General features: G+C 44.7%; 4 protein-coding genes across 11 annotated transcripts; all 4 read left to right on the top strand.

Annotated features, from left to right (window-relative positions):
• Positions 1-36,020: 36,020 nt before the first annotated feature.
• mapk13 (mitogen-activated protein kinase 13) lies at positions 36,021-43,812 on the top strand. 2 transcript variants are annotated; one of them, XM_014145632.2, is made up of 12 exons: positions 36,021-36,552; positions 37,038-37,167; positions 37,413-37,471; positions 38,108-38,213; positions 38,388-38,417; positions 39,212-39,259; positions 39,346-39,460; positions 41,234-41,305; positions 41,929-42,008; positions 42,198-42,276; positions 42,965-43,138; positions 43,349-43,812. In XM_014145632.2, the coding sequence occupies exons 1-12, from the start codon at positions 36,440-36,442 to the stop codon at positions 43,432-43,434; spliced, it is 1,092 nt and encodes a 363-aa protein (XP_014001107.1). In that variant the 5' UTR covers positions 36,021-36,439; the 3' UTR covers positions 43,435-43,812. The 2 variants fall into 2 exon arrangements, with proteins under 2 accessions (XP_014001107.1, NP_001135120.1); NM_001141648.1 differs by having other exon boundaries at positions 36,178-36,552; positions 38,388-39,259.
• A 4,630-nt stretch (positions 43,813-48,442) lies between these two features.
• brpf3b (bromodomain and PHD finger containing, 3b) lies at positions 48,443-61,833 on the top strand. Of its 2 annotated transcripts, none has more exons than XM_014146140.2 (13): positions 48,443-49,040; positions 50,115-51,686; positions 51,965-52,121; positions 52,607-52,738; positions 52,976-53,104; positions 54,590-54,902; positions 55,612-55,857; positions 56,445-56,993; positions 57,242-57,323; positions 57,475-57,569; positions 59,007-59,104; positions 59,524-59,678; positions 60,414-61,833. In XM_014146140.2, the coding sequence occupies exons 2-13, from the start codon at positions 50,146-50,148 to the stop codon at positions 60,595-60,597; spliced, it is 3,681 nt and encodes a 1,226-aa protein (XP_014001615.1). In that variant the 5' UTR covers positions 48,443-49,040; positions 50,115-50,145; the 3' UTR covers positions 60,598-61,833. The 2 variants fall into 2 exon arrangements, with proteins under 2 accessions (XP_014001615.1, XP_014001614.1); XM_014146139.2 differs by having other exon boundaries at positions 48,447-49,040; positions 50,112-51,686.
• A 13,719-nt stretch (positions 61,834-75,552) lies between these two features.
• Positions 75,553-91,948, top strand: plod1a (procollagen-lysine, 2-oxoglutarate 5-dioxygenase 1a). 4 transcript variants are annotated; one of them, XM_045696028.1, is made up of 21 exons: positions 75,640-75,842; positions 76,020-76,560; positions 76,671-76,762; positions 76,944-77,077; positions 77,956-78,119; positions 78,948-79,060; positions 79,261-79,324; positions 81,205-81,302; positions 81,488-81,589; positions 82,508-82,639; positions 83,789-83,910; positions 84,161-84,265; positions 84,443-84,568; positions 84,823-84,964; positions 85,923-86,036; positions 87,908-87,973; positions 88,418-88,522; positions 88,639-88,785; positions 89,422-89,547; positions 89,847-89,972; positions 90,934-91,948. In XM_045696028.1, exons 3-21 carry the CDS (start codon positions 76,727-76,729, stop codon positions 91,087-91,089), a joined length of 2,178 nt encoding a protein of 725 aa, XP_045551984.1. In that variant the 5' UTR covers positions 75,640-75,842; positions 76,020-76,560; positions 76,671-76,726; the 3' UTR covers positions 91,090-91,948. The 4 variants fall into 4 exon arrangements, with proteins under 4 accessions (XP_014001616.2, XP_014001618.2, XP_014001617.2 ...); XM_014146141.2 differs by lacking the exon at positions 76,020-76,560 and having other exon boundaries at positions 75,553-75,842; XM_014146143.2 differs by lacking the exons at positions 76,020-76,560; positions 89,422-89,547 and having other exon boundaries at positions 75,553-75,842.
• A 744-nt stretch (positions 91,949-92,692) lies between these two features.
• On the top strand, positions 92,693-117,022 carry mfn2 (mitofusin 2). Of its 3 annotated transcripts, none has more exons than XM_014146144.2 (18): positions 92,693-92,912; positions 96,954-97,132; positions 99,213-99,348; positions 99,558-99,720; positions 101,886-102,010; positions 103,391-103,499; positions 103,631-103,738; positions 107,444-107,597; positions 109,031-109,098; positions 109,371-109,492; positions 109,656-109,782; positions 109,900-110,004; positions 110,606-110,708; positions 110,875-111,098; positions 112,678-112,833; positions 113,054-113,250; positions 114,081-114,215; positions 115,294-117,022. In XM_014146144.2, exons 2-18 carry the CDS (start codon positions 96,958-96,960, stop codon positions 115,361-115,363), a joined length of 2,277 nt encoding a protein of 758 aa, XP_014001619.1. In that variant the 5' UTR covers positions 92,693-92,912; positions 96,954-96,957; the 3' UTR covers positions 115,364-117,022. The 3 variants fall into 3 exon arrangements, with proteins under 3 accessions (XP_014001619.1, XP_014001620.1, XP_014001621.1); XM_014146145.2 differs by lacking the exon at positions 92,693-92,912 and adding an exon at positions 93,506-93,735; XM_014146146.2 differs by lacking the exon at positions 92,693-92,912 and adding an exon at positions 93,548-93,730.
• Positions 117,023-144,179: the final 27,157 nt, after the last annotated feature.

Raw genomic sequence — 144,179 nt, 5'->3', positions numbered from 1 at the left:
AACTTATGAAAGTTGCACAGTAAACCTTTAATCGTGTAATAAATCAAATCTAGTGATACATAACTTGACATTTCTGCAATCCATTGTGACATTGTGGGAGGATAACCAACCTTCCAATTAATGGCAATGCATTTGTAAGACCCTATAAATGCTTGGTTACACAGTTTCTTCTGATAACAGTCTCCAGTATCAACATTTCCAAGCAAACAAAAACAGGGAGAAGAGAGAATCTGTAGACATGCTGAGATAAAAGAACATACTCTTTGCCAGAATTCAGCCAGACATCACAAGACCATAACATATGCAAATATGTCCCCTTTTGTGTTTTACACCTCCAGCAGAGGAATGACATTTCTGAGTGCATGTAATCCAGTTTCACTGGCATATAGTATGTTCTCTGGATGATCTTAAACTGCAGTAATTTATGTCTGAGATGATGTGAACATGACTGGGCATTCAAACACATCTGTATCCATTCATCATCATCATCATCAATAGCTTCTACCAGGTCTTCCTCACATTTTTGTTTTACATGTATTGTGTCATCGGCAAAAGCCTCTATCAACCATTGATACAGTTTGGAAATCAACTTTAGAAGTCTGTCAGACTGCCTTAAAATGTTTTCAATATCTGAAGCATCTGGCTTGTCCATTGTTTGCTGCACAGAGATAATAAAGTGTTGTTTCTGCAAAAATTCAACTCAGCTCAGTCACAGACTGGTCTTCCCTGGCTGCCTGACCCTTCTGACACCCCTGTCACCATCTGATCCTGCTCAGATGAGGCATGACAAATAAATACATTGGTGTACAGATGTACATTATATTATCCAAGGATAGAATCAATGGTTCCAAAAAATGACCATTATTCCCAGATCCAAGACTGTAGCGATAAGCTTAAGCTGCTGTCCTGAAGCTACTGTAGGTCTACCCATCAACTCAAGATGTGGATCATTCACTGATATTGCTAATATACCGCATAATTCACCTGACCTCCGTAGACTGGTCTTCCCTCTGACCCTGCTGGGAGACCTGTCACCATCTGATCCTGCTAAGGTATGATGAGCATAGTGTTGTGTACCGACTGTGCACAATGACTGAAAGATTAGTGGAATCTGTATGGGTGGCTGGACAGGTAGGATGACTGACAGTGAAGGTGAACCGGTGGTCACGGGTCAGGTGACAGAGGAATGGATGAGACTGAGGCAGGAATTCCTTTAACCATAAAGTGGTATATTTACTAAGTAGTCTGTGGTGGATTCATGGAAACAAAGAACTTCTGGATTAGACGGAGTTAAGGAAAAGAAAGCAGTGAGATCGGGCGATGGCGATTTCCTCCTTTTATGGAGTTGAGATCTGTCAGACATTTCCACCTGACCTAATTAAAGCGCCCCTGGCCCAGCTGAGCAAGTGGCCATGAATTGCACCAACTCCATGGGCCTTTTCTACAGCCACCCCAGAAATGCGTTAAATTCCACACTCAAAAAGGCTCATTGCTCCTCGTCCTCTGTCATCTCAGGGAGAGGTATTAGTCGGGCGACTGGCCGGATATACGTCCGGTTGTTTACCTGGATCTCGACTGATCTAACACGACCATCGGTCCCAGGCATGGTCTTAGTGATACGGCCCACCGGCCAGGAGGCTCGAGGCAGCTGAGGGTCCACCATCATTACGACTTGGCCAGTTTCCAGGCTGGCCATTTCTCTCCGCCATTTCCCTCTGTGCTGTAAGCTCGGTAGGTAATCCCGAATTAATCGGGCCCAGAAATGGTCAGCCAAGATCTGGCTGTGTCGCCACCGGCATCTGCCAATGAGGTTGGTATCAGCATACATGACTTGAGGAAGTGACGCATCTCGGCATCCCATCAAGAGCATATTCGGTGTAACCGGATCGGGGTCAGCGATGTCTGCAGAGAGATATCCCAAGGGTTTGGAGTTCAGTATCCCTTCCACCTCTATCAGGACAGTCCGCAAGACAGTTTCAGTGACAGTTTGGTCCCCCAGGACGACTCGTAAAGCCGTCTTTACAGATTTCATCTCTCGCTCCCATGTTCCTCCAAAATGAGGAGCTCCTGGAGGGTAAATTTGAATGAGATTTGTTGGCCCATCAGCTGATCCTGGAGGCTGGGTTACATGGCTTGGAAGGCTTCCTCCAGCCTGGCTTCTCCTGCCTTGAAGTTTGTGCCCCTGTCAGCCAGGATCTCATAGGGTTTCCCCCATTGGGAGATAAACCGCCGCAGGGCCATGCGGAAGGCTTCAGTATCCAAAATCTCCAGTAGGTCCAGGTGGACACATATAGTTGTCAAACACTTGAATAGAATGCCCCAGAGCTTTTCCACTCAACGACCTAGTTTGATCGTCAAGGGGCCAAAACAATCTACTCCTGTTGACCAGAAGGGTGGTTTGAGGAGGCACAAACGAGCAGGGGGTAAATCTGCATATTTTGGGCACAGTGGCTCCGGCCCGCCATCTCTGACATTCCACGCAGGTATATTTGTGCTTACGAATGGCTCCTCGTCCTCCAAGTATCCAGTACTTCCGCCTCATCTCCCCATAGACTTTCTCTGGCCCTGGGTGGAGAAGCCTCTCATCATAACTCTTGATGAGGAAGCTGGTAATAGGGTGTCTGGAGTCAAGGATAATTGGGTGGATAGCATCGGGATCCAAGACTTCTGCTTGGTGCAGCCTCCCCCCGACTCTGATCACTCTGAGGATTTGGTCATATTCTGGGGCAAGAGAGAGACGACGGCTGTCCTTAGCCACTTCCCTACCGGCTTTCAGAGCTTTTAGCTCCTCAGGGAAGCTAACTGCTTGTGCATGCTGGAGGAGTAGTGTCTCTGCCGCGAGGGAGGTGGGTATGGAAGCCACCACATCTGAGGTCTGGTTTGTGGCGGTGATCAGATCCAGCAGTGTTTTGGATTGTACTAGGTCAGGGAGAGCGGTTGTTGGTTCCGTAGAGATGCTGTAGCATTGGGCAGACTTCCTTAACTCATGAGCTTCAGTTGGTTGCGGAGGGGCCGCATGCCCGGGGGCTGTCGGCCACTCGTTCTCTGGTTGGGACAAGAATGGTGGTCCCAAGCTCCAGCGATGGGGTTGAGCCAGTTCCTTAAGGGTTTTACCACGAGTAATGTCATCAGCAGGATTGTTTACGCTGACAACATACCTCTAGTCCTGGACTTCTGTTAGGTCTTGGATTTCCGCAATGCGAGTTCCGACGAACACCTGCAGGACTCCGACTTGAGCCAGGTCAATACAGTGGTGGAATCACTCCAGTAGATGACCCTTTGAATTGACAAGGTGAGCTCGGCTCGCAAGGTAGAGGCCAACTGGGCTCCGGAAAGGGCAGCACTGAGTTCCAGCCTAAGCATTGACAACTGCTTCTTGGGTGCGACCCTGGACCTGGCCATGACAAAGGAGACATGGATGTGGCCTGCCTTATCCTCCACTCTTAGATAGGAAACCGCCCCATAAGCTCGCTCCGAAGCGTCACAGAACACATGCCGTTCCAGGCATGATCCCAGTTGATCAGCACAGGGTGGTACATAACATCTTGGCATTTGGACTTCAGAGAGCTAGGTTCATCCCAGTCCTTCAGAGAACTAGGTTCATCCCAGTCCCACTTGGTCTGCCACAGGTCCTGGACTAAGACTTTGGCCCGGAGTGTGTATGGCAGGATATACCCAAGGGGATCGTATTGACTGGCCAGGGTCCGATAGATGGTGCGCAGAGTGGGGGTTTCGGTACTCAGGGCTGAGCGGTGCTTGTACCCCAGGGTATCCGGTATGCAGCTCCATCTCAGTCCTAGAGTGGGCTCTTGTCCTTTTCTGTCCCTCCTGGCATTCAAACTCCTTCCTTCCCCCGGAAGCTATGGCTGAGGCCTGGTGAGCGATGCTCTTCGCCCTCGCCTTCACCTGCAACCATGCGGCCAGGTTTCTGAGAGCATAGGTGCTTCTTGAGCCCTCTTTCAGGATGCTCTTGTTCAAACAATGTTCAATGAAACCGTCTCTGAGGTACGCTGGAAGCTTGCTAAGAAGCCTGTCCACGTGGGAGCCACATTTCAGCTTGTTCCCGTCTTCTCCTCAACGGATTGGAGCATCAAGGTTAGGGATTGGACAGCCAGGGAGAACTCTTGGAAGGCAGCATGATCTCCCATTTTAATTGGAGACGTGTTCAGGATGTTGTTTAGTTCATTCTGGACTAGCTGGCGTGGCTCACCATATCTCGCTTTCAGGGCCTGGAGAGTGGCAGTGTATGGTGTTGCGGAGTGCATAAAGGATTGGGCCAGCTTGTATGCACTGGGAAACCGCAATTGATCCATCAGTACTTGGTACTTGGAGAGTTCTGACAGATGACTGTGAATACCCAGTAGGCTCTCCAATGCCATTTCCAAAAGGACAAATTCACTCTCCTTTCTGCTCTCAAAGTATGGCAGTTTGGGTCTGGGAATTCCATAGGCTGAGGCTACTAGCAGTTTCATAATGTTGGCTCCCTCTTCTGGTTGCATGAAGGATAAACCCGGGACTGCTGATGAGCTCACTGTGGCCTCATTGGGCCTGTCCCCTACTGTCCCAGACCCTCCATTGGTGGCAGCCGGAATTGGGTGAGAGCCCTCCCACCTGATGTTTGATGACTGGCCTGGCCCAGGCCCTGGACGAGAAGAACGATTTGCCGTGGTTGGTAATTGGCGGAAAGGCAAAGGAATGATGCTTTGTCTAGATGAAGGAGGAATGCTAGCTTGTGTCACTGGCATAGAGGGCATTGGCGGAGCGGCCTGTCCCCCGTGCTCCGTGTTGGCTGTTGACCTCGGAGCCTCCGGGGACTGTGTGCCATGTTGTACCAGAGGGGCAGATTGGGAAAGAAAGGCATACAGGTCAGGTCCATGTGGAAGGGTGGTCAGGTCAACTCCCTGTTCGTTCCTCTCCAGGAAGGATGAGACCATCCGTGCCTCCTGGTTCTTCTGGTGCTGCTGGTGGTCGAGGATGAAGCCTTCTTTGTTGCTTTAGGCTTAGCTCCTGGATCTTTTCTTTGTTCCAATACCTTTCCCTCAGCTGATCTCTCCTCCTCTCTTCTTCCTTCCAGTGGAGACAATTCTTCCTTCTCCTCCATTTCCTTTTCACCTGTCTTTGGTTCTGTCATCATCCGGCTCGAAGGACCATTGAAAGATTAGTGGAATCTGTGTGGGTAGCTGGACAGGTAGGATGACTGACAGTGAAGGTGAACAGGTGGTCACAGGTCAGGTGACAGAGGAATGGATGAGACTGATGCAGGAATTACTTTAACCATAAAGTGGTATATTTACTAAGTAGTCTGTGGTGGATTCATGGAAACAAAGAACTTATGGATTGGACGGAGTTAAGGAAGAGAAAGCAGCGAGATCGGGCAATGGCAATTTCCTCCTTTTATGGAGTTGAGATCTGTCTGACATTTCCACCTGAGCTAATTAAAGCGCCCCTGGCCCAGCTGAGCAAGTGGCCATGAATTAAAGGATTCTTCCACCAACTCCATGGGCCTTTTCTACAATGACAGTGAAGCCTGTTGAGCTGTTTATTACTGTGTTTGTGTGAAAAGTAGGAAATTAGCTAGGGAAATTGACAGATCAATAACGTTACATTGCTATACTGACTAATAAAAACTCACATTGCACTAAAAAAACATCAGAATATTGTTCTTCAATCCTTTGGTCGCTGGATTCATCATTTGATTCAGGTCTAGTGTGATTGAGGCAAAAATAAAAGCTAACGTTAGCCAACTTTTGGCCAGCTCTCTCACTAACTATAAGGACAGATGCTGGGAAACAAGAAGCAAGTACAGGGAGTGAACATTTAATAAAAAACCTACATGAAACAAACAAGGACAGCATCTGGACAGGGGAAACATAACGACAATAATGCTGACACGGGGATCAAACTGAGGAACAGACAGATATAGAGTGGGCAATCAACAAAGTGAAGGAGTCCAGGTGAGTCCAATGACGCGCTAATGCGCATAATGACGGTGACAGGTGTGAGTAATGATGGGGGAGCGGGGGCAGGCGTGACACTAATGGTACATCAACTTGCGAAAGCTAGCCAAGTTAATTTACTTACGTTGAAACAGTACAAAACAAAGGCTACAAAAAAATGGCCATACAAACAGCTGTTAGATAGCGATATGAGGTGGCTTTTATTACTATCTGACAGATGGCTAGAGGTTAGATCTGAACTGGCTGTGGTACGTTAGCTTCTAGCTAGCTAATTCATTCACCTCAGTCGAGAGGGGATAAAACATTAGCTAACGTTACATGTCAGTTGCACTAGCTAATAGCTCAGCACTGGGAATAAACAGTACAGTAGTTTAGTTTTTTTCTCTTAAGTTAAACAGCAGTTACCTTGCCAGCTACATCAGTCAACTAAAGAGTAGCCAGTTTCTGCTTGCTTTTACAACTCAAAGAAATAGCGCAACACACTGACAGCAGCTGCCTCTGTTCAACAAGCAGCCTGGTGACCTAGAGGCCGGAGAGGAAGCACACATGAGTCCAGCCGCAGGACGTCGGCCAAAATGACGATCCTGGGAATCAGGAGCGGACCGGTTACCTCTGCTGAGGAGCGGGAAACCTGTCGATCCAGCTGAGGCGTGGGAGCACGGCGACCTAGAGCGCCGGAGAGAGAGCATACGTGACAGTACCCCCTCCCCAGCGCGTTCGGCTCCAGCTGTAGGACGCCAACCACAGGGACGATCCCGGGGATCCGGAGCAGACCGGTCACCTCCGCTGAGGCGCAGAAACATGACGGACCGGATGAGGCGTGAGAGCCTGATGAGCCGGCTGAGACCTCCCCAGATGCCTCGGTCAAGGCACGGGAACCTGTTCACCTAGCTGAGGCATGGGAGCCTATCGAATCCGCTGAGGCATGGCAGCCTGTTGAGCCAGCTGAGGCATGGGAGCCAATCGATCCCGCTGAGGTATGGAAACCAATCAAGCCAGCTGAGGCAGGGGAACCCGTCGAACCCACCGAGGCATGGGAATCCGACAAACCGGCTTAGGCCTCCCAGGTAGCTCCGGTTTTGACACCCGGACCTGACAACACCTCCAAAACTAAAACAACAACAACAAAAAACACTCCATGATGCTTCCCTTAGGTGAGGCATCATTCTGTAACGTGTGCGCTGGGAGTCGGGGAGCAAGTTCAGGGAGATTGAATCGTTTAATAAATAAATGAAAACATAATACAAAACAAGAAACACGAACAACGCACAGACATGAAACAGAAACAGTGACTACTGGGGAAGAAACCGAAGGGAGTGACATATTTACATTTACATTTAAGTCATTTAGCAGACGCTCTTATCCAGAGCGACTTACAAATTGGTGCATTCACCTTAAATATCCAGTGGAACAACCACTTTACAATAGTGCATCTAAATCTTTTAAGGGGGGGTTAGAAGGATAAGGGCAGGTAATCAAGGAGGTGATGGAGTCCAGGTGAGTGTCATAATGTGCTGTTGCGTGTAACGATGGTGACAGGTGTGCGCCATAACGAGCAGCCTGGTGACCTAAAGGCCAGAGAGGAAGCACACATGACAATGATCCCCCTCATCCCCAGTGAAAGTTGCACCCCTGCGAGGTACATAAGAGTCTTTCGCGTAATACCACAAAGTTCCTATCTGAAAGTGGCCTGATTTTCAAAGAGACCCGGCTAATAGACCTATGCTAAAGAAAAGGACACGTTAAAAATAAAGATAATATATAAGAAATTAAATGTATTACAAGCGAAACAACAGTGACCTAGAAGACGTTACATTTAATGCACACATTCTGTAGTACTCTCCAATGCCACTTCTCCGAAGGGCTGCTAAAAAGCATGCTCAATGGAAAATCTGTATTGCAAGTGGTTTTTTTGGTCAAGGACTAGACATTCCTATACTGGCCCTGTGGCCCATAGGATCGCAGTGCCATTTGGCCTGGTTATGGAGTATGGAAGTGATAATGTCCAAATCACTGTGTGACTATTGACTTTTGAATTGGATTTTAAAGGTTGAGTGGCACCATTTAACTCTTGGGTCAATTAATGATGGTTGTTCCCCTGTGCGCCTATCCATCTGAAATCTGTCAATCTCTCTCTCACAGATCGACTGAACTATTGTGATAGGCTGCTGCTTTAAACCAGGTGACAGGAAGTACCCTCTAACTGTGTTGACACTTAGGTTCAGAGAGTAAATTGCAATGAATAGGAATGTAATTGAGGTTGATCTCTTGTTCTTTTTGGCTAAACATAGTCTGCAATGTTCACATGTCCATATGAGCTCATTTCTGGTGTAAGCTTATGTGATAGCTGTAAGTAGTATGCAACACAAATACCAGGAGAGCCAAAACACTGTCTCTCCTTTCCATCTCCCTTTATCTCTTTCTGTTCACTAACATCATATGGATGATTGAACACATCACATGCTTCCCTCTGGGACAAACTGTCTTTCAGTGCTTCAAAACCAAACAAAATAGATATTCTCCACTGTAAAATGTCTGAAAAGTAAACAAAGTCGGCATTCCAGGAGATTTGTCATGCCAATCCCGATTAGCTCAACTCTCAGCTCCGTGCATTGTCCAAGCCGTCCCATTTGAGGCGCAGGTCCCTTGGGTTTCAACTGTGACAGATTGAGGGTGTCAGGAGTGCCTAAAGAGTGTGGAGGGGAGGGGGGGGTTGAGGCTCACTGAATACCGAGGCGGGAGCCTGTCTGCGAATCACAAGTCTCCCACTGCTCATATCAATACCTTAAGGGCCCCAACAGCCCCACAACTGACCGAGAGGGAGAGAGAGTGACAGAGAGATGGAGAGTGATAGAGAGAGATAGACATGGGGGATAAAACATCAAACAGATACTGTCAACGACTTGTTGCCAGTGAGTGGGAGATGCTTCCCAGTTAGGCTTTTTCTCTGTCTCGCATGGTGAGTGTTATGTGATGCAGCCTACCAGAGAGAGCGACAGAGAAAGAGAGCAAGAGAGGGACAGAGAAAGAGAGAGAGACCGAGAGAGAGAGCGGTGGGGGGATGGACGGACGAGAGAGAAAAAGAAGTAGAAGGAGAGATCCAAAATGCGTTGCCCTCTGTCCCCAGGGTGGGCTCTGTCCAGATGGCTCACTGGAAAGCTGTTCTTGTCTCATCCAGCAGAACACTGCTCCCTATGCACCATTGAGGACTTTATGACAGAGCTGTCTGCTAATTGGTCTGGAGATGTATGACACAGTCGTTGGTTTCTAAGTGGTTATGTGTTAGATGGCCAGGACAATATGGTTTGGAATGGGGTTTTCCCCTACTTGTGGTAGAATGAAGATTATATTGGGTTGACAAAAACATGATTTTTCTTCTCAACTTTGATTTATTTTTTATAATGCAGCAAATGGTTGTGCTATTGAATGAATTTGGATGTTATGTCTCCAACTCGTAATAATATATTTTTTATCAGCTTATAGAGAGAAAACTATTCAGATCAATACATTATCAACAAACAAAAATAGCAGGTGCAAAATGACTAGTTGAAGGAATCAGAGCTAGACTTTTTAGTTCATGATTATATTTTTTCTTGGAATATTTCCTCCCTGAGGTAGGCCTAAGGATCAGAGAGAGATATTCAGTTGAAGTCGGAAGTTTACATACACCTTAGCCAAATACATTTAAACTCAGTTTTTCACAATTCCTGACATTTAATCCTAGTAAATATTCCCTGTCTTAGGTCAGTTAGGATCACCACTTTATTTTAAGAATGTAAAATGTCAGAATAATACTAGAGAGAATGATTTATTTCAGCTTTTGTTTCTTTCATCACATTCTCAGTGGGTCAGAAGTTTACATACACACAATTAGTATTTGGTAGCATTGCCTTTAAATTGTTTAACTTGGGTCAAACATTTTCGGTAGCCTTCCACAAGCTTCCCACAATAAGTTGGGTGAATTTTGGAAGATTCCTCCTGACAGAGCTGGTGTAGCTGAGTCAGGTTTGTAGACCTCCTTGCTCGCACACACTTTTTCAGTTCTGCCCACACATTTTCTATAGGATTGAGGTCAGGGCTTTGTGATGGCCACTCCAATACCTTGACTTTGTTGTCCTTAAGCCATTTTGCCACAACTTTGGAAGTATGCTTGGGGTCATTGTCCATTTGGAAGACCCATTTGCGACCAAGCTTTAGCTTCCTGACTGATGTCTTGAGATGTTGCTTCAATATATCCACATCATGATGCCATCTATTTTGTGAAGTGCACCAGTCCCTCCTGCAGCAAAGCAACCCCACAACATGATGCTGCCACCCCCGGGCTTCATGGTTGGAATGGTGTTCTTCGGCTTGTAAGCCTCCCCCTTTCTCCTCCAAACATAATGATGGTCATTATGGCCAAACAGTTCTATTTTTATTTCATCAGACCAGAAGACATTTCTCCAAAAGGTACGATCTTTGTCCCCATGTGCAGTTGCAAACCATAGTCTGGCTTTTTATGGCGGTTTTGGAGCAGTGGCTTCTTCCTTGCTGAGCGGCCTTTCGGGTTATGTCGATATAGGACTCGTTTTACTGTGGATAGAGATACTTCTGTACCTGTTTCCTCCAGCATCTTCACAAGGTCCTTTGCTGTTGTTCTGAGATTGATTTGCACTTTTTGCACCAAAGTACGTTCTTCTCTAGGAGACAGAACGCGTCTCCTTCCTGAGCGGTATGACGACTGCGTGGTCCCATGGTGTTTATACTTGCGTACTATTGTTTGTACAGATGAACATGGTACCTTCAGGTGTTTGGAAATTGCTCCCAAGGATGAACCAGACTTGTGGAGGTCTACAAGGTCTTGGCTGATTTCTTTTGATTTTCCCATGATGTCAAGCAAAGAGGCACTGAGTTTGAAGATAGGCATTGAAATACATCCACAGGTACACCTCCAATTGACTCAAATGATGTCAATTAGCCTATCAGAAGCTTCTAAAGCCATGACATCATTTTCTGGAATTTTCCAAGCTGTTTAAAGGCACAGTCAACTTAGTGTATGTAAACTTCTGACCCACTGGAATTGTGATACAGTGAATTATAATAATCTGTCTGTAAACAATTGTTGGAAAAATGACTTGTGTCATGCACAAAGTAGATGTCCTAACCACCTGCCAAAACTATAGTTTGTTAACAAGAAAATTGTGGAGTGGTTGAAAAACGAGTTTTAATGACTCCAACCTAAGTGTATGTAAACCTCCGACTTGTAGAGTGTCCGTACTTGTTACAGCATCATTTCATATTTTTTCACTGAGAAAGTTAATTCAACATTACAGCCTTCTCGGAATTCTCATGGGGCAATTATTCAACATCCAAATTAATGCTACAAAAAAAATATGGTTCGCAATTTCCCATGTGTGAATATTTGATCAGAAATGCACAAAGATCCATGCCACAAGTCGATCAGGCTAATTCACTATGAAATATCCCCTTTACGCCTCAGTGGTCGCATCTGGCCCAGTGATTCATTTTGTTTAGCCACTCCAATGTAGCAATCAAAATGAATTAGCATGACAATTTTATCTCTGAAAAGCCTCACAGACCAAAGTTGTATAAATGATTTTCAATAAGGACTAGACGGTGGTCTTTTTAAAATGGCTTCCCCACACTCTCACTTGACCTTCAAGTGTTCTCAGTGTAAGTACCCCTTTGAAAGTCCATATCTGCAATTATTTTCTATCACATGGAGTTGGAGTAGAAAATAACCACTAAGCAGCATAAAGAGATCATGAGAAATTCAAATGTAGCAGATAACGTGTCATGGCTTGCAAGTTAGCTGTGTGTGCAGTAGTAGCGTCCAATCGGAGACGTCACCAGCTCCGAGACTAAGAAGTAGTTGTTTCCCTTGCTCTGCAAAGGCCAAGTCTTTTGTGGGATGACAAGTAACATTGATTAGAGTGCTGAGTTATTGTTGGGAACAGGAGATTTCTGGTTCGAGCCCAGTGAGGAATGGACAGAATCTACCCTGTTACACAAGTCGATTGATTTATCCAAACCCCAGTGTTGTCCAAAGCTAATAAAAAACCCTGATGTGTTTTGGTTGTTGGTCGTGTATGTTCTGTCGAAAAAACATCAAAACATTACTTTGATGGTATCTTCCTTCCAGGTTCTGGATAATTGTGATCGGTTGTTGCTTCTGATGCACCTTGGGTCAGTCGAAGTTATCTGGGCTGAGCAGTGAGACGATGATGAGCAGCAGTATTAGTCATCACCAATTCCTTCAGGAGATCCACTATCATGAAATACCGAGTGTGTTTGATCTCTGTGGTATAGAGGCGGAGTCAATGAGTGAGCCTGAGCAGTCCTGGTGTTGCTGTAGCGCGGTGGAGAGGAGAGGCAGCCATAATATCAATGGGTTGCTGGGTAATTGAGACCGCAGGGAGTCCATTTTGTGTCCGAGGAGATCCCACCATTCTCCCACACTATGGGATCAAAGCGTCTGCAGTACCTGGCACTCTCTTTTGTCTCTTTTGTCAGCTCTCCCCAGTTGAATCTCGACACCGACAGGGTCAGATCATTGCTATAGAGCTAGAAGAGATAGTAGATTTGGAATTTTGACATGGCGGTGACAACTCTTAAAACGGTATAACTTCCGCTTCAATAGAACATCCGCTCTCACCCATGCGGACAAACTTTCCTGCTGATTATCACGCGTATTGATTGTTTCATCAAAGGGTTCTAAAAGGGTTCTGCGTTGGGTGAAAAGGTTCTAGCTGGAACCGAAAAAGGTTTTCCATCTTTTCAGTTCATCATCCATCTGTCTATCACTCTTGACTCAATTTCCAATTTCCAGAGTCATGATCATTGCAAGGTGGTGCACATAAAGGCCCCTGATCTTAATCTGTTCCATTGTCTTAGCTTTGTGTTTCATCACTTACAGCAGCCTGCCTCAAGCTGTTGACAGAAATATGCAGTTTAATCCCAACTACATTAGACTCCCCCCATGCTCTGTCAAAATCTAGCTGAAGCCCTTGGCATTTCCTCTCTCTCTCTCTCTCTCTCTCTCTCTGATGATAGCACAATGTGCAGAGGAAAGAGGGAAAGGATAGCACCATGTGCAGAGGAAAGAGGGAAAGGATAGCACCATGTGCAGAGGAAAGAGGGAAAGGATAGCACCATGTGGTTTTCCTGGTCTACAGCAGTCACCGATTAAGAGGTGCGTGCATGCGTCTGTGCGTGCGTGCACGTGTGGGTATGCGTGTCCGTGCGTGGGCACAAGCGAGCGAGAGACAGAGTATGTGATTGATTGACTGAGTTATACTGAAAGTGAGTTTAAAAGAGAGAGTGCACACTTACAGATCCTAATAAAGTATTACGGGGACAAGCAATTTGCAACTTAGCCAAGCTCTCTGGCTTGAAATGGAGGACTTCTACATTAATGAGTGAATAAGAGAGTCCTTATAGTAATGAACTCTTATCGCCAGTAAAAGAGGAAGAGAGAGAGATTTAAATGGCTACATTCATCAGCTCAGAGGAGATGGCTTCAAATAGAAATTGTAATATTGAGCAAAAAATTATTCCGCCTGTATGGCACATATCTAATACATTTTTTATAGATAAAGTTTTGGTGACAGATGGATAACAAACACACACACCACACACACACACACACACACACACACACACTTTATGGTCACTCACTATTCCACTAAGAGCAAACACAATCAACACACCCATTACCACCCACTCTTCATTACACTAGTCTGTCGGCCAGATTCTGTGACTACTCATCACTCACCTATATTTAGCATGAGATGGCTATATAGTACACCTTCTCTTTTAACAACCTGTTCCCAACTATACAGATAGCATGAACACTTTGGAGAGACAAAACATAATGCACTTAAAGTCTCAAAGGTATTTTGTTGGATGCTTATGTTGCGAAATGGCATGCCCACACAACTAACTTTACTGTTCCATCCCATCTTTCTCTTCTTCTCTCCCCCCCTCTCCACCACTCACTCTCGTCCTCATTCCTTCCCTCATCCCCCTCTCTTCTCTCTCCCTTTCTCTCACTCTCTTTCTTCTGTCCTCCTCTCACTACCAATTTCCCTCCCTCCCCCTCTCTCTCTCTCTCCCTCTCGTTCTCTCTCTCCCCCGTGTCTCGGTGTGAAGCATGTAGCTCATTAGTGTGCTTGCCGCGCTCCCGTCTCCTGTCAGTCCGTCCTTCACATCTCGCTGCACTCCTAAGAAGTCATTTACACCGCCCAGTCTCCATATGGTTTCATCACGATTCCACAACAGCAGCCCTGGTGCTCATAAAATGAATTGTAAAAAAAAACAAAAGAGTCTGTCAGCTTTGTAAAAATGGCATTATCCCGCTTAATGATGCAACACTTTGATAGCAGGAGAAGAAGAGAAAGTGTGTAATAAAGCAAGGCACATCTGGAATGTAAATGTGAGATAATAAAACTACTATTTGTCATTCATGGGAGTGAATGGCATATCAGTGGATTATCTTGACTGGGTGCTGCCTGCTGTTCACATGTTATTGCAGGGATCTGTTTTGTTCGAGGCACACTTCTTGATGAATATGTGGTGTTGTGACCTTTGATTTGGAGCAAGATGGCTACATGTGTTTCATTTGCTGATGCACTATTGTTGCATATCGTGTTTATTATGTTGGATAAAGATTATTCATCATTAGCAAATCTAATATTAACTATGATAAATGATGACAGTTGGCTCCCTCTCTATGCCATTCAAAACTTGTGTGTTTTGGGCCATTGGACAGGACCAGAGAGGGGGATGGAGAGGGGAAGGAGGGTGGAGTGGGACAGAAGGGAGAGCAACGGGATAGATGGGGAGATGAGAGAGATGGGGAGAGAAAGATAGATGGGGGAGGGAGACAGAGAGAGGGGGGACAGTAGTGAAAAAGCAAGGGAGGGCGAGAGAGAGAGAGAGAGAGCGAGGGAGAACAAGAGTCGAGTCTAATGTGAGTAGTAGAACTACCAGTGGTGGCTGGCTGTCCAGGGTGGTTAATGCCACTTCCTTCAGGTGACAGGGCTTCTGGGACAGGGAGCGGGACGCATTGCATCACTGTCTCCTCACGCCTGACAGCGGACGAGGGAGGATGACAAGCGGAAGTAACACGTTTTCTCCCTTGGATGCTAACACACTGTGACACATGCTCGCCAACACACACACACACACACACACAAACAGGAGACCATACACAGGAACACATTTCAGACCACACAACCGATTAAAATGTATTGATTTACCAGTGGGCATATAGTAAAAAAAGAAAAACAGTGGTATGCTAAAATATCTCATGCACTACTCCACTACCAACATGAATGAGCAAATAAGACAAAGGATGGACCGGCTAAGCTACGTACATGCCTGCCAGGCTGAGTAAAGCAGCACAGTAGGGCCTCCTCAAGAGTGAGCCATGCTATTGGCTGGCCAGGTAGGCAAAGATCTGGGCAACAGACTAGCGTAACGAAGAGTGGGTGATAACTCGTGTGTTGATAGTGTTGGTGTCGCCTGGTAACAAAGAGCTTCCTTTTTTCCCCCCTCACGTTTGCGGTGTTCACATCTTTTAAATATGTTTGCTGTGCCAACCTATTCACGGGTGATGTTCAATCATTTTAGTGGGAAATCTCACGTGTCCCTAATTCTCACGAGTGCCATCTATTGAACTCGTTCACCACTGATATGCTCTAATCCAAATTGAGAGGTGGCATTCCTGCGTGCCTCTCTTTCCACTCTTAATTGTGCACAGGTGAAGGAAATGAATAGGACACCCTAAAAGACGGAAGCGCACAGCCAGTGAGCGCGCCTCTCTCACAGCTATCCGGTGGCCACCCATTCCTAGGATGCACAGAGACGGTATCCACTCCTGTCTCTGAACACTCGTCGCTCCCAACACAAACGACGAACCAAAGGGAAGTACCCTTTTCCTCTCGCTCTCGACGTTATCACCTACGGATCAACTAACTTCTGTAAGGTGTGCACTTTGGATAACTTATGATTATGCAGGATATATGCAAACACTGAGCTGAAAGATATAGAAGTAAAAGGGAATTAATATGGGGAAACTGTGATACCTATCTGACTCGGATACTTACAGTGGGTTTACACCAGAGGCTACGCCTCCTCTTCGCTTCGCTTGAAATTTGCATAAAATAGAGCAGAGCTCAACTTTTTCTACTGCTCCGCTAGAAGGGTTCCTCGCCACAATCCCCAACACATTTCTCTGCGGGCCCTCATTGAAAACTAATGGGGGTGGAACTTCTCCTGCTGAATTCTTTGTTGGTGAAAACCCAACGTTACGCTGCCTTCTTCTTCCAGAGGACGAACGTGAGGAGAGAAAGAGATTCAATGGAAAGCTAAGGAGAAAGGGCCTCACCAAAAGTGGAGGAACTGACGCCATGGGCGGAGTCGACAACAGAGGCTACATGTGGAGTATTGACTGTTGGAAATTGAATGTTGATTTTGGGATTTTACGCAGTAGTTCATTTTTTGGGGAGGAATTGCTATTTTTGAGGAGAGTTTTATATATATATTTTTTTTTAAGAGACATTGCACATTTTTGTACCACCATTTTTAATAGCTACTTCCTACATTTTCCAAATAAAGTATTGTTAATTGTGTCGTTCATCCTTCCTGAAATTGCACTGGGCCACATAAGAACCAGAGTTTTCTCATCTCTGACACCGGTTCTTAGCGGAATTGTGAGTGACCATAAAGTGTGTGTACGTTCGTATAATGTGTGATTTGTTATCCCTCTACAACCAAATGTTTATCTATTAAAATGAATTAGATATGTGTAAGACAGGGGGAATCATTTTTGCTAGATGGTACTCAACCATTCATGCCCAGTGCATATTATGACTGATATGAGACATGGAAAGGGCCAAATTGTTCTACAGGGCCCTGTTGAATGCATGTTAAATAAGTACTGTTTTACTACAGTCATAATATAACCACTGGCAGTCTTCTTAGAAGTCCTACAAATAGCCTTCATCTGTATCACCATTCCAATCAACTTTAATCATCATCCCCTTATAGACAGAGAAAAGGCATTTGAGTTGGTTTTAGTGTCATTATAGCTTGCCTCGTATTATGTCTGTAGCTAGGTTTCCATTCCAATTGACAGGCAGATTTACATGCAAATATTCTAAAATCGGTATAAAACAATATGCACATTTTCCATCAAATTGACTTATTGCAGATAAGACTGTTCGTTTGATGACGTAGTGCACATCAAATAACTTTCACAGTTAAATTCCCAAGTACCGAATAGAAATATGACTTAAATGGGTTTCCATCACATGTTCAACTCCACTGATGGTTTTGTCACACAAAAAAAAAAAATGGTGTGATATAGTGAATGTGCCCACTCTGCAGATATGCAATACAGGTAGGTTAGCCTACATAATTACAGGCAAAAGAGTGATTATTTTTATTTATAAAACATCAGCCAAGCATATATCATCATGTCACCAGGATATGAGCCTCAATATTTATTAGATAGGAGCATCAAGCTCATCACCTTGCACTTTCACCACCCTGTGAAGTTCATAATTTATTTCATCTGTAATCTAATAAACTGCATGCTTTCCCAAGTCGTAGCGGGAGGACCACACAACATATCACCTTGTGACTCCAAATTGACTTTGATAGGATGGTTATTATATAAATATTTAGGCATCAAGTCATTTCCACTGCCATTTCTCGCATAATTCATTTTAGAAGATCCCATCTTGTCTGGCGTGTTTTGTTGACATTTGGAAACTTGAATGGCGTTAGCTGTTTCCATCAGGCATGTCAGATTTTTTCATCCAACGTACTTTACTCTCAAAAAAACCTGATTAATGAAAACAAGAAGTACAAATAATTTGCTTCTGCAGCAGGACAACAATCATAGCTACCCGCTCTGGGGGCTAATGTTTTGTGCATTTGGATGCTGAGTGCATAAGCTGTTCCCTCGAACCCCCGAGGTCACTTTGAAATGGAATAGATTTTCGGTGACACAGCGGAGGCTGTAGGGAAGTTCACTTCATTAATCAGATCTAAATGCCACTGTCTCCCTGGCAGTGTCCCAAATGGCACCCTGTTACCTATACATAGTGCACTCCTCTATTGGCCCTCGTTAAAAGTTGTGCACTATTAAGTAAATAGGGTGCCATTTGGGATTAACACGTCTGCCCCGCCTTAACCAAGAGGCACTGAGCGATTGAATCATTGATTTGATACCAATAATTAATTATCTTTAAGTAGCGAACGAGAGGAGCGCCTTTGAGAGGACACCTTTAATTTATTTGGGAAGCCTCATTAGGGGCCGTGGCCCCTTGGCATGTACTGTAGAGAATGGATGTCTTCCTCTCATTGTGCCCTTTCATGAAAAGGTGGGCTACCTTCTCGCTCAACCTCTATCTCTCTTTCAATTTCTCTCTCAGCTTTTTAACAAAACAGTAAAAGGTGACAGCTTTGTTAAAGGGGTAACTGCAGATTGCCCCTTTAAGCTTCATATAGCAACAAGATATTGGGATAGGGACTAATTAGTCTGGTGTGTGTGAACCAGAGCCTCATACAAAATGAGTGAAGCTGAGTAATGAGAGTGAAAATGACGAGAGCAATCGAAATGGATTATACTGTCATCAGAATGAGGTGCCCAGTGGTCATATGAACTGTAGTGCCAGAGAGACCATAATGTTTCTGATTCTAAATACACAATTTCACACAAAAATAGCCTAAGCCTAATGTAGACTAAACATTTAATTAATTGATACACTTCAATTAATGTCTCCGGCCGGCTCTTACATTTCAAATGCGACCAGCAACCAATGTATCAGCAAGCCTCCTCTTTCTCTGTACGCTGCTTTGCAGCATGATTCATTGATCCTTGCTGGTCAGGTCATTAAGTTGTAAAATATATGTTCTCTACAACTTACCTGGTTAAATAAAGGCAAACTCAAACTGCTTAAATGCTGTGCTCTAAAGGCAAACTTAACAATATCCATGTCACGTCCTGACCAGTAGAGGGTGTAGTTGGGTCAGGACGTGGCAGAAGGGAGTGTGTGTTTTTTATTGTTTCATTGATTTTGGCCGTGTGACTTCCAATCAAGCACAGCTGTAGAGGGTTGTGGTTGATTGGGAGTCACACATAAGTTGCCTACGTTTCCTTTGTGTTTCGTGGGTAATTGTGCTTGTCAATGTGGTTGCACCTGACAGGACTGTGTTGGCTGTCAGTTTTTGTTGTTTTTGTAAATGCATAGTGTTCGTGACATTAAATATGACGAACCCTAACTCCGCCGCATTTTGGTCCACTTCTTCCATAGACAGCCGTTACAGAATTACCCACCAAACCCGGACCAAGCGGCGGAAGAGGAAGGAGCAGCAGGAGTATAGCGTTATGGACCAATGGACTTGGGAACAGATCCTGGACGGAGAGGGACCATGGACTCAGGCTGGGGAATATCGCCTCCCGCAGTGGGAGATTGAAGCGGCGAGAGCGGAGAGGCGCTATTACGAGGAGAGAGAGCGCAACGAGCGCGAGAGGCAGCCCCAAGGATTTTTTGGGGGGGGGCACACGGGACAGTCGGTGGAGCTGAGGTCGGAACCAGAGCCAGTCGGGATGACATTGGAGGTGAGCGAGGGATATGAGACAGAGACTGTGACGGGATTAATGGGGAAATTAGGAGAGATGAGAGAGCTGCTAGTATGGTGCATTAAGTACGGCATTCGCCCTAATGAGCGTGTCGTGGGAATGATGTCACCTGAGGCAGCTCTCCATACTCGTCCTGAGGTGCGTGCTGGTTGTCTGGTAAAGACTGTGCCTGCGCCCAGAAACAGGCCTCCTGTATGTCTTCCCAGCCCTGCACGTCCTGTGCCTACGCCCAGAACCAAGCCTCCTGCATGTCTCTCCACCCTGGTCTCTCCTGTGCCACCTCCTCAAACCAGTCCTCCAGTGGGTCTCCCTATCCTGGTCAAGCCCGTGTCTCCTCCGCAGACCAGTCCTCCAGTGGGTCTCTCCACCCTGGTCTCTCCTGTGCCACCTCCTTAAAACCAGGCCTCCAGCGGGTCTTCCCAGACTGGTGAGTCCAGGGCCTGCGCCCAGAGCCAGGTCTCCGTTATGTCTCCCCAGCCTGGTGAATCCTGAGCCGGAACTGCCAGAGTGGCCAGACTGCCCGGAACTGCCACAGTCACCAGAGCTGCCCGCCAGTCAACTGTCACCAGAGCTGCCCGCCAGTCAACAGTCACCAGAGCTGCCCGCCAGTCAACAGTCGTCAGAGCTGCCCGCCAGTCAACAGTCGTCAGAGCTGCCCGCCAGTCAACAGTCGTCAGAGCTGCCCGCCAGTCAACAGTCGTCAGACTGCCCTGAACTGCCGGAGTGGCCAGACTGCCCTGAACTGCCGGAGTGGCCAGACTGCCCTGAACTGCCGGAGTGGCCAGACTGCCCTGAACTGCCGGAGTGGCCAGACTGCCCTGAACTGCCGGAGTGGCCAGACTGCCCTGAACTGCCCGAGTGGCCAGACTGCCCTGAACTGCCCGAGTGGCCAGACTGCCCGGAGCTGCCGGAGTGGCCAGACTGCCCGGAGCTGCCAGAGGTGCCCGCCTGCCAGGATCTGCCAGGGTGCCCTGCCTGTCCTCCGGCCCAGCCCGAGTGGCCCTCCTGCCCTCCGGCCCAGCCCGAGTGGCCCTCCTGCCCTCCGGCCCAGCCCGAGTGGCCCTCCTGCCCTCCGGCCCAGCCCGAGGGGCCCTCCTGCCCTCCGGCCCAGCCCGAGGGGCCCTCCTGCCCTCCGGCCCAGCCCGAGGGGCCATCCTGCCCTCCGGCCCAGCCCGAGGGTCCCTCCTGCTCTCCGGCCCAGCCCGAGGGTCCCTCCTGCTCTCCGGCCCAGCCCGAGGGTCCCTCCTGCTCTCCGGCCCAGCCCGAGGGGCCCTCCTGCTCTCCGGCCCAGCCCGAGGGGCCCTCCTGTCCTCCGGCCCAGCCCGAGTGGCCCTCCAGTCCTCCGGCCCAGCCCGAGTGGTCTGTCTGCCAGGGTCAGCCCGAGTGGCCCGTCTGCCCGGCGCAGCTATCGGCGCCACCAAAGTGAGCGACCCCGAAGGTGGAGCGAGAACCACGTCCTGCACCTGAGCCACCTCCAGGATAGGTGGGTTGGGGAGGGAGGGTGTAGCAGAGTGCCGTCGGTGACGGCAGCCACCCTCCCTTCCCTCCCTTATTGTTTAGGTGTTCCTTTTTGTTGGGGATTTTCTTGTGTGTTCTTTTTTTTAGGTGCATCCCGGGGTCTGCACCTTGAGGGGGGGTACTGTCACGTCCTGACCAGTAGAGGGTGTAGTTGGGTCAGGACGTGGCAGAAGGGAGTGTGTGTTTTTTATTGTTTCATTGATTTTGGCCGTGTGACTTCCAATCAAGCACAGCTGTAGAGGGTTGTGGTTGATTGGGAGTCACACATAAGTTGCCTACGTTTCCTTTGTGTTTCGTGGGTAATTGTGCTTGTCAATGTGGTTGCACCTGACAGGACTGTGTTGGCTGTCAGTTTTTGTTGTTTTTGTAAATGCATAGTGTTCGTGACATTAAATATGACGAACCCTAACTCCGCCGCATTTTGGTCCACTTCTTCCATAGACAGCCGTTACAATCCATGAATTCTCCACCTTGGGGTTAGAGTTACCTTCCAGCATTCCTCAGCCAGAAACAAAAGGGGAAGCATATATATATATATATATATATATATATATATATACTGCTCAAAAAAATAAAGGGAACACTAAAATAACACATCCTAGATCTGAATGAATGAAATAATCTTATTAAATACTTTTTTCTTTACATAGTTGAATGTGCTGACAACAAAATCACACAAAAATAATCAATGGAAATCCAATTTATCAACCCATGGAGGTCTGGATTTGGAGTCACACTCAAAATTAAAGTGGAAAACCACACTACAGGCTGATCCAACTTTGATGTAATGTCCTCAAAACAAGTCAAAATGAGGCTCAGTAGTGTGTGTGGCCTCCACGTGCCTGTATGACCTCCCTACAACGCCTGGGCATGCTCCTGATGAGGTGGCGGATGGTCTCCTGAGGGATCTCCTCCCAGACCTGGACTAAAGCATCCGCCAACTCCTGGACAGTCTGTGGTGCAATGTGGCGTTGGTGGATGGAGCGAGACATGATGTCCCAGATGTGCTCAATTGGATTCAGGTCTGGGGAACGGGCGGGCCAGTCCATAGCATCAATGCCTTCCTCTTGCAGGAACTGTTGACACACTCCAGCCACATGAGGTCTAGCATTGTCTTGCATTAGGAGGAACCCAGGGCCAACCGCACCAGCATATGGTCTCACAAGGGGTCTGAGGATCTCATCTCGGTACCTAATGGCAGTCAGGCTACCTCTGGCGAGCACATGGAGGGCTGTGCGGCCCCCCAAAGAAATGCCACCCCACACCATGACTGACCCACCGCCAAACCGGTCATGCTGGAGGATGCTGCAGGCAGCAGAACGTTCTCTACGGCGTCTCCAGACTGTCACGTCTGTCACATGTGCTCAGTGTGAACCTGCTTTCATCTGTGAAGAGCACAGGGCGCCAGTGGCGAATTTGCCAATCTTGGTGTTCTCTGGCAAATGCCAAACGTCCTGCACGGTGTTGGGCTGTAAGCACAACCCCCACCTGTGGACGTCGGGCCCTCATACCACCCTCATGGAGTCTATTTCTGACCGTTTGAGCAGACACATGCACATTTGTGGCCTGCTGGAGGTCATTTTGCAGGGCTCTGGCAGTGCTCCTCCTGCTCCTCCTTGCACAAAGGCGGAGGTAGCGGTCCTGCTGCTGGGTTGTTGCCCTCCTACGGCCTCCTCCACGTCTCCTGATGTACTGGCCTGTCTCCTGGTAGCGCCTCCATGCTCTGGACACTACGCTGACAGACACAGCAAACCTTCTTGCCACAGCTCGCATTGATGTGCCATCCTGGATGAGCTGCACTACCTGAGCCACTTGTGTGGGTTGTAGACTCCGTCTCATGCTACCACTAGAGTGAAAGCACCGCCAGCATTCAAAAGTGACCAAAACATCAGCCAGGAAGCATAGGAACTGAGAAGTGGTCTGTGGTCACCACCTGCAGAACCACTCCTTTATTGGGGGTGTCTTGCTAATTGCCTATAATTTCCACCTGTTGTCTATTCCATTTGCACAACAGCATGTGAAATGTATTGTCAATCAGTGTTGCTTCCTAAGTGGACAGTTTGATTTCACAGAAGTGTGATTGACTTGGAGTTACATTGTGTTGTTTAAGTGTCTTCCCTTTATTTTTTTGAGCAGTGTATATATATATACACATACGTGTGTGTGTGTATATATATATATATATATACACACACACACACACACACACACACACTACCTATCAAAAGTTTGGACATACCTACTCATCTCATATGTATATACTGTACTCTATACCATCTACTGCATCTTGCCTATGCCGTTCGGCCATCGCTCATCCATATATTTATTTATATGTACATATTCTTATTCATTCCTTTACACTTGTGTGTATGAGGTAGTTGTTGTGAAATTGTTAGATTACTTGTTATATATTACTGCACGGTCGGAACTTGAAGCACAAGCATTTCGCTACACTCCCATTAACATCTGCTAACCATGTGTATGTGACCAATAAAAGCACCATCACACCTCCTCCTCCATGCTTCATGGTGGGAACCACACATGCGGAGATCATCCGTTAACCTACTCTGTGTCTCACAAAGACAAGGCGGTTGGAACCAAAAATCTCAAATTTGGACTCATCAGACCAAAGGACAGATTTCCACCAGTTATGCTCATGTTTCTTGGCCCAAGCAAGTCTCTTCTTCTTATTGGTGTCCTTTAGGAGTGGTTTCTTTGCAGCAATTCGACCATGAAGACCTGATTCACACAGTCTCCTCTGAACAGTTGATGTTGAGATGTGTCTGTTACTTGAACCCTGTGAAGCATTTATTTGGGCTTCAATCTGAGGTGCAGTTAACTCTAATGAACTTGTCCTCTGCAGCAGGTAAATCTGGGTCTTCCTTTCCTGTGGCGGTCCTCATGAGAGCCAGTTTCATCATAGCGCTTGATGGTTTTTGCGACTGCACTTGAAGAATCTTTCAAAGTTCTTGAAATGTTCCGCATTGACTGACCTTCATGTCTCAAAGTAATGATGGACTGCCGTTTCTCTTTGCCTATTTGAGCTGTTCTTGCCATAATATGGACTTGGTCTTTTAACAAATAGGGCTATCTTCTGTATACCACCCCTACCTTGTCACAACACAACTGATTGGCTCAAATGCATTAAGAAGGAAAGAAATTCCAACAAAATTATTTTGAACAAGGCACACCTGTTAATTGAAATGCATTCCAGGTGGCTACTGTGAAGATTCTTTAATATAAAATATATTTTGATTTGTTTAACACTTTTTGTGGTTACTACATGATTCCATATGTGTTATTTTATAGTTTGTATGTCTTCACTATTATTCTACAATGTAGAAAATAGTCAAAATAAAGAAAACCCTTGAATGAGTAGGTGTGTCCAAACTTTTGACTGGTACTGTATATATTTCCTCTGTTTACATTACTGAATTATTGCTGAAACATCTCAGTTAAAGAGAAACTGAATTATTTAAACTGCTACAGGCTTACATATATCTAGTTATAAAAGCAAGATAACTTAACTGGCTGTAAATGGGTATACCGTAAGTGTATATACAAGGCTACATCAGAAAAATAATGTCTAAGTTTAACCTTCTAAATGGGTCATCAGATAATTATCTCTCTGTCGCTCCTCTCTCCCTCACTGTCCCCCCCTTCTCTCTCTCTCTCTCTCTCTCTCTCTCTCTCTCTCTCTCTCTCTCTCTCACACAGAGATAGATATTTCTTCTGAGTAAGAGACCACCCATAATGTTATTTAATGCTTTGTCTCCATCTTGTGTTCAATATCTGAACTATTGCAAGAGTAGACTGAATCCTCTTGGCAACCGCTCAGAATTGCTGCCTGTACACAGTGTTATTCATAACTTGTCATAAAGTATCGCAAACTATATTGATGTATCTGTGTAGAATGGCGCCGTGGAGGACTGACGTTTTACGTGCTCCTAACCAATTGTGTTATTTTGTCATCGATTTTTTTAGTTGTTTGTAACTTATTTTTTTACTTATTTTATACATAATGTTGGTGCTACCGTCTATTATGACCGAAAATAACTTCTGGACATCAGAACAGCGATTTCTCACCACAAACTGGTAGAAGTTTTTTGCTTTAACGAGTCCGACGTGAAGGATATACTGCTTTCCCGGGAACAGGCCCAAATCCCAGTCATTTGCGTGAAGAGAAGATGTAGAAAAAGGGGGAGGAGGTCGGGCTGTCTTCTGAGAATTCGAAGGCGAGTGAGTAAACCCCCACTGCATCCGTTCTATTGGCAAACATTCAATCATATGAAAATAAAATCGATGACCTACGAGCAAGATTAAACTACCAACAGGAAATTAAAAACAATAATATCTTATGTTTCACCAAGTTGTGGCTGAACGACGACATGAACAGCATACAGCTGGTGGGTTTTACACTGTATCGGCAGGATAGAACAGCAGCCTCTGGTAAGACAAGGGGTGGCGGTCTATGTATATTTGTAAACAACAGCTGGTGCACGATATCTAAGGAAGTCTTGAAGTTTTGCTCGACTGGGGTAGAGAATCTCATGATAAGCTGTAGACCACACTATCTACCTAGAGAGTTTTCATCGGTATTTTTCGTAGCTGTCTATTTACCACCACAGACCGATGCTGGCACTAAGACCGCACTCAATGAGCTGTATACCGCCATAAGCAAACAGGAAAATGATCATCCAGAGGCTGCACTGCTATTGGCCGGTGACTTTAATGCAGGGAAACTTAAATCTGTTTTACCAAATTTCCAAATGTTAAATGTGCAACCAGAGGGGAAAAAAACTCTAGACCACCTTTACTTCACACACAGAGACACGTACAAAGCTCTCCCTCACCCTCCATTTGACAAATGTGACCATAATTCTATACTCCTGATTCCTGCTTACAAGCAAAAAATTTATCTGGAAGCACCAGTGACTCAGTCAATAAGAAAGTGGTCAGATGAAGCAGATGCTAAGCTACAGGACTGTTTTTCTAGCACAGACTGGAATATGTTACGAGATTCTTCCAATAGAATTGAGGAGTACACTGTCGTGTCTTTGGCTATGCCGGATTAAGTGATATGACATGCTATCCTATAAAATTCTTTCTCTGTAATTAATATCACCTGATTCGCTAATCATGTAAATGTAATTAACTAGACAGTTGGGACACCACGGAAGAGTGTTTATAGAGCCGTTATCTTCTGAATAAACTCTTAAAAACGTAGTAATATTTCACATCGATAGCCGTCAATATTAATCCTCATCTTATTTTCAGTCTCATAATGAAAGTTGTAAATTCTTGGTTATCTTCACGAACCCTGGCTAACAAGTTGAATCAGCAATACAAAATTAATTATTTATTTAACAAATACCTAAACTAATCACACAGAATTACATATACACCGAATACAAATTATGTCATACAGAAAACGTCCCTGGTGGACGGAGCCGACATGGCGGCATGTTACACAAAGAAAAGGGGGTTGGGCTTGAATGAAAGAGCGGGAAGACTGAGGAACACAGAAACAGCTTTGCTATGCCATCGTAAATACATTAACGTATGCATTCTAAATTACCGCCCATTTGGAAAAGGAAAATGCAATAAATATTTATTCTGAGCTGCGCTTCGGTAGGTTGGTCGTAGATGCTGGCGGTTTTGGCCAACAGAGATCTTCCTGTCCTCGGAAGAATGTCTCTGGTGGTAAATTGGATACGTTGTAGTATCTTCGTCGTGTGTTAGACTGGATCCGTCGTCCGTCCTTTCCTAGCCCACGTCTACAGCGGCCGCTGCTAACTCAACGGCTAGGAAGTATCACTTCTGTAGTGAATAAGCGTTCAAAGTTCATACCATTCGCAACCAAAGCTCACGCCGAGGTTGGCTTAGTTCTGTACTTGACATGTGTGTCCTTTTAACGCAGAGGCTGCAGACCTCACGTAGTGGAACTCTGGTTACATTGTGTCATTGTCTTATATAGTGGTGAGGGGAGAAGGGTGTGTATCATCGTTTATAACCCGTATCTCTTCACAGGGGCAGGCCACTGATTAAGCAGGGCACTTTCCTTATGAAAACCCAATTCTCTCATTTGGTAGCTAAAATTACATTTAATCTTCTAACAAACAGTTTCAATATCAAACATTTAACTTGCACAACAATTCCATGTGAATTTGATAACTAGAATATGTAGACTTTCCCAGGTACAGTTTATGTCGTCCTGTCATCAGTCATAATGTCTCAGATGACAACCGAACTGACATCCATACTTATTATGTTCCAATGCATATTTCCAACTGGTTCTATTACCGAAATATGGTTCCTTTTCCCCATTTGTTTGATGTTCCCAGACTCTCTATATTTAACAAAGGCTATTCAAAAGTCCTTCAGTAGGGTCAGAGAGAGAGGGGAAGGGAGAAAGGTATTTATGGGGGGGTCATAAACCTTACCCACAGGCCAACGTCATGACAACACCATATCAGTCACTGGCTTCATCAATTAGTGCATCGATGACGTCGTCCCCACAGTGACCGTATGAACATACCCTAACCAGAAGCAATGGATTACAGGCAACATCCGCACTGAGCTAAATGTTAGAGCTACCGCTTTTAAGGAGTGGGACTCTAACCCGGAAGCTTATAAGAAATTCCGCTATGCCCTCCGACAAACCATCAAACAGGCAAAGCGTCAATACAGGACTAAGATTGAATCGTACTACAACGGATCCGAAACTCATCGGATGTGGCAGGGCTTGCAAACTATTAGGGACTACAAAGAAAAACCAAGACGTGAGCTGCCCAGTGACACGAGTCTACCAGATGGGCTAAATGCCTTTTATGCTCGCCTCGAGGCAAGCAACACTGAAGCATGCATGAGAGCACCAGCTGTTCTGGACGACTGTGAGCAAGATCTTTAAACAGGTCAGACAGATTACCAGGACGTGTACTCCGAGCATGTGAGGACCAACTGGCAAGTGTCTTCACCAACATTTTCAACCTCTCCCTGTCTGAGTCTGTAATACCAACATGTTTCAAGCAGACCACCATAGTCCCTGTGCCCAAGAACACCAAGGTAACCTGCCTAAATGACTACCGACCCGTAGCACTCACGTCTGTAGCACTAAAGTGCTTTGAAAGGCTGGTCATGGCTCATATCAACACCATCATCCCAGAAACCCTAGACCCACTCCAATTTGCATACCACTCCAACAGATCCACAGATAATGCAATCTCTATTGCACTCCTTTCCCACCTGGACAAAAGGAACACCTATGTGAGAATGCTATTCATTGACTACAATCCAGCGTTCAACACCATAGTGCCCTCAAAGCTCAACACTAAGGTAAGGACCCTGGGACTAAACACCTCCCTCTGCAACTGGATCCTGGACTTCCTGTCGGGCCGCCTCCAGGTGGTAAGGGTAGGTAACAACACATCCGCCACGCTGATCCTCAACACAGGGGCTCCTCAGGGGTGCGTGCTCAGTCCCCTCCTGTACTCCCTATTCACTCATGACTGCATGACTTCAACACCATCATTAAGTTTGCCGATGACACAACAGTGGTATGCCTGATCACCGACAACGACGAGACACCCTATAGGGAGGAGGTCAGAGACCTGGCCGTATGGTGCCAGGACTACAACATCTCCCTCAACGTGATCAAGACAAAGGAAATGACCATGGACTACAGGAAAAGGAGGACCGCGCACGCCCCCATTCTCATCGACGGGGCTGTAGTGGAGCAGAATGAGAGCTTCAAGTTCCTTGGTGTCCACATCACCAACAAACTAACATGATACAAGCACACTAAGACAGTCGTGAAGAGGGCATGACAAAACCTATTCCCCCTCAGGAGACTGAAAAGATTTGGCATGGGTCCTCAGATCTTCAAAAGGTTCTACAGCTGCACCATCGAGAGCATCCTGACTGGTTGCATCACTGCCTGATATGGTAACTGCTCAGTTTCCGACTGCAAGGCATTACAGAGGGTAGTGCGTACGGCCCAGTACATCACTGGGGCCAAGCTTCCTGCCATCCAGGACCTCTATACCAGGCTGTGTCAGAGGAAGGCCCTAAAATTGTCAGACTCCAGCCACCCTAGTCAAAGATTGTTCTCTCTGCTACCACATAGCAAGCAGAACCAGAGCGCCAAGTCTAGGCCCAAGAGGCCTTAAAACAGCTTCTACCCCAAGCCATTAGATTCCTGAACATCTAATCAAATGGCTACCCAGACTATTTGCATTGCCCCCACCCCTCTTTTACACTGCTGCTACTCTCTGTTATTATCTATGCATAGTCACATTAATTACTCTACCTGCATGTACACTACTGGTCAAAAGTTTTAGAACACCTACTCATTCAATGGTTTTTCTTAATTTAAAGAAAATTGTAAAATAATAGGGAAGACATCAAAACTATGAAATAACACATATGGAATCATGTAATAACCAAAAAAAGTGTTCTATATTTGAGATTCTTCAAATAGCCACCATTTGCCTTGATGACATCTTTGCACACTCTTGGCATTCTCTCAACCAGCATCATGAGGTAGTCACCTGGAATGCATTTCAATTAACAGGTGTGCCTTCTTAAAAGTTAATTTGTGGAATTTCTTTCCTTCTTAATGTGTTTCAGCCAATCAGTTGTGTTGTGACAAGGTAAGGGTGGTATACAGAAGATGGTCTTTTACCAAATAGGACTAAGTCCATATTATGGCAAGAACAGCTCAAATAAATAAAGAGAAACAACAGTCCATCATTACTTTATGACATGAAGATCAGTCAAAACGGAACATTTCAAGAACATTGAAAGTTTCTTCAAGTACAGTCGCAAAAACCATCAAGCGCTATGATGAAGTTGGCTCTCATGAGGACCGTCACAGGAAAGGAAGACCCAGAGTTACCTCTGCTGCAGAGGATAAGTTCATTAGAGTTACCAGCCTCAGAAATTGCAGCCCAAATAAATGCTTCACAGAGTTCAAGTAACAGACACATCTCAACATCAACTGTTCAGAAGAGACTGTGTGAATCAGGCCTTCATGGTCAGATTTCTGCAAAGAAACCACTACTAATGTCACAGGGGTCGTAAAAGGGAAACCAAGACGCAGCGTGGATAGTGCTCATTTTCAAACTTTTTAATGAACACACTTGACAAAATAACAAAACGACCAACACAGTCCCATCAGGTACAAAGCCTATAACGAAAAACAACTACCCACAACCCCCAAAGGAAAACAGGCTGCCTAAGTATGGCTTCCAATCAGAGACAACGAAAGACACCTGCCTCTGATTGGACAAACGTCTATGGCGGCTCATGCGCTACACCCAGACCCCTCCTCTGCCTCCGATCCTCCAGCAACGGAGGTGGCTCCGGATCAGGGAGTAACCCCCGTTCTGCCCGCAGATCCCTCCGCTTCTGTAACCCTGGCCTGTGGATCATTATCGGAGGAATCGGACTGTAGATCCTTACCGGAAGCTCTGTACTGTAGACCGCCGCTGGAGGATCCGGGCTGCGGGCCGCCGCTGGAGGCTCCGGGCCGCCGCTGGAGCCTCCGGGCTGAGGAGCGTCGCTGGAGGCTCCGGACTGGAGAGCATCGCTGGAGGCTCCGGACTGGAGAGCGTCGCTGGAGGCTCCGGACTGGAGAGCGTCTCTGTAGGTTCTGGACTGGGGACCTTCGCTGCAGGCTCCGTGCCATGGATCATCACTACTGGTTCTGCGCCATGGATCATCACTGGAGGCTCCGGGCCATGGGTTATCACTGGAAGCTTCGTGCCATGGATCATCCCTACAGGCTCCGGGCCATGGATCATCACTGGAGGCTTCGTGCCATGGATCATCCCTACAGGCTCCGGGCCATGGATCATCACTGGAGGCTTCATGCCATGGATTATCGCTGGAGGCTTCGGACCATTGATCATCACTGGATGCTTCCTACGGGGAGCATCCAGACTGGGGAGACGCACTGAGGACCGCGTGCTCAAAGCAGGCACCGGCCGTACTGGGCTATGGAGGCGTACTGGGGGAAGAGTGCGAGGAGCAGGCACAGGACGTACTGGGCTATGGTGGCGCACTGGAGGGAGAGTGCGCGGAGCAGGCACAGGGTACACTGGGCCTTGGAGGCGCACTGGAGGTCTGGCGCTTAGGGCTGGCACAACCCGTCCTGGCTCGATCTTAACCATAGCCCAGCAAGGGCGGGGAGCTGGAATAGGCCGCACTGGGTTGAGCTGGCGAACTGGGGTTACCGTGCGTAGAGCTGGCGCAGGATAACCTGGGCCGAGGAGACGCACCGGAGACCAGATACGTTGAACCGGTGCACTTCTCCCTGGCTGTCGGCCAACTCTAGCACGGCAACGGTGAGGAGCTTGCATCGAGCGCACCGGGCTGTGAGTGCGCATGGGCGACACCGTGCGCATCACCGCATAACACTGTGCTTCTACCGTCACTCGCTCCCCACGGTAAGCACGGGGAGTTGGCTCAGGCCTTAACCCCGCCTTCGCCAATCTCCCCGTGTGCCCCCCCCAAAAGTTTTTGGCCGCTGCCTCTCGGCCTCTTCTTGCCTGCCTAGCCGTTCCTCCCAGTATCGTCGTTCCGCCTTCGCTGCCTCTATCTCCCACTGCGGACTGCGATACTCCCCAGGGCTTGTCCAGGGTCCTGCCCCATCTAAGATCTCCTCCCAGGTCCACTCCTCTGAACCATACTGCTGGGTCCTGCTCTTCCTCCTTGAGAATGCACGCTGCTTGGTCCGTTGGTGGTGGGTAGTTCTGTCACAGGGGTCGTAAAAGGCAGACCAAGACGCAGCATGGATAGTGCTCATTTTCAAACTTTTTAATGAACACACTTGACAAAGTGACAAACGACCAACACAGTCCCGTCAGGTACAAAGACTATAAAACAACTACCCACAACCCTGAAAGGAAAACAGGCTGCCTAAGTATGGCTTCCAATCAGAGACAATGAAAGACACCTGCCTCTGATTGGAAACCATACCCGGCCAAAACATGGAAAACAAAACATAGAAATAGAATACTAGAAAAACCCACATAGAAACAGAAAACCCAAAATACATACAAAACAAACCCCCCTGCCACGCCCTGACCATACTACTATGGCAAATTACCTCTTTCACTGGTCAGGACGTGACAACTAAAGGACACCAATAATAAGAAGAGACTTGCTTGGGCCAAGAAACACGAGCAATGGACATTAGACCAGTGGAAATGTGTCCTTTGGTTTGGAGTCCAAATTTGAGATTTGAGACCACCGTGTCTTCGTGAGACGCGGTGTGGGTGAACGGATGATCTCCACATGTGTATTTCCCACCATAAAGCATGGAGGAGGAGGTGTTATGGTGCTTTGCTGGTGACACTGTGATTTATTTAGAATTCAAGGCACACTTAACCAGCATGGCTACTACAGCGATATACCATCCCATCTGGTTTGGACTTAGTGGGACAATCATTTGTTTTTCAACAGGACAATGACCCAACACACCTCCAGGCTGTGTAAGGGCTATTTGACCAAGAAGGAGAATGATGGAACGCTGCATCAGATGACCTGGCCTCCACAATCACCCGACCTCAACCCAACTGAGACGGTTCGGGATGAATTAGACTGCAGATTGAAGGAAAAGCAGCCAACAAGTGCTCAGCATCTGTGGGAACTCCTTCAAGTCTTTTGGAAAAGCATTCCTCATGAAGCTGGTTGAGAGAATGCCAAGAGTGCAAAGCCATCATCAAGGCAAACTACTTTGAAAAATGTAAAGTCTAAAATATATTTTGATTTGTTTAACACTTTTTTGGTTACTAGATGATTCCATATGTGTTATTTCATAGTTGCGATGTCTTCACTATTATTCTACAATGTAGAAAATAGTCAAAATAAAGAAAAACCCTGGAATGAGTAGGTGTGTAGTTCTACAGTAGCAGAGAGAGTACAAAATGGTTGTTATAATTTAATATATCCACATTAACAGTCACACTGGTATTTCTTACAGTATGAAAGGCCATGGCCCTAAGACTGATTGGACTGTACCAGAGTAAGTGTCCCCCTTAGACTTCTAAATTTGCCCATTTGTAAGTTAAGATGTGTCTGTATCCTTTTCTGAAAAGTCACTACATTGTCAGAGTCGCTCCAACGCCCCTGCCACAGCCTGGACAGTAGGTAGATTTATTTAATTAGGCAAGTCAGTTTACAATGATGGCCTACCCCTGCCAAACCCTAACCTGGGCAACGCTGGGCCAATTGTGCGCCGCCCTATGGGACTCCCAATCACGGACGGTTGTGATACAGCCTGGAATCGAACCAGGGTCTGTAGTGACGCCTCTAGCACTGAGATGCAGTGCCTTAGACCGCTGTGCCACTCGAGAGCACCACACACCATAACGTCTCTTTTTTTTGTGTAGATTGTTGAAGCAGAGGAGTTGTAATGCCTTCATTGACTTGATTTTGTGTATAAAGCTCACTTCAGGCAAAACAGAATTATGTTTTACCTCCAGTTTTTCTTCAATTTTCTGCAATGTTGCAAACTGGTATACGTAACAACTCTGCAAAATGTGTCCTGCCCGGTCGGAAAACAGTGACGAACATAAGACGCAGCACCCCTTCTACAGCCATGTGGGGGGAGGGTCCTTGAAAAGTAACAAACAATAAAAAATATTGCTGCTGGAAGCCGGTGAACCATTGTAAACATTTTGGCTAATAGCCTAGAAAATTCTCCAGACCGCCAAAGGTGTGACAACAATTTGATTTCTAGGTATGGCTACCTGAGATTAAGAGGCAATGTAACGTCGAGGCCTCCTCAGGTTGGGAGGCGTGGTTTAGTGGATGCGTGGCTTCAGTTGGTTATTTTTGGCCACTCATGATTGGTAGTGTTGATAGACACTTCAGGATTTTGGCCCTTTATCTACTTCCCCATAGTTCGATGAACTTGTGGATGCCATTTTCATGTCTCTGGGTGCTAACTAGCAATAGCGCAATGACTGGAAGTCTATGGTAACTGCTAGCAGATACCTTAAAGTTCCAGTCATTGTACTAGATAAAGGGCTTCATTGCCAAAATCCAGGAATATCCCATTAAGTGCTCTAGTGTTGTTAATAAATGTTTGAGCATGTCCACTGCCAGTTCTGCAGTTTTAATAAGACTGACATATGAGCATGTGACAATAAAGAGCAAATATCCGTTGTTGTTTGAGTCGCCATTTTCGCTACAGTATTATTAGCCTTTAATTAAAAATGACTTTAAATTAAATCAAGCAAATAGGCCTAATTGATTCATCATTAATTAGACTTCATTTCCATAGGATGTTGTAATTATTTTTACTAGGCTACTATTGCAATAGCAATTTAATAATATGGAGGTTAATCATTCATAACAAGTAGGCCTACAGTAACACCCACCTACTGCCTATAGAGAGAAATAGTAATGGCATATTTTTGTAGGCGCTAACTCCGCCGTGGTTCATTGGACAAAACCTATGGGGAAAACGAATGGCATTTTTGGAGGGTTTTTGGATGAACGCCGAAAAAAGGTCTGTGGCAAACACAGGCTTAGGAGATCTTATACGTTTTGTTCTATTCAGTGGTGTAAAAAGTACCCAATTGTCATACTTGAGTAAAAGTAAAGAAAACTTTGTAGAAAATGACTGAAGTAAAAGTCACCCAGTAAAATTCTACTTGAGTAAAAGTCTAAAAGTATTTGGTTTAAAATATACTTAAGTATCAAAAGTAAATGTGATTGCTAAAATATACTTAAGTATCAAAAGTATAATTCCTTATATTAAGCAAACCATACAGCACCTTTTTCTTGTTTTTTCTATTTAAGGACAGCCAGGGGCACACTCCAACATTCAGACATCATTTACAAACTAAGCATGTTTGTTTAGTGAGTCCAGCAGATCAGAGGCAGCAGGGATGACTAGCGATGTTCTTTTGATAAGTGCGTGAATTCGACCATTTTGCTGTTCTGCTGGGCATTCAAAATAGTACTTTTGGGTGTCAGGGAAAATGTATGGAGCAAAAAGTACATTTTCTTTAGCAATGTAGTGAAGTAAAAGTAAAAGTTGTCAAAAATATAAATAGTAAAGTAAAAATACAAATACCCCAAAAACAACTTAAGTACTTGAAAGTATTTTTACTTAAGTACTATACACCAGTGGTTCTATGAGATCATCTTCATCAGCTAAAGTAACTTTTTGTGAATTTTGAAGAATTGATGTAATAAAAAAAAGCACATAAAGGCTTCATAGGTCATAAAGGTTATATTAGCTGACTGCTATTAGGCTATCTTATAGAACAAAAGGTATAAAATCTGTGTTAACCTCATACGTTATTTTTGGCGTTTATTCCAAAACCCTATTCTTTCCCCATTCATTTTTTCCATAGGGATGGCTGAACGAGAGAGGAAGCGGAAAAGGCCCCAATTTGGCAGAAAACCTGTCTCCCTCCAGCAGCTGCCGTTTTCCGTTGTTACGCCCACCAAGCAAGGACTTTTTGTAAGGAGCTCAATGAGTGTTGAATTTGGTAAACACAAAATTGAATGGCTTATTTGCTACGTGAGGTTTATATGATCGAGTAGAAGTTTTGTAATGCTTAAATTGTTACGAGTGTACTGATACAAGTAGTACACGTGACATCTCGGCAACTTTGAGAAAATATTGGAGTTGTCGATATGGCTATGCATATTCATGACATGAGGCTAGTAGCGTACCATTAAATACAAGTGGTTGATGTCAACAACCATCTTCGAATATTCAAATATTGATTAAAATAATGAGATATCCACCACTCCATAGAAAGGATAGTCGGGAGCTAGACAGCCCGCCACGCCGTTTTGTAGACAACTCTCATTGTTAGGGCGGAGAGTAGCTTTCCAGTAGATCCATAATCTTTGGCTGAACGAACCAGAGGTAACGCACATCCGGGTTTTATGACTACAAACTGGCGAGCTCAATGTGTGTGGGTGTGAGCGGAAACCGGAGTCATAGCTGACATGTTTTAGCAAGATCTCCGAGCAGGCAAACAGCACGATGATGATTACCATTACTGGGTCGTCATATGTGTTTTTGGAGAATGGGATAGGCTGCTGTTAGGCTATAGTAAATACTAGGATACGGTCACTCAATCCACAACTGCAGCTCTTGCAACACAAAGTATCATGGCAAACAGCACTGTTAAGTGAGCAATTGACAGAGTAGACTATTAGATCGACTGGTATCGTGACCTTTTTAATAAGTGGTTGTAGAAAGAGCGCGTGGGAGGTGGGGAAAGGAGTGGTGCGCAAATTTCCTTTGCGGATCATATTTTCACCATATTGCAACAACATGGAGTCACAGACACAGTACACCCGAGAGGAGATCAACAGCACGATATGGGAAGTGCCGGAGAAGTACACGCGATTGAAGCAAATAGGGACAGGGGCGTACGGTTCCGTATGGTGAGTTGTTGACGATGGGCGCTATCCAAAGCTGGGGTGTGTTGTCAAGTACCTCACAGGGCAATCATACAGAAGGAAAGATAGCGAGTTTTTTCTGCTCTGGAAATATTGTGTAACTTGCATCAATTCCTACAATGTTACAAAATATATGTCAACCTCGCTCACTACACTTATATGAATCACCAGTTGGCTACAGTACCAATAAATCAAATGCACTGTGTAGGCGGATATAGTGTAGTAGCGCATGCCTGGCTTTTCCTGCCAATACTTGTTGCAGTGCTTCAGTGAACATGTTGAGGCACAATGTAGGGTATAGTCTTTGTCTGAACAAATGAAAGTATGTGCTTTTAATGTGAATTTATCACTTTGATTCAGCAGCCTAAGCCTTATAATCGACCAGTATTTTTAAACTATCATTCTCCTAAGGGATGATGCCACATTTCCTGAGTATATTTTATGCAATAACAATATTTTCTATGCCTAAGCTCGGTAATAAATGTGAAGACCAATGAGAAAGTGGCCATTAAGAAGCTTCACCGGCCCTTCCAGTCTGAGATTTTTGCAAAGAGGGCTTATCGGGAGCTTCGACTGCTCAAGCACATGAAACATGAAAATGTGAGTATGGACTGTACACATCCTGGCACTATCGTTGTCTTCTATCCCTCCAGGCTCCTTGACTCACATATCCCCACCCATGATGTGTTGCTCTTCACAGATTTTACATAACCTAATCAGCAAACTGATTCAAGACACTGGCGCACAAAGCTGACATACAATTTCAGTCTAATAGCTATAGCAGGCATATCGTAGGATTTATAACTCAACTTGTTTTTCTTCTCTCATGTGCAAACTTCCTTCAGGTGATAGGGCTCCTGGATGTGTTTACTCCTGCTGCTGGGCTCGATGAATTCACAGATTTGTGAGTATTTACCACAGTGATATCAGACACATTGTAATGCCTATTGCAGTCAGAGGCAGAGAATGGCTTTGGTGATTTGGCGGGGCTCATATACAGTACCAGTCAAAAGTTTGGACACACCTACTTATTCAAATCAAATGTATTTATAAAGCTCTTCTTACATCAGCTAATATCTCAATGGGCTGTACAGAAACCCAGCCATTTTTATTTTATTTTTTACATTGTAGAATAATAGTGAAGACATCACAACTATGAAATAGATTATTCAAAGTAGCCACCCTTTGCCTTGATGACAGCTTTGCACACTCTTGGCATTCTCTCAACCAGCTTCATGAGGTAGTCACCTGCAATGCATTTCAGTTAACAGGTGTGCCTTGTTAAAAGTTAATTCAACTCCCTGGCATATGACCTAGGCCCAACGTAGAGGAGGGAGCAGCATTCTGAATGTTGCAGATACATATTGTGCTGAGCTGACATGATTCCCTCTCTTACATGACAAAATCGTGTCTGTTCTAGTACGATTTCTGTCTGGTGATTCTGTAAAATTCTACCCCACTGAACGCAACTTGGGTGTCATTTTTAAGTCCATATAGGTGTTGACGAGTTCGATAGATGGAGTGATTTGTCTGTCCACAGCTACCTGGTGATGCCTTACATGTTCACCGACCTCTCCAAAGTCAAAGGGCTTCTCACTGAAGACAGAGTGCAGTTCCTTGTCTATCAGATGCTGTGTGGACTAAGGGTGAGCTTGTTTGTGCACAAAAATGTAGTCTTAGAAGAAATGTGGATTCCGGTGCTGCAAATCTTTTGCAACATGATTCTGTTTATATTCAATTCAATGTTACGCTTAGTTAATTACCGTTGCAATGCTTAATCATAGCACTTAATAATGATGTCTTCTCTGTTTTTATGGCAGTACATTCACAAAGCTGGCATCATCCACAGGGTAAGTTGGCTGCGCCGTTGGTAACACCTCGCCACAGCATCTTATAACAGCTCTATTTCATTTGTGGCTAATGAGAATGTTATTTTAAAGGCTGTGGCAGTAGATCTTCGGTCCCGAAGATCCGGCGAATGTGTTTATTTTTTTTTTATCTACTTCATGCACAGTCTCTGCTCTACTCGTAGAGAACAAGCTAATCTGGCAAATGGTGCTCGTTTAATAAAGTTAGAACAAAGCTGAATCAATGTCTGCAAGATCACACAATGATAATATTCTACATAACAGAACCAGCTGTAATAACATAGTATATCTCCCATGTGACCATTATTTTTCTATTTTATACCCCTTTATCCAATTGGTAGTTACGATCTTGTCCCATCGCTGCAACTCCCGTACGGACTCGGGAGAGGCGAAGGTCGAGAGCCATGCGTCCTCCGAAACGCGACCCCCGCCAAGCCACACTGTATTTGAAAGAATCATGGACATTGAGTCATTATGGCTAACCCTGTCCTAACATGTAGGATGAGAAGGCCTTCTTTCTGATATGCCTCTGTCTCCATGCATGTCTAGAATTGTAAAGACACACCCATGTATGTACTAATGTGTGTATTCATTTGGAATTAATGGTGAATGGCAGCGTTTGTTTGGGTATAAACGATAAGAGAAATAGAGCAGGCCCACAGTGGATATGGATATGCAATCAACATCTATGTATTGTATCTGCCCTTAATGTCTTAATCTCAGGCACGCAAGGGCCACCCTCAATGTTTTTTGTTTGTCAAATTTTTATTTTGCAGGACCTGAAGCCTGGTAACTTGGCTGTCAATCAAGACTGTGAATTAAAGGTTTGTGACATGAATACAAGTTCATTTAGAGAAATAATTCTATGGGGGAAGATTCCTAAGATAATGTGTCAAATGATTCTTTGCAGATCCTGGACTTTGGTCTTGCTCGCCATGCCGAGGCGGAGATGACGGGCTATGTTGTGACCCGCTGGTACCGGGCACCAGAGGTCATTCTAAACTGGATGCACTACACCCAGACTGGCAAGACAATCATATCTATTAAAAACTTTCACTCTTGGCCTCATCCATCCCGAAGGCCTGTGCTCAGCTTCGTAATAACCTGAAACGTTACAGAGCTGACAGACTTATGTACAGCTTGAAACATTACAGAGCCGGCAGAATGTTTTACATGCAGCCTGATACACTATATGCAAAAGTATGTGGACACTATGCAATATCCATAGACAAACATTGGCAGTAGAATGGCCTTACTGAAGACCTCAGTGACTTTCAATGTGGCACCATCATAGGATGCCTCCTTTCCAACAAGTCAGTTCGTCAAATTTCTGCCCTGCTAGAGCTGCACCAGTCAATTGTAAGTGCTATTATTGTGATGCAGAAACGTCTAGGAGCAACAACAGCTCAGCCGCAAAGTGGTAGACTACACAAGCTCACAGAACGGGACTGGCCAGTGCTGAAGCGTGTAAAAATTGTCTGTCCTTGGTTGCAACACTCACTACCGAGTTCCAAACTGCCTCTGGAAGCAACGTCAGCGCAATAACTGTTTGTTGGGAGCTTCATGAAATGGGTTTCCATGGCCGAGCAGCCGCACACAAGCCTAAAATCACCATGCGCAATGCCAAGCGTTGGCTTGAGTGCTTAAAAGCTTGCCACCATTGTACTCTGGAGCAGTGGAAACGCGTTCTCTGGAGAGATGAATTACGCTTCACCATCTGACAGTTTGACGGACAAATCTGGGTTTGGCGGATGCAAGGAGAACGCTACCTGCCACTATACATAGAGCCAACTGTAAGGTTTGGTGGAGGAGGAATAATGGTTTTGGCTGTTTTTCACAGTTTGGGCTAGGCCCCCTTAGTTCCAGTGAAGGGAAATCTTAATGCTACAGCATACAATGACATTCTAGACAATTCTGTGCACCTAACTTTGTGGCAACAGTTTGGGGAAGGCCCTTTCCTATTTCAGCATGACAATGCCCCCGTGCAAGTGAGGTTCATGTAGAAATGGTTTGTCGAGATCAGTGTGTAAGAACTTGACTGGCCTGCACTGACCTCAACCCCATCGAACACCTTTGGGATGAATTGGAACACCGACTGCGAGCCAGTGCCCGACCTCACTAATGCTCTTGTGGCTGAATGGAAGAAAGTCCCCGCAGCAATGTTCCAACATCTAGTGGAAAGCCTTCCCAGAAGAGTGGAGGCTGTTTTAGCAGCAAAGGGGGGACCAACTCCATATTAATGCCCGTGATTTCTGAATGAGATGTTCGACAAGTAGGTGCCCACATACTTTTGGGTATGTAGTGTATGTTACGGCGCTGACGTTGTGCTACGTACAGCCTGAAACATTACGGAGCTGACAGTCTTTCATGTCATTTGTGCAATGTGTTTTGATTTGGGTAACACTTGACATTTACAGTGGATTTTCTTGCCTTAGTGTGTTTATACACAACAGTGTACTTTGTTACTTAGAGTGTAATTACAGTAGTCTTAACACAGTACCTATTGAGGTAAAAAGCCTCTGTGTAATGTAAGGTTCTGTATGCGCTCTTTTACAATATTTGCCACATTGTGCATGATAGTTGTAGTTGTTCACAATCAGTGCTCTGTTATCATTGTTATTGGTTAGTCCAAGCTGCCTGGCCTTGGAGTCAAGTTGTCTCATAATACTACCACACTCAATCCTTTACACATGGTTGCTTTGAGACTGCAGTCCCTTGAGCAAACAGCAAGGTGTTGCTTTGGTGTGAATTTGTTTTCGATGCCACTATTTAATTGATTGTCTGTTCCTCCATTTTAGTGGACATCTGGTCTGTGGGCTGTATCATGGGAGAGATGATCAATGGGAAGACACTTTTCAAAGGGAAAGACTGTATCCTGTTACTATCCTACTTGTTTGTTTTTAAAAATCTGTATCGTGTCTGTACCACGTAGTCTGTGACCTGACCCAAGCCAGCTATTTATCAAGGACGGCGAATGAAAGGGTGACAAACCCGTCCATGATTAGTGTCGTCCCATACTGTGTGCGCTGTAGCGTAGTTGACACTTCTATCGCCCAGTAGAGTTAGCTACAGGCATGAAAACAAATAATAGAAGAGTTGGCTATGACATGTACAGTTATGGAAAGAGGGTAATCTATGACATGTGCAGAACAGTTATGGGAAGAGGGTAATCTATGACATGTGCAGTACAGTTATGGGAAGAGGGTAATCTATGGCATGTGCAGTACAGTTATGGGAAGAGGGTAATCTATGGCATGTGCAGTACAGTTATGGGAAGAGGGTAATCTACGGCATGTACAGTTATGGGAAGAGGGTAATCTACGGCATGTGCAGTACAGTTATGGGAAGAGGGTAATCTATGACATGTGCAGTACAGTTATGGGAAGAGGGTAATCTATGACATGGTTTCTGTTGAAATTGTTTGGATACACTACCGACATGAACATGAATGTGTTGGGCTTGAGTGACCTTGACTTTAACCCTTGACTCCCAGACATGGATCAGCTGACTCAGATCATGAAAGTAACTGGAGTACCCGGACCTGACTTCATTCAGAAACTGGACAGTCAGGAGGTAGAGTTGGCACCTGGATATCGCTGATAGTATACTTGATATTTTGAACTGTGTATTTTGACAATTGTGCATAATTCCCTTCTTTTGAATTGGAAAGTGCCCGTCTTTTGAATTGGAGTATGAACTATAAACTCCTCAGTCAGGGTCCTTGAACTAATTATTTTCTTATTTCTTCCTGTCTTCTGATAGGCAAAAAGCTATGTGCGGTCCCTCCCTCACTTTCCCAGAAAAGACTTCTCTAAGTTGTTCCCCAGAGCAAGTGCACAGGGTGAGTTAAAATGCTATTGATTTGATGATGCTAAGCACATACGTTAGTTATTATTACACATTAGAAATGCTGTGATTCAGACTTAAATGTACAATTTGTACAGTACCAGTCAAAAGTTTGGACACACCTACTCATTCAAGGTTTTTCTTTGTTACCATTTTCTACATTGTAGAATAATAGTGAAGACATCAAAACTATGAAATAACACATGGAATCATGTAGTAACCAAAAAAGTGTTAAATAAATAAATATATATTAGATTCTTCAAAGTAGCCACCCTGTAGAAAATAGTAAAAAAATAAAGAAAAACAATTGATTGAATAGGTGTGTCCAAAGTTTTGACTGGTACTCTATATGTGTAATACATTCAGTGGCCTTATCCATTAGTTTGATTTCTATATATAGGCCCACACAGAGATATTGTTGGAAAATTGCAGTTTGAGACAATGGTTTTCCGATGGGAGTCATCTGTTGAAAGATGATGGCCAACTGATATGATTGCGCAATATGTCCAGCTTTGTAAGGATTCAACTTCTATGGGAAAAGTTGACATTTGTTTAACTTTCAACAGACAAACTGACAATTGATGAATGCGTATGCATTTTTATATACGTCTCTGTGTGGCCAATAAGTTTTCCAACTTGTGGCATGTTTCTGGTTTTCATTCTCTATTTAACTGCTCTCCCAGCGATTGACCTTCTTGAGAAGATGCTGGTTTTGGATGGTGAGACTCGGCTTACTGCTGAGAGTGCTCTGACACACCCATATTTTGATGGCTTGAGAGATCCAGAGGACTGTCCTGAGCCACAGCCATATGATGACAGTCATGACAATGCCACGCTGCCTCTGGAGGATTGGAGGCGTAAGTATTTCAATGTTTTAATTTTAAGTTTAAACATTTCTTTTATCACTTCGTTTTTTGTGTCAGTGATCTGTCAGTGTCACAATGCAACAGAATGTGTTTAATTATAAAGCTACTTTAGGTGTTTACCCACATAATTCTGTTGCAATGTATTGCATTGTCTTCCCTTCAACCCTTTCATTGCCTTTCCATTGTCTGCCCTTCTCCTAGGGTTATCCTTCAAAGAGGTGAAGAGCTTTGTGCCATTCCCACGACGGGACTCCAAGAGGCGAAACACACTGACAATTTCTCCATGATTCCATGCTTGTGATATCAGAAAACAGTGCTACCACACACCAGCAAACGGCAGTAGGCCTTACTACACCATGTTGCCCCTGAAACAATCCTGTAATAATTATTTTCCAAAGGAAGCCTGTGGTTGAATTTTGTATTGGGGAGTATTGAGCTACATTGTGCCGTCTGTCTCTTTTGGCCTAATTTGTAATGGTCGATCAGTGTTTCAGCAGTCAGATTGTTTCAAATTTAACCCCACCTCCCCACCCATCAGTGAGTTAGTACTTTGTTCCCGCTACGTATCACAATTGTTCATGTTTTATCATACCTGATGTTTAACGGTCTTACTGTATGGTTTTCTTTTTCTAATAATTGATATATTAAAGATGAGTTAAATGTTATGTACAGTTGAAGTCGGACGTTTACATACACCTTAGCCAAATGCATTTAAACTCAGTTTTTTACAATTCCTGACATTTAATCCTAGTAAAAATTCCCTGTCTTAGGTCAGTTAGGATCACCACTTTATTTTAAGAAGGTGAAATGTCAGAATAATAGTAGAGAATGATTTATTTCAGCTTGTATTTCTTTCATCACATTCCCAGTGGGTCAGAAGTTTACATACACTCAATTAGTATTTAGTAGCATTGCCTTTAAATTGCTTAACTTGGGTCAAACATTTCAGGAAGCCTTCCACAATAAGTTGGGTGAATTGTGGCCCATTCCCCCTGACAGAGCTGGTGTGACTGAGTCAGGTTTGTAGGCCTCCTTGCTCGCACACGCTTTTTCAGTTCTGCCCACACATTTTCTATAGGATTGAGGTCAGGGCTTTGTGATGGCCACTCCAATACCTTGACTTTGTTGTCCTTAAGCCATTTTGCCACAACTTTGGAAGTATGCTTGGGGTCATTGTCCATTTGGAAGACCCATTTGCGACCAAGCTTTAACTTCCCGACTGATGTATTGAGATGTTGCTTCAATATATCCACATAATTTTCCAACCTCATGATGCCATCTATTTTGTGAAGCACCCCAATCCCTCCTGCAGCCAAGCTACCCTACAACATGATGCTGCCACCCCCGTGCTTCACAGTTGGGATGGTGTTCTTCGGCTTGAAAGCCTCCCCCTTTTTCCTCCAAACATAATGATGGTCATTATGGCCAAATAGTTCAATTTTTGTTTCATCAGACCAGAAGACATTTTTCCAAAAAGTACGATCTTTGTCCCCATGTGCAGTTGCAAACCGTAGTCTGGCTTTTTTATGGTGGTTTTGGAGCAGTGGCTTCTTCCCCGTCCGAGCAGCCTTTCAAGTTATGTCAATATAGGACTTGTTTTACTGTGGATTTAGATACATTTGTACCTTTTTCCTCCAGCATCTTCACAAGGTCCTTTGCTGTTGTTCTGGGATTGATTTGAACTTTTCGCACCAAAGAACGTTCATCTCTAGGAGACAGAATGCGTCTCCTTCCTGAGCGGTATGATGGCTGCGTGGTCCCATGGTGTTTATACTTGCGTACTAACGTTTTTACAGATGAACGTGGAACCTTCAGGCGTTTGGAAATTGCTCCCAAGGATGAACCAGACTTGTGGAGGTCTACAATTTATTTTCTGAGGTCATGGCTGATTTTCTTTTTGATTTTCTCATGATGTCAAGCAAAGAGGCACTGAGTTTGAAGGTAGACCTTGAAATACATCCACAGGTACACCTCCAATTGACTCAAATGATGTCAATTAGCCTATCAGAAGCTTCTAAAGCCATGACATAATTTTCTTGAATTTTCCAAGCTGTTTAAGGCACAGTCAACTTAGTGTTGGTAAACTTCTGACACACTGGAATTGTGATACACTGAATTATAAGTGAAATAATCTCTGTAAACAATTGTTGGAAAAATGACTTGTGTCATGCACAAAGTAGATGTCCTAGCCGACTTGCCAAAATTATATTTTTTTTCACAAGAAATTTGTGGAGTGGCTTAAAAACTAGTTTTAATGACTCCAACCTAAGTGTATGTATACTTCCGACTTCAACAGTATGTGATAGGGACTTTGTTTTCTCAATAAATGGCCAATTATGTATACATCCTTATTTCAGTCTCTGAATGCTACACTTTTCTCTAACATAACTCATCTAAAAAAAAAAACATGCAAATTCCTATACCTTGCTTTTTCCTTAAGTATTATTCTCAAATCAAATGTTATTAGTCACATTCGCCGAATACAACAGGTGTAGACCTTACAGTGAAATGCTTACTTACGAGCCTCTAACCAACAATGCAGTTTAAAAAAATACAGATAAGAATAAGAAATAAAAGTAACAAGTAATTAAAGAGCTAAAATAACAATAGCGAGACTATATACAGGGGGGGTACTGGTACAGAGTCAATGTGCGGGGACACCGGATAGTTGAGGTAATATGTACATGTAGGTAGAGTTGTTAAAGTGACTATGCATAGATGAAAACAAAAGAGAGTAGCAGCGGTGTAAAATAGGGAGGGGGGGCAATGCAAATAGAATGCAAATAGTCTGGGTAGCCATTTGATTAGATGTTCAGGAGTCTTATGGCTTGTGGGTAGAAGCTGTTCAGAAGCCTCTTGGACCTAGACTGGGCCCTCCAGTACCGCTTGCCGTTGCTGTAGCATAGAGAACAGTCTTGGACAATTTTTAGGGCCTTCCTCTGACACCGCCTGGTATAGAGGTCCTGGATGGCAGGAAGCTTGGCCCCAGCGATATCCTGGGCAGTTCGCACTACCCTCTGTAGTGCCTTGCGGTTGGAGGCCGAGCAGTTGCCATACCAGGCAGTGATGCAACCAGTCAGGATGCTCTTGATGGTGCAGCTGTAGAACCTTTTGAGGATCTGAGGACCCATGCCAAATCTTCCTGAGGGGGAATAGGTTTTGTTGTGCCCTCTTCACGACTGTCTTGGTGTGCTTGGACCATGAAAGTTTGTTGGTGATGTGGACACCAAGGAACTTGAAGCTCTCAACCTTCTCCACTGCAGCCCCGTCGATGAGAATGGGGGCGTACTCGGTCCTCTTTTTCTTGTAGTCCATAATCATCCTCTTTATCTTGATCACTTTGAGGGAGAGGTTGCTGTCCTGGCACCACACGGCCAGGTCTCTGACGACCTATAGGCTGCCTCGTCGTTATCCGTGATCAGGCCTACCACTGTTGTGTCATCAACAAACTTTATGATGCCGTTGGAGTCGTGCCTGGCCGTGCAGTCATGAGTGAATAGGGAGTACAGGAGGGGACTGAGCACGCACCCTTGAGGGGCCCATGTGTTGAGGATCAGAGTGGCGGATGTGTTGTTACCTACCCTTACCACCTGGGGGCGGCCCGTCAGGAAGTCCAGGATCCAGTTGCAGAGGGAGGTGTTTAGTCCCAGGGTCCTTAGCTTATTGATGAGCTTTGAGGGCACTATGGTGTTGAACGCTGAGCTTTAGTAAATGAATAGCATTCTCACATAGGTGTTCCTTTTGTCCAGGTGGGAAAGGGCAGTATGGAGTGCAATAGAGATTGCATCATCTGTGGATCTGTTGGGACAGTATGCAAATTTGAGTGTGTCTAGGGTTTCTGGGATAATGGTGTTGATGTGAGCCATGACCAGCCTTTCAAAGCACTTCATGGCTACAGTGCTACGGGTCGGTAGTCATTTATGCAGGTTACCTTAGTGTTCTTGGGCACAGGCACTGTGGTAGTCTGCTTAAAACATGTTAGTATTACAGACACGGACAGGGAGAAGTTGAAAATGTCAGTGTAGACACTTGCCAGTTGGTCACCGCATGCTCGCAGTACACGTCCTGGTAATCCATCTGGACCTGCGGCCTTGTGAATGTTGACCTGTTTAAATGTCTTACTCACATCGACTGCGGAGAGCGTGATCACACAGTTTTCTAGAACATCTGGTGCTCTCATGCATGTTTCAGTGTTATTTGCCTCAAAGCGAGCATAGAAGTAGTTTAGCTCGTCTGGTAGGCTCGTGTCACTGGGCAGCTCTCGGCTGTGCTTCCCTTTGTATTCTGTAATGGTTTGCAAGCCCTGCCACAGCCGACGAGTGCCAAAGCCGGTGGACTACAATTTGATCTTAGTCCTGTATTGATGCTTTGCCTGTTTGATGGTTCGTCGGAGGATATAGCGGGATTTCTTTTCAGCTTCTGGGTTAGAGTCCCGCTCCTTGAAAGCAGCAACTCTAGCCTTTAGCTCAGTGCGGATGTTGCCTGTAATCCATGGCTTCTGGTTGGGGTGTGTACGGTCAAAGCCAATGACTGATGTGGTGCATCCTCAATGGGAGGAATCCCGGAACATATTCCAGCAAAACAGTCCTGTTGCTTAGCATCTGCTTCATCTGACCACTTTTTTATTGTTCTAGTCACTGGTGCTTCCTGCATTCATTTTTTCCAAATGGAGGGCGAGGGAGAGCTTTGTTTGCGTCTCTGTGTGTGGAGTAAAGGTGGTCCAGAGTTTTTTTTCCCCTCTGGTTGCACATTTAACATGCTGATAGAAATTTGGGAAAACGTATTTAAGTTTCCCTGCATTAATTAAAGTCCCCGGCTACTATGAGCGCCGCCTCTGGGTGAGCGTTTTCTTGTTTGCTTATGGCGGAATACAGCTCATTCAATGCTGTTTTAGCGCCAGCCTCAGTCTGTGGTGGTATTTAAACAGCTACGAAAAATACAGATGAAAGCTCTTGGTAGATAGTATTCTCTAACCAAGATTCAGTTGAAATAGAAGTAGGCTAATTCAAAGAGGACTATTCAAACAGGCTAAAATAATTTATTTGTGCATTATTGTTTCTGTTTATTGTTAATGTTTAAATCTAGGCCAGCTAAACGGTTAGTTTTCCATTCCATGTAAATCGGATTGCGAGTTTGTTCGAAAAGCAAGGAAACATTTAATTTACTAAACTTTAAACTAATTTGTTTGCACATCATGCTCATTGGCCTGTCATACTTTTTAGGCTCATTATTTTGCATAGTTTTTAGGCCTGGCTGCTGCCGTATGTTATTTTGCGTCAAAGTGCTCCAAGTGTTTCCGAGACTCGTTTGTGTAGCCCGCTGTTGCTATCTGATCTGCAATGATGTATTACTACTAGCTCTTTCGTACGGTGTTGCACTTGCGGAGCAAAGTTGAGGCATTGCAACGACTGTTTCAATTGTATTGATACTCGTATGTGTACATATCAATACACATTTATTAGCTAAATCATAAGCCACAAGTGTCGCTTAAAAGTGTTAAATGTTTTAATAAAATTTGTAGCGGAGCGCGAAACCATAACCTCCGGATGGCCTGCTTTGGTCAAGGGGCGTGTTTTAGCCTCGCTTTCCCTACTCGGTACCGCACATCCGAGGTTGCGGCTAGCAAGGAAATGCTATTCTCCTTGTCAAAACTGGGTCGACAACTTACTCGCTTCTATACTAGGATAATAAATTAGCTAGCTATGTTTAATGTCAGTATTTGGAAACGATTGGGCGTGTATTTAAGGGAGGACTGAGGCAACAGACGTTTTATCAACGAAATATACTGTACTGGCTTTTGGTGTAGGTGTTGCAGGGTGAGCTAACGTTAGCTAGCTAAACTAGCCAACGATAAACCTGTGTTTCATTCCCGGTTGCCGAACTGCCAGTGAAGGTAAGATAACATCGTTGTTACAGTTTTCAACGACGAGGATTAGCTGGTTCATATCATACACATATATGTTAGGGACTGCATTTGACTTCCCAGTAACGTTAGCTAGCCTGTAGTAGCGGCTACACATTAGTAGGTTGGTAAAAGAAGCGCGAGCTATAGAGCTAAGGTAACTTAGCTAGCTATCCTGTTAGCCAAAGCCAGCTCATTTGGAGCAACTAGTTAGCTACCAGCGCTATCTAAAGTTGTTCAATTAGCTAGTTAACGTTAGCTCGTGCACTTAGCTAACTTAGTTAGCAAGTGTTGCACTTTTTGGGTCGGATCTCATAACGCTTCATTGTATTTGTTGTCTAACAGTCGTAACTAGCTAGCTAACGTTAGATAACACGTTCAATTTACGTTCATCAGCTCTATAATGTTTAATGATTTGGGTTTGTGTGGTGTATTCAATTTGTTTAAAACAAATGGCGGACATTTTTATCTGGAAAGGGGCACTTGTCATACGTTCGCTGAGGCACACTAGGCACTTGATTGGCTTTGAGGTTGCTTCATCCAAATAACGGGGGAAATTATTGGCTGTGTAGTTATTGTAGGGTTGACTAAACGCGGATGTTGGTAGTTTCTGTCAATGTAATGACATGACGCAAATGATAATGTACACAAACATCTACTCATGATTTACTGACAGTGGAGAGTACTGTAGTAGACTACAGCTAGTTTAGTATATGTTGACTGTGGTGTGCAATCCACTATTTGACAGTAGGGCACCTTTCATCCCATTTGAGTATAGCCATAGCTCCTATACTATCAGTTAAGCCCTAACACCTCCCCTATGACCTGCCAAAATAAAAAAGGGTGCATGGTTACTTTGCTCAGATTCAGTCTGTCACTGTCAATGATAGCCATATGTACACAACATTTCAACTATCGTTGGCCAACTAAACATAATTTGTGCACACATTGAGTGGCATAACATTTAGAAGGCAATGGTTGGCCTTTGCTGTCCATCTGTTAAATTCTTAGCTAGCCATTTCCAGTTTCTAATGGTATGTTCTCGCCTTCATCTGGTTGCAGCAGTGGGTGTCGGGCGCTGCGTGGTAGGAGGCCCATGAGGAAGCCACGGCGGAGGGGCCACCTGGCCGGGGGAGGGGATGCGGGTGGGAGAAAGTCTTACCAAGCTGGTAGGGGACGAGGTGGGGCCCGGCAGCGCTCCCCTTCACCCTACAGCCTCAAGGTGTCCCCAACCAGAGAGACACTGACTTATTCCCAGGCCCAGAAAGTGGTGGAAGTAGACTTGGATGGCAGGCTCCACCGGATCTCCATCGTGGACCCTCTGACGGTCATCACAGAGGACGAGATGACGGCCCAGGACATCACTGAGTGCAACAGCAACAAAGAGAACAGCGAGCAGCCCGTCACAGCTGCCAGTGCCAACCCCGGACGCAAGCCGCCCTCCATGCCCAGAGGCCGCAAGAAAGACTCCAAACATTCCTCCTCCACATCATCGTCCTCTTCCTCCACACCTCAGAACCACTGCCCCAACTCTCACTCACAACCTCACAACAAGACTAACTCCTCACACAACCATCATCAGGCCCCCCTTCCCGAGCCCACCTTCCGAATGCTGGAGGCCTTCAGCCCCTGTGCGGCGCCCTCTCTGCCCACGGCCTACTATCGCTACATAGAGCGCTCGGCAGAGGAACAGGAGGCGGAGGCAGAGTATGACATGGACGAGGAGGACGCGGCCTGGCTTGAGATGGTGAACGCCAGGCGGGCGTCAGACGGCCACGCCACAGTCTCCCCTGACACTTTTGAGCTGCTGGTGGACCGCCTGGAAGAGGAGTCTTACCGGGAGGCTCGCAGCCGGGCGCCCTCTCAGAGCGCCATCGACGACGATGCCTTCTGCTGCGTGTGCCTGGACGACGAGTGCCTCAACAGCAACGTCATCCTCTTCTGTGACGCCTGCAACCTGGCTGTGCACCAGGAGTGCTACGGCGTGCCCTACATCCCAGAGGGCCAGTGGTTGTGCCGCTGCTGCCTGCAGTCGCCTCAGCGGCCTGTGGATTGTGTGCTATGCCCCAACCGGGGTGGCGCCTTCAAGCAGACCAGTGACGGGTGCTGGGCCCATGTGGTGTGTGCCATCTGGATCCCCGAGGTGTGCTTCGCCAACACTGTTTTCCTGGAACCCGTGGAAGGGGTGGACAACATCCCGCCCGCCCGCTGGAAGCTCACCTGCTACCTGTGCAAGCAGAAGGGTCGTGGCGCTGCCATCCAGTGCCACAAGGCCAACTGCTACACAGCCTTCCATGTCACGTGCGCCCAGCGCGCCGGGCTCTTCATGAAGATCGACCCCGTGCGGGAAACCAACGTCAACGGCACCACCTTCTCGGTGAAGAAGACAGCCTTCTGTGAGGTGCACTCGCCGCCGGGCCAGGAGGGGGGGTCGGACGAGGAGGATCCCACAGGGAGGGCGGTGGGGGGCCGGGCCAGCCGGGGGCGCAGTGCATATACAGAGGCCCCACAGGTGCAGAAGCGGAGCAAGAAGGAGGGCAAGCACGGGAAGAGGAAGGGGAAGAAGGGTCTGGAGGTGGCTGCCAACCGCGCCTCCACTACGCCAATGGTCACAGTTCCACAGATCCCCACTCAAAGGTCTGTGTTCACCAGCCTCCTCTTGTTGTTAGCTGGCAGGATTCTACCTATACTGTCATGCTGCATTTGGCTCATAGGTATATGTTAGTGTGTAAGATGCTTAAACGTCCATGGGGCTCATCCTAACTCCAGATGCACGTTGACAATGTGCAAAGTTTCTTGTAGCCCATACGGAATCTTAAGTTAGGATTTGGCCCATTGTGTGAACGACAAGAATACCTTTCAAATGCTGTAGTAATGAACGGTGTGTGTGTTAAACTCCTCCCGATGCCACACAGGTTGAACACCATCTGCAAAGGGATTCTGGTCCAGAGGAAGAACCAGTTCATGCAAAGGCTGCACAACTATTGGCTCTTGAAACGCCAGTCACGGAACGGGGTCGCACTCATTCGTCGTCTGCACTCCCATGTCCAATCACAGAGGCACATTGAACAGGTCAGAAGTCATTGGGCACTCTAAGGTCAAAGGGGCTGTTAACATCAGGGGGTTATTCTGTCGAATGCCACAATAGAACAGTACACAGATGTCAGTAGAAATATACAATCTGAAGAAATATCATCGGTAGTGCTGGCTGGCTCAATTTAAAATTGTGCATGTTTTTGGAATCGTGTATAATACATTTATATCTGTTATATTGAATATTCTCCTTGGAGTATCCTATAACAATGATGTTCAGTAAATTCAAATCCCCGGGTGCATCTCTACAATATTATGTAGAGTCCTCTTCTCCCTCCATCTTCACTGAATAAATAGTACAAAATGGACAGGTGAAAGCAAAATGGTGGATCTTGACCAGGAATTTCCCATCATGGCAGATGAAGTGAATGAGAAGACAAGTAGAAGACACACCTCATACAATTGAAGCACCCCCTACATTGTGTGTCGGGGAGTTGTTTGAATTAATATCTGTGTGTTTGCAGCCGGAGCCCGATGAGAAGGTGTGTGCTGTTAGGGAGGAGCTGAAGTACTGGCAGAAGTTGCGACAGGACCTGGAAAGAGCCCGGCTATTGGTGGAGCTCATCCGCAAGCGGGAGAAACTGAAGAGAGAGCAGGTATGGAGACTAGACTGTCTGTTTATGCACTTGCTCTATATCACGGTCTGTCCATGCTTTGACAATTGAGGTCGTTACTGAAAAAAGACAACTTATTCTGTGTTTTCCCCACTTAAATAAAAGGTTAAGATACTTCCTTAAAAATGTCATACAGGACCTTCATTTAGTCTGCTGAGAAATTTTGATTTACATGTGAGTTGCTGGCCTCCCTTCCGAACTCTCTCTCACTTTCCAAAGGTCAAGGTTCACCAGGCGGCCCTGGAGCTACAGCTGACCCCAATGCAGGTGCTGCTGCGCTCCACACTGGACCAGCTGCAGGAGAAAGATGCAGGCCAGATCTTTGCACAGCCCGTCAACCTCAAGGAGGTCAGTCACCATGCTAATACTGTAGAACCTCAGGGATACGGTCCTCGGAGTAACTGACCAGTCAACCGAATGGGAAATATCAAACTTGTTATTAAATGCAAAAAACGAAACTTGTGTATGCTACAGACAAACGTGAATGTTGCTTACATGTGTTAAAAACATATTTACAGTACTTGGCTAAATGGTTTGAAAATCCATGGTAATTTACTTTTACATTTTTTTTTTATAAAGGTTAGAAGCTGTTTTTACTTGAATTTCAAAGTCACTGACATTTTTTTTTCTTTCTCCGAATGACCTCCAGTACTGACGTGTCTGAGGATCAGGGAAAATGATGCACAGCCAGCACAGTACTGAGATCTGTTTTACCCAATACTGGGGATTTGATTCTTTCATATGGTTTATGGCCTGTTCTAGTGGTGTAGGGACGTGTCCTGCTGCATCTGTCATGTGACTACCGCGTGTTCTGTTCATCTTTGTTGGTTACTGCCGACAAGTCAATGTTAGACCCGTTGCCCTTTCATAGTCTGTTTCCCTCTGTTGCTTAGCTTAGGGTGCTTATCTTTTTTTACTCTGTCCCAAATCACCCCTCATCCCAACTCCTTTGAGATCTACAACCGATTTAATGTAATAAATATGATAATGACGGCTTGGCTTTAGACCGGGGATCTCCAACAGGTTGATCACAGGCCATCAGTAGCTCGCAGCCCACATATGAGTAGCTCGCCAAACAATTTTGAAAGTTCATGCAATTTTCACGCTTTCCATCGCAAACTGTCATAAATAAATCTCAAAAGTATCAGCCACCGCAAGCTCCCAGCTACTATCTAACCAACGGAACGTTGACATCCCACTCCTGGTAAACCTAACACAATTTCTGCCAATTCATTTCCAGCAATCTTGCCAGTCTGTATGTGTAGTGCGCCCGTTTGTCTATCATTCCGTGATGTGATAACCGTCTTGTGGGTTGACAGAAATGGTTTCCAAAGAACCTTTTCAATGAAATGCTAACTGCAAAGTACACTAACCTGGCATAAGTATATCATGAGTAAGTATAACATTTGTATCTATTATTTGCAAACTTTGCCATTAAATGGACAGCAACAGTACAGAACTATCATTAGACGGCACATTCCTCACTCATTAGATGTGCAATTAAAGGGAACACTCAAAATAAAATTGTTGGTTTTGATGTGATTTATTTAAGCATTGACATGGACTCAGAACATCCAATTTTGTTTCTCTATGAACAATTGTAATTTTGAGGGTGGAACATCTCTAAAACCAGGAAAGCATAATGATTTTATAGGGCCCCGTAGTTGTTTATTAACCATTATTTTACCAGGTATATTGATAGAAAACTGTGCCCTTTCTATTGTACACTAAGGATCTCTCATGGGGAAAAAGGTTGAAGACCCCTGCTTTAGACTGTGCATGTTTCTATCTCCCTGACTGTCTTTCTGCTCTTCCCCCTCTGTCCCCCCCCAGGTCCCAGACTACCTGGAGTTTATCAGCCAGCCCATGGACTTCTCCACCATGCGCTCCAAGCTGGAAGCCCACAGTTATAACTCGCTGGCCCACCTGGAGGTAGACTTCAACATGATGGTGGCCAACTGCCTGCTGTACAATACCAAGGATACGCTGTTCCACCGTGCTGCCCAGCGTCTCCGTGACCTGGGGGGTGCAATCCTCCGTCACGCCCAGCGACAGGCCCACAACACTGGCCTGGACCCGGCCACGGGCATGCATCTTGCAGAGTCGCCCCAGAAACACGACTACTACCGCTGCACCTGGGAGGACGGTGAGTGATGCGGTGGCACGGATGTTGGCTTGTTTCTGATTCTGAACCTGGGACCAAGCTCGGTAGGCGACTGTTGTGGAGCGTCATTATTAGAGCTCATGTGATTCCTTATTCTACACATCAGAGAGGTACGTTTGTTCTTGTTCCATGTTGGACGTCGCCCAGGTCCCAAGTAAACCTCTAGCAACAAACGTCTCTATGATAGGCAAGTCTCTACTGCTGCTATCTTTCTCACCCCCCCTTAAAAAAAAGAAAAGATAAAGGTCAAATATAAACAAATCTAACCCAGTTCTTTGTCCTCATAAAATGCACCAGAGAAGGTCTCTCTTTTGGGGGTGATTTTCACAACAAAGCCTGAAAATGGAAGTGGATATACATACTTAGTTGCTGCAATTCGAGTGACACGGGGGAAATAAAAGTGGAATGAAAGGAGACTCGAAGCAGCGTACTCTGTGTGTCATAGAAACCGTGGCAGTTTTAAATTTAGATCAACTTCAAACCTGTGTTTGTATAGCCTACCTGTTCTGTCCTCTGTTTGTAGCCCAGATACTTTGTTCTCATTTCTTTTGGAGTGAGCTCAAGCCTGTGGTGAATGGTGATATTTCCCTGAGCTATTTTGAGTTGCTTTATTGTGTTGATGAGTTTGCCGCCTTGTGGGCTATGATATAGAGTGGTAAACCCATCTCTGTGGCGTTCTGTCCCTGTGTAGTGGACACCCTGCTGGACCCCGAGAACCGTCTGCACATGTCTCCTGAGGAGCAGCTGAAGGAGCTGCTGGACAAGCTGGATGTGGTGGCCACCATGCGCTCCAGCGGCGCCCGCACCCGCCGCATCCGCCTCCTGCGCCGCGAGATCAACAGCATCCGGTACCGACAGGGCCAGCACCACCGCAACTCGCTCCTCAACGGAGATGTCAAAGAGGAGGAGGCTGACAACGGCCTGTCTTCAGATAAAGGTGAGTGATCGAAACGTTGGCAATGTGTCGTTGTATGATAGTGACGTTTTAATTACCTATAGAAACCGCCTATTTAATGATCTGCTCTGCTGAAACGAGACCGGTTGCAATCATGAGCTAACAGCAAATTATCCTCAGGTAATTGAGCCAGGGTCCCCCCACGCACCAACCCAAAGCACTTCACTGTCTGCAGTCTAGTAAGTAGGGTCCCACGTAGTGGCCTCACAACCCTCTCCAGGCGCACTCTGCGTTTCTTCTCGTCCTCTGCACCGCCACCTCATGGACTCGCCTCCATTGGCCTCATACAGTCATGTCATCCCACCTCTGACACCAATGTAGTACATTTCAGGGGGGGAACCGAGAATACTAGGCAATCGAACCTTGGTCAAGCATGCTAGTGTTTTTTTTGCCATTTAATTAAGAAGTTGTGCTAATTCACCTATCCATTTGTTTTGCTGAGTTGTGTGAACTTTTGACTTTGTATTGGTCGCCCTAACTAATCACAACATGATGAAAGCCAAGACTCAATCATCGAATTATTATGTAAATGAGCTGTCAGTTTGATCAGTCCCTTTCTCCGCTTTCAGAGGACCTCAAATGTACCCCTCCCCCAACGCTGGAGCCAACGTGCCTGGCACCTCCCCCTCTGCAGGGAGATGCACCCCTGGATCCCCCCACGCTGCGCCCCATGACGGGCGAGCTAAGGACCCTGGGCCATCCCAAAAAGCGCCTGAAATTGGACAGCGAGAGCTCAGATAGTGGTACTCCCACCCTTGACGCTACAAGAAACAAGAATTGCACTAAAGCAGAAGAGGCACCCAGTTTATACTGTGGCGGGCTGGTGGTCAACGGCCTTTCCGACACCTTGTCCCCACGCCCTGCCACCGCGGGAGTAGGGCGCCGGACTTCTGTGCTTTTCAAAAAAGCAAAGAACGGAGCAAAGCTGCTTAGAGAGAAAGACAGTCTTGGCGGTAGTGTCCCCCTGACCCCCAATTCCGCTTTAAGTACCCCTTTATCTACCCCGTCTAAGATCCCCCAGCAGACCTCATTCACCACGCCTGAACGGGGGACCCCTAGTCAAGATGCCATCTCAGAGGGGGAGCTGGAAAAGACCCCTAACCATACACTGGAGACTAGTAAGTGGCTGAACATGTGCTTCTTTTGATTTAAGCCTAATTTATACATTTTGTAATTCAAGAACGCAATTAGCTATGCAAAATGGCTGTTATACGTATTTAAGTAGCAGGAAAACATAAACGTGTGCAGCCCTGAAACGTGCAACTACTCAGGATTGCCATTTTGTGTAGTTAATTGTGTTGCGTAAGTTGTAAATGAGGCTTTATACTCAGCAAATGTCTGACAATTGGTTTCTGTCTTCTTTCAGGACTCACCAATGGGTTCAAAAGGGACAACGATGGTGGTTCTGACTCAGACTGTAGCCCTCCACCAATCCTTCACAAAGAAATGTAAGGCGTACGCTTACTCCTGAGTGTTATGAATTTGTGTAGTATCATGTTATTTGTGCTGATCTCAGGTTCTCATCCGATTTTCACTGGCTACATTAACATATCTGCAGTACAACAGCACAGCCTACTGAAATACTGTGTACCCCAACAGCAGGGCACCACCCAAACGAAGCCTCGGAAAACCAGCACTTTCCAAAGTACCTTTCTTGGAGACTGTTACCGGGGATGCAGATTACACCGCTACAGGTACAATTTAAAATAATAGTCCACGTTTTAAATATATACATATAAAACATTTTGGTCCGTTCTGTCCTTAGGAAACTAACATTCAGTCATAAACGCTATATTCACATTGGGCTCCCGGGTGGCGCAGCGGTCTAAGGCACTGCATCTCATTTCAAGAGGCGTCACTGCAGTCCCTGGTTCGAATCCAGGCTGCATCACATCCGGCCGTGATTGGGAGTCCCATAGGGCGGCGCACAATTGGCCCAGCGTCGTCCGGGTTTGGCCGGGGTAGGCCGTCATTTTAAATATTAATTAAGTGTGCCTTGAATTCTAAATAAATCACAGACAGTGTCACCAGCAAAGCACCATCACACCACCACCTCCATGCCAAACATGTGGAGATCACCCGTTCAGCTACTCTGCGTCTCACAAAGACAGTGGTTGGAACCAAAAATCGCACATTTGGACTCATCAGACCAAAGGACAGATTTCTACCGGTCTATGTCCATTGCGCGTGTTAATTGGCCCAAGCAAGTCTCTTATTATTGGTGTCCTTTAGTAGTGTTTTTTTGCAGCAATTCAACCATGAAGGCCTGACTCACAGTCTCCTTGCAGTTGATGTTGAGATGTGTCTGTTACTTGAGCTCTGAAGCATTTATTTGAGCTGCAATCTGAGGCTGGTAACTCTAATGAACTTCATCCTTTGCAGCAGAGGTAACTCTGGGTCTTCCTTTCCTGTGGTGGTCCTCGTGAGAGCCAGTTTCATCATAGCGTTTGATGGTTTTTGCAACTACACTTGTAGAAACTTTCAAAGTTCTTAATTTTCTTGATTGACTGACTTCATATCTTAAAGATAATGATGGATTGTCATTTCTCTTTGCCTATTTGAGCTGTTCTTGCCATAATATGGACTTGGTCTTTTAACAAATAGGGCTATCTTCTGTATACCACCCCTACCTTGTCACAGTTGACTGGCTCAAACGCATTAAGAAAAGAAGTTCTACAAATTTAACTTTGAACCAGGCACACCTGTTAATTGAAATGCTTTCTAGGTGACTACCTCGTGAAGCTGGTTGAGAGAATGCTAGGAGTGTGCAGAGCTGTCATCAATGGCTGCTTTGAAAAATCTCACACATAAAATATATTTTGATTTGTATAACACTTTTTTGGTTACAATATAGAGAAGAGTAAAAATAAAGAGAAATCCTGGAATGAGTAAGTGTCAACATTTGACTGGTACTGTGTTCACACAGCTTTCAGAGGCTTTTGAAAAATGGTCAGTGTCTTGATTTGAACAATATGGAAATGGTCTATCCTGTTGCAGCTTACATTTCTTGGGTGTTGATAACCACTTTCCTTTTTGGATGACAGAACTCTACCGTGTCCAAGATAAACACCCCATTCACCGCATATTTGTATTTAGAATCGACATTTGTCTTTTCCTGTCTGTCTCCGCAGGCAGTGGTATCCTGATGCCTTTTGAAAATGTAGTGGTGCTGGAGCCCCTGGACTTGGTCTGGGCCAAGTGTCGGGGATACCCCTCCTACCCTGCGTTGGTGAGAGAATGCATTGGGCAAACATCTGCTTGCCTACACTGATACAGGTCCCAAACGAAGAGATTAGCGGTTACCTGGGCCTAGTATCATAGGGTTAACACTTGGAAATTGATTTATGGTCTGAAATGGCAGGAGACCTAAAGTCAGGCCACTCTAAAATCCACTAACACAAAGCATATTGCATTTTAGTACATATTTGCTGTTCAATAGACTAACGATCTCCAAAGGTTAGTTCAGAATCTTAGAAACGTCCCATACTGCTCAGTGTCTGCCTTTTTACTGTAAATTGTTTTTATAAGGTTAAGCCACCCTAAAATCCAGTGTAACACTTCATTTGGCACATGTTTGCTGTATCTAATGTTAAGGGGTTTTGAATTGTCAAAATAAAACCAATCCAATTAATCTTTTCCATTGGCCAGATCATTGACCCTGAAATGCCCCAGGAGGGCTTGTTTCACAATGGGGTCCCCATCCCCGTGCCCCCACTGGACGTCCTACAGCTGGGGGAGCAGAGGACAGAGGAAGCTGGGGAGAAGCTCTTTCTGGTGCTCTTCTTTGACAACAAGAGGACATGGTGAGAGGAAGGTGGTGTTTGGCTAGCACTTAAGTGACCACAAGCTGCTCTCTAACTTCTCATTCTAGGGCTGCTTCATATCTTTGGGTTCCTAGCTTCCTTGTAGGGCAGGGGTGTCAAACTCATTTTGTCCGGGGGCCGCATTCGGTCTTCAATGAGGTCCGGAGGGCCGCACTGAAAAGGTGTTATTTCCTCGCCGTCAACATTGGACCAAATTTTGGGGGAATTTTCTATGCTCCCTGACTGGTTCGGTGATTATTAGTGAGCTGGACACAGTCAAGAAACTGTGAATGTATGTCCATTTATCATTTATACACAGTTTTGATTTGTTTTTAGTAATTTTAAAGTATAAAATGTTTTTTGTATATTTGACACCTCTGTTGTAGGGTGTACTGAAGAACATGCCCAAAAAGTTTTGCTTTTGTGTTGTGTCGAATGGCAATTAAATATGTATTTGAGCTCATAGGGGTCAATAACGGTTAGACAGAAACATTCCTCTGTTTATAGTGCATCTGACTTTAAAAAATCCATAAGTAGGAAGCCTGGGGGGGGAAAGAGTGAGTAGTGTGTGATTCATATAAGAGGAAGAAGTTCACTATTAACATTTGTGACTTCATTAGGGAAGTTAGTTTAATCTCCAGTGTCTGCTCAAAGCCATTGGATGTGCATGCGTACGTCCCCCAGCTATAGATGTTTTCGCTTCAACGGCCCTCCGCTCACTTCTCCCCCCTGCAGGCAGTGGCTCCCGCAGGACAAAGTGACTCCTCTGGGTGTGGACGACACGGGTGACAAGCTGCGTATGATGGAGGGCAGGAAGACCACCATCCGCAAGTCTGTGCAGGTGGCCTACGACCGCGCCATGGTCCACCAGAGCCGCGTGCGCCGGGACCAAGCCTTTGTCCCCTCAAACTACCTGTAGCGGTGGGGGACCCAAATCAGCCCCTAGCCTTAAACAATTGTCATTGGTCAGAAAGATCTGGATGGCTTTAAGCTTATCTGGACACTTCTCATAGGTCTGAACGGGTGTATTGCAAGTAGTATCCCTACTGGTTACACCTTTCTTAGTCCTTTCAGATCTATGCGGTGTCTGGGGGGTCAATGCACCTCATTTCCCCCCTGTACCAATCGGGCAGTCTCTGATTTCAGGCTGTATAAGGAGATATGGGGAGAGGTATCTATCCCACTTGGAGAGGGAGGAGAGCATAAGGCAGAAATCCTCAACCCTGCTTCTGGAGTGCTGTAGTTCTGTAGTTAGCGCCACTGTGACACCCGAGTCATCTAATCAACTGATCTTCAAACCCTTGGTGAGTTGAATCAGGTGTTTCACTGCTGAGCTTGGACCTGCAATACTGTCTCCAGGAGCACGATTGGAGGTATTTAGTTGTGAGCCATCTTGATGCCACCGAGAACAGATGGAGCTGCAGTAGCTGGATCAAAGTTCAATGAACACCTCCCTTTTTGTATAATGCTACTGCCAAGGAATCAAATGGTTGGAAAAGAGATTTATCATATTTATATGAATTGTGAAACCGTATGAATGGATCACTGCCATTTCTTACAAACACTTTTTACATTTTAATGTTTTACAAACCACTTGTTATATATTGTAAAGACACGTGTGTGTGTGTGTATATATGTGTGCATATCATACTAAGCCTAATTTTATGTTGCTACTTTTAAATGCGAATTCAATCACCAATGGGGATGAAGAAAGGCCGTACATACTTATTCTCTTGCTACAGAGTGTATTCAGCTTCTCTTTGTGGATCTGCATAAAGGCCAGTTCTTTATCAATTCTTTTTGATACAAAGAAATGTAATTTATTTATGGAAATTGGAAAGTATTGAAATGAAGTTTATATATTGGTTATAGATGGCAAATGAAATCCGTATAAGATTATAGGATTTGCAACCAAGGTGAGCTACTGATGCAGAGGTGTTCAGATATTGCATTCAGGGTCTGACCAATCCTTAGCCCACCGTGAAGAACAGAATATTATATTTATTATAGAATATTCAAAGTATTCCAGACCGGTTTATAAAATGCAGACAAACATTGTAAGCTTGTACAAATTGCAGATTTGACCTACTCACCAAATAACCTGTCTGAATCAGTATTTTCTCATGTGGGTAAATAAATTGTTCTATCCAATAAACTTTTGCAATTCTTTTTTTGATTGGTTGGAATCTAGGCGCGACAATATTACCAAATTACAATAAGGTCGACACTTGGGAAAGACATCATTTTGGATGTTATCTGAAAAAAAATAATGAATCCACTGAATGATAAATAACATGCTTACTTAAATTCTTATTTAAAACCTGTGGACAGCAGACCAGGTTTATTTGATCATGTACAATAACGTGAAAAATGTAAATGAGGAGCTCCAGAACCTCAAAGCGTCTGTATGGCCACAGTCAATGTACAGGGTATGTACGATACAGTTGATTTAAGCTGAAAAAATGTAAAAATCTGAAAGGTAAAATATATAATTTCAGTTAGTAATGGACATGGGGCAAAGAAGCCCTGCTCTTCCGGTAACCTCATTTTCTATATAGCTAATATCTTCTCCAGATTTGTTCACTCAATATAGCTCAACAACTCCATAATGCACAGCTCTACTGTAGTAATTACAATGACACTTTTGAAAAGTATATACAGTATACTAATCATTTAAGCCCATTATAATCTGCTGAATACCCTGTAAACTTAATACATACTGTTGTGGCAGGTGAACTGTCAGTTCTACACAGCAAATTATAAAATGCTAATTGAATTGTGTACCCTCACCCTTCCTCCAAAATTCATCTTTGAGTTTGGCTTGTTTAATGTTTGCGTTTAGGCTACTCCATTACCCCTGCTGCATCTTGCTCTTCATCTTTGCCACAGAGACCTAATATAGGTCTTAATAATTCTGCAGGTAGCCCTGATAGTTTATTCCCGTTATATTGTTTTACATTTTGATCTCCAGGATCATGAAGCCTTGGAGTGAGATTCTGTTAAAATGTGAAACGGATAAGTTGTATTGTTAAAAGAGCGTTGGGCCAGTAAACGAAAGGTTGCTGGATCGTATCCCAGAGCTGACAAGGTAAAAATGTTCTGCTCCTGAGCAAGGCATTTAACCCATTGTTCCCCGGGTGCTGAATACGTGGATGTTGATTATGGTAGCCCCCCACACCTTTCGGATTCAGAGGGGTTGGGTTAAATGTGGAAGACACATTTCAGTTGTACAACTGACTAGGTATCCCTTTTTCTGCTTGTGCCAATGTCTTCCATTAATCAAATTCCTTCTGTTTTGCTTCTTGGTGTCTTTAATGAGGCTTCTGCATATTCCTGCTTGGCCATTGCCGCGTCCAGGACTTTAAGATGTTTTTGTTTCCTTTTCTCTTCTTGATTAGATTTGTATTGGTCTCTTCTTTTTCAGCTTGTCAAGTGTAGTTTCTGACTTACACTGCTAGTCAGTGCTCAGTTTCTGGTGTGCCTATAAAGCCCCAGTTGTCAAAGTTGTTAAGCATGTCCTGACCGATAAAGGGCTCTAAATCGGTCTTCAGCATCTCCTCTTGGTCTTCTTGTCAGTCTCTTCTTTTACTTGTGTCTACCTTTTTTATCATATCTTGTTGCATTTAGTTTCTTTTTTTCTTTCATGATTTCTTTGCTTGTCCTTTTTACCATCTGCTCCCCTGTGCTTCATTCCACCATCCATCCCACTTCCCAGTAGCTCTAGCTCTTGCATGAACATGTCCTCGTTGCACTCTTCTTTTGCTTGTCTACAGTCGTGGCCAAAAGTTTTGAGAATGACACAAATATTCATTTTCACAAAGTCTGCTGCCTCAGTTTGTATGATGGCAATTTGCATATATTCCAGAATGTTATGAAGAGTGATCAGATGAATTGCAATTAATTGCAAAGTGCCATGCAAATGAACTGAATCCCCAAAAAACATTTCCACTGCATTTCAGCCCTGCCACAAAAGGACCAGCTGACATGTCAGTGATTCTCTCGTTAACACAGGTGTGAGTGTTGACGAGGACAAGGCTGGAGATCACTCTGTCATGCTGATTGAGTTCGAATAACAGACTGGAAGCTTCAAAAGGAGGGTGGTGCTTGGAATCATTGTTCTTCCTCTGTCAACCATGGTTACCTGCAAGGAAACACGTGCCGTCATTGCTTTGCACAAAAAGGGCTTCACTGTCAAGGATATTGCTGCTAGTAAGATTGCACCTAAATCAACCATTTATCGGATCATCAAGAACTTCAAGGAGAGCGGGTCAATTGTTGTGAAGAAGGCTTCAGGGCACCCAAGAAAGACCAGCAAGCGCCAGGACCGTCTCCTAAAGTTGATTCAGCTGCGGGATCGGGGCACCACCAGTACAGAGCTTGCTCAGGAATGGCAGCAGGCAGGTGTGAGTGCATCTGCACGTACAGTGAGGCAAAGACTTTTGGAGGATGGCCTGGTGTCAAGGGCAGCAAAGAAGCCACTTCTCTCCAGAAAAAACATCAGGGACAGACTGATATTCTGCAAAAGGTACAGGGATTGGACTGCTGAGGGCTGGGGTAAAGTCATTTTCTCTGATGAATCCCCTTTCCGATTGTTTGGGGCATCCGGAAAAAAAGCTTGTCCGGAGAAGACAAGGTGAGCGCTACCATCAGTCCTGTGTCATGCCAACAGTAAAGCATCCTGAGACCATTCATGTGTGAGGTTGCTTCTCAGCCAAGGGAGTGGGCTCACTCACAATTTTGCCAAAGAAAACATCCATGAATAAAGAATGGTACCAACACATCCTCCCAGAGCAACTTCTCCCAACCATCCAGGAACAGTTTGGTGATGAACAGTGCCTTTTCCAGCATCATGGAGCACCTTGCCACAAGGTAAAAGTGATAACTAAGTGGCTCGGGGAACAAAACATCAATATTTTGGGTCCCTGGCCAGGAAACTCCCCAGACCGTATTGAAAATGTGTGGTCAATCCTCAAGAGGCGGGTGGACAAACAAAACCCCACAAACTCCAAGCATTGATTATGCAAGAATGGGCTGCCATCAGTCAGGATGTGGCCCAGAAGTTAATTGACAGCATGCCAGGGTGGATTGCAGAGGTCTTGAAAAGGAAGGGTTAACACTGCAAATATTGACTCTGCATCAACTAAATGTAATTCTCAATAAAAGCCTTAGACACTTATGAAATGCTTGTAATTATACTTCATAGTAACATCTGACAAAAATATCTAAAGACACTGAAGCAGCAAACTATGTGGAAATTAATATTTGTTTCATTCTCAAACCTTTTGGCTACGACTGTACTTTAACGTCTACTTTGACTTTCTGTTCCTTTGAACTTTCTTGTGATTTTCTTTTGTTTGTCGTCCTTTTTAACTCTCACGAATTCCTTGTTCAGATCTTCAGTGTCACTTTTTCTTTTAGATATTTAAAATGTTTCATCCATCTCCCTCACCCTTTCCTGAAATTCTCTGCTTCCTCTCCATTTTCCTCTTCTCTCTCCCTCCACAAAGGCTCTCCTCTTTCATCCTCTGCTCATTTTCAATTATTTCTCCTCTAGTTTTCTCCTGTCTCCACCTCTCTTCCTCTCTCGAAGGCCCTTTCATTTTGTCATTTTCAATGTTGCCATTGTTCTCCATTTTCCTCCTCTCCGTCTTAGTTTTTATTTTCCTTCTGAACTTCCTATTTTCTCAAGATTATTTCCTCTTCATTTCTCTCACCCATCACTTCCTTCTCTTTTTTCGTAACTTCACTGTCACTTGACAAGTCTTTCTCCTCCATTTTATTGCTATCACTTTTCTGTCCCATCTCTTCCTTGTGCCTTTCCAGATCTTCCATGACACTTCATGTATTTTCTGGTCATGTGTTTTTTGGTCTTCCCTTTTCTTTTAGACATTTAGATCTCCCACTCCTGCAAGCACTCCTTAATCATCCTCTATCCATTCTTCATTTTCCCACTCTTTACCTTATTTTCCTTCTGAACATCCTTGTCTTTTTCCAAAATTATCTCCTGAATCTCAGAAAATGTCTCTTTCTCCCATTATCACTGATTATTACCCATTCTGTTTGAGGTTTTTTGCTTTTCTGCACCGTTTCTCTCATTCTTTTATCTTCCTTCCTCCATTCCTTTTGTAATCTATTGACTCTTTTATCCAGTTAACTCATTACAAGAACCTGGAGGTTATCAATTTGCTCGTCAACCCAAATCCTCTCCTGGAAAAACATGACCTCCATTGCCTCCCTATCCAAATGCTTTCTCATTATGAATGTATTCCACGACTGAAAGATAAATATGAATCGACATCAATGATTTTGAAAGTCACTTGTCACTCATACTAGCATACTAGGCCTTTATTATCAATGATAGAGGGAAGCTCTAGTGATGTGCGGGTTAACTCATGACCCCGCGGGTTAAGGTCAGAAAATATAATATTTAAAATCGGGTAGGTGGCCGGCAAAATCTTAGGTTAAAAGAAAGCAAATATATAGCCTATTCTTCAATAAATCAAATGTTATTTGTCACATGCGCCGAATACAACAGGTGTGACCTTACCGTGAAATGCTTACTTACAAGCCCTTAACTAACAATGCAGAGTTGTTTTAAAGTATGAAAATATTTGCTAAAAGAAATTACAAATAATAAACTCAAGTTATTTTTTAAAGTAACACAAAATAATAAGGCTATATACAGGGGGTACCGAGTCAATGTGGGCAAGTAAAGGTTAGTCGAGATAATTGAGGTACGGGAACACGAAGTGTGGTAGGTGGGGGTAACGTGACTATTCATAGATAATAAACAGCGAGTAGCAGCAGCGTAAAAAAGGGGGTCAATGCAAATAGTCCGGGTAGCCATTTGATTAACTGTTTAGCAGTCTTACGGCTTGGGGGTAGAAGCTTTTAAGGAACCTTTCAGACCTAAACTTCATGTTCCGGTACCGCTTGCCGTGCGGTAGCAGAGAGAATAGTATGACTGGGGTGGCTGGAGTCTTTGATAATTTTTAGAGCCTTCGTCTGACCCCACCGGTATTGAGCTCATGGGTGGCAGGAAGCTTGGCCACAGTGATGTACTGGGCCATACGCACTACCCTCTGTAGCGCCTTTCGGTCGGATGCCCAGCAGTTGCCATACCAAGTGGTGATGCAACCAGTCAGGATGCTCTCGATAGCGCAGCTGTAGGACATTTTGAGGATCTAAGGACCCATGCCAAATCTTTTCAGTCTCTTGAGGGGGAATAGGCATTGTCGAGCCCTCTTCACGACTGTCTTGGTGTGTTTGGACCATGATAGTTTGTTAGTGATGTGGACCCCAAGGCACTTGAAGCTATCGACCCACTCCACTACAGCCGTGTCGATGTGAATGGGGGCATGCTCGGCCCTCCTTTTCCTGTAGTCCACGATCAGCTCCTTTGTCTTGCTCATATTGAGGGAGAGGTTGTTGTCCTGGCCCCACACTGCCAGGTCTCTGACCTCCTCCCTATAGCCTGTCTCATCGTTGATCAGGCCTACCACCGTTGTGTCGTCGGCAAACTTAATGATGGTGTTGGAGACTTGCGTGGCCACGCAGTTCTGGGTGAACAGGGAGTACAGGAGGGGATCATGGAGCAAAGAAGCCCTGGCGTGGCAGATGTGTTGTTGCCTACCCTTACCACCTGGGGGCGGCCTATCAGGTAGTCCAGGATCCAGATGCAGAGGGAGAGGGAGGTGTGAGCTTAGTGATGCGCTTTGAGGGCACTATGGTGTTGAACGCTGAGCTGTAGTCAACTAACCAAATTCTTACGTAGGTGTTCCTTTTGTCCAGGTGGGAAAGGGCACTGTGGAGTGCAATAGAGATGGAATACTATTGGTAGGAGAGAATAGGGCACTGTGGAGTGCAATAGAGATGGAATACTATTGGTAGGAGAAAATACTATTGGTATTTGAATGGCTGTCAATTACCCATTGGATATTTTGACAGTATGAAGATCGCAACATTAAGTTGATTGTCTTTAGAATTCTACCTTACTGGCATATCAAAGAGGGAAAAAAGTCAGATATGAACAGCTATGAGAACTTACCAGTTTGTGAGTGTCCTCTGCCAGGTCCAATGGTCTGAATCATCATCTGGGATCCAAACCACCCGTGGAATGTTTGATGTCATAGACAAACAAAGCTCTACAATGCACCCGTATTTGTAATGTCATAGACAAACAAAGATCCCCAATTAAATGTCATCCTTTTATGACATAATGCCACCTCCCTCTGTCAATATTTTCCACCCCTGTCCGCCGGTTATTTTTCTATTTTTTTTAACTGTTCTTTAATTTCCTCTGTATATACAGTGCCTTCAGAAATTATTCACACACCTTGACTTTTTCCACATTATTTTGTTACAGCCTGAATTTAAAATGGATTAAATTGAGATTTTGTTCCAATGATCTACACACAATACCCCACAATGTAAAAGTAGAATTACATTTTTAGAAATGTTTACAAACTAATTAAAAAAATTAAGCTGAAATGTATTGAGTCAATTCAACCCCTTTGTTATGGCAAACCTAAACACGTTCAGGAGTAAAAATGTACTTAACAAGTCACATAAGTTGCAATAATAGTGGTTAACGTGGTGTTTGAATGATTACCCTATCTCTGTACCCCACACATACAATGACCTTACACAGCCTGAAGGTGTGTTTTGGGTCATTGTCCTGTTGAAAAACAAATGATAGTCCCACTAAGCGCAAAACCGATGGTATGGCGTATCGCTGCAGAATGCTGTGGTAGCCATGCTGGTTAAGTCTGCTTTGAATTCTAAATAAATCACAGACAGTGTCACAAGCAAAACACCATTACACCTCCACCTTCATGCTTCACGGTGGGAACCGCATATGTGGAGATCATCTGTTCACGTACTCTGCGTCTCACAAAGACACGGCGGTTGGAACCAAAAATCTAAAATTTGGACTCATCAGACCAAAGGACAGATTTCCCCTGGTCTAATGTCCATTGCTCGTGTTTCTTGGCCGAAGCAAGTCTCTTCTTCTTATTGGTGTCCTTTAGTAGTGGTTTCTTTGCAGCAATTTGACCATGAAGGCCTGATTCACGCAGTCTCCTCTGTACAGTTGATGTTGATGTTGTCTGTTACTTGAACTCTGTGAAAGCCTTTAGTTTGCCTGCAAGCTGAGGTACAGTTAACTCTAATGAACTTATCCTCTGCAGCAGAGGTAACTCTGGGTCTTCCTTTCATGTGGCGGTCCTCATGAGAGCCAGTTTCATCATAGCGCTTGATGGTTTTTGCGACTGCACTTGAAGAAACTTTCAAAGTTGTAATTTTCCACATTGACTAACCTTCATATCTTAAAGTAATGTTGGACTGTCGTTTCTCTTTACTTATTTGAGCTGTTCTTGCCATAATATGGACTTGGTATTTTACCAAATAGGGCTATCTACTGTATACCACCCCTACCTTGTCACAACACAACTGATTGGCTCAAATGCATTAAGAAGGAAAAACATTCCACAAATTAACAAGATACACCTGTTAATTGAAATGCATTCCAGGTGACTACCTCATGAAGCTGGTTGAGGGAATGCCAAGAGTGTGCAAAGCTGTCATCAAGGCAAAGGTTGGCTACTTTGAAGTATCTCAAATATAAAATATATTTTGATTTGTTTAACACTTTTTTGGTTACGACATGATTCCATATGTGTTATTTCGTAGTTTATGTTTTCACTATTATTCTACAATGTAGAAAATTGTAAAAGATTAAGAAAAATCCTGGAATGAGTAGGTGCGTCCAAACTTTTGACTGGTACTGTATATACTAAGCGGTGTCAGAGGAAGGCCCAAAAAATGGTCATAGACTCCAGTCACCCAAGTCATTCGCTCTGCTCTCTCTGCTACTGCACGGCAAGTGGTACGGAGCGCCAAATCTAGGTCCAAGAGGCTCCTTAACAGCTTCTACCCCCAAGCCATAAAACTGCTGAACAATTAATCAAATGGCCACCCAGACTATTTACATTGACATCCCCCCCTTTGTTTTTACACTGCTGGTAGTCGCTGTTTATTATCTAGGCATAGTCACTTTAATCCTACCTACATGTACATATTACCTCGACTAACCTATACCCCCGCACCCCCTGTTTATAGCCTCGTCATTGTTATTTTATTTTTTACTTTAGTTTATTTAGTAAATATTTTCTTAACTCTATTTCTTGAACTGCATTTTTGGTTAAGGGCTTGTAAGTAAGCGTTTCACGGTAAGGTGTTGTATTCGGTGCATGTGACAAATGCAATTTGATTTGATTTTAATAAAAATATTCAAAAACATGCATCCTGTTTGCAATAAGGCACTAAAGTAATACTGAAAAAAATGTGACAAAGAAATTCGATTTTTGTCCTGAAAACAAAGCATTATGTTTGGGGCAAATCCAATACAACACATCACTAAGTAAGGTTACCACTTCATATTTTCAAGCATGGTGGTGGCTGCATCATGTTATGGACATGCTCGTCATGTCATCAGCAAGAGAGTATTTTTGGGGAATAAAATTTTACGGAATAAGGCTAAACACTGGCAAAATCCTAGAGCAAATCCTGGTTCAGTCTGCTTTCCAACAGACATTGGGAGACAAATGTACATTTCAGCAGGACAATAAGTGTCAGGGTGTTGGGTGCGTACTGGTAGCAAAGTCAGGTGCAGGAGAGCAGAGAGTTGTGAACGGGCGCACACTTTATTGAGGCAGGAGAAAACAGCAGACGGACGCAACTGCGTCAAAACCTCCAGCCACAATAGCAAAAGTGCAGAGCGCAAAACACAGTCACAAAAGCTAATGATATCAAAATAAACATACTACGTGCAATAACACGGATCATAAACACCAGCCTGGCGCGTAACCTCAAACACGTAACACAAAACTATTTCACACAAAGACATGGGGGGAACAGAGGAGGTGTGCAGGGAACAAGACAAAACAAATGGAACAATGAAAAATGAACAATGAAAAATGGAGCGGCGATGGCTAGAAAGCCGATGACGCCGAACGCCGCCCGAACAAGGAGAGGAGCCGACTTCGGTGGAAGTCGTGACAGTACCCCCCATTGACGTGCGGCTCCAGCGGCGCGCCGACACCAGCTTCGGGGACGACCCGGAGGGCGAGGCGCAGGGCGATCCGTCCGGCGACGGTGGAACTCCCGCAGCAGTTCAGGGTCCAACACATCCGCCACCGGAACCCAGCACCTCTCTTCCGGACCGTACACCTCCCACTCCACAAGGTACTGAAGGCCCCCCGCCTCGAATCCAGGATGGAACGAACGGAGTACGCCGGGGCCCCCTCGATGTCCAGAGGAGGTGCGGAGGAACCTCCCGCAACTCAGATTCCTGGAGTGGACCAACCACCTGAGGAGAGACACATGGAACAAGGAGTTAATGCGGTAATCAGGGGGAAGTTGTAACCTGTAACACACCTCGTTCACTCTCCTCAGGACTTTGAATGGCCCCAAAAACTACGGGCCCAGCTTCCGGCAGGGCAGGCGGAGGGGCAGGTTTCCGGTCGAGAGCCAGACCCAGTCCCCCGGTGCGAACACCGGGGCCTCACTGCGGTGATGGTCTTTGCCCATTTCTGGCACAGCCCAGCGCGCTGAAGGTGGACATGGGCGGCGTCCCATGTTTCCTCCACGCGCCGGAATCAGTCGTCCACCACAGGAGCCTCGGTCTGACTCTGATGCCAAGGAGCCAGAACCGACTGATACCCCAATAAACACTGGAAGGGGGTGAGGTTAGTGGAGGAGTGGCGGAGCGAATTCTGGGCCATCTCTTCCCAGGGCACGAACGCTGCCCACTCCCCCGGCCGGTCCTGGCAATAGGACCTCAGAAACCTACCCACATCCTGGTTTACTCTCTCCACCTGCCCGTTACTCTCGGGGTGAAAACCTGAGGTAAGTCTGACCGAGACCCCCAGACGTTCCATGAACGCCTTCCAGACCATCAACGTGAACTGGGGACCCCGATCAGACACTATATCCTCAGGCACCCCGTAGTGCCGGAAGACGTGTGTAAACAAGGCCTCCACAGTCTGTAGGGCCATAGAGAGACCGGGCAAAGGGAGGAGACGACAGGACTTAGAAAAACGATCCACAACGACCAGGATCGCGGTGTTACCCTGTGAGGGAGAAAGATCGGTCAGGAAATCTACCGACAGGTGCGACTACGGCCATTGTGGAATGGGTAAGGGTTGTAACTTACCTCTGGGAAGGTGCCTAGGAGCCTTGCACTGGGCGCACACCAAGCAGGAGGAAACATAAACCCTCACGTCCTTAGCCAAGGTGGGCCACCAGTACTTCCCAGTCAGACAGCGCACCGTCCGACCGATTCCTGGATGACCAGAGGACGGTGTCGTGTGGGCCCAATAGATCAACTGGTCACGGACAGCAGATGGAACGTACAGACGCCCCGCTCACACGACTGGCACTACCAGGCAGGAGGCCGGGAGTATGGGAGTCTGATCCATGGGCCGCTCTTCTGTGTCATACAGCCGGGACAGTGTGTCTGCCTTCATATTCTGGGAACCTGGTCTGTAGGACAGGGTAAACACAAAACGGGTAAAGAACATGGCCCACCTTGCCTGACGAGGATTCACTCTCCTCGCTGCCCGGATGTACTCCATGTTGCGGTGGTCAGTCCAGATGAGAAAAGGGTGTTTAGCCCCCTCAAGCCAATGTCTCCATGCCTTCAAAGCCCTAACCACAGCCAACAGCTTCCGGTCCCCCACATCATAGTTCCGCTCTGCCGGGCTGACTTTCTTCGAGAAGAAAGCACAGGGGCGGAGCTTCAGTGGCGTGCCCGAGATCTGAGAGAGCACGGCTCCTATCCCAGCCTCGGACGTGTCCACCTCCACTATGAACGCCAAAGAGGGATCCGGATGGGCCAGCACGGGAGCCGAGGTAAACAGAGCTCTTAGGTGCCCAAAAGCCCTGTCCGCCTCAACCGACCACTGCAGACGTACAGGACCCCCCTTCAGCAGTGAGGTAATGGGAGCCGCCACCTGGCCAAAACCCCGGATAAATCTCAGGTAGTTATTGGCAAACCCTAAAAACCGCTGCACCTCCTTTACCGTGGTGGGAGTCAGCCAATTACGCACGGCTGAAATGCGGTTACTCTCCATCTCCACCCCTGATGTGGAAATGCGATACCCTAGGAAGGAGACGGCCTGCTGGAAGGACAGGCATTTCTCGGCCTTAACGTACAGGTCATGCTCCAATAGTCATCCAAGTACCCTGCGCACCAAGGACACATGCTCGGCGCGTGTAGCGGACTATATCAGAATGTCATCGATATACACCACTACACCCTGCCCGTGCAGGTCCCTGAAAATCTCATCTACAAAGGATTGGAAGACTGATGGAGCATTCATCAACCCGTACGGCATGACGAGGTACTCATAATGCCCTGAGGTGGTACTAAACGCCGTCTTCCACTCGTCTCCCTCCCGGATACGCACCAGGTTGTACACGCTCCTGAGATCCAGTTTAGTGAAGAAGCGCGCCCCATGCATTGACTCAATTGCCGTGGCGATGAGAGGTAGTGGGTAACTGTACCTCACCGTGATTTGATTGAGACCTCGATAGTCAATGCACGGGCAGAGACCTCCCACCTTCTTCTTCACAAAAAAGAAACTCGAGGAGGCGAGTGAAATGGAGGACCGAATGTACCCCTGACGCAGGGATTCAGAGACATGTCGCAGTCTCTGCTTGCGACAGGGGATACATGTGACTCCTGGGAAGTGCAGCGTCTACCAGGAGATTTATCGCACAATCCCCCCATCAATGGGGTGGTAATTGAGTCGCCTTCTGTAAGCCAAATCAGCATATTCTGGGGGGATGCGCATGGTGGAGACCTGGTCTGGACTTTCCACCATGGTAGCATCAGCGGAAACCCCAACACACCTCCCCGAGCACTCTCGTGACCACCCCGTGTGAGCTCTCTGTTGCCATGAAATGGTGGGGTCATGATGAGCTAACCAGGGAAGGCCTAGCACCACGGGAAACACAGGAGAGTCAATGAGGAAGAGACTGATTTTCTCTTCGTGACCCCCCTGCGTCACCATGGCCAGGGAGATGGTGGCCTCCCTGATTTAGCCCGGACCCTAATGGTCGACTGTCCAGAGCGTGTACCGGGAAAGGTCTAACCACAGGAATAATGGGGATCCATAAACTAAGGGTGAACGCTCTGTCGATTTGAAATTCCCAGCCGCGCCTGAATCACCTTATGCTGGGAATGCGGGGAAAACTCAGGAAAACAAACAGGTACAAACAGGTGGACAACAGAGGACTCTGGATGAGAGTGGTGCAGACTCACCTGGGGTGACGCCAGAGTGCCCTGCCTGCTGCCTCGACTCCCAGAAGGACCGACCGGCAGTGTGCCCGCTGCGGCCACAGATGGTGACCGTGAAGACCCCTCCTCCAGCCTCCCTAAGTGTAGCCCCTCCCAGCTCCATGGGCACCGGAGCGGGGGTGCTGGAAGATGGAACCGACAGAGCCCTCTCTGGACGTCGCGGGTGACCAGCAGGCTATCCAACCGGATGGACAGATCCACTAGTTGGTCAAAAGTGATGGTGGCTTCGCTGCAGGCCAACTCCCGTCGGACGTCCTCGTGCAGGCTGCATCGGTAGTGGTCGATAAGGGCCCTGTTGTTCCATCCTGCTCCGGCGGCCAAGGTCCGGAATTCCAGGGTGAACTCCTGGGCGCTCCTCGTCCCCTGCCTCAAGTGGAAGAGCCGTTCCCCCACCGCTCTACCCTCGGGCGGATGGTCAAAGATGGCCCGGAAGCGGCGTGTGAACTCCTCGAAGTGGACAATGCGATCCATCGTGGCACCGAGATGTTGTAGCATTGCCGAGTGTTCCCGGACGCGCTCCTCGACTCCTCTGACCGGGGTACCTGCTCCTGCTGACTCAATGGGTGGTGTGAAATTCTGTCAGGGTGTTGGGTGCGTACTGGTAGCAAAGTCAGGTGCAGGAGAGCAGAGAGTTGTGAACAGGTGCACACTTTATTGAAGCAGGAGAAAACAGCAGACAGACGCAACTGCGTCAAAACCTCCAGCCACAATAGCAAAAGTGCAGAGCGCAAAACACAGTCACAAAAGCTAATGATATCAAAATAAACATACTACATGCAATAACACGGATCATAAACACCAGCCTGGCGCGTAACCTCAAACACGTAACACAAAACAATTTCACACAAAGACATGGGGGGAACAGAGGAATAAATACATGCAGTGTGATTGGGAATGTAAACCAGGTGTGCAGGGAACAAGACAAAACAAATGGAACAATGAAAAATGGAGCAGCGATGGCTAGAAAGCCAGGTGACGTCGACCGCCGAACGCCGCCCGAACAAGGAGAGGAGCAGACCTCGGCGGAAGTCGTGACACTAAGCTAAAACTCAAGGCCAAATATACACTGGAGTTGCATCCCAAGATGACATTGTATGTTCCTGAGTGGCCTGGTTAGTTTCGACTTAAATCGGCTTTAAAATCTATGGCAAGACATGAAAATGGTTGTCTAGCAATGTTCTACAACCAACTTGACAGAGCTTGAAGAATACAAAATACAAAAAAGTGCCAATATTGTACAATCCAGGTGTCCAAAGCTCTTAGTGACTTACCCCTAAAGACTCGCTGCTGTAATGGCTGCCAAAGATTATTCTTAACATGTATTGACTCGGGGTTGAATACTTATCTAATCAAGATAGTGTTTTATTTTTTACAGAGTATTTTGAGTATATCTTTTTACTTAGCCTATTTCTTTTATTTTCATGTTTGCCTGTGCCTGGTCGGCGGAGGTCTCACTTTAAAGACTAATTGTGCAGTAAAAATCGTGCACTTGATGCAGCTGTTCTGGCCAACCGGGTCAACAAAGAATCTCATCAAGCGTCTCCAAAGTGGGCTTATTTTAGTGGGTTGGGCGGGGTTTTGTGTCTGATTGGTCTACTAAGTGTCAATCAAATCTGGAAACACTTTAAGTACACAACTTTTTGACTAAAATCATATGATATCGCCAAGGAAGTGTTAGGCTGAGCATTGGTGAAGATTTAAACCGAAAATGAGAGCTTTTTCCTTATTAATATTGGCCTGGATGTCCTTGCTTGTGGTTTTACCAGTGATACGTTGTAAAGATCAGCGAGAACTATCCGAAGGTAGGACAGCTCAAATAGCAACTAAACTTGCATTCCAACTTTCCATTTTAAATGTTGCTAGTAATTAGCAATCTCGCTAGATATAAAGTTGGAGTCATGGAAGTCGCTATTCAAACGTTATTACATTGTAATTTGCATGTAACCCTCTCGGACTGATAAAAAGCAATTGCATTGCAGATACAAAGTTCCACCGGGTGTTCTCGAGAGTTCCATGCCGCTGACGTGGACTGGATCGCGTCTGATTTAATTCAGACTTGTGCCTAATGTTCTGTTGAACAAAAAATACATGACAAGAAAGATGCCTACAATGCTTGATAGTATATTATGGTTTTCATCAGAGGTTGAAGTATTTTATGCGCAAGTGGCAGAGAGCAGTTAACATTAGGTTACTTACTTTTAGCCTAGTCTAATATTTTTTTTCCTGTAGGAATTTTCTAGCTACTGTACACGTCCGAATGTTTTTTTTCTCCTTCAGTTTAGCATAATGTTTACCGAGCTATAAATCAACATTGCATGTGTGCTGGAAGTCTTTTTTTATTGATAGAGATTGATGGAAAGTATCACTTCACAGTTTTAAGAAAAGACTCATTAAACATACACTAATAGCGTACTACACAGTATGCTATCATAAGAGAGAAGGGAAACATTTCAATGGTCAAGTAGACACATCTATACATTCTCAGAGACCACCTCCGGATATATTATCCAATTGAGCATGGTTGGTACAGACATTTACTTCAAGTTTTATGTGATTTTACATTGCACAAACACTACACGGGCCAATTCTCGCATCAATTACATACGTCCATTGTTTTTAATTTATTTCAGGCAACCTTTTAGTTGTGACTGTTGCGACCAAAGAGACAGATGGCTTCAGGCGTTTCATGAGGTCTGCCCGGCACTTTAACTACACCATCAAGGTATGGAAAGTTCTGACAAGATACAACTGATCCAACACTTGTGTCCAGACAGTGACTGGCAACCCATTCACTCTCTCCCTCTGGAAAATATCAATGCCTTAGTGAGGAGCCTTTTTGAAGAAGGTATCTATCTTTTTGTTGTGGAGAATGTGGTTTGCAGTTGTTCTCTTTGGGTTTGAAGGTGCTTGGCAGAGGGGAGCCATGGAAAGGTGGGGACTATATGACCGCGCCAGGAGGGGGTCAGAAAGTGCGTCTTCTTAAAGCTGGTTTGCAGGAGATAAAGGAGGAAGACAAGGTTGTCCTCTTCATTGACAGGTAGCCTTCAATTTGCCTTCACTCTTATAAGCATTATTTAATATATTATTGAATATATTCACACACAAAATTCAGTGTACATCAAAATTCAGCTTAATAACAATTGTATTTATTTATCATTTTTTCCTAGTGGCTTTGTGATCTGCATGGCTTTAAGTTGCTATATTTGTTATATATGCACATATTTAACCAGGGATGTTTTCACTTCACACCATGAATTCAATTTTACTACAATGTTTGAAAAGAACAAATGGAGAAGAGCAGTTAGTTTGATTAAGCTAAGTTTGTTTTTTGCCATTTTTTGTACCAGAATGTATTTTTGAAAGCTTTTTGTTTTGGTTCAGCACTGGTCTTGTTCAGCACTGGTCTTACCCCACCAGACATGCCACCAGGAGTCTTTTCACAGTCCCAAGGTCCAGAACAAATTCAAGAAAATGTACAGTATTATACAGAGCCATGATTGCATGGAACTCCCTTCCATCTCATATAGGGAAAGTGAACAGCAAACTTGGTTTCAAAAAACAAATAAAGCAACACCTCACGGCACAACGCCTCTCCCCCATGTGACCTATTTGTTGTGTGTATGTACTGACATGTATGTGTAACTGATAGATGCGGGCACACACACACACACACACACACACACACACACACACACACACACACACACACACACACACACACACACACAGTAAATCTTAATGTTTTTAAATGTATGTCAATTGTAAAGTATTTAGTCTGTAATGTCTTTTTCGTTATGTGTCGGACCCCAGGAAGACTAGCTGTCGCTATTGGTGTCGGCTAATGGGGATCCTAATATACCCCCCCCCCCGAACAATGAGGCTCATAAAGGTTCTCTTTTATCTCACTCTGACCAGCTATGATGTTGTCTTCGCCTCCGGTCCCAAAGAGCTGCTGAAGAAGTTCCAGCAGACAAGACACAAGGTGGTCTTCTCCGCAGAGACCCTCATCTGGCCCGACAGACATTTGGAGGACAAGCACCCCCACTTCCGAGAGGGAAAGAGGTTCTTGGGCTCAGGGGGTATGTAAACACACTCCTCTTGATAACCTAGCAATGGAAGGCAGCCATTTTGTTAACTGTCAACAGCAAGTGGTCAGTTAAACACTAATACTAACAAACACAGCTTTGCTTTTTAAACATTGACATGCAACAGTCCAGTTAGAAGTTGTCTCAAGTCTTAGTCATTTTTATAGAAAGGAGGACATTGGGCCTAAGACATAGGAACATGGCACGAATTCACCTGGCAGTTTATCCAAAAAGGTTTGAGACTGTGAATGGCAGTTTTATAATCTTAATGTTTAAGTCAGCTGCTGAAAACCAGAGGGACCCATGTCCAAACAGGAATATGAAATCACATGAATTGGACCTCTAGTACATTGACCATTTGTTTTAGAAATTCCGGTTCTACTGTTCAAACTGCTTTGTATTTGTCAAATCAACTTTTATTTGTCACGTGCCGAATACAACAGGTGTAGAACACACAAGCCCTTAACTAACAATGCAGTTTTAAGAAAAATAAGTGTTGAGTAAAAAATAGTTAAGTAAAAAATGGAAATAATTAAAGGGCAGCAGTAAAATAACATTAGCGAGGCTATATACAGGGGGTACCGGTACAGAGTCAATGTGTGGGGGCACAGGTTAGTCGAGGTAATTGAGGTAATATGTACATGTAGGTAGAGGTAAAGTGACTATCCATAGATAATAAACAGAGAGGAGCAACAGTGTAAAAGAGAGGGGGGGAGGGTGCAATGCAAATAGTCTGGGTAGCCATTTGATTAGCTGTTCAGGAGTCTTATGGCTTGGGGTTAGAACCCGTATCGTTCACACACGTTCTATCTTTGTCCCTAGGATTCATTGGCTATGTTCCTAACCTCAAAGAGATGGTTGCTGACTGGACAGGGGAGGACAATGACAGTGATCAACTTTTCTTCACCAAGATTTATATCAACCCAGAGAAAAGAGTAGGAATCTACCTCTATACTGATCTTGTTATGGCTCTTTAAGTGGTCTCTCTCAGAACTACCTCAGCACTTTACTATCTATGCATTTCTTCTTGGTATGAGTACTGTATGTGTATTATACTGTAACATTATATCTATGCAGTATGTTTCCTCATGCTGTTTTTGTGTTCTTAATAAGTGATATGTTTTTGTTTCTCCAGAAATCCATCAATATAACACTGGACAACAGATGCAGAATGTTTCAGAATCTTCATGGATCCCTTGGTGAGTTTTTAACAAATTACACATCTCTTTAGACTTAGAGCATGTCTCGCCATTGTCTCCCACTTCACCTCTAGCCAACAAGTATACACATGTACTTCAACATTTTCGAATGAAAAGGTCACTGCACCACTGAAACCTGCTGACATCAGCTTTTAAATTCTTGATCCTCCCGCCTCCTGGGACATCAAAACGGCTGTTTCAGTTGACACTTTTTCCCATTCTGTAAAGAGATGCTTGGAGAAGAAAAGAGGAAAGTGCCACCTCCCTCTGGTTTCACTTCCTGTCTGTGTTAGTCGTGATTGGCTGATTGAGGCTTTGATGAAGGTATATGGGTGTGATGCAGGTTGTCATATCCTTAGGCTTTCTGGTTCAGTGGCAGGCAGCCCCCTTTTTGGACAGCCGACAGACTGCTTTGAGCCTTTCTTCCCTCTCTTTTACTCTCTTTCTCTCTCCTCCTCTTCCCCCCCCCCCCCTCTTTTTCCTGTATGCCGCTGGCTGAGGCTGAGCCTGCGTTAGGAATTTATGAGTTTGCTGTGAGAGAGGGATGTGTCTGAGCTCACGTAGACCAGAGAGGGAAGGGGGAGGGGGGAGGGCACAGCTCCTCCATGCTTTTCCCAGATGCTCCCAAAGCACAGGGCTGGATGTGTATAAACTTTTTAAGCAGCTGCAGTTAGGTGGGCGTGCTGAGTAAACGCTACATCCTACCAACTCCACAGCAACGGCTTCCTGTTAATAGCTATAGACTTCCCTATAATAGTCAGCTTCTTGAGAGGGACAGCAAGATCATGCTTGATTGTGTTCATGTCTTGAAACCTACTTGAGGTGAAAAGGAGAGAGCTGAAATTGTCACAGCATCGTTGTAGAACCCAGTCTCCCAGAGAGTGACATGCAGTCATTCGCAAAATGTAGTGAGTGGTGACGTCACTGGTGGTTTGCCGGTTTCAACTGCAACGCCCCACAGTTGCTAAATGTTTCTTTGGTGCAGGTCAGCTTTGGAATTTTCTTTTGTATTTTTAACCTTAATTTACACAGGTAAATTACATTGAGACTTAGGCGTTGTTTATAAGTGAGCCCTGAACACATTAAATACAGAGTTGGTTAGTTTTGTAACACAATCTGTTGAATTACTGTGTAATGGAATCCATCTCCAATACATGATGTTCTGAGTGTATTGTATGTTTCAGTACTGTGGATTGATTAGCCACTGACTAGCATTGAGTGGCATGCTTCAAGTCTCTCTTGGAAGACACGTGGCCGGCCAACAATTGGCAGGCTTTACTGACTTTATTGTCCCCACAGGGAAAATTTGTTGCAGTGTCATGTACACTTTTTCTTTTTTTAATTTCACCTTTATTTAACCAGGTAGGCCAGTTGAGAACAAGTTCTCATTTACAACTGCGACCTGGCCAAGATAAAGCAAAGCAGTGTGACAAAAACAACAACAACAGAGTTACACATGGAATAAACAAACATACAGTCAATAACACAATAGACAAATCTATGTACAGTGTGTGTAAATGTAGTAAGATTAGGGAGGTAAGGCAATAAATAGGCCATAGTGGCTAAGTAATTACAATTTAGCATTAACACCGGAGTGATAGATGTGCAGATGATGATGTACAAGTAGAGATACTGGGGTGCAAAAGAGCAAAAAAATAAATAATACAATATGGGGATGAGGTAGTTGGGTGGGCTATTTACAGATGGGCTGTGTACAGGTACAGTGATCGGTAAGCTGCTCTGACAGCTGATGCTTAAACTTAGAGAGGGAGATATAAATCTCCAGCTTCAGTGATTTTTTGTTGTTGTTGTTGCAATTCGTTCCAGTCATTTTGTCGCAGGACTGGTACTGATGTTACGGTTTGTGTGTTTGCGCACAGATGAGGTCGTGTTGAAGTTTGAGGACGGGCAAGTGCGGGCCAGAAACGTGTTGTATGATACATTACCCGTCATTGTTCATGGCAACGGGCCCACCAAGGTAACCTTCCAACTTTTGACCATTTGACCCCTATTGACCATTGTAATTCTATTGACCATTGAAATTCAGACACAATAAATAGAATGTAAATGTAAGACCAAAAAATCATCCACATATTTGGAAAAAAGTAGGTAAACAACAGTATCAGGAAGTGGTAAAAATAAAATAAATGTTTTTTGTTTTAGCTCCAGATCAACTACTTGAGCAACTACATCCCCACAGTGTGGACATTTGAGACGGGTTGCAGTGTGTGTCTTGAGGACCTGCGGCCACTCTCAGGACTCAAGGTGGGTTGCCTGTCTGTTTATGTAAAGTATTCTGGTAATACACTCTTAGGGCGTATTCTCATTGAAGAGAGTTGTAGCAGAGGTATCGTGATGAAATTTCAATTTACCTAATATGTACATAAACTTTTCAATTGACATGAGCAACAGAATTTCATGTGCCTAGAGAAGGTTCGGGGGATTGGCGATGGACATTCTTGTTTCACAGCTTAAATTTACCGTAAATATCCCAGTATAGCCACCAGCCAGTAAGCATCCTGTTAACAAACTATTCAACTATGCAAGCAACTTCATCTTAACCAACTTTTCATCTTAAGCATATTACACTCTTGTATAATGCAACAATTCACAACCACGTGCAGAGTATTAAAGGGTTTATTTTCTTGTCCATACACTCATTACATTTCAGGTTAAAAAAAAGTCTTAAATATAAGGAACACATTTCAGCTGTTTCAAAAGCATTGCTCTGCCATTTAGATTTTTACTGTAGGAGCATTTCGCTTGAAGAGACCATTCTGTTTACATCTGACTGCTCAGATATGGGTGACTTTCGAGCAAGGCTCGCCTGCGACCTCCGTAGGAGAAGTGACAAGTTGACATTACACTAAAAGGTCTAGCCGAGGTTATTTTCTCGAAACCTCTAATGTATCTCTCGTAGTGAGAATACACTTTTAAGCCGAATTGTAATACACCTGTGTCGGAAACGACACACACGGCCGACACGCAATTTATACCGGTGCGATTAATGGTCACCTGTGGTGTGTGCCAATGTAGCTTGATTGCAGGTTGGGTGACAAGATTCTCTGGGGGAATTGGATGAAAAGGCATTTGATTTTTATATGCAAGGTTTTCAAGTCGACTGCAATGTACATGACAATGACATTACATGACTATTTTTAAGAGGTCTGTTTGTCTGTACAGGAGAGCGAATACCCACTGGTGGTCATTGGGATCTTCATCCAGCAGCCCACCCCCTTTGTCAGTGTGTTCTTTGAGAGCTTGCTCAAACTGGAATACCCAAAAAACCAACTCAAACTCTTCATCTACAACCAGGTGAGAGAAATACATTTTATTACATAGTACCATCGATCTAATGTTTAAAGGGATACTTTGGGGTTTTGTCAATGAAGACTTTTATCTACTCCCCCAGAGTCAGATGAACCCATGGATACCATTTTGATGTCTCTGCATCCAGTATGAAGGAAGTTACAGGTAGTATAGCGATTGTTAGCGCAGCTAGCTGTTACCATAGACTTCTAGTCATTGCCCTATCGCTAGTTAGCAACTTCCTTCAAACTGCACGCAGAGACATACAAATTGTATCCACGAGTTCATCAGGCTCTGGGCAAGTAGATCATTGTAAGTAGATACAAGTATCCCTTTAATAAATGTGTATAATTAAATATTTTCCCTTTTGATTTGAGTAACCGTTTGGTCTTGTATGAATGGAACACAGTGTTAGTTACACCCAGTAACCTCTTGTGCATTTCTCCTTCCGAATTGTTGCCAATCCACACATGTGCTCACATGCCTCTGTGTATAGTATAACAATGACAAGGAATGTGTCAGATCTGTGCAGGTACCAGTCACGGGTCAACCAACTTAACTTCAGGGTCCGTGCATGAGATATGTTGACATGAATCAAAGTTGTATTACAACACTTGACATTTGTTGTTAAAAGTTGATGCTTTCATAAGTTATATTCTTCCAGAATTAATGGGAATATATCAAGAATTGAAGTAGAGAGGAGATTCAGCAACTCTTAGTGGACAATGGAAGTTCGGGAAAACCCTGAAGAAGGCCAAAAGCTGGAACGCGTTGGTTTTCCTTTCATAAAAAAAAAAATAAGCGTTTTTATTCACTTCCAATTTCCATCAAGAGTTGCTGAATCTCTACTTCAGTTTTGCTCCTCAATTCATACACCTTGGTTGGAGAGCGAGGTAGTGTCAGTACTCCCAGTGCTCCCTTCCATATTTATCAAGAATTGAAATGACAGATTTCATTGAACAGATTCCCATATCCCACATTGTAGTTCATTGGTAAGCACAAAGGGCTTTGTTTAATTTCAACCTCAAACATCTGGTGGGCTGTAATGCTCTTCATTGTAACTCTTTATTTTTCCTATGTGTGAATGAGACTGAGACTGTTACAGAAGCACAACAACTCTTGTCTTTGCTACTGTCCCACAATGTCCTTTTACAGGAGCAGCACCACGAGGTAGAGGTCAGCTCTTTCCTGAAGGACCATGGGAAAGAGTACCAGGATGTAAAGGTCATCGGGCCTGAGGAGAACATGGACAGGGTGGCTTCCCGCAACCTCGGCCTGTGAGTTCACCTTGGCTTTCTCTCTCACACTAGCTTTGGATGCGCACATACAACCTAGCTTGACATCATTCCTAAGTTTCTCAAAGATGTTCAGCATGTGATCTGGGGTAGTTTACTGGTTAGGGCCGCTGCCTTCAGTGCATACATGTACTGTATCGATCTGGGTTCGAATCCCCAACGAAGAAAAAAATATGTTTGAGACTGCCCCATAAATGTGTGTTTATTACGTTTCCTATTTTTTGGTTCCCAGTGATATGTGCCGACAGGACAAGGACTGTGAGTATTTCTTCAGCATGGATATCGAAGTGGTTCTGAAGAACAAGGACACCCTAAAGATTCTCATCGAGCAAAATGAGTAAGCAGCAATAAAATGAGCCTGTCGATTATGCCTGACCAGATTCCCGATCTCTGACGCATGCTATAACTGCTCTCCTAAAAATACTGGACACACACGTGTATTTGGGTGGATACACTTTCAAAGCTCAGCTGGTTTTCAGTGGGACGTGATTAATCATCCCCTGTCACCCTTCAGGCCTATAATTGCACCCATGATAACCCGAGAAGGCCGCCTATGGACCAACTTCTGGGGAGCACTCAGTGCTGATGGTTACTATGCTAGGTCGGAGGACTATGTGGACATTGTGCAAGGACGCAGAGTGTAAGTCGCACACACATTATTTCCATAACTGAATATGCCAATAGGGTCATGATGGAACAATGTTATTTTATAGAGAGCTGATGTCTGACGGGTTTTTGTTATGACTCTCCCGGGGGGTGAGAGAGAATGCTCGTTTTGCTAAACTTGGCAACACTACTACAGCTTCCATGCCAGTACCATAGTCTTGATTTAGAGAGTGCTTTCAGCACAATGTATGGGAAGCCTGTTCTAAATATCGTTTCTTGTCACTACAGTGGTGTGTGGAATGTCCCCTACCTGGCCAAGGTGTACCTGGTGAAGGCCAGCCTCCTTCACGAGGAGCTCTCCGACAATGACCTCTTCAGCTCGGGCACCCTGGACCTCGACATGGCCTTCTGTCACAACGCCAGAAACAAAGTCAGTGTTGGAAAGCTATGATTGATTGATTGGTCAAATGCTCCATTTCATTTTGGGTATTAAAAATACATGACAGGCCTCCAAGTGGTGCAGTGGTCTAAGGCACTGCATCGCAGTGCTAGCTGCATCGCAGTGCTAGAGATTCTGGGTTCGAATCCAGGCTCTGTCGCAGCCGGCCGCAACCGGGAGATCCATGGGACTGCACACAATTGGCCCAGCGTCGTCCGGGTTAGGGGAGGGTTTGGCCAGCAGGGATTTCCTTGTCCCTTTGTGCACTAGTGACTCCTGTGGCGGGCCGGTCGCAGTGCACGCTGACACGGTTGCCAGGTGTATTGCGTTTCCTCCGACACATTGGTGCAGCTGGCTTCCGGGTTAAGTGGGCATTGTGTCAACAAGCAGTGCGGCTTGGTTGGGTTTCAGAGGATGCACGGCTCTCGACCTTCGCCTCTCCCGAGTCCGTACGGGAGTTGCAGCGATGAGACAAGAATGTAACTACCAATTGGATACCACGAAATTGGGGAGAAAAAGGGGTAAAATATAAAACAAAAAATGTAAGAATACTTTACTCTCCATTACCTTGCAGAGAACTTAAATGTGTATATATGCTCACAACATAAAGTGAGCATAAAGCAATGGGTCAGCTGCATGGCAGCACCCCATGGAGAAATTGTAGTAATTAAGTGCCTTGCTCAAGGGCGCAGCGGCAGACAATGGCATGTAGGATTCCATCGGAAGTTATTCTGAAGTCTCGGCTTGCTCTCAGTCCATCAGTGTCCAGTATCAGTCAAGGGTGCTTAGGTTTCAAAAGATAGCAAAACTCTGATTAGAAGTGAGACACCCAAACAGTGTCGAACCCGTAGAAGTCCCAAAACTTAGGCCAGGTATCAAATATTTTAACGTTATAGCTTCAAACTATATTATAAAAAAAAAGTTAACGCCCTTTGCTTCAATTTCTCAGGGAGTCTTCATGTATGTTACGAATATGCACACCTTTGGACGGATGCTGTCGACAGAAAACTACCAGATGAGCCATCTCCACAACGATCTGTGGCAGATCTTTGAAAACCCTAAGGTGAGAATTGGGTTGTCAAGTAGTCTTGGGGGGGGGGGGGGACTCAATTCAGGCCTAGATGTACCTCAATTCATCATCATGTACCTCACAACTTTTATTTAGTTTGTTTGAAGACTAATTGCATCACTCAGCTGCAGAAGAGCTTATTGCATGTCATTACATGCAAGTGTATGTTCTGCAGGGCTTTACAACAGTAAGAATGCCATTGTCTTTTATATAAATCTGCTTATGTGGACACTTTGTATCTGTTCATGTGTTAACTTGTCTAATCACAATAAATATAGTAATGCATCTCTACACTGAGTATACTAAACATTAGGAGCACCTTCCTAATATTTAGTTGCACCCCCTTTTGCCCTCAGAACAGCCTCAATTCGTTGGGGCATGGGCTCTACAAGGTGTCGAAAGCGTTCCACAGGGATGCTGGCCCATGCTGACTCCAGTCTGATCGCCTTGAGAAAGAAGCTGTTTTTCAGTCTCTGTCCCAGCTTTGATGCACCTGTACTGACCTCGCCTTCTGGATGATAGCGGGGCGAACAGGCCGTGACTCGGGTGGTTGATGTCCTTGATGATCTTTTTGACCTTCCTGTGACATCGGGTGCTGTAGGTGTCCTGGAGGGAAGGTAGTTTGCCCCCGGTGATGCATTGGGCAGACCGTACCACTCTCTGGAGAGCCCTGCGGTTGCGGGCGGTGCAGTTGCCGTACATGGCGGTGATACAGCCCGACAGGATGCTCTTAATTGTGCATCTGTAAAAGTTTGAGGGTTTTAGGAGCCAAGCCAACCTTCTTCACCACATTGTCTGTGTGGGTGGACCATTTCAGATCATCAGATATGTGTACGCCGAGGAACTTGACGCTTTCCACCTTCTCCACTGCGATCCAGTCAATGTGGATAGGGGGGTACTCCCCCTGCTGTTTCCTGAAGTCCACGATCAGCTCCTTTGTTTTGTTGACATTGAGTAAGAGGTTCTTTTCCTAGCACCACTCTCCCAGGGCCCTCACCTCCTCTCTGTAGGCTGTCTCATCATTGTTGGTAATCTGGCCTACTACTGTTGTGTCGTCGGCAAACTTGATGATTGAGTTGGAGGCGTGTGTGGCCTGCGGTTATGGGTGAACAGGGAGTACAGGAGGGGGCTGAGTATGTACCCTTCAAGGGCCCCTGTGTTGAGGATCAGCGTAGTGGAGATGTTGTTTCCTACCTTCACCACTTGGGGGCGGCCCATCAGGAAGTCCAGGACCCAGTTGCACAGGGCGGGGTTCAGACCCATGGACCTGAGCTTAATGATGAGCTTGGAGGGTACTAAGGTGTTGAATGCTGGGATAGGGAGAGATCGAATATGTCTGTAAACATTCCAGCCAGCTGGTCTGCACATGCTCTGATGACACTGCTAGGGATGCCGTCTGGGCCGGCAGCCTTGCGAGGATTAACAAGCTTAAATATCTTACTCACGTCGGCCACGGAGGAGAGCCCACAGTCCTTGGTAGCGGGCCACGTCGGTGGCAATGTGTTATCCTCAAAGCGGGCGAAGAAGGTGTTTAGCTTGTCCAGAAGCAAGACCGCTACGTGGCTGCTTTTACCTTTGTAATCTGTGATTGTAGACCCTGCCACATACGTCTCGTGTCTGAGCTGTTGAATTGCGACTCCACTTCGTCTCTGTACCGATGTTTTGCCTGTTTGATTGCCTTACGGAGGGAATAACTACACTGTTTGTATTCGGCCATATTCCCAGCCACCTTGCCATGGTTAAATGCAGTGGTTCGCGCTTTCAGTTTAGCTTTCACCTGGATTCAGCTGGTCAGTCCATGTCATGGAAAGAGCAGGTGTCCTTAATGTTTTGTACACTCACTGTATATTCTTAATTTTCCTCAGGATTGGGAGGAGCGTTACATCCATGAGAACTACACAAAGATAATGAGAGACAAACTGATTGAAACAGTGAGTACTTGTTTTTCTATCAAAGTATAATATTTCAACGCTCACTCAAGATCACCGACATTGCCTATTGCTACATATAAAATTATTATGATAATGGCTGATAAAGGTGATAACCGAAGTTTCTTAATATATAATAATATATACCATGTAGCAGACCCTTTCATCCTAAGCGACTTACAAATCATGTGTGCATACATTTGACGTACGGGTGGCCTCGGAAATCGAACCCACTATTTCGAGCGCCATGCTCTACCAACTTAGCTACAGAAGACTATTTCCGGGTGGTCAAAGTCCAGTTGGCTACAAATGAAGACCACAAACTGCATGCTCAAAATATTTTTACAATGTACTGTTTATGGAGAGAGTAGAAATTCCATGCCTATCTGCTACTCTTTGAAAATGCAAGGTCACTCAATTGTACTTTTTTGTCCCCCCCCCTTCCAGCCTTGCCCTGATGTATACTGGTTCCCGCTATTCTCTGATATCGGATGTGACCACATTGTTCAAGAAATGGAAAACTTTGGACAGTGGTCCGGTGGCCGAAATACGGTATGTATTTATACTCCTAAACCAATGTAGCCTACAATATTATCTTACCTAACAAACCTGTAAATGTAGTAACTTGAGCATTGTATCACGTTTTTAAATTTTCTTATTTACTGAAGGACACAAGGATCCAGGGCGGCTATGAGAATGTCCCCACCATTGATATCCACATGACTCAAATCAATTATGAGAAAGAGTGGCAGAAGCTTCTGTTGGATTACATCGCCCCAATCACAGAGACAATGTATCCTGGATACTACACCAAGGTATGGTTTTAAAAAACACATTTGTACTCATTTTAGATGGATTTATGCGCAGCTCAACAGAAATTCATATTTTCATTACTCTACACATTTTTCATGGATTTTAACTCCTGAATTATATCATTAGAACGTGGAGAACAATAGAGAAAATCCATAAATGATCAGTAAAGTTTTATTTTACAGTCCACGTTCAGCTGGTCAGTTGTTTGTGTGGTTAAATTGGTATATCGTGGTTCTTGCTTTAGTAACTCCCACAAAATGTAAATATTTGTGCACCATTTTGTTACATATCGCCACCGTGTGGCCTGATATCTGTTAGTTTAGCCAAGTAGTTATGTTTGTTTATCTAAATATGTTTAAATGCACATCTCCTGTTATTTGATTAACTTTTGAAAATTACTTTGTTCACAGGTTAACAATAATATTCTTATTTATGTTTTCAAAATGTAGAATTGTACTGTATGCTGCTGATTTACAGTAGAACAGTCTACATTTATACAATTCGTCATTCATTTCATACAAATGCAACAGACGTGTTTAATTATATTGCAAATATATTTGGGAATAGAATCTTATGTATAGAACGGGGTCCCTCTGTGCTACCATGTTGACCCTGACATGCGTCTCTTCTCTTATCAGTGTATCTCTTACCTCAACTTCGTAGTGAGGTACAAACCTGACGAGCAGCCCCTGCTCACCCCTCACCACGATGCATCTACTTTCACTATTAATGTAGCTCTCAACAGCAAAGAAATTGACTATCAGGTAAATGAGTATTAGGTGTCCAGTCCAGCAAGACACACTAAACTGGCAGGTAACCTAGACAAATACCCCTTAAGCCCTTGTTTTAGGACAGGATGCAGGTGTTCTGTCCTCTTTCCTGTCTCTTCTCTGGGAATGTATGCTGGAATCAGGGAGCTCGCTCTTTCTCTTTCTTAGCTGAGGTTTCAACCAGGAGGTCAAGGGGCACGCGGCCTGTCCCGGCAGCCCTCCCGGCTCGTTTGTGAATGCTGCATGACTCTTTGCATCACTCTGGTATTTTCTGTCTGTCTCTCTCTTTGCAGGCTCAGTTTGACTTGGCGTTTGTAGTTAGATATAAGCCAGACGAGCAGCCCTTTTTAAGGCCACACCATGACGCGTCCACATTTACTATAAATATTGCACTCAATCAAAAAGTGCTTGATTACCAGGTGAGTGTGTTTGTGTGATGATTAACACATTGACTTGGGGAGTTGGCCTCTAAAGACTGGGTTGGACCAACTTTGATATGTGAACACTTGTAGGGCTACCCCCATGGTAATATTTGTAACACTTATGGATGTGCCCTGATTTGTTAGACCCTCAGGCACCTCTGTAATTCAAACCCTGTGTCCCACTATTATTAACATCTATTCAAATTGGTTAGGATAACCCGACAACTGTATACGGTAATTTAGTGTGAAATTGGAACAGAAAGATCAGTGAAGTTGTGTATTTTCCTGAAATGTTGCAATCAAGTTTGCCAATCAACTTATTTCAAGTAGGAATGCAGGTATATGTATGTACAGTATGTCTTCTGAAATGTTCTGAGCATGCAGACCATTAGTTGCTTTGTATGTTTTCATCACCGTTTGTTTCTATGATACAATTATTCCAGGATGAGTTTCCCAAAAACATCACGTTCATCTTTAGCATTAAGATACTCGTTCCTCCATTGCCCACCAATGGATTTAAGATGATCTTATTGCTAAAGATGGTCTTTATGTTTTTGGGAAACTCACCCCAGATTGTTTTCATCAGAATCATTTTGGTGACTCTCATTCTTTCTCCTTTGCACGTAAAAAAACAACCAACATTTGAAAGGCTTCTGAAGATGTGTTGTATTGCATCCGTGTCATTACCCTGCATCTTTCAAACTTGGACTAGAATAGGTGCATAATCTGGTTTGTTTTGAGAAGAAAGTGCTTTCCGCACAGTTACTGTTCACAATGTGTTATTCGCACATAGTTATGTACCTATGATGAAAGCCTTCAGTGTTCTCCTGTGCAGTATGACCTTGAGTCCTAGACAAGTTGACGTTTCTCTATGTATAGAATGTGAAGTATGTGTGAATCTCCTGGCTGGATATACCTTTCCTGACTTCATCTCTCTCTGTTTGCTTTCCCATTGAAGGGTGGGGGATGCAGGTTCATACGGTATAACTGCTCCGTCGAGGCACCCCGCAAAGGCTGGGCCCTCATGCACCCTGGACGGCTCACCCACTATCACGAGGGCCTGCGAACCACTGCAGGCACTCGATACATCGCAGTGTCATTTGTGGACCCCTGAGTGCCAATGGCAATGAGCTGCCACTTCCAGGTGTCAGCTTTTGTTTCTATGGTGCCTTTACTGAACTTTTGTTAATTCAGGAAAACTCCATTAACCAAATCCAAGTGGGCGTTGCGGGAGACCTTTTCTCTTGAAACCCCTTTCCACTGAAAGTCATTTGAAACTTTTGTGAGACAAATGTACTGTTTTAGTATTATTATTTTAACTGTCAAAATAACTTGTTTTGTTGAATCAAGACACTCCTACATACAGTATGAGGCAATAAGAATAACTTTATTTGTAGAGAGCCCTTCATTTCCAAATACACTCCTAATACAGTATGCAATGCACCATGGTCTAGGAGATTATTAAAACATCTGTCCTATTTATTATTTTGATATTTGTATAATAGGAATTTATTCCAAAGATTCCGTGTGGCTTTTCGAATGTGTAACATCTAAAGAACACAGCTCGTAACACATTCTCGGTCCCCTTGTCATTTTCATGTTGAAAACAAGTCCATGTTCAGTACCCAAACATTGCCAAACATTGTAGATAGAGATGCAATGAATAGAGCCGACGTGAGTCCTTATTCTACATGTCAGACAGGCATGTTTATTCTACATTGCCTATTTCTATCAGAATGTTCCAAAACGTTGCATCATGCTGAAAGCGCACCAGAACATATACTGTATGCTTCTCTTAAATAACTATACATTTTTTTACATTCCATGACAAGTAATCATTGAGGACAAAGTTTGACTGAATTGATCTGATGCTGCCTGGGCATACTCTGAAAAATGTTGTAAATGTTAGTAGAGATAGTTGTGAAGATTTATATTTTGGTCATTTGTCAATAAAACACTGAACCAAACTGTGATTCCATTGTGCAACCAATCTTTTGAGTAGTTGGTTCTGTATCAAAAGCCAAAATACTGTTTTCATTATGGCCCTAACAAAGAGAGGAATGAATGAGACAATTACAGAATAGACTGTTCAGTCAGAGATTATTCCAATGGCATGTCCTAAATAAATGTATATTCATTGATTGGTCCCAACATAGTGTATACAATACCTGCTTCTCCACAAATCTCATGGCCAAATGCCTTTACTTTGATGAATACTTAGACAGCAGCTGCTGTTTAGGCTGGGGTAGGGTGAAGTTGCCCCTAAACTTAGATTCTGATCTTGGGTCAGTTTAGCATTTTCCCCACTAATGGTTAAGGTTCGGATTGGGGGAGGGGAAAATAATCCTAGATCTGTATTTTGGGGAAATAGCTTTTAGGCTGTGACTTTTCAACTGATGTGTTGTTGTTATAGTGATTACAGTTTGTTTATTGATTAATCTATTTCCATACATATTTTTTGAAATATTTATTGATAGATCTTACTAGTTAATTATTTTATTTTACTCTAAAGCCACAAAGTATTGTCTCTCGAGATAGAAGGTGTATATGGTTTCTTTATCTGGAATAATTTCAAAATGTGTTGATTTATCGATATTTTGTATTTATTTGCGTACTTCTTTCTGTATACCTACGTTTACGTTTAATGGTTGATTTATCTATTTACAGTGATTTTTAGGTACTCCATAGTTACACTCCACTCCAGTAGGTGGCGATAATGTGCCTTTGCTGTAGTTGTCAACCACCACAAAAATAATCAAGGACGTGAAAATTACAAAATTTACTCCTTTTACATTCATTGGCTAGGTCATTTAATTGTCTAGGTCGGCGAAAACAGCTAACTAACTAGATTTTGTAACATTTGAGTACATATTCATTGCTATAATCGAAGGACCAAGATGCAAGAAGACTGGTTATAAATCAGTCCACCCTTTCGTGGTAAGACTTCTCCAGTGATGCTAAATCTAGCTAACGTTAGCTAGCTGCTAACGTTGTTACATTCACGTGAGACAACGTGAAGCATCGGAGCCTTCTAGCTAGCTACCTTTGTAGCGAACTCTTTAGCTAGCTATGTAATGTCCAAAGTCAGAAACTTGTAAAACCAGCGCAAATGTCACTTGTGGTTAGTTAACGGCAGCTATCTACCCGCTATTAGCCAGTCTTCGGCAAATGACAGGAGTGGGATGTTAGCTAAAAGACTGGTAACCCAGACTATACAAACGTAGCTAACTACCCCACAATGATACCAAAGTCAATATCAGCATGTGAAATATTTAGCTAGTTATAACATTTCACAATTGTCAACGTGGTTCCAGTTTTCGCAAGGCCAACGGCCCTTTCACACAGAAACAAACAGGGCGAGTAGGACAAGACGAGAAGCGAAAATCACGTTGCGTGATGGTACTTGAAGGAAAAACTGAGCTGATTAATTGGGTCCACTATTTCGTTTTAGCACATGTCTATGAAATGTATACACTTTTGTCATGACGATATACAAGGCCTGTGTTCTATCTCTAGGCAAATGATCCCCTATCTCCAGTCATGAGAACGTTATCATGACGTAGCACGTTTCATTTTTAGGGTGGATTATCCCTCAGGTCACTGCGGTAACGTTAATGTAGCTAGCTTGTCCACTGCAGCCTCGGCTGAGTCTCTTGCGAAATGTAGGTGAATGTTAACGATCAAGTTCTTGTCCAGCTAACTAGATAAAGTAACATTAGCCAAGTATTTTCCCTGAAGGTTGATCTAACAAGTAGGTAAGGTAAGTGGCACCTACCCTCTGTTTTACTCAATGCTGAATCTCTTTTGATGGGAATTTTTCTACTCTTTACACAAAAGGTCAAATAGGGTCCGCTTCTAGTTGTCCTTTTTCACATATGTACAAGTGTGAAATGTAAATGTTTTTTTTTCTTCATATCCAGCTCTCTCTGAGACGCCCTCGGACAGTTGGGTCACGGCCAGGGATCACAGACAGTCATCCGGGGGAGTGGTGCCTATGCACATAGTCAGGCAGTTAGCTACAGATTGTACATACACCAAATGTGATGGGTGCTTTCAAGTCAACTAGGAATCCATTAGTTAAAATTTTCACACGCTTTTTGCACATAGCTTCCTATTAGTTGATTCTGATATTTTCCAAGTGGGAAACTGAGCACTTTTTTTTGTCTGGAAAGCGGCATTAAAGGGAAATTCTATCCAAACGATCTTTTTTTTGGTCATAAGTCAACTGTTGATTTAGTCCGAAATTGTTTTGCATGTCAGCGGTCACATTTTCAAGATATTGCACATTTGACTGCTTAAATGCAAAACACATTTGAGATTGCAATTGAGAATTGACTGCAAAGAATGGACTGTGGCTGAAAAAGACATCTGAGTTTTACATGGGCTACAATATGCTTGTCGCTTGAGCTTTGCCATTACTGACAGGGCAGTAGTCCATGTGAACCACGGCTGTCTGACACGGGGAATGGGGACAGCTGCCAAAAGCAAATCATGCTTGTCCTTACAGTGTAGGCATACTGAAGGTGACGCACAGAGCTGCTCTCTCTCTCTCTCTCTCTCTCTCTCTCTCTCTCTGTTGAACACTCATTGACTGAGTCACTAGGGTTGGGTAGGTTTAGGATCATATTGAACAATAAAAAATTAAGATTCTGTACTTTGAGCTCTTTACTATCATTATTAAGAGTGCATTCTAAGATCCTGTTGGATATCATGAGTTGATGCATTGCTTGCTGATGTCAACTCTACAATATGACAGATATAAGGTTTCAGGAGTTGTTGTTAACTCACTCAGGCACTCTAATCACAGATTACCATGGAGTTTTGGTAGATTATCAGATGGCAATGTCTAAGGCTTCATTTAGGTTGACACCTGACACTAGTAACCTGGTGCCAAGAGCTCCTGGTGACAGTCAATTGGCTGTGAAGTCTGGCACTCCTGCAGAGCACGTACCAGTGCATGTGCTCTTTGCCTTAGATCTGTAGGCCTATACTGTCTCTGTCTCTAGGACTACAAAAATGCTTTGATAGAAGACGCATTATCTTTTTATATCTATCACGAAGTCAAATGAACCTGGTTGAGATGTTTATGGTGGTTGTGTGATTCACTAGGCTATGCATCAGTAATATAGGCGATATGACGATGTCATTAGTTTAGATTAAAACTAGGGCTGGGAATTTAACCTTTATTTAACTAGGCAAGTCAGTTAAGAACACATTTTTATTTAAAATGACAGCCTAGGAACAGTGGGTTAACTGCCTTGTTCAGGGGCAGAACGACAGATTTTTACCTTGTCAGCTCGGGGATTCGATCTAGCAACCTTTCGGTTACTGGCCCAATGCGCTAACCACTAGGCTGCCTGCTGATATGACATTATCACCATACTTAGGTGCCGATACTATATGTAGGCCTATTGCGATTCTCAAGATTTATTGTGATTTGATGTTCCAAAAGTATTGCTCACCATATGTTTTCTGCAGTGGGCCAATTCCACGGTAACAAAGTGATGCTGAGACTCGCATTATACACTTTAAAATGTATGCCAAACAAAAACCAATGATTTCAAAGTGAAAACAACAACAACTCTATGCACAAGTACTAATTAAAAAATAAAATCCTCGAACTTTGACAAACACATTGTACTTGAAGAACAGTGCGGATGCGAAGTATGTTAAAATAATGACATTTTGTGCTTTTTGTGCCGTCATTCTGTTACCAAATTTTGCATCTGCCCTGATAAACATTTTAAAGTGAAAAATCTGAGTCGCGGCATCACTCTATTAATGTGGAATTGCCCAGAGGGACAAGAGAGCCATGAGAAAACAAGTTTTGATCCGTCATGGAAATAAAAGTGCTGAAAACAAATTGGCTCACTATTGAAAAAGATGGAGAACAAGATATGTATGGAAAAATACTGCCGTTTTTGATGCAGTTACAGCCAACTAACACACAAGTAATATTGCGTTATATTGTTAAATAATATCCCGATATGTACCTATTGATTTCCTCCCCCCCAATCACTAGTTAAAAGTAAGCTGATTGACCATTAGCCTATTGTTTGTCAATGTTATTTATGGAAACTAAACTGATTCTTTTCAAGCTATTCTAGCTGGTTTTCATTCTGAAGTCGATTTTTCTCCTGTGTAATTATGTCATCTGATAATGAGGTGTGTGTCGTTCAGCTCCAAAAATATTCACAATCTATCTTGCATATGGTACCCAAATCTAAAGCACTCTCCTGAAAAAGTAAACTGTAAAAAAAAGTTTAGAGTGGATATTAGCCTATAGCCGAGGCTTACTAGCTGAAAAGGGATCTGGAAACATCCCGATTTCCATTCTGTGGGATCCTAATAGGAGAGTGAATGTATTGTTTACATCCTCACCATTTTGAACAGGGCAGCATTTTTCCTATTAGCAGCTGGCATTCAAAGGACCGTTCTACTCTACATTTGACTCCCCAATGAACAATGTAGCCTATGTTTTAAATAGGTTTCAGTTAATGAAGTTTTTAGTTTTTTTCATTGAAACGTAAGCCATTGTTATGCTACTATTTGACTAGTAAGGTGTCTTGTCATTCCTTCCGTTTTCACTGTTGAAACACTTCGAATGCCTTCTACAATTTGTATTTTAAGCAGGTAGGCTAAGAAATGTAGCCTTATCACGTAACATGGTATTATCTTTTTTAAAGACCTTATCAACTGGAATATGATAAGGATTTGGCTTCGTTTTATTTTCTCCCTGGGTTTTGAACTTTCAGTTGGGATTAGTCGCTCGCTAAGCCTATCCTTCCAATATCATCACCATTTCAGAGGAAGCTAGGGCCTACATGTTAGTGACAGCCTACATTTGTAAATGATTCCATCCTTTTTTTTCCCCCCTTTTTATTTTTTTTAAATAAAAAAATAAAATGTAATGTATTTTTTACCTAGGATGATCTGTTCTCAGTAATACACGTTTTGTCTCTTTGCTCTCTTTTTCAGTGCAATGTCTCTGGTTTTCACGCGACCTAACCCCAACGCTATTGGCAAGAAAGACAAAAGACTCATGGCGGAGGTAAACGCCAGTCCGCTCAAGCACTTTGTCACGGCCAAGAAGAAAATCAACGGCATCTTCGAGCAGCTGGCTGCATACATCAAAGAAAGCTCCTACTTTCTGGAAGGTAGCTACTAGCCTTCCACCTTACCACAAGTTGTGGTCGATAAAGCTGGCTTTCTTTTACACGTTTACACCAATGAAAAGCACAATGTTTTGTGGTGTGGAATTGATTGACACTTGCCTGTTCTATTGGCAGCAAGGTTTCAGTCCAAACAGTACCGTGTGTGGACTACAATGGAAATCTTATTCCGCCTGTCTTTGGCACTCAACACCCACATGTCATTCACTAAGTGAATTTGCCGCCTCAAGTTTGCGTCGTAGGGCTGATTACAATGTATTTTCTCAGTGTTGGTCTAGTTTAGAGGTCGACCGATTATGATTTTTCAACACCGATGCCGATTTATTGGAGGACCCAAACATTTTTCTTTTATTTATTTGTATTTATTTGTAATAATGACAATTACAACAATACTGAATGAACACTTTTATTTTAACTTAATCTAATACATCAACAAAATCAATTTAGCCTCAAGTAAATAATGAAACATGTTCAATTTGGTTTAAATAATGCAAAAACAAAGTGTTGGAGAAGAAAGTAAAAGTGCAATATGTGCCATGTAAAAAAGCTAACGTTTAAGTTCCTTGCTCAGAACATGAGAACATATGAAAGCTGGTGGTTCCTTTTAACATGAGTCTTCAATATTCCCAGGTAAGAAGTTTTAGGTTGTAGTTATTATAGGAATTATGACTATTTCTCTCTCTACCATTTGTATTTCATATACCTTTGACTATTGGATGTTCTTATAGGCACTATAGTATTGCCAGTGTAACAGTATAGCTTCTGTCCCTCTCCTCGCCCCTACCTGGGCTCGAACCAGGGACACATCGACAACAGCCACCCTCGAAGCATCGTTACTCATCGCTCCACAAAAGCCGCGGCCCTTGCAGTGCAAGGGGAACAACTACTTCAAGGTCTCAGAGCGAGTGACGTCACTGATTGAAACGCTATTAGTGCGCACCCTGCTAACTAGCTAGCCATTTCACATCGGTTACACCAGCCTAATCTCGGGAGTTGATACGCTTGAAGTCATAAACAACTCAATGCTTGAAGCACAGCGAAGAGCTGCTGGCAAATGCACAAAAGTGCTGTTTGAATGAATGCTTACGAGCCTGCTGCTGCCTACCATCGCTCAGTCAGACTGCTCTATCAAATATCAAATCATAGACTTAATTATAATATAATAACACACAGAAATACGAGCCTTAGGTCATTAATATGGTCAAATCCGGAAACTATCATTTCGATAACAAAACGTTTATTCTTTCAGTGAAATATGGAACCGTTCCGTATTTTATCCAGCGGGGGGCATCCCTAAGTCTAGATATTGCTGTTACATTGCACAACCTTCAATGTTATGTCATAATTATGTACAATTCTGGCAAATTAATTACAGTCTTTGTTAGGAAGAAATGGTCTTCACACAGTTCGCAACGAGCCAGATGGCCCAAACTGTTGCATATATCCTGACTCTGCTTGCACAGAACGTAAGAGAAGTGACACAATTTCCCTAGTTAAAAGAAATTCATGTTAGCAGGCAATATTAACTAAATGTGCAGGTTTAAAAAAACATACTTGTGTATTGATTTTAAGAAAGGCATTGATGCTTATGGTTAGGTACAAATTGGTGCAACGGCAGTTCTTTTTTTCGCGAATGCGCTTGTTAAATCATCACCCGTTTGGCGAAGTAGGCTGTGATTCGATGAGAAATTAACAGGCACCGCATCAATTATATGCAACGCAGGACACGCTAGATAAACTAGTAATATCATCAACCGTGTGTAGTTAACTAGTGATTATGTTAAGATTGATTGTTTTTTTATACGATACGTTTAATGCTGGCTAGCAACTTACCTTGGCTTCTTGCTGCAGTCGCGTAACAGGTAGTCAGCCTGCCACGCAGTCTCCTCGTGGAGTGCAATGTAATCGGCCACAATCGGTGTCCAAAAATGCCGATTTCCGATTGTTATGAAAACCTGAAATCGGCCCTAATTAATCGGCCATTCCGGTTAATCGGTTGACCTCTAGTCTAGTTCCTAGGGGTTTACAATGGTTGTGTGATTACATTTTTTTCTACTGCTCACAGACACATATAGGAATGAGGAGCTGGACCCAGTCACTACAGAGGAGCAGGTTCAGGAGGTGCACGGTTACCTGTCAAAGGTGGCAGGGATCGGAGAGGTGCTGGCACGCAGACACATGAAGTGTGTCTTCTTCGGAAGGTACGTTCCCTCCACCGCGTAATGACCACTGGCAATGCCGCCACCAGTCATTGGAGTTGGGAAGCTGCATGTATTCCCCGCTATTCATTTTTCAATGAATCACACAAACAATTTTGTCCCTCCAAAAATGGGTTAGATTACTGCACATTTCTGGAAAATGCTCTAGACCTGTGTTAAATGTTCCTCACTCAGTGTGTTCTACTTTATAGGACAAGTAACGGGAAGAGCTCGGTGATCAACGCCATGCTATGTGATAAGGTGCTCCCCTCTGGGATAGGACATACCACCAACTGTTTCCTGCAGGTGGAGGGGACCGACGGCAACGAGTCCTTCCTGCTCACAGAGGGATCAGAGGAGAAGAAGAGCATCAAAGTCAGTACCTCCACACAAGGTTAAAGAGAGACTTTAAAAAAGCAACAGGGACAAGTGTTTACTTTTTGGAATAAAATTAATTGGAGGTAAAAAAAAAACAAGACGTTACTTAAAGCTCCTTAAAGGTGAATACTGCACCCTGGAAGACTTCTCTGAACTCTTAGCATGCTAGCTAAGTGCACACACACCCAATAAGTTTGTGAGGCGCTGAATAACGGAATAAAAAAAAACGTTATAAAAAATAAAGTCGCACATGTGTCCTCCCAAACATTTAATAAAGATAACAAATGTTTCGGCACTGCGCCTTCCTCGGGGTTTGCTCAGCACAACACACAAATCCTTTAGAGTAAGTTTAGATTTAAATTGAATGTAGTTGGACAAGAACATGCTCTCAACCTTTTGATGTGTTCAAATCTCCCAAGCCCATCTTAGTTTAGGCATTGTAATTACTGTGATGCAATGCCCATCTAAGTATAACAGCAGTAAACGAGATTGATCGAAATGTTGGTGCAATGTATCACAATCACCTAAAGGAGCTCAGAAATGTCCCCTTCCCTGTTGACTGTAGTTTATGACCCAGATATGGCTGCGTGCCTATGAAATGCATCCCGATCAAACCTGTTACTGACCCGCGTGTCCAAACATAGCAACAGAATCAACAAAACACCAGCAACCCTGAATGCTCTGTCGCTCTTATCATGTGTTCGCATTCCAGCTGTGTAAGTCCAAACCAGATGGGATGGCGTACCGCTGTGGTAGCCATGCTGGTTAAGTGTGCCTTGAATTCTAAATAAATCACAGACAGTGTCACCAGCAAAGCACCATCACACCACCTCTTCCGTGCTTCACGGTTGGAACCACACATGCGGAGATCATCCGTTCACCTACTCTGCGTCTCGCAAAGACACAGGGATTGGACCCAAAAATCTCAAATTTGGACTCATCAGACCAAAGGACAGATTTCTCCTGGTCTAAGTTTCTTCTTATTATTGGTGTCTTTTAGTAGTGGTTTCTTTGCAGCAATTTGACCATGAAGGCCTGATTCACACAGTCTCCTCTGAACAGTTGATGTTGAGATGTGTCTGTTACTTGAACTCTGAAGCATTTATTTGGGATGCAATTTCTGAGGCTGGTAACTCTAATGAACATATCCTCTGCAGCAGAGGCAACTCTGGGTCTTCCATTCCTGTGGCGGTCCTCATGAGAGCCAATTTCATCATAGCGCTTGATGGTTTTTGTGATTGCATTTGAAGAAACTTTCATGGTTCTTAATTTTCCGTATTGACAGACCTTGTCTTAAAGTAGTGATGGACTGTCGTTTCTCCTTGCCTATTTGAGCTTTTCTTGCCATAATATGGACTTGGTCTTTTAACAAATAGGGCTATCTTCTGTATACCACCCTACCTTGTCACAACACAACTGATTGGCTCAAACGCGTTAAGAAGGAAAGAAATTCCACAAATTAACTTTGAACAAGGCACACCTGTTAATTGAAATACATTCCAGGTGACTACCTCATGAAGCTGGTTGAGAGAATGCCAAGCGGGTGCAAAGCTGTCATCAAGGCAAAGGGTAGCTATTTTGAAGAATCTCAAATATAAAATAAACAAATCAAAATATAACTTTTTTGTTACTACATGATTCCACATGTGTTATTTCATAGTTTTGATGTCTTCACTGTTATTCTACAATGTAAAAATAAAAACCCTTGAATGAGAAGGTGTATCCAAACTTTTGACTGTACTGTAGGTCTGGGTGAAGCATGCTGGCTGCTAACAACTTTCCCAGGTCTCTCCTCTCTCCCCGTGGGGACGAAAGCCGGTCATTTCCGCTGGCTAATGATCAACACAGACCTCTGCTCTGCTCATAGGAAAAATCTCTGCCTGGCTACTTTATTTGTTGGCACAGATGAGTAACCTTTTTCCATAGAATCCTTATCTCTATGGAAATATGTTATGTCATCGTGGTATCGTTGCTATGGGTTTTAATAGGGACACATGCCAATAGATTATGAATCTATTTCCTTCCTAGTAATCTGTCCTTTTATTATAATGACTCATACAATCAAATGTAGTCAAAGTTCAAATGTGAACACATGTTATTGCATGTTTTCTCTCTCTCTTGCGCAATCACTTTCTATTTCTGTCTCGCTCACTGTTTCTCAGACGGTGAACCAGCTAGCTCATGCTCTACATCAGGATGAGGACCTGGATGCAGGAAGCCTGGTGTGTGTCATGTGGCCCAAAGTCAAGTGTGCCCTGCTTAGGGACGACCTGGTGCTGGTGGACAGGTGAGGGCAACACACACCACACATCTAAAAGGATCAGGTAGACCATTCCCTTTTGGCATTCAGTCCTCTGGAAGTGCTCGGGGGTTGATGTTGGAATGGGTACCACTCTTCACTTCGCCGTTAATCTTTGTATGCATACTCCTGTTCTACAAACTACAATATCCTCATATACACTGAACAAAAATGTAAACGCAACATGTAAAGTCTTGGTCCCATGTTTCATGGGCTGAAATAAAATATTCCAGAATTGTTTCATATGCAGAAAGTGTATTTATCTCAAATTTTGTGCACAATTTATTTTTACTGTTGGCGAGCATTTTTACTTTGCGAAGATAATCCATCCACCTGACAGGTGTGGCATATCAAGAAGCTGATTAAACAGCATGATCATTACACAGGTGCACCTTGTGCTGAGGGACAAAGGCCACTCTAAAATGTGCAGTTATGTCACACAACACAATGCCACAGATGTCTCAAGTTTTGAGGGAGCGTGCAATTGGCATGACTGCCGAAATGTCCACCAGAGCTGTTGCCAGAATTTAATGTTCATTTCCCTACCATAAGCCGCCTCCAACGTTGTTTTAGAGAATTTGGCAGTACGTCCAACCGGCCTCACAACCGCAGACCATGTGTATGGCGTCGTGTGGGCGAGAGGTTTACTGATATCAACATTGTGAACAGAGTCCCCACTGGTGGCGGTGGGGTTATGGTCTGGGCAAGCATAAGCTACGGACCACGAACGCAATTGCATTTTATTGATGGAGATTTGAATGCACAGAGATTCCGTGACGAGATCCTGAGGCCCATTGTTGTCCCATTCATCCACAGCCATCACCTCATGTTTCAGCATGATAATGCATGTTGCAAGGGTCTGTACACAATTCCTGGAAGCTGAAAATGTCCCAGTTCTTTCCTGGCCTGCATACTCACCAGACATGTCTCCCATCTGAGCATGTTTGGGATGCTCTGAATTGACGTGTACGACAGTGTGTTCCAGTTCCCGCCAATATCCAGCAACTTCGCCCAGCCATTGAAGAGTGGGACAACATTCCACAGACCACAATCAACAGCCTTATCAACTCTATGCGGAGATGTTGCGCTGCATGGGGCAAATGGTGGTCACACCAGATACTGACTAGTTTTCTGATCCACGCCTCTACGCCTCTCTCTCTTGTTTTAAGGTGTCTGTGACCAAGAGATGCATATCTGTATTCCCAATCCATGTGAAATCCATAGATTAAGGCCTGTGATTTACTTCATTTGACTGATATGACTTGTAACTCAGTAAAATCTTTTGAAATTGTTGCATTTATTTTTGTTCAGTATAGTTTCTACTGTGGCCTTGTGACCTGAAGTTATCCCATATTTCTGCTCCTACAGCCCCGGTATTGACGTCACGACAGAGCTGGACAGCTGGATCGACAAGTTCTGCCTGGACGCCGACGTCTTTGTCCTGGTGGCAAACTCTGAGTCCACTCTGATGCAGACGGTAAGAAACATGTTTCTACTCTAGAAAGAAATCCACTCGGCCCGAACTTGCATGTTGGCCAAATGCCAGTCAAGATGTCTGAGGGTATACTGTATATTGGATTTTGAACAGACAAATACTACTCTTTGCAGGAGAAGTCATTCTTCCACAAGGTCAACGAGCGTCTCTCCAGTCCAAACATCTTCATCTTAAACAACCGCTGGGATGCCTCTGCCTCGGAGCCGGAGTATATGGAGGAGGTGAGTTGGCAGTCATTTGTTACGCTGAGGTTAGTTTTAGCATTGCATAGTGATGGCGGTCATTTGTTACGCTAACGTCATGTACGCTGAGGTTAGTTTTGATGGCGGTCATTGTACGGAGGTTAGTTTTAGCATCGGCGGTCATTTGTTACGCTGAGGTTAGTTTTAGCATTGGCGGTCATTTGTTACGCTGAGGTTAGTTTTAGCATTGGCGGTCATTTGTTACGCTGAGGTTAGTTTTAGCATTGGCGGTCATTTGTTACGCTGAGGTTAGTTTTAGCATTGGCGGTCATTTGTTACGCTGAGGTTAGTTTTAGCATTGGCAGTCATTTGTTACGCTGAGGTTAGTTTTAGCATTGGCAGTCAGGGCTAAACGTATTTTATTTTAGGACTAATCTTCCAAGAGTCTTTAAAACATTTACAAAACAATTTTATAATACAATCACATTTTTACAACACACTGACATATTGACAACAGAAAGAATACACTGACATATTAACATGTAAGAAAAACACTGGTTCAATACAGACCGCGGGCCCTGACTACTAAAAATATATATAAATGTAGGAACTCGGGCAGGCTCCGACCCCCCCCCTGGTATCATATAAACACACAAGACATGGATTTTCCCTCCGAATTGCAGTAAATTAGCTTTTTAAAACGGCAACATTTTAACCGTGAACAGTTTGGTTTGGCTTTGGTTGTGAGGTGAGGGTTTGTTTCTACGCTGATGAATGACAATATCCATACATTTCCTTGGTGGCAAAGGTCCGTATGTGACCGGATTAGGGGTGTGACATTTAAACGAAATTGGGATTGTTAACGTTTCTACAACTTCATTTAATTTTTTTTTTTTTTTTACAGAGTTAGGATCACAAAGCTGCCACTAACAGGTCCTGATCATCATCAAGGGAAAATGTTTGATTAAATACTTACAGCATTGTTACATTAGTAGGAGGAGATGTGCATCTTTCAAATGATTTGCCACGCATATTAAGCGCTTCGCACGTCATCGTTGTTAACAGTTGGAAAAATTGTCAGTGAGACAGGGAAGCGATAGCAAAGTCCTGTATGGCAATACTTTGAGAAGTTTTTAAAGGAGAAGGTGGTGAAATGCAAACTTTGCGAGGTGCAATTGAGCTACTGTGGCAGTACAGGTGCAATGCTGAAAGGGAAGCACCGTGAGACGCAACCCATTGCTGGCAGCATTGCGATAAGGGACAGACTGAGAAAATCACAACACTGATTACAGAAAGGATTGCATTTGATATGCAGCCATTGTCAAAGGTAGAGGATGTCAGCTTCAATGTTGCCCTAATGGAATGTCTAGAAACCTACTACAAGATGCCATGTCGAAAAATCGTGACGGTCCGGATGGAGAAGTTGTACAAAGCGCACCATACGTGGCATTAACAGATTGTTGGACGTCTATGAACATGCTGTTACATATATCACTGGAACGATCCATCACAATGATAAGTGAGAACCTGGAGGAGAGGCACACAGCAGAGAATTGTTGCTGAATGGGTGGGGAACACTAGTAAGGTGAGCGCCGTCTGGTAGGGGTTTGGACTAGATGGCACAACCACAGTCAGAATTGGCTATATTGTAAAGATTCATGAATTTTTGTTGCTTTTTGGTCTTAACTTTATGCCTAACCTTAAATTATCAGTGTGGTTAGGTTTAAAATCACATTTTAAGAAGATCAATTGTAGTAATAGACAGGTTTTATGACTTTGTGGCTGTGGTAACTAGTGACAACCCTATGGTAGGTAGCCAAAATTGAGGTAGATTGATTTGCATTGCCCCCTAGCGGTCATACACAAGACCATATCTGAATTGTGGATTCACGTCATTTCTTTTCTTATTATCGTTTGAACGAGAGAGAAGTTTAAAACATGAAGAACATTTTTACATTTCACATCCCCAGACCGGACCTTCTCAAATAATATTTAAAAAAGATGGTGGACAATCTATTCCTATTATTGACTGAATCTCTCTTACCAACTGAATCCGGTTGTGAATGGAGTTTGGACGGTTTTAAAATGGTGTACATTGTGAAAGAAAGTGAACTGTGAACTCTCAGGTGAGTTAGAATTAGCCGTCAGGGTTACAATGAGAACTCTGAGGTGAGTTAGCGTTAGCGTTAGCTTTGACCCTTAGATCACAGTTACACCAAATACCAGTGTTTTGGTGAGCATTAGCTATAGTTTTTTGGGCTAATAAATGGAATAGGTGAAAGGTGTTCCGGGTAACATTATACAAGGAGAGGCTAGATGGGTTTGTGCCAGATTCTAGGTCGTGGTTGAGCCGAGTACATGGGGTAACTACTGCCTGCAAGAGTACAGTGTTAGATTCAGCAATTAAGTTAATGGTGAGGTAGGGTTGGCACTAGGGTCTGCCCAAGTGTTGATTTCAAGTATAGGGTTGCAACTCGCATGGCCGTATCATGCCGGTGGTTGAGCGAGACCTTGTGGGACTTGCCTGTCTTTCTGACTTGTGATACTCAACCCACCTCTCTCTGTGCTGTCTACTTCACCCAAAGAAGTTGGATGTTTCCTTATCTTGAACGTCATCTATGGGCCGGGAGAGGTTGTAATCCACCACAGTCTTATTAATAAGTTATACATTTACATTTGAGTCATTTTAGCAGGTGCTCTTATCCAGAGAGACTTACAGAACCAATTTTGGTTGAAGTGCCTTGCTCAAGGGTTATGACATTTTGGGTAAACTATCAATTTTTTAAACAGTTATGGGAGTCATCCAACAAGGGAAACACTTCAGATGTTTGATATAATACAACCCAATACAGAATCTGAGGACACTACACCTGGAGATTAGCCAGGAAACTGATCTGGGACTGACTGCCCTCAGTCTGGCTTTATGCCCTTGAAATAAATGTCAGGTTGAACATGAGGGCTGTAACGATGCCAGTATCACAATACTTTTTCCATGGGGACAAATAAAAACATGAAACGGACTCTTTGGTCCTTTTTTAAAAGCCTGCTATATGTAAAATATTGTGTGCTATAGACTTGAAAATAAATAAATGTGACTCTGGATGACAACATAATGATGTTTGTTTTCAACATTGGGGCTGTATTCCCGAAGAAGTTAATACCGCTTGGCGTTTTGTTTCCTTGGCACGACACCAACAAGTATCGCGATACTGGTAACGTCCCGGCCCTTAGTGAACATCCCATATTTTGTGACCATTTCAGGTCTGCCAATACAACTTGTTAAAGGAAGAGTGTGTGCCTGTAGGTTTGTTTACACTAGGTGTGTGTTAGACCCCGTCATGAAAAGTTGCGTGCGCATCAGAAAGCGGTTTGTTTACATGGAAGTTGATACAACCACTTGCAACTTCAAATGGCGCTCGTGTGAGTTAACATGTAATCAGACTGTCTACATATGTCATTAGAGGTTTGATAACCTAGAAACCTACTACACGCCAGTGAGGCAAGGTACAATATTCCAAATAAAGCTAGATGAATAATATTGTTGAAAAATAGCCATCAGTCTTGCATGTCCTCATGGTCCTTACTCACGCACTGCAAGTTTGTCAAGGTCCTGACATCAACGTCAGCTATCCAGCTACAGAGCTTTTTGACGTTGGGATGCGCACACATCACTCAAACATGACATTTAAGGGTAAACAGAAATGGCTCTATTGAACCCGGCCACTCTGTGTCCCCCCCACCCAGGTGAGGAGGCAGCACATGGACCGCTGCAGCAGTTTCCTGGTGGACGAGCTGGGCGTGGTTGACCGGGCCCAGGCCAGCGACCGCATCTTCTTTGTGTCTGCAAAGGAGGTCCTACAGGCCCGTGTTCAGAAGGCCCAGGGGATGCCAGAAGCGGGTACATACACACACTTGTCTATGACGCTACATACACACACTTGGGTATGACGCTACAAGCTTTGCACACCTGTATTTGGGGAGTTTCTCCCATTCTTCTCTGCAGATCCTCTCAAGCTCTGTCAGGTTGGATGGGGAGCCTCGCTGCACAGCTATTTTCAGGTCTCTCCAGAGATGTTCGATCGGGTTCAAGTCCGGGCTCTGGCTGGGCCACTCAAGAACATTCAGAGAATTGTCCCGAAGCCACTCCTGCCTTGTCTTGGCTGTGTGCTTAGCGTTGTCCTGTTGGAAGGTGAACCTTTGCCCCGGTCTGAGGTCCTGAGCGCTCTGGAGCAGGTTTTCATCAAGGATCTCTCTCTACTTTGCTCCGTTCATTTTTCCCTCGGTCCTGACTAGTCTCCCAGTCCCTGCCGCTGAAAACCATCCCCACAGCATGATGCTGCCACCACCATGCTTCACCGTAAGGACGGTGCCAAGTTTCCTCCAGACGTGATGCTTGGCATTCAGGCCAAAGAGTTCAATATTGGTTTCATCAGACCAGAGAATCTTGTTTCTCAAGGTCTGAGAGTCCTTTAGATGCCTTTTGGCAAACTCCAAGCAGGCTGTCATGTGCCTTTTTACTGAGGAGTGGCTTCTGTCTGGCCACCACTGATTGGTGGAGTGCTATAGAGATGGTTGTCCTTCTGGAAGGTTCTCCCATCTCCACAGAGGAACTCTGGAGCTCTGTTAGAGTGACCATCGGGTTCTTGGTCACTTCCCTGACCAAGGCTCTTCTCCCCCGATTGCTCAGTTTGGCCAGGCGGCCAGCTCTAGGAAGAGTCTTGGTGGTTTCTAACTTCTTCCATTTAAGAATGATGGAGGCCACAGTTCTTAGGGCCCTTCAATGCTGCAGAAATGTTTTGGTACCCTTCCCCAGATCTGTACCTCGACACAATCTTGTCTCTGAGCTCTACAGACAATTCCTTCAACCTCAGGGCTTGTTTTTTTTCTCTGACATGCGCTGTCTACTGTGGGATCTTTATATAGACAGGTGTGTGTGCCTTTCCAAATCATGTCCAATCAAATGAATTTACCACAGGTGGACTTCAATAAAGTTGTAGAAACATCTCAAGGATGGTCAATGGAAACAGGATGAACCTGAGCTCAATTTTGAGTCTCATAGTAAAGGGTTGTATACTTACGTGAATAAGCTATTTGTTTATTTTTTTTTTATACAAAAATGTTTATTCGCTTTATCATTGTGGGGTATTCTGTGTAGATTGAGATTTTATTTAATCAATTTTAGAATAAGGATGTAAAGTAACAATGTGGATAAAGTCAAGGGGTCTGAATACTTCCCAAATGCACTGTATGCCACACAGGTAGACATTCACAGAAAAACAAGGATGTAATATCCAAGAAAAATAAAGTTAAACACTCTCCATACTTGTTCAGGTGGTGCTCTGGCCGAGGGATTCCAGGCCAGGATGTTTGAGTTCCAGAACTTTGAGAGGCGCTTCGAGGTAAGGCTTTCTAATGAAATAACCTCTCGGAGTGAATGTGGTATACAGTTTACAATACTTCGTCTAGGTTCCCATTAGAGATGTACCGAACTCTGCTCAAGTGCCGGTGCAGTTCACTTCCAATCCAACACCATTCTTTTATCACTTGTTTCACGTCTGCATGCTCTAGTTAGGAGAGCGTGAGCTCTACATTTGAAAGCCGTTGAACGTATGAGGATATTTCTGCCCATTCACTAGGCCCTCTTATGAAACTCTGTTTTTCCCTGTTGTAGGAGTGTATCTCTCAGTCTGCGGTGAAGACCAAGTTTGAGCAGCACACTGTGAGGGCCAAGCAGATCTCGGAGACCCTACGGCTCATCATGGACTCGGTGCACGTGGCGGCTCAGGAGCAGAGGTGACTTCTCGGGTCACGCCACGTACCCAGGCTGCCTCAATTGTCAAAATGTCTTCCTTGTCTCCTTTCCTTCATTTGAACTGATATGATAGAAGTGATGGGGAATGGCTGCCGTGCGAGGTAAACAGTTGTGCTCCATGTTTTGTGAACCTTGTGTGTTCAGGATTCACTGCCTAGAAACCAGGGAGGAGCGCCAGGACCGCATGGAGTTCATCGACAAACAGCTGGACCTGCTGACTCTGGACTGCAAGAGCAAGATCAAGAAGATCACAGAGGAAGTAGAGCGACAGGTAGGTCACGTTTAAAATGGGCTGCCGCGCTACGATTGAATTCTAAGAATGGTCTACTGAATGTTGTTCTTCCCTCACACCCTGTGTTTACCTGTGTGTTTACCTGTGTGTGTGTAGGTGTCCAACGCCATGGCAGAAGAGATCAGGCGACTCTTTGTGCTGGTGGATGACTTCCACATGGACTTCCATCCTTCTCAGGTGGTGCTCAAGGTGTACAAGAACGTGAGTGATTCCCTGGCCTCCAACACAAACAAGCGCACATACACACACACCTCCTCCCGCTCCTTTTGCTACTGGGTGTTTATGCTTGATTCTACTAATCGGCTGTCATCGTGACTTTGATTAGCTGAATCAGATGTTTGAGCAGGGCTGGAACAAAAGCCTGCATACCCAGTAGATCTCTAGGAGGAGGATGGGCCGCTGCTGCCGTAGGCCTCAATCCTTTTCAGAGTGTTAGTGGAATTCTCCCTAGAGCCAATTTTGTCCTGGTGTCTATCATCTCTAAGAGAACAACCCTTGCAGGGAATTACCTGAACACACCCTTTGACATTTTAGGGTATGTTCAGATTGGCAAACTGCCATGAACTTGGATTGTTTTATATTTTAGTGTATGTTCACGATGTCATACTGTACAGTTTCTGTTTTCTCTCTGACCAAATGTGTTGCACTATGTACAGAATAGGGTGTCCATTTTGGAAGTGGCTGTAGTGTAAGGGTCAGGCCAAAAGCAGTGCATTACATAGGTAATAGGGTGTCCATTTGGGACTGAACCATTGCGATTGCGTTGGTGGTGATGTACTGTGTGTGTGTGTGTTTGTTCCAGGAGCTCCACAGGCACATTGAGGAGGGCCTGGGCAGGAACATGTCTGAGAGGTGTTCCACAGCCATCACCGCCGCCCTGCAGTCCACCCAGACAGAGATGATCGGTCAGTCCCGCAGCAGCGGCACTCACACAATTCCAAACCCCATCCCATGCTTAAAGGAACCTTTTGGTCCACCAGCCACACTGGCTGAAATATTCCCAGTAAATTAAATTGTTGTTCAGTTGTGAAACCACGTGGAGATGTTGTCAACTAGCATCCCCCTTCTCAGATGGTCTGAAGCCCCTGCTGCCGGGGCCGGTCCAGGAGCAGGTGGACAAACTGGTGCCGCGGCAGCAGATCTTCACCCTCAGCTACGACCTGGCCTGCGACAAGTTGTGCAGTGACTTCCAGGAGGACATTGGCTTCCACTTCTCCCTGGGCTGGACCATGCTGGTCAACCGCTTTCTGGGACCCAAGAACACACGACGTGCCCTCATGGGCTACAACGACCAGGTGTGTGTGAATTCCGTAAGGAAAGGGTTAGGTAGAGGTAGCTCACCACACATCTAGGATCAGATTTACACCAGCCCCCAATCCTGACCCTAAAGGCGTCATTGTGATCGCTTCCTCAATTTTTCGACTTTTAAATGTATTTATTCTTAAAGAATATAATATACAATGCCTCGAGTTTAGTTACATTTTCTTACCCCATCAGAACCCCCAAAATAAATATAAGCTTGTTTTACTCCTTTGTAAATTATGTAATTGTAAGCGAACACTGTATAGGCTAAAAACATAATTTTAACTATCATTTTGATCTCATGGATGATCATCCATAGCGCTGTCTATTCGTTTGTGGTTACATTTCTCCAGCACCATCCCTCAGCTATTTACCAAGTCATTGGCTGGGTGACTGCTTTGTTAATTTTTGAAAAGCATATTGTCCCTGTAAAGGGATAAGATAAAATAATACCTTTTCTCAGTGGAACAAGGGGCGAATCCTCTTTGGTATCAGACAAGCATCTTCCATTCTGGGTTCTTATTCCTGTGCTTGCTCAGTGCTTTGAAATAACGCTGATGTAAAGTTAGTCCCCCATGATGCCAGTAAAAAGAGCCATGAGTTAGTTACTATTGGTACAGTAAACCTAGGAACTGGTTCACTCATGGATAGGTTGGTTGTTCAGCAGAGAGATTGTTGACATGTAAGATGCATTTCATCTTCTATGTTTATTGAAAAAAATACATTTGAGCAGTTGTCTCTCAAATACATTTGTTACAGTTGTTGGTTAGCTAGTGAATTTTTGCCAAATTAACGTTGACATGAAATCCAGTCAAAACGCCTCAAAACAAGACATGGTATCAAGAACAAAATGAAATGAGCTGAAACGAGCCACTTACGAATCCCCAGATGGCAGTTTGTCATTCTTGCAAACAATCTGGGCCTCCAGAATCACAACAGCAAGCCGACTTCTGCCCCATTTGAAGCGCGCACATTTGTGGCGTTGTCGGCTAACCCATCTATAGACTGTAAACACTGGGTTCACTGGTGGCCTTTTTCCATACAGCATGTCATATAGCAGCACCAGGCTGGCTGCTGATAACTACATTCATTGTTAATGCACAATATTTGTTCAACAGCTGTGAAAGGATTATTAGAAAATCCATAAGAACAGCCGTTCAATTACACACGTATCGCCACGTCATCCATGCTTTATATTGTTTTGTAAGCTAGCTAGCATACAGACATTTACTTGCGTGCGTTGCTGTGGTTACACCGTACCGCAGACTGCTCCTGACAGCTTATCTCTTAAAATGGACCAAAAAGTACTACACTAATAATTTCGATACTTGCATATGAAATGTCTTCCCACATCGCTTGAATTGGTGCTGGCTGCATCCATATTCCGCACATTGTGGCATTGTTGACAAGTTGGATATTTTAATGTGGGGATATTGTTTTTTTCCCCCCCTGATTCACCTCCGAAAGGAGGAGTATGATAATGGTGGAACGGTGGATTTGAAGGCTCTAATTGGTCAAGACATAGCATCAGCTGTGCAGGGTTTATATACGTCATTGGTGTCTGTCCTGTAGGTTCCTCGGCCCATGGCCCTCACCCCGGTCAGCACCAGCATGCCCCCGTTCCCCCAGAACTCCATGACCCAGGAGGAGCTGATGGTCTCCATGGTGACCGGCCTGGCCTCCCTCACCTCCCGTACATCCATGGGCATCATAGTCGTCGGTGGCGTGGTAAGGATAGAGGAAACACGCACTGTGAAGCCTTTAAAGAATGTGCAAATGGTTGTTGACAAAGCCCTAAACCAAAAGTGTCGTCTCCATAAACAAGTTGGAAAGGAGTTGACACTTTCAGTGTTTTCCCCTGTTTAACCCAGGCATGAAATGTATTTTCTTCCTTTGCACTCAACAACGGTTCATTTGAAAATCAAAGTATTCAAAATGTGTGTGTCAGATCTGGAAGGCAGTGGGCTGGCGTCTGATTGCCCTTTCGGTAGGGTTGTACGGCCTGCTGTACGTGTACGAGCGCCTCACTTGGACCACCAAGGCCAAGGAGAGGGCCTTCAAGCGCCAGTTTGTGGACTACGCCAGCGAGAAGCTGCAGCTCATCGTCAGCTACACCGGCTCCAACTGCAGCCACCAGGTTCAGCAGTGAGTAATGGACACCCCATCCACAGCGGTCTGTTTTGTCTGACTCACTCACTCCCTTTCTCACTACATCTCCTTTCTTCCTATCTATCCCTCTTTCACTACACTCCATCTCACTTTCTCCCTCTGTCCATTTGCTCTTTCCATCTATTTCGCCATCTGCCCGCTGCCCTCCTACGCCACCACAACCGGGTCTTACAAGGCCAGTATAATCCCCTCAACAAAGAGATGGCATGTTTGGCAGGGCTCCACACTGCCACTCTCCGTAGTTCAGTTCCTGCATGTTTGACAGCTAGTGTAGAATTAGCTAAAGCCTCTTCTAGAACCACTGGCCAGTCAATCTGTCACACAACGTTATGTAAGCCTGTTTTATATAAATAGTCTCCTGCAGTGTGGGAGCTGTTCTCTGAACATGCCTCATAGAGGCCCTCTGGTGGTGAGAGGAGGGACTGGCAGTGGAATCCGGTTTGCCTATAAGCTACCGAGTGAGTCTATTACTCTTTGCAGTTGTAGGTCATTCTGAAAACAAAGCTGACTTAACAGTCGTAAGTAGGACCCAAGGACTCCTGATTTTTCGATCAGTTTTCGTTTTTTATATCACGAGGCCTAAAAGGACACGGATAGGGGAAAACTGATCCTAGATGAGGACCTCTACTCAGAGATGCTCGGTACACATATGGCCCCTGAATCTCAAAGCGTTATTCCTCAAAATGCCTAAACGCTTGAGGACATGCTGAAGTTGACATGGCTCCATAGGAATCTTGTTCAGCGAGTTCACTAAGTGAGTTTAGACTGCGTGGCCCTGAGCTTCTGGTGTGTGTCTGTCTGTGCAGGGAGCTGGCCGGCACCTTTGCTCAGCTGTGTCAGCAGGTGGACGTGACGCGGCAGAACTTGGAGGATGAGATCACAGACATGAACACGAAGATCGAGCTGCTGGATGCGCTGCAGAGCAAGGCCAAACTGCTCCGGTAAGACATGAGGCGCGGTAACACACTGATCGCGTCTGAAATGGCACCCTATTCCCTATGAAACCTAGTGCCCAAAAGACTCTGGGCGGAAGTAGAGCACGGCATAGGGGATAGGGTACTATTTCGGACACTGCTCAGTCATCGTTGCTCAGTGTTCAAGGCTCCTTGGCATTCTCAATAACTTCAACTCTCAACGGGCTCATAGTAAAGGGGAAAAAATTATTGGGCATAACTGCACTGAACAAGAATATATTTCATGAACTGAAATAAAAGTTCCCCGAAATGTTCCATATGCACAAAAAGCTTATTTCTCTAAAATTGTGCACAAATTTGTTTACATCCCTGTTAGTGAGCATTTCTCCTTTGCCAAGATAATCCATCCACCTGACAGGTGTGACATATCAAGAAGGTGATTAAACAGCATGATCATTAAACAGGTGCACCTTGTGCTGGGGACAATAAAAGGCCACTCTAAAATGTGCAGTTTTGTCGCACAACACAATGCCACAGATGTCTCAAGTTTTGAGGGAGCGTGCAATTGGCATGCTGATTGCAGGAATGTCCACCAGAGCTGTTTCCAGATAGAGAAATGATCTACCATAAGCCGCCTCCAATGTTTTAGAGAATTTGGCAGTAGGTCGAACCGGCTTCACAACCGCAGTCCACATGTAACTACACCAGCCCAGGACCACTACACCAGCCCAGGACCACTACACCAGCCCAGGACCTCTACACCCGGCTTCTTCACCTGCGGGATTGAGAGGGGTGGGGGGTGCTGAGGAGTATTTCTGTCTGTAATAAAGCCCTTTTGTGGGGGGAAAACTCATTCTGATTGGCTGGTTCCCTGCCCAGTCATGTGAGATCCATAGATTAGGGCCTAATGAATTCATTTCAATTGACTGATTTACTTATATGAACTGTAACGCAATCTTTGAAATTGTTGCATGTTGCGATTTATTTTTGTTCAGTATGGTATTAAAGTACCATCGGCTTTCATTGAAGACAAGGCACTACTACTGTCTTGATGGTGTGTACCTATCTCTGTACCTGAGTGTGGTGTTGTCTTGTCCCCTGGCAGGAATAAGGCTGGCTGGCTGGACAGTGAGTTGAACATGTTCACCCAGCAGTACTTGCAGCAGGGCCGGTAGAAGTGACCACTGACCGACCGTGAGGTGAACCGTGGAGAGAACGTTGACTGTGAAAAGACCAAGGCTGTCCTGTGTTAACCAGAGGGGGAGAGTCCTCACTACCTAGACAATGGGGTCGGGGTCAATTTGGTTTTCAATGTGGTCAAATCAGGAAGTGAACTGAAATTCAATGGATGAATTTGAAAATGTCATATTGTAAAAAAAAATACTTTCAAAAAAGTGGAATGGCTTGAAAATTAATTGACACTCAACCCTGCTAGACATGGACAGCTCCCTCAAATCATTCACTCTCTCCTTTAGGACATTTTAGAATATTTTTTTGGCGCTCACATTCATTTAAAGATAACATCTTTTATCAGTGCATTTTATGGAAGATAAATTTATTTGATACCAAGTACAGCCATATGATATGTAGTCATGTGTTGCAAAAGAGGTTGCATATCGTTTGTGTACTTGATTTGACGTTACATGCCTTTTGAACACGGAAGATTAAGTGCCACCCTGAAATAATGGCAATCTGAAGATGGTCACGAAAAAAAACCTTTGTGTTGTAAATACCAGGGAACATCCAAAAAGTGTAGCAGAAATGCAAAGTGATTTATTCCTATAAGCTTACTGCACCACGGTGTGGTGGTAACTCTATATTCAGACTATGAAATGACACTGGCTATATGAAACACTGGCTATATGAAACAGAGTAGACTAGCATTCTAGGTGATGGAGACGTTAGGCCGTTCTGAATGCACTCGCATGCCTTGGGGTCGTGCACTGTATTATGTCATTCTTGCTTTCTTTGATTTGTCTTCTGCTCCATGTAAATCAATGTTGGACAGAGTGGATCACGCTCTGTCCGAGCTGTTGCCTGTAGCAATTCAGCGATCATTGTTGAGAAGTCGTAGCTGTTTAGACTGCTTGTTTAGTGCTAAGACACTAAACAATCCTTTTGGGCTTTATAATCATTTACAAACAGGCTTCTATTTAAAATGACAAAAAAAATGCTAATAAACTACAAGTAAGGATCTTTTTAAAAAGAACTTGCAGTGTGTGGTCCATGACCCTGTGCTTTTTCATCGTAGCGACTCTAAAGGATCGTTATAGTGGAAACATCACCGTTATTTATCATGATCAAACCTCTGCACCCCAAAGCCTTGCTTCTCAGTAGGTGAGATTTTAGATTGTGAAAGCTACATGTACTTGCTATGTTGGCATATTGCTTTTCTTTTTTTTCTTTTTTAAATATGATATTCAGGCATTAGCACTATCATTTGAAAGGCCTATTTATGACTTGTAAATGTCTCTCGACCTTAATGTCTCTGAATAGTGTCACTAATGGCAGTTGTCCTTCAGGTGTATGTCTGGCTGTGTGTTTGCTTTGGGTCGTGGTTGTGCCAAGGCAGTTGGAAAGTGGTCTGGAAAGTTCTGAATGAAAATGTGCACTTTATACTTTGCTGCTTCTGTTTAATTTTTTGTACTTGACAATTTGGCTTTTAGTTTATTTTCCCCCTAGTTACAAAGCAAATACAATGTTGGATAGATGTTTGAGGTAGATTGTAATGTGTAAACTTGCATGCAGTGACTGTTTGTAATTTTGTTGTCATGTTAACCATTAATGTAAAAAGGTACAGTTAAGTGCATTAAAGAAGTGTTGATGAAGAAGAATGAAATGTGTATGGACAAGGTGTTCATTTTATTTTGCTTAACCCTTCGAGTTGCAGGGATCTGCGTTATGGTGGAATCAGTGACTTGTATTGATTAACATTAGTTTCAGCTCAGGGGAGCATAATTGAATACACAGGATAATGACATTTACAGTCCAATTAGCTCCTTTGCTTTAAGATACATTTTTATTGGCTGTAAATCACAGTAATGAGTCCCCTTGCACCTGTCAGGAGCTGGATATGGAAATATAGTGCTTAATTAAAGAACTATAGGATTTAAAGTGATAACTTATTTAAATTGCTGTTGAACGTAATATAGAAGAAAAAAAAAAGTTTAACCAAATGTATAATGTTAGTATACCAGATAGAATATTCTATGGTATGAGTACCTCATATGTATACTGAACAAAATATAAATGCAACATGTAAACTGTTGGACCCTAATTTTCATGAGCTGAAATAAAAGATCCCAGAAATGTTCCATACGCACAAAAATATTATCTTATTTTGTGCACAAATTTGTTTACATCCCTGTTGGTGAGCATTTCTACTTTCCCACGATAATCCATCCACCTGACAGGTGTGGCATATTAAACAGCATGATCATTACACAGCACCTTGTGCTGGGGAGGATAAAAGGCCACTAAAATGTGCAGTTACAGTTGAAGTGGGAAGTTTACATAAACTTATGTTGGAGTCATTAAATCTCGTTTTTTCAACCACTCCACACATTTCTTGTTAACAAACTATAGTTTTGGCAAGTTGGTTTGCACATCTACTTTGTGCATAACATAAGTAATTTTTCCAACAATTGTTTACAGATTATTTCATTGTATCACAATTCCAGTGGGTCAGAAGTTTACATACACTAAGTTGACTGTGCCTTTAAACAACTTGGAAAATTCCAGAAAATGATGTCATAGCTTTAGAAGCTTCTGATAGGCTAATTGACATCATTTGAGTAAATTGGAGGTGTACCTGTGGATGTATTTCAAAGCCTACCTTCAAACTCAGTGCCTCTTTGCTTGACATCATGGGAAAATCAAAAGAAATCAGCCAAGACCTCAGAATTATTTTTTTAGACCACAAGTCTGTTTCATCCTTGGGAGCAATTTCCAAACGCCTGAAGGTACCACGTTCATCTGTACAAACAATAGTACGCAAATATAAACACCATGGGACCTTGCAGCCGTCATTCCGCTCAGGAAGGAGACGCGTTCTGTCTCCTAGAGAAGAACGTACTTTGGTGCGAAAAGTGCAAATCAATCCCAGAACAACAGCAAAAGGAGGAAATGGGTACAAAAGTATCGATATCCACAGTAAAACGAGTCCTATATTGACATAACCTGAAAGGCCGCTCAGCAAGGAAGAAGCCACTGGTCCAAAACCGCCATAAAAAAAGCCAGACTACGGTTTGCAACTGTATATGGGGACAAAGATCGTACTTTTTGGAGAAATGTCCTTTGGTCTGATGAAACAAAAATAGAACTGTTTGGCCATAATGACCATCATTATGTTTGGAGGAAAAAGGGGGAGGCTTGCAAGCCGAAGAACACCCTCCCAACTGTGAAACACAGGGGTGGCAGCATCATGTTGTTTGGCTGCTTTGCTGCAGGAGAGACTGGTGCACTTCACGAAATAGATGGCATCATGAGGGGAAATTATGTGGATATATTGAAGCAACATCTCAAGACATCAGTCAGGAAGTTAAAGCTTGGTCGCAAATGGGTCTTCCAAATAAATGGACAATGACCCCAAGCATACTTCCAAAGTTGTGGCAAAATGGCTTAAGGACAACAATGTCAAGGTATTGGAGTGGCCATCACAAAGCCCTGACCTCAATCCTATAGAAAATGTGTGGGCAGAACTGAAAAGTGTGTGTCAGCAAGGAGGCCTACAAACCTGACTCAGTTACACCAGCTCTGTCAAGAAATGGGCCAAAAATCACTTATTGTGGGAAGCTTGTGGAAGACTACCCGAAACATTTGACCCAAGTTAAATAATTTAAAGGCAATGCTACCAAATACTAATTGAGTGTATGTAAACTTCTGACCCACTGGGAATGTGATGAAAGAAATAAAAGCTGAAATAAATAATTCTCTCTACTATTATTCTGACATTTCACATTCTTAAAATAAAGTGGTGATCCTAACTGACCTAAGACATGGAATTTTTACTAGGATTAAATGTCAGGAATTGTGAAAAACTGAGTTTAAATGTATTTTGCAAAGGTGTACGTAAACTTCCGACGTCATCTGTATGTCACACGACACAATGCCACAGATATCTCAAGTTTTGAGGAAGCGTGCAATTAGCATGCTGACTACAATAATGTCCCCCAGAGCTGTTGCCAGTGAATTGAATGTTAAATTCTCTACCATAAACCGCCTACAACATTGTTTAAGAGAATTTGGCTGTACATCCAACCAGCTTTGCAACCGCAGACCACATGTAACCACGCCAGCCCAGGACCTCTACATCCGGCTTCTTCACCTGCGGGATCGTCTGAGAGCAGCCACCCAGACAGCTGATGAAACAGAGTAGTATTTCTGTCTGTAATGATGCCCTTTTGTGGAGAGAACTAATTTTGATTGGCTGGGCCTGGCTCCCCAGTGGGTGGGCCTATGCCACCAATGGTTGCGCCCCTGCTCAGTCATGTGAAATCCATAGATTAAGGCCTAATTAATTTATTACAATTGACTGATTTCCTTATGAACTGTAACTCAGTAAAATCATTGAAATTATTGCATGTTGCGTTTGTTTTTTGTTCAGTATAAATTATAGGACTGACTGGCCATTCACTTGAGCCACCTAATAAATGAGCATTAACTTTGTCTCATCAAACATCAGTATTGCTGTCACTTTGCAGAATCTCTTAGTTGGTCTAATGATTAGTTCAGAGTGTAATAACCACTGTCTACTTCACCTTTACAGTATATCAAGCCAAGTAAGTAAAGCGCTCAATGGCTGTGGCATCAGTTTGCTGGGGCACCAACAACAGAGCATTTCTCTAGGTGTCATAACCCTAATTATTGTCCTGCCCATTACCTGAAATGCTCCCATTTATAACCATGATATTCCACTGTTCAAACAGTAATTAAGTCAGTAATGAACAGAGAACCGCTGTGCCTCCTTTACGATCCCCAGACTCATTTGCATGTTAATTATCATTAGTGGTGGGGGAAACAAGCCCTATCAGCCAAATTAGCAATTTAATAATTCTCTCCACCAACATTTCTCTCAGATCTGAAGTGTTCGCTGTAAGCCCCGGGAATGAATTAAATCTGATTAGGGTTTTGCTACCTTTGTTGCCATTGTTTTGGATGGCTCTGAGGTCAACATTATTACATGTCATTTCCCCATAATTCATTCTCTATAAGCTATATCTCTTAATTGTGCTTTGATGCAAATCACCTTTAATGTATTTCAATGAAAAGACTCACAAATGTGCATTTAAGTAGTGGTAGTCTGAGAATAAAGAATACAGCATATACTGTCTCTATTATATCTAACCCAACAAAGTCTGAGTGTGTGGTAAGTCATAGAACATAGAACTCTTTTTTTGTTGAATGTCTGTATATGTAAAAGTGTAAAATAGTATGTATATTACTGTACAACCCTTCAGTTTCTGTCTTGATTTTTTACTATGTATTTGCTATGCTCTGTGGTGATGCGTGGCCCACACTTACCAGAGGAGGGCGACAAAATGTCGTTTTTGGCCACTAGACTTCCTCCGTCTGAGAGAGGAGCAATATGTGTCCAACCGAAACAAACCTATATTTAAGATTAGCGACTTACATTTGAATGTCATATACTAATGCTTTTTATTATGGTAAACATCAATATAACATTTGCGTAGAGCAGGTTAATCTTTTTAGGATTAAAACCTAACTTTCAAAGTACAGATATTTCAAATAACATGAGGGCCAAAATTGTTTAGAAGATTAAATGTAATCTGTCAAATATATTTATATTTATTGAATATTATATTAATAGGCTATTAGTATTTTTATTTAAGGACGCATACCTGAATTAATCGTGCGTAATGGCGTAAAACAGGTAATAATATTTTAGTTAAACAGGCGAGCATTGAGGAGGAACCACGACAAAAGCAACATTTTATCAACGGGCTATTTGAACGATCCAAAACCATTAAATTACAAATGTCTGTTTACAACTCAGTGACCGTAGTAGTAGGTAATTTATTCAATCTCGGTGGATTTGTGGGGACTGGGGATAATTGAAGTTTCCAATTAATGAAAAGACGCTTAAATGACAACGAAAACCCTTTGCGCGAGACCGAATCGACAAGCACCAGACAGGGTGAGTAATGATTTTTATTTTATCATTAGATTGAATTTTGGTGTAATTTCGAAACCTAAATTGAAATAGTTTTTTTTTTGCTAATTCCATTTTCTTAACTCTGCTTATATTGGATAGTTCAGTCAGGTCGTTATCCCTTCAATTGTAGTAGGCCTAGTCTGGTTTTATGGGACCTTTTTAGGCCTATCCACCAAATGTTTACCCTCCTGGATTATAGATTAGAACAATTATGCTATCAGTATGACAATTAACACAGATTGTAGAGGATGAGTTTCTCCCATTCACTTTTGTTGAGTGGGCCAGGTACAACCCCATAACACCTGGGGTCTAGGCCTATTCATTAGTCAGATTCCGTTGCAAAACGTTTTATGTTTACCGTTTACTCATGGAATCAAATTAAAGCAAACCGAGTAAGCGGAAACGGGGCAGGACCTTCCTGAATTTGTCCAATAGAAACTCGCGTTTTGTTGCAATGCGTTTTCCAAATGTACCTATTGTCCCTCCTCGTTTCGTCCGTTTGCTTCCGTTTAAGAGACGTTTTGCAACAGAATCGGCGTAATGAATACACCCCTGGTAGGTCCCGTTCAGTTTGATTCCGTTAGGTTCCTAGAGTAATGGTAAACAGTTTTTGCAACGGAAACCGTTTACTCCAAGGTCCCTCCCTGTTTGGTTAAATTTGTGTCCGCTTGGTTCCTAAAGTAAACGGTAAAGGATTTCCGTTGCAAAACGTTTTGCATCGGGAATCCAATTAATGAATACACCCATATAAAACCTTGTTAATTTACTGTAGGCCTAGGCCCTACTTTAAAGGGACAATCTGTGGATGCTACATGCATTTTTGGACTTCTAAATTAATGATTCGTAGCAATTGATTCTTGAAGAATATAACTTATAAAAATGCCACATTAAGCTTAGTTCAACTGTTGTACCCCATCAGAACCCAAAATATAAGGTTTGCTTTACTCTGTTTGTGAACAAAGTAAATGTAAACAAACACTGTGTAGCCTCTGCATGATTAAAACTATAATTTTGATACACTACATGGCCAAATGTATGTGGACACCCTTTCAAATTAGTGGATACGGCTATTTCAGCCATACCTGTTGCTGACAGGCATATAAAATCAAACACACAGCCATGCAATCTCCATAGACAAACATTGGGGCAGCAGGTAGCCTAGTGGTTAGTGTTGGATCAGTAACTGAAAGATCAAATCCCCGAGCTGACAAGGTAAAAATCTGTCGTTCTGCCCCTGAACAAGGCAGTTAACCCACTGTTCCTAGGCCGTCATTGTAAATAAGAATTTGTTCTTAACTGACTTGCCTAGTTAAATATAGGTTAAATAAAAAAATTGGCAGTAGAATGGTCCGTACTGAAGTGCTCAGTGACTTTCAATGTGGCACCGTCATAGGATGCCACCTTTCCAACAAGTCAGTTTATCAAGTGTCTACTCTGCTGGAGCTGCCCCGGTCAACTGTAAGTACTGTTATTGTGAAGTGGAAACGTGTGCATGACAATCCCCCTGTGCACAAAGTGAGGTCCATACAGAAATGGTTTGTTGAGATCGGTGTGGAAGAACTTTACTGGCCTGCACAGAGACCTGACCTCAACCCCATCGAACACCTTGATGAATTGGCACGCCGACTGCGAGCCAGGCTTAATCGTCCAACAACAGTGCCCGACCTCACTAATGCTCTTGTGGCCGAATGGAAGCAAGTCCCTGCAGCAATGTTCCAACATCTAGTGGAAAGTCTTCCCAGAAGAGTGGAGGCTGTTATAGCAGCAAAGGGGGGACCAACTCCATATTAATACCCATGATTTTGGAGTGAGACGTTTGACGAGCAGGTGTCCACATACTTTTGGCCATGTAGTGTATCATGGATTCTCTGTCCTTGTATCCATTGAACTGTTTAGGAATTTAAGTGGTTACTTTTCCCCAGCCCCATCTCTCAACTTTTATACCGAAACAGTGCCAGGGAAACACTATTGTTTCAGCTGCAGATTATCCCTGTGAATCTGACTTTATAGTAGATTGCATGTTATGGCATGAAAGTGAAACCAATGTAATGACGCATGTGAACTTTACACATGCACACTTATCACATCACAGACATTTCAGCTGCCTGTGTTCACATGTCAGCAGATAAGAAGCTTTGAGGGTGATAAAACAGAAAAATGTCAATTTTATTCACATTCATGTTTGATTTGTGAGATCTGTCAAAACTAAAGCAACTGCACAGATGTCAAGCTGAATACATGAAAATCTAATGCCTTTACAGAAGCATTGAGATCTGTGTTGATATTATGCGCTTTCCCTCCGATCCGAAGTCTCAAGTAATAACAATGGCATAGCTTTGGACACCAGCAGGTGCGAGGCTTCACCAGCCGGGCGCTAAAACTTACACGCAGTAATGTCGAACAAATGCCACCTTTCGGCTTCTCCCAAGCTGAGCGGAGATGTTTTTGACGCGCTCCTCTCTTCGTGCTGCAGAATTCCTGTGGCTCTGCTGCTCTACTCTGACCTGGCTCCATCTGTTGGCATGTTCAGAGGTTGGAGGGCAGAGTGTGTGTCACATGTTTCTGGCCCGGTTAGATGATGCCTCCCATCACATGGAGGAAGTGATATGGACATGGTGAAGGACTATGTGGGTACTGGCTTAGGTAGACGTGTATGTCTGCCCAGGTAAACATGTATGTCTGCCCATCAACCAAGTTCAAGTGGTTTCACCTATACTATGTGGGGTATCAAAGTACCAGCATCAGAAACTCTGCAAGGTTTATTTTATTGGTGTAAAATATTCTTTATCAATTGATACAGTATCTGGATCATGGTGTGGTATCATAACCATGGACAGTAGCTTTCAGTAAGAGGTGAAATCCCCGTCCATTATGAGTATTGGCTAACAACCAACCCATGATGGCTAACAACAATGGCTAACAACCAACCCATCCGCAACCGCCCGACTATATGTGAAAATCTGAAGCTACAGTCAGACAGCGGAACAATTTTTCGACAGGGGGTGCAGATTTTTTTGGGGGAGTGATTTTAGATAAGAAGTAGCAATAATCTATTTTTTACTTCAGTTTATTTTAGTAAATACTTTAACACTTATTTTTCTTAAAGCTGCATTGTTGGTTAAGGGCTTGTAAGTAAGCATTTCACAGTAAGGTCTAAACCTGTTGTATTCGGCGCATGTGACAAATCAAATTGGATTTGATGTTGCTCTAGAAGACAACATAAACCCTGACTCACCAGAATATCATAAATCAATAGAAGGAATGTTTCAATGAATGCTGGTTGAAATACTATCAGCTTTTATGATGTTGATGAAGATAGCACCTCTACAGACGGTACCTAACTGCCATTTGTATTCTCTAAGATGCTGGAAGAAAGCAATCATATTTCTCCACTACAGTTCCTGAGTAAAAAGGTAGCCTACAATTGGTGTATCATTTTACTGCAAGAAATGCTTCATTCTGCAGGAGTTAATATTAAGGCTATGTGAGACGTTATAGACCTACAGTCAGTGTCCAGATTTCAGTTTCCATTTAAGCTTTCTGAACAGTAGGCTACAGTTCCCTTGACGTGCCATAGGCCTATTTGAAGTCCCCGTCTTGTGACTGATGAATTTGGATAGCATCCTCACCATCACACATAACATAGCCAGCACTGCTACTAAATAACTTCTATGCTCGCTTCGAGGCAGGTAACACTGAAACATGCATGAGAGTCTCAGCTGTTCCGGACGACTGTGTGATCACGCTCTCCGCAGCCGATGTGAGGAAGACCTTCGAACAGGTCAACATTCACAAGGCCGCAGGGCCAGAAGGATTACCAGGACGTGTACTCCGAGCATGCGCTGACCAACTAGCAACTGTCTTCACTGACATTTTCAACCTCTCCCTGTCTGAGTCTGTAATACCAACATGTTTCAAGCAGACCACCATAGTCCCTGTGCCCAAGAAAAACTAAGATAACCTGCCTAAATGACTACCGACCCGTAGCACTCACGTCTATAGCCATGAAATGATTTGAAAGGCTGGTCATGGCTCACATCAACACCATTATCCCAGAAACTCTAGACCCACTCCAATTTGCATACCACACCAAAAGATCCACAGATGATGCAATCTCTTTTGCACTCCACACTGCCTTGTCACACCTGGACAAAAGGAACTCCTATGTGAGAATGCTATTCATTGACTACAGCTCAGTGTTCAACACTATAGTGCCCTCAAAGCTCATCACTAAGCTAAGGACCCTGGGACTGAACACCTCCCTCTGTAACTGGATCCTGGACTTCATGATGGGCCGCCCCCAGGTGGTAAGGGTAGGGGTGTGTGCTCAGCCCCCTCCTGTACTCCCTGTTCACTCATGACTGCACGGCCAGGCACGACTCCAACACCATTATTAAGGTTGCTGATTACACAACGATGAGACAGCCTATAGGGAGGAGGTCAGAGACGTGACCGTGTGGTGCAAGGACAACAACCCCCCTCAACGTGAACAAGACAAAGGAGATGATTGTGGACTGCAGGAAAAGGAGGACCGAGCACGCCCCCATTCTCATTGACGGGGCTGTCGTGGAGCAGGATGAGAGCTTCAAGTTCCTTGGGGTCCACATCACCAACAAACTAACATGGTCAAAGCACACCAAGACAGTTGTGAAGAGGGCACAACAAAACCTATTCCCCCTCAGTAGACTGAAAAGATTTGGCATTGGTCCTCAGATCCTCAAAGGTTTTACTCCTGCACCATTGAGAGCATCCTGACGGGTTGGTTCACTGCCTGGTATGGCAACTGCTTGGCCTCCGACCGCAAGGCACTACAGAGGGTAGTGCTGACGGCCCAGTACATCACCGAGGCCAAGCTTCCTGCCAACCAGGACCTCTATACCAGGCGGTGTCAGAGGAAGGCCCTAAAAATTGTCAAAGACTCCACCCACCCTAGTCATAGACTGTTCTCTCTGCTACCGCACGGCAAGCGGTACCTGAGCACCAAGTCTAGGTCCAAGAGGCTCCTAAATAGCTTCTACCAAAACTCATAAGACTCCTGAACAGCGAATCAAATGGCTAATCACTTTGTCAACCACAACGTATTATAGACTGACTGTACAAAACATTATGAACATTATTAATTTCACCTGTTAAAACCACTTTAATCAGTGTAGATGAAGGGTAGGAGACAGGTTAACAGTCAGTCATATAGAATGTAATGTGTATAGTCCTACAACGTTATTGTGAGAGAATAATGTAAGAAAATCCAATGTTGAGCATTTATTTAGTTCGCCACAAGATATCAGTGTAGTGAAATGATAAACGCGTATCGGTCTGCCCATCATGAACTTGACAGATGAGAGAGAAAAGCATTGATAGAAATTAAAAAAGTTACTTTGGAACATGTATAGGCCTATTTCTTAAGATGAATTACAAGTAAATATCATATACCATGTAAACAGAGCGAGCCCAACCGTTGTCGAAAAATCAACCCATCAACAGTGTTATAGCTCTCCACATACTGTACTTTGAAACATTTCGTTATGAATCATTATTCATTGTGGATTTTCACCTGCAGTTTAACAGAAATGCATTCAGTCATTGAACTATAAACTTAGTTGAAGACACACTATGGACGTTTAGTTGTTAATTGTTTACATCAAATTTTGGCTTAATTTCTGGACAATATTACTCTCCATTTGGGGGACCACTTTTGGATCAAGAGCACCCCCAGAGGCACAAGTTCCATATATCCTCTTTAATTATTCTTATGTGATGTGACCTAAGCAAGTGTTCGGATCCGAACTCGGAATGTAAATTGATGGGCATAGGGACCCTGCAGGTGCATTGTTCCTTGTGCATTCATCTTTTCTATGGTCTCTCCCCAATGATGTGTATAAACCCTGGATTGCTGATGCTTTGTAATTGTCACGTCCTGACCAGTGAAAGAGGTCATTTGCCATAGTAGTATGGTCAGGTCGTGGCAGGGGGGTTTTGTATGTATTTTGGGTTTTCTGTTTCTATGTGGGTTTTTCTAGTATTCTATTTCTATGTTTTGTTTTCCATGTTTTGGCCGGGTATGGTTTCCAATCAGAGGCAGGTGTCTTTCGTCGTCTCTGATTGGAAGCCATGCTTAGGCAGCCTGTTTTCCTTTGGGGTTTGTGGGTAGTTGTTTTCCATTTTGTCTGAGTACCTTACGGAACTGTTGGCTGTCGTTTTGTTACTTTGTTTAAGTGTTCTCATAAAATAAAGTAAGAATGAGCACTCTACACGCTGCGCATTGGTCTCCATTTTACGACCCCTGTGACAGAACTACCCACCACCAACGGACCAAGCAGCGTGCATTCTTGAGGAAGAAGAGCAGAACCAAGCAGTATGGTCCAGAGGAGTGGACCTGGGAGGAGATCTTAGATGGGTCAGGACCCTGGACAAGCCCTGGGGAGTATCGCCGTCCGCAGTGGGAGATAGAGGCAGCGAAGGCGGAACGACGATTACCGGGAGGAACGGCTAGGCAGGCAAGAAGAGGCTGAGAGGCAGCGGCCCCACATTTTTTTTGGGGGGGACACACGGGCAGATTGGCGAAGGCGAGGTTAAGACCTGAGCCAACTTCCCGTGCTTACCGTGGGGAGCGAATGACGGTAGAAGCACTGTGTTATGCGGTGGTGCGCACGGTGTCGCCCGGTGCGCTCGGTGCAAGCTCCTCACCGTTGCCGTGCTAGAGTGGGCCGTCAGCCAGGAAGAAGTGCGCCGGCTCAGCGTATCTGGTCTCCAGTGCGTCTCTACGGCCCAGGTAATCCTGCGCCTGCTCTACACACGGTACCCCCCGTTCACCAGCGCAGCACAGTTCGTCCTGTACCAGCGCCCTGCCCTTGCTGGGCTACAGTGACCATCCAGCCAGGACGGGTTGTGCCAGCCCTAAGCGCCAGACCTCCAGTGCGCCTCCAAGGCCCAGTGTACCCTGTGCCTGCTCCGCGCACTCTCCCTCCAGTGCGCCACCATAGCCCAGTACGTCCTGTTCCTGCTCCGCGCACTCTCCCTCCAGTGCGCCACCATAGCCCAGTACGTCCTGTTCCTGCTCCGCGCAATCTCCCTCCAGTGCGCCACCATAGCCCAGTACGTCTTGTTCCTGTTCCTGCTCCGCGCAATCTCCCTCCAGTGCGCCACCATAGCCCAGTACGTCCTGTGCCTGCTCCGCGCACTCTCCCTCCAGTGCTCCACCATAGCCCAGTACGTCCTTTGCCTGCTTCTCGCACTCTTCCTCCAGTATGCCTCCATAGCCCAGTACAGCCGGTGCCTGCTTTGAGCACACGGTCCTCAGTGCGTCTCCCCAGTCTGGTGAGACCGGTTCCAGCTCCCCGTAGGAAGCCTCCGTAGGAAGCCTCCAGTGATGCTCAATGGTCCGAAGCCTCCAGCAATAATCCATGGCACGAAGCCTCCAGTGATGATCCATGGCCCGGAGCCTGTAGGGATGATCCATGGCACGAAGCCTCCAGTGATGATCCAAAAGTGTGACCTGAACTTAACATTTTTAGTTGGCCCAAACTTAGCTCCAACTTGACAAAACATATGCAAAAATTCAGTCAACATATAATGATGTGTTTGTCAACTTGTCTCATACGTTCATTTAACTAGAAATTATTATTTGGGCATCATAAAAGCACTGTTTCTGTGTCTGTGTGTAACCAGTTGCACAGCCTTTTTAGTTAACATACAATGTTTTCAACCTACATATTTGAACCAATAGATTGTGAGTGTTCAGAAGGCTGTCATGCATTTTCATGGGTGTTAAGGGGGAAACATTGATGATTGGGGACAAATGTCTCTAAAACTATTAATTAGACACTAAATTACTTGGAGCATGGCCTACAAACTTTCCAGAGATGCAAATGCATATTTGTCAAATCCATCTCGACACAAACATGATAGATTTTCAGAAATTGGTTCAGTCTAATTGTGTCCATGTTCATGTCTCTTTGTGGTAAGTTGGGTTCCCTGACATCTGTTCCCAAAGACAAGCCTGGAGTGTGCCCTCGTAGACGATGGGGCATGGGGATATGTGTAGAGTTATGTTCCAATGACAGTGACTGCCCCAATGATGAAAAATTCTGCCACAATGGATGTGGGCATGTCTGCATTGCACCTTACACAGGTAGGATAGGGTCCCAGAGTGACAGATACAACCATCTATTGCATTCATTACTGCTGCATTACTCTGGAAACAAGAAAGCTGGAGCTCTCTTTAGAGCTAAGACACTCAATTAAGAAGTCACATAATAGTAAGACTTCAATGGGAAGAGTCAGTGTGTAGGCTGACAAGTTGCTACCATGAACCTATTTGTAATGGGGAAATGTAAGATCGCTAAAGATCATATTTAGTTGAGAGTGATCAACAAAACATTTCGTGTATACAGTTTATGTAATACACAATATTACCAGTATCCTAGTTGTCACACTCAAGGTGTGGGTTGACGGTCACTAGACTTGATGCTGAATGTTATGGATTGTTCTCATATCTGTTGAAAGAGATTGACGCCAGACTGGATGTCCAAGTACAAGGACCGAGGACACACTGATTATTCACTGTTGTATTGTACTGATGACATTCTGTGACCACTGTTTGATTCTGTAGCAGCTAACATTTATCGTAAGCATCTCCACACAAATATGACAGATTTTCAGAAAATGGGTCAGTCTAATTGTGTCCATGTTCATGTCTCTTTGTGGTAAGTTGGGTTCCCTGACATCTGCTCAAATTGTGTTCCCAAAGACAAGCCTGGAGTGTGCCCTCGTAGACGATGGGGCATAGGGATATGTGTAGAGTTATGTTCCAATGACAGTGACTGCCCCAATGATGAAAAATGCTGCCACAATGGATGTGGGCATGTCTGCATTGCACCTACACAGGTAGGATATGGTCCCAGAGTGACAGATACACCCATCTATTGCATTCATTATTACTGCATTACTCTGGAAACAAGAAAGATGGAGCTTGTAATGTACATTTCATACACATAGATATATAGTTTTCACATACACTCTCTTTAGAGCTGAGGCACTAAATTAATAAGATTTCCAAGATCCATGCAGGCCTTTAGAGTATATCCCAATGTTGTGCAACATCTATACACTCTGAGTATACCAAACATTAGGAACACTTCCCTTTTTTTGAGTTGCACCCCTTTTGCCCTGTCACGATTCCTACCGACGGTGGCGCCCCCTCCTGCTCGGGTGGCGCTCGGCGGTCGTCGTCACCGGCCTATTAGCTACCACCGATTCCCTTTTTGTTTTTCCCTTTTTTTATGTTTTCTCACCTGCCCTGAGTTAGGCAATTAAGAGGGCTATTTAGTTCAGCTGGCCCGCACCCTATTGTGCGGGATTGTTTTTCTGTGTGTCGACTGCGTTTGTTCGACTGTGCTTGTCTATTGTATTTTTCCCTGTTGTTGGGAGACCTTTTATTTTGTACAGGTGGTTCCATTAAAATTACCACACAGTGTTCGCTGCTTCCTGCGCTTCTTTCCGCCACCCTACAGACAAGACGTTACAGAATCCCGCACCACCAGAAGGAGCATGGAATCAGCGGGAGCAGCGGGCACTCCACTACCCTCAATGGAGGAACGTGTCCAGCACAATACATCGGTCCTGCATCGCATCGGATCCGCCATGGACCAGATGATGGAGAGGATGGACCGATGGGAGAGGAGTGGTATCCTCTCTCCACCTACACCCCCCCCGATACAACCATCTCCTCCTCCTACGACGTCTGGCTCTGGCGCGCTTCGCCTGGCACTCCCGAGGGAGTACGATGGGACGGCGGCTGGGTGCAAGGGGTTTCTTCTCCAGCTAGAGTTGTACCTGGCCACCGTCAGACCTGCTCCTACAGGAGAGGAGAGCGTAAGTGCCCTCGTTTCCTGCCTGACGGGCCGAGCTCTGGAGTGGGCTAATGCGGTCTGGAACGCTCCAGACTCGGCGAGGGACCACTACCCAGAGTTCACCCGTCGCTTTCGGGCTGTTTTCGACCACCCCCCCGAAGGTAGAGCGGCGGGTGAACGGCTGTTCCACCTCAGGCAGGAGACGAGGAGCGCTCAAGACTTCGCGCTGGAGTTTAGGACCTTGGCTGCTGGAGCGGGGTGGAATGACAGGGCCCTCATAGACCACTACCGGTGTAGTCTCCGGGCGGACGTCCGCAGGGAGCTGGCCTGTAGGGACACCAATCTATCCCTGGACGAACTCATTGACATGTCCATACGGTTGGACAATTTGCTGGCTGCCCGCGGGCGTTCGGAGAGGGTCCTGCCCGTTCCACCCCCGTGCACCCCCGCCCCTACCCCTATGGAGGTAGGGGGGGCCATGCCAAGGGGCACCGGAGGAGGTGGCTCCTCCTGCACCAGCTGTGGTCGGAGAGGACACACGGCCGACCGGTGCTGGAGGAGCCAGTCTGGGAGTCGAGAAGGCAGGCAGAACACTTCTCGGTCACCTCAGGTGAGTCAGCACCAGATTAGCCCAGAACTCACTTCGCCACTCCTCTACTAACATGTCACCCTTCCAGTGTGTGCTAGGGTACCAGCCGGTCCTGGCCCCATGGCACCAGAGCCAGACCGAGGCTCCTGCGGTGGAGGACTGGGTTCAGCACTCCAAGGAGACCTGGAAAGCAGTACAGGACTCACTGAAGGAGGCCAGTGCTAGGCAGAAAAGGAGTGCTGACCGCCACCGCAGTGAGGCGCCGGTGTTCGCACCGGGTGACAGGGTCTGGCTCTCGACCCGGAACCTGTCTCTCCGCGTGCCCTGCCGGAAGCTGGGGCCGCAGTGTGTGGGGCCCTTCAAAGTCCTGAGGAGGATAAACGAGGTGTGTTATCGGTTGCAACTCCCTTCCTATTACCGTATTAACCCCTCGTTTCATGTGTCTCTCCTCAGGCCGGTGGTGGCTGGTCCCCTACAAGAAGATGAGGTGCCGGAGGTCCCTCCACCCCCCTGGACATCGGGGGTCCCCGGCGTACAGCGTAAGGGCCATTCTGGACTCGAGACGCCGGGCGGGGGGCCTGCAGTACCTTGTGGACTGGGAGGGGTACGGTCCGGAGGAGAGGTGCTGGGTGCCGGCGGAGGACGTCTTGGACCCATCCATGTTGAAGGAGTTCCACCGCCTCCGTCCGGATCGCCCTGCGCCTCGTCCTCCGGGTCGGCCTCGAGGCCGGTGTCGGCGCGCTGCAGGGGCCGCGCGTCAGGAGGGGGGTACTGTCACGATTCCTACCGACGGTGGCGCCCCCTCCTGCTCGGGTGGCGCTCGGCGGTCGTCGTCACCGGCCTATTAGCTACCACCGATTCCCTTTTTGTTTTTCCCTTTTTTATGTTTTCTCACCTGCCCTGAGTTAGGCAATTAAGAGGGCTATTTAGTTCAGCTGGCCCGCTCCCTATTGTGCGGGATTGTTTTTCTGTGTGTCGACTCGCGTTTGTTCGACTGTGCTTGTCTATTGTATTTTTCACTGTTGTTGGGAGACCTTTTATTTTGTACAGGTGGTTCCATTAAAATTACCACACAGTGTTCGCTGCTTCCTGCGCTTCTTTCCGCCACACTACAGACAAGACGTTACAGAATCCCGCACCACCAGAAGGAGCATGGAATCAGCGGGAGCAGCGGGCACTCCACTACCCTCAATGGAGGAACGTGTCCAGCACAATACATCGGTCCTGCATCGCATCGGATCCGCCATGGACCAGATGATGGAGAGGATGGACCGATGGGAGAGGAGTGGTATCCTCTCTCCACCTACACCCCCGATACAACCATCTCCTCCTCCTACGACGTCTGGCTCTGGCGCGCTTCGCCTGGCACTCCCGAGGGAGTACGATGGGACGGCGGCTGGGTGCAAGGGGTTTCTTCTCCAGCTAGAGTTGTACCTGGCCACCGTCAGACCTGCTCCTACAGGAGAGGAGAGCGTAAGTGCCCTCGTTTCCTGCCTGACGGGCCGAGGTCTGGAGTGGGCTAATGCGGTCTGGAACGCTCCAGACTCGGCGAGGGACCACTACCCAGAGTTCACCCGTCGCTTTCGGGCTGTTTTCGACCACCCCCGAAGGTAGAGCGGCGGGTGAACGGCTGTTCCACCTCAGGCAGGAGACGAGGAGCGCTCAAGACTTCGCGCTGGAGTTTAGGACCTTGGCTGCTGGAGCGGGGTGGAATGACAGGGCCCTCATAGACCACTACCGGTGTAGTCTCCGGGCGGACGTCCGCAGGGGAGCTGGCCTGTAGGGACACCAATCTATCCCTGGACGAACTCATTGACATGTCCATATGGTTGGACAATTTGCTGGCTGCCCGCGGGCGTTCGGAGAGGGTCCTGCCCGTTCCACCCCCGTGCACCCCCGCCCCTACCCCTATGGAGGTAGGGGGGGCTGTGCCAAGGGGCACCGGAGGAGGTGGCTCCTCCTGCACCAGCTGTGGTCGGAGAGGACACACGGCCGACCGGTGCTGGAGGAGCCAGTCTGGGAGTCGAGAAGGCAGGCAGAACACTTCTCGGTCACCTCAGGTGAGTCAGCACCAGATTAGCCCAGAACTCACTTCGCCACTCCTCTACTAACATGTCACCCTTCCAGTGTGTGCTAGGGTACCAGCCGGTCCTGGCCCCATGGCACCAGAGCCAGACCGAGGCTCCTGCGGTGGAGGACTGGGTTCAGCACTCCAAGGAGACCTGGAAAGCAGTACAGGACTCACTGAAGGAGGCCAGTGCTAGGCAGAAAAGGAGTGCTGACCGCCACCGCAGTGAGGCGCCGGTGTTCGCACCGGGTGACAGGGTCTGGCTCTCGACTCGGAACCTGTCTCTCCGCGTGCCCTGCCGGAAGCTGGGGCCGCAGTGTGTGGGGCCCTTCAAAGTCCTGAGGAGGATAAACGAGGTGTGTTATCGGTTGCAACTCCCTTCCTGCGCTTCTTTCCGCCACACTACAGACAAGACGTTACATGCCCTCAGAAAAGCCTCAATGCATCAGGGCATGGACTCTACAAGGTGTTGAAAGCAGTCCATAGGGATTCTGGCCCATGTTGACTCCAATGCTTCTCACAGTTGTGTCATGTTGGCTGGATGTCTTTTGGTTGGTGGACTGTTGGTGGCAGGGTAGCCTAGTAGTTAGAGCGTTGGACTAGTAACCGAAAGGTTGCAAGAGCAAATCCCTGAGCTGACATGTTAAAAATCTGTCGTTAAGAACAAGGCAGTTAACCCACTGTTCCTAGGCCGTCATTGAAAATAAGAATTTATTCTTATTAACTGACTTGCCTAGCTAAAAAAAAGTAAAATAAATAAAAAATGTAAAAAATCTTTGATACACACAGGAAATTGTTGAGAATGAAAAACCCAGGAACGTTGCAGTTCTTGACACAGTCAAACTGGTGCGCCTGGCACCTACTACACTACCCTGTTCAAATGCATTTACATGTGTTGTCTTGCCCATTCACCCTCCTGAATGGCACACATACATAATCCATGTGTCTATTGTCTCAATGCTTAAAAATCCTTTATCCTTCTTTAACCTGTCTCCTCCCCTTCATCTACACTGATTGAAGTGGATTTAACAAGTTACATCAATATGGGATCATAGCTTTCACCTGGATTCACCTGGTCAGTCTCTGTCATGGAATGAGCAGGTGTTCATAATGTTTTGTTCAGTCAGTGTATAATATGCTGTTGTTGATAAAGTGACACAAATGCATATTTCAGGGAAAAGGATTTTGGGAATATCAGGCTGAGACTTCAGAGGAGTAGCAACATACGTTTCTTACGATACAGCAATTCACAGAAAATTAAGCTGACAATTTGTCAAGGGCCACCAACAGAATTCCAACTCATTGTAATAGTAATACCTTAATAGAAAGAATCAGTGTACAGATGATTTCCAGTGTTCTACTTGTGACACTCAAGGTGTGAGTTGATGGTCACTGGACTTGATGCTGAATGTTATGGATTGTTCTCATATCTGTTGATAGAGATTGACGCCAGACTTGAGGTACAAGGGTCGAGGACACACTGATTATTCACTGTTATATTGTATTGATGACATTCTGTGAACACTGTGTGATTCTGTAGCAGCTGACAATGTCACTGCCTGTTTGTTTTGACTTCCTACAAGCCTCTAGAGCTGGTGTTTACAGAACATTTGGTGCTGTCTGATTAGAATAGAAAGGGCATGTCTCCAAGATGCCAGTTAGACATTTTCTCTGCTTCTGTGCTGGGAGTGTTTCCCTATTGCAACTTGTAATAAACTGGATAGAATTTTTTTCTAAATAAAAAATAATTACTATTAACCCATCCACCTCTTTGGAGGACACAAACATTTTGGGGGTTTTACAGCTTTTCTGCTGCAAATACATATATACATTTTACATATGCATTTTATATGGATAGATTTGTTATGGATAGATTTGATTGACTTTACCTGCGACTGCTTTTCTCGATTGTTAACCTGGAAATTCCTATAACACCTATGTTTCTACTGTATAACTGACCGCTTTTTCTCTGTTACCATAGTGAAGCCCGGTCGCTGTGTCCTGCTCAAGGGGACCTACATGTGTGCCGAGTACTGTTACAAAGATGGCCAGTGCCCCGAGGAACAGAAGTGTTTCCGGATATGTTGATTCTACGCCTGCAGTGAGCCATTGAAGCTTTATTGGAAATTCTTATTAGTTATAAGAAATAACTAGAAAATTCAAATTATTACATGTACAATTATGTCTATGAAAACTGATGACTTTATGCAATAATAAATATGAAAAATAATCATAGCTTTTATGGAAACTGGACAAACTTCATGGACGTTCTGTGAATTGACAAACTCACGTGGATTGCTGAATTTGAATAAAACCAGATTTTGAACACCTGTGCTTGGTTTTTTAGGGGTTTGTTTGAGACTCATGTGGTGCTCAGGTGAATATCCTTAATATTCCGGCTTCAGACCAGTGCCTATTTTCACTTAAAACATTTTTTTTTTGGTTTTAATTTCCATGTGTTTTACACATATTGTTTAGAAAGTATTTAGTATTTAAGTATAAGTAGCCCACACTTTAGATGAGGCCACGCAAAAAGACTTAACTGATGATTAGTAAAGTAGTTTATACAGACCTATATTACATATACTATGTAACGGTCTTATAAATATTTGTGGAACGATGTGCGCTGAGAGTTGGGAAGCAAGTTCAGGGAGTGAGTGATTTAATCAATAAAGGAAACATAATAGAAAACAAGAAACACAAACACCGCACAGACAAAACTGAAACAGAAACAATGACGCCTGAGGAAGGAACCAAAGCGAGTGACATATATAGGGCAGGTAATCAAGGAGGTGATGGAGTCCAGGTGAGTGTCATAACGTGCTGATGACCGTAACGATGGTGACAGGTGTGCGCCATAACGAGCAGCCTGGTGACCTAGAGGCCGGAGAGGGAGCACAAGTGACAGTACCCCCTCCCTGACGCACGGCTCCAGCCGCAACCAAGATGAAGATCCCAGGGATCAGGAGCGGACCGGTCACCTGGCCAAGATAAAGCAAAGCAGTTCGACAACATACAACAACACAGAGTTACACATGGAGTAAAACAAACATACAGTCAATAATACAGTAGAAAAATAAATCTATATACAATGTGAGCAAATGAGGTGAGATAAGGGAGGTAAAGGCAAAAAAAGGCCATGGTGGCAAAGTAAATACAATATAGCAAGTAAAACACTGGAATGGTAGATTTGTAGTAGAAGAAAGTGCAAAGTAGAAATAAATAATGGGGTACAAAGGAGCAAAATAAAATAAATAAATACAGTAGGGGAAGAGGTAGTAGTTTGGGCTAAATTATAGATGGGGCTATGTACAGGTGCAGTGATCTGTGAGCTGCGCTGACAGCTGGTGCTTAAAGCTAGTGAGGGAGATAAGTGTTTCCAGTTTCAGAGATTTTTGTAGTTCGTTCCAGTCATTGGCAGCACAGAACTGGAATGAGAGACGGCCAAAGGAGGAATTGGCTTTGGGGGTGACCAGAGAGATATACCTGCTGGAGTGCGTGCTACAGGTGTGTGCTGCTATGGTGACCAGTGAGCGGAGATAAGGGGGACTTTACCTAGCAGGGTCTTGTCGATGACCTGAAGCCAGTGGGTTTGGCGATGATTATGAAGCGAAGGCCAGCCAACGAGAGCGTACAGGTCGCAGTGGTGGATAGTATATGGGGCTTTGGTGACAAAACGGATGGCACTGTGATAGACTGCAGTTTGTTGAGTAGGGTATTGGAGGCTATTTTGTAAATGACATCGCCGAAGTCGAGGATCGGTAGGATGGTCAGTTTTACGAGGGTGTGTTTGGCAGCATGTGTGAAGGATGCTTTGTTACGAAATAGGAAGCCAATTCTAGATTTAACTTTGGTTTGGAGATGTTTGATGTGAGTCTGGAAGGAGAGTTTACAGTCTAACCAGACACCTAGGTATTTGTAGTTGTCCACATATTCTAAGTCAGAACCGTCCAGAGTAGTGATGCTGGACAGGCGGGCAGGTGCAGGCAGCGATCGGTTGAAGAGCATGCATTTAGTTTTACTTGTGTTTAGGAGCAGTTGGAGGCCATGGAAGGAGAGTTGTATGGCATTGAAGCTCGTCTGGAGGGTTGTTAATTAACACGGTGTCCAAAGAAGGGCCAGAAGTATACAGAATGGTGTCGTCTGCGTAGAGGTGGATCAGAGACTCACCAGCAGCAAGAGCGACATCATTGATGTATACAGAGAAAAGAGATGGCCCGAGAATTGAACCCTGTGGCACCCCCATAGAGACTGCCAGAGGTCTGGACAACAGGCCCTCCGATTTGACACACTGAACTCTATCAGAGAAGTAGTTGGTGAACCAGGCGATGCAATCATTTGAGAAACCAAGGCTATTGAGTCTGCCGATGAGGATGTGGTGATTGACAGAGTCGAAAGCTTTGGCCGGGTCAATGAATACGGCAGCACAGTATTGTTTCTTATCGATGGCGGTTACGATATCGTTTAGGACCTTGAGCGTGGCTAAGGTGCACCCATGACCAGCTCTGAAACCAGATTGCATAGCGGAGAAGGTGCGGTGGGATTCGAAATGGTCGGTAATCTGTTTGTTGACTTGGCTTTCGAAGACCTTAGAAAGGCAGGGTAGGATGGATATAGGTCTGTAGCAATTTGGGTCAAGAGTGTCCCCTCCTTTGAAGAGGGGGTCGACAGCAGCTGCTTTCCAATCTATGGGAATCTCAGACGACATGAAAGAGAGGTTGAACAGGCTAGTAATAGGGGTTGCAATAATTTCGGCAGATAATTTTAGAAAGAAAGGGTCCAGATTGTCTAGCCCGGCTGATTTGTAGGGGTCCAGATTTTGCAGCTCTTTCAGAACATCAGCTGAATGGATTTGTGAGAAGGAGAAATGGGGAAGGCTTGGGCGAGTAGCTGTGGGGGGTGCAGTGCTGTTGACTGCAGTAGGGGTAGCCAGGTGGAAAGCATGGCCAGCCGTAGAAAAATGCATATTGAAATTCTCAATTACAGTGGGTTTATCGGTGGTGACAGAGTTTCCTATCCTCAGTGCAGTGGGCAGTTGGGAGGAGGTGTTCTTATACTCCATGGACTTTACAATGTCCCAGAACCTTTTTGAATTTGTGTTGCAGGAAGCAAATTTCTGTTTGAAAATGCTAGCCTTGGCTTTTCTAACTGTCTGTGTATATTGGTTTCTAACTTCCCTGAAAAGTTGCATATCACGGGGGCTGTTCGATGCTAATGCAGAACGCCACAGGATGTTTTTGTATTGGTTAAGGGCAGTCAGGTCTGCGGAGAACCAAGGGCTATATCTGTTCCTGGTTCTAAATTTCTTGAATGGGGCATGCTTATTTAAGATGGTGAGGAAGGCATTTAAAAAAAATAACCAGGCATCCTCTACTGACGGGATGAGGTCAATATCCTTCCAGGATACCAGGGCCAGGTTGATTAGAAAGGCTTGCTCGCTGAAATGTTTCAGGGAGCGTTTGACAGTGATGAGTGTAGGTCGTTTGACCGCTGATACATTACGGATGCAGGCAATGAGACAGTGATCACTGAGATCTTGGTTGAAAACAGCAGAGGTGTATTTAGAGGGCAAGTTTGTTATGATGATATCTATGAGGGTGCCAGTGTTTACGGCTTTGGGGTGGTACCTGGTGGGTTCATTAATAATTTGTGTGAGATTGAGGGCATCAAGCTTGGATTGTAGGATGGCTGGGGTGTTAAGCATGTCCCAGTTTAGGTCACCTAGTAGCACGAGCTCTGAAGATAGATGGGAGGCAATCAGTTCACATATGGTGTCCAGAGCACAGCTGGGGGCCGAGGGTAAGAGACTTGTTTTTAGAGAGATGGATTTTTAAAAGTAGAAGTTCAAATTGTTTGGGTACAGACCTGGATAGTAGGACAGAACTCTGCAGGCTATCTCTGCAGTAGATTGCAACACCGCCCCCTTTGGCCGTTCTATCTTGTCTGAAAACGTAGTTAGGGATGAAGATTTCAGAGTTTTTGGTGGACTTCCTAAGCCAGGATTCAGACACGGCTAGGACATCCGGGTTGGCAGAGTGTGCTAAAGCAGTGAATAAAATAAACTTAGGGAGGAGGCTTCTAATGTTAACATGCATGAAACCAAGGCTATTACGGTTACAGAAGTCATCAAAAGAGAGCACCTGGGGAGTAGGAGTGGAGCTAGGCACTGCAGGGCCTGGATTCACCTCAACATCACCAGAGAAACAGAGAAGGATGAGGATAAGGGTACGGCTAAAATCTATAAGAATTGGTCGTCTGTGACATCCAGAATAGAGAGAAAAAGGAGCAGGTTTCTGGGGGCGATATAATAGCTTCAAGGTATAATGTACAGACAAAGGTATGGTAGGATGTGAATACAGAGGTAAACCTAGGCATTTAGTGATGATGAGAGAGATATTGTCTCTAGAAAGATCATTGAAACCAGAAGATGTCATAGCATGTGTGGGTGGAGGAACTGAGAGGTTGGATAAAGTATAATGAGCAGGGCTAGAGGCTCTACAGTGAAATAAGCCAATAAACACTAACCAGAACAGCAATGGACAAGGCATATTGACATTAAGGAGAGGCATGCTTAGCCGAGTGATCAAAGGGTCCAGTGAGAATTAGATAGCTAGCCGAGCCATAGGTAGCAAGCTGGTAGAAGATGGAGGGAGGTCTGTTTTTAGCCACCTCGTGCGTTTCCGTCTGCAGATTAGTGGGGTTCCGTGTGGTAGGGGGGACCAGTCCAACTGGCAAAATAGTTATAGTTATAGTGGCCCAAAAAAGTTGTCCGATAGACCTATTCAGATAGCAGCCGATAAGATAGCTAACGATTAGTGGGCCGCAGATGGGCGTTCAGGTTACGTCGCGACGGAGGGGCCAGTTGGATAACTCCCTTGGGCAGATAACGTCGGTGGTCTAGTCGTGAAGGCCCGATGGGGCTCCGCATCGGCAGTGAAAAACAGGTCCGGATAGGTGATTGTAGCCCAGGAGTGGCTGAAGGAAGTTTTCAGCTGGCTAGCTCCGGAATACCCCAGGAGTGGCTGATGGAACGCTTCAGCTGGCTAGCTCTGGAATAATTTATGTTAGCTCCAGGACCGACGTTTGCCAATAGTCACTCAGGTAGCAGCTAGCTCGCTGCAAGATCCAGGTGTAAAAGTCCAGAGCCTGAGGTAGAAATCTGGGGATATGGAGAGAGAATAGGTCCGGTATGCTCTGGTCTGAGTCGCGCTGTACAAAAACTGGCAATAGCTTTTCGAAAAAAAATGGATAGCTGAGGACCGCTAACCGTGGCTAGCTGAACTCCAACGTTAGCCAGTGAAATGGCTAACCTCTGGCTAGCTTCTGTTGTGGATTTCAGATTTGAGGTAAATAATAGGGGTTTTTTTCAATTGGTGAGGCGGATTGCAGGAGAGTGTTTTGAGGTTCAGTTTTTTGAAAAAAATATGTAAAAAGATATGCGAAGAAAATATGTAAATATATATATACACGGGACACGACAAGAGGAGAACAAAGGACGTCTGAACTGCTACGCCATCTTGGAAAGACCGATGTAAAGAACGATGGTGACAGGTGTGTGCCATAACGAGCAGCGTGGAGACCTAGAGGCCGGAGAGGGAGCACAAGTGACAGTACCCCCTCCCTGACGCCCGGCTCCAGCCGCAACCAAGATGACGAGCCCAGGGATCAGGAGCGGACCGGTCACCTCTGCTAAGGAGCGGGAACCTGTCGACCTAGAGCGCCAGAGATCTTATAAGAAATCCCGCTGTGCCCTCCGACGAACCATTAAACAGGCAAAGTGCCAATACAGGACAAACATTAAATCGTACTACACCGGCTCCGACGCACGTCAGATGTGGCAGGGCTTGCAAACTATTACAGTCTACAAAGGGAAGCACAGCAGCGAGCTGCCCAGTGACACGAGCCTTCCAGACGAGCTAAATAACTTCTATGCTCGCTTCGAGGCAGGTAACACTGAAACATGCATGAGAGCCTCAGCTGTTCCGGACGACTGTGTGATCACGCTGTCCGCAGCCGATGTGAGTAAGACCTTCGAACAGGTCAACATTCACAAGGCCGCAGGGCCAGACGGATTACCAGGACGTGTACTCCGAGCATGCGCTGACCAACTGGCAAGTGTCTTCACTGACATTTTCAACCTCTCCCTGTCTGAGTCTGTAACACCAACATGTTTCAAACAGACCACCATAGTCCCTGTGCCCAAGAAAAACTAAGATAACCTGCCTAAATGACTACCGACCCGTAGCACTCACGTCTGTGGCCATGAAACGCTTTGAAAGGCTGGTCATGGCTCACATCAACACCATTATCCCAGAAACCCTAGTCCCACTCCAATTTGCATACCACACCAAAAGGTCCACACCTGGACAAAAGGAACACCTATGTGAGAATGCTATAAATTGACTACAGCTCAGTGTTCAACACCATAGTGCCCTCAAAGCTCATCACTAAGCTAAGGACCCTGGGACTAAACACCTCCCTCTGTAACTGGATCCTGGACTTCAACACCATCATTAAGTTTTCTGTTGACACAACAGTGGTAGGCCTGATCACCGACAACGATGAGACAGCCTATAGGGAGGAGATTGTGGACTGCAGGAAAAGGAGGACCGAGCACGCCCCCGTTCTCATTGACGGGGCTGTAGTGGAGCAGGATGAGAGCTTCAACCAACAAACTAACATGGTCCAAGCACACCAAGACAGTTGTGAAGAGGGCACGACAAAACCTATTCCCCCTCAGTAGACCGAAAAAGATTTGGCATGGGTCCTCAGATCCTCAAAGGTTTTACAGCTGCACCATCGAGAGCATCCTGACGGGTTGGTTCACTGCCTGGTATGGCAACTGCTTGGCCTCTGACCGCAAGGCACTACAGAGGGTAGTGCGTACGGCGTACAGCCCAGTAAATCACCGGGGCCAAGCTTCCTGCCATCCAGGACCTCTATACCAGGCGGTGTCAGAGGAAGGCCCTAAAAATTGTCAAAGACTCCAGCCACCCTAGTCATAAACTGTTCTCTCTGCTACCGCACGGCAAGCAGTACCGGAGCGCCAAGTCTAGGTCCAAGAGGCTCCTAAATAGCTTCTTCCCCAAGCCATAAGACTTCTGAACAGCGAATCAAATGGCTAATCACTTTGTCAACCACAACGTGTTGTAGACTGACTGTACAAAACATTATGAACATAGACTGATATAGACTGACCAGGTGAAAGCTGCGATCCCTTATTAATTTCACCTGTTAAAACCACTTTAATCAGTGTAGATGAAGGGTAGGAGACAGGTTAACAGTCAGTCATATAGAATGTAATGTGTATAGTCCTACAAAGTTATTGTGAGAGAATAATGTAAGAAAATCCAATGTTGAGCATTTATTTAGTCCGCCACAAGATATCAGCGTAGTAAAATGATAAACGCGTATCGGTCTGCCCATCATGAACTTGACAGATGAGAGAGAAAAGCTTTGATAGAAATTAAAAAAAGTTATTTTGGGACATGTATAGGCCTATTTCTTAAGATGAATTACAAGTAAATATCATATACCATGTAAACAGAGCGAGCCCAAACGTTGTCGAAAAATCAACCCATCAACAGTGTTATAGCTCTCCACATACTGTACTTTGAAACATTTTGTTATGAATCATTATTCATTGTGGATTTTCACCTGCAGTTTAACAGAAATGCATTCAGTCATTGAACTATAAACTTAGTTGAAGAATGAGATTAGTTGTTAATTGTTTACATCAAATTTTGGCTTAATATCTGGTCAATATTACTCTCCGTTTGGGGGACCACTTTTGGATCAAGAGCACCCCCAGAGGCACAAGTTCCATATATCGTCTTTAATTATTCTGATTGCATGTGACCTAAGCAAGTGTTTGGATCCGAACTCGGAATGTAAATTGATGGGCATAGGGACCCTGCAGGTGCATTGTTTTTTGTGCATTCATCTTTTCTATGGTCTCTCCTCAATGATGTGTATTAACCCTGGATTGCTGATGCTTTGTAACGGCCAAAGAGGCTTTGAAGCCACAGGCCGCCACATTGGCACACCCCAGAATGAGCAGAACTCCATAGGAATGAATGGAATTCTACAATATTTAAATAAAATGTTTCAAGGACACAATTTCATGTATTTAAGTCATTCTTTGTTGTGGTGGGGCAGTAACATTAACACTCTCAAAATATAAAATGTTCATGTTCAGTTCAATTAATATCCTTTTCATGTATACATTAAGGTGTCTGTAATAGAATATATTTGTCAAAAAACAAATGTAGATATTAATAAATGCATTTCTATAGCTTTTTTTTACAATGAA

Source organism: Salmo salar, chromosome ssa15 (assembly GCF_905237065.1).
Source record: "Salmo salar chromosome ssa15, Ssal_v3.1, whole genome shotgun sequence".
Lineage (NCBI taxonomy): Eukaryota > Metazoa > Chordata > Actinopteri > Salmoniformes > Salmonidae > Salmo > Salmo salar.
The sequence above is the reverse complement of the archived record's forward strand: the minus strand, read 5'-3'. Positions and strand labels throughout refer to the sequence as shown.

What these genes read in the sequence shown, in the direction of transcription:
- mapk13 (XM_014145632.2), top strand. Translation starts at nt 36,440, where the DNA reads ATGGAGTCACAGACACAGTACACCCGAGAGGAGATCAACAGCACGATA. An exon ending in CTCGATGAATTCACAGATTT is followed by an intron (nt 37,472 to 38,107) that starts GTGAGTATTTAC and finishes GTCTGTCCACAG; the next exon opens with CTACCTGGTGATGCCTTACA. An exon ending in CCCCAGAGCAAGTGCACAGG is followed by an intron (nt 42,277 to 42,964) that starts GTGAGTTAAAAT and finishes CTGCTCTCCCAG; the next exon opens with CGATTGACCTTCTTGAGAAG.
- brpf3b (XM_014146140.2), top strand. Translation starts at nt 50,146, where the DNA reads ATGAGGAAGCCACGGCGGAGGGGCCACCTGGCCGGGGGAGGGGATGCG. An exon ending in AGAAACTGAAGAGAGAGCAG is followed by an intron (nt 52,739 to 52,975) that starts GTATGGAGACTA and finishes CACTTTCCAAAG; the next exon opens with GTCAAGGTTCACCAGGCGGC. An exon ending in TGCAGATTACACCGCTACAG is followed by an intron (nt 57,570 to 59,006) that starts GTACAATTTAAA and finishes CTGTCTCCGCAG; the next exon opens with GCAGTGGTATCCTGATGCCT.
- plod1a (XM_014146141.2), top strand. Translation starts at nt 75,749, where the DNA reads ATGAGAGCTTTTTCCTTATTAATATTGGCCTGGATGTCCTTGCTTGTG. An exon ending in GAGGTTCTTGGGCTCAGGGG is followed by an intron (nt 78,120 to 78,947) that starts GTATGTAAACAC and finishes CTTTGTCCCTAG; the next exon opens with GATTCATTGGCTATGTTCCT. An exon ending in GGCCACTCTCAGGACTCAAG is followed by an intron (nt 81,590 to 82,507) that starts GTGGGTTGCCTG and finishes TTGTCTGTACAG; the next exon opens with GAGAGCGAATACCCACTGGT.
- mfn2 (XM_014146144.2), top strand. Translation starts at nt 96,958, where the DNA reads ATGTCTCTGGTTTTCACGCGACCTAACCCCAACGCTATTGGCAAGAAA. An exon ending in AGGAGAAGAAGAGCATCAAA is followed by an intron (nt 99,721 to 101,885) that starts GTCAGTACCTCC and finishes ACTGTTTCTCAG; the next exon opens with ACGGTGAACCAGCTAGCTCA. An exon ending in CCAGGGGATGCCAGAAGCGG is followed by an intron (nt 107,598 to 109,030) that starts GTACATACACAC and finishes ATACTTGTTCAG; the next exon opens with GTGGTGCTCTGGCCGAGGGA.